Genomic DNA, 144,179 nt, shown 5'->3' on the forward strand with positions numbered 1-144,179 from the left:
CATGAATTCCCCTTATATGACCGAGTTTCTCTCGTTATGTTGACTAAAGTCTGGACTCCATTTTGTATTTTCATGTCTCCACGTGCTCAGCACGAGAAGAGTCCTATCTTCGTGTTAGTTGCTCTTGCAATCTGCCTAGTAACAGTCTATAAATAGCTCCTTTGTCCGTCTGGCGCATGCCCAGACTTGACCACATCTGTTATCAGTTAGTCCTTACTTGACCATGTTTTCGCGGGCTCAAGGAGTGTGTCAACTCCGCCCACATATTGATTCTGTATTGAAAATGTCCATAAAAGGCAATATTCCTTGCTTCATGTTGTATCCACCCACTTATGAGCCCCTCTGTTGTGTATAAAAGGGGACCGTGTACGCAAGTTCTTTGTGCTACTCTATGCAATACTGAAGGGTGTTGTATGGATTGTAGGACCACCCTTAAGGGTTAATAAACTTTGTCTTTGTACTTTGCAGTTTCCGTGCCAACTTCCTTGTAGATTCCTTTTGCAGGAGAGCGAACCCTTGTGTCCTGCTGGCCTAGCTGGGGCCTATATTCATCAATTGGCGCCCGTCACGTGGGGCTCATCGGCGACTCGGATGCTCGAAGGACTGGTCGTGACGAAGGTGAGGAATTTTGCCGGGGATGTGATCACTGCCAGAGGCACTTTAGTCCTGGCATCCCGAGGTTTTCTTCCTTCCCTTCCGAGCTGACCATCTGGGTGGCGCCGGTCCTCGACTGAGACCTCTTCTGTCGGTCCTGCCGTGACAGCCGTTTGGGCGAATTGTGGAGCTTGGTAGTTGGAATCTGGACACTCTTGATTGGTAAGAACCGCTATACGGTACTTGCTCCGAGTTTTTGAAGCCGGGTTTGGCTATTTGAGTTTGATTTGTGATGACCGGTCATATCTTGTATTGATTATTGTGAGAATATATGCGTTTCAACACATATAGGCAGGTAATGTGGAGATATTTCTCCGGAGCTGTGTAACTTTGAACGGCACAACGTTTAAGTGCCATTTTTTGATAATACTGCATTTTTTGCATTATTTTTGAGCATGCCTGCTTTTAGCGCACTCCGTAAGTGGTGCTGCTGCTTTGGAAACCGGTTAAACCTCGAGGAATCTGCTCCAGCTCCCCCAGAGGGGACTCCTAATAGGGATATGTATGTGAAGCATGGTCTTTCTTCCATAATGTACAGCACAGTATGGAGGAAATATACCAGAAAGGATCCTGAGTTACGATGGCCTTTGTATGGGTCGTTTGATATGCGTAAGATTGAGTATGTGGAACAGTGTATGTGTAAACGGCGTGCTCGTCAAGACATGTTTGAATGTGTGCGATTATGGGTGAAGGAAGTGCGTGAGCGAGAGAAACGTGAGAAAGCGCTGTTTGATAAAGAGCAACGGAAGAATGATCATGTGCGAGCACAGGAAGCGAAGCGTCGGGAGGAAAGAGAACAGACGGAGAGACAAGAGAAAGAGCGTAGGCTGCAAGTCTCGGGTCAATATGCTGTCCGTCAGTCACTTTATCCTGTCCTTACTAATCTTGACGATGATTTTTATTTACTAGATCGCTCTCCGCCCCCTTATGTTGGCGCGTCTGCCCCGAGGCCACAGGATTCTGGATCGGCGTCGGGTAAGGTAGACACGCGGTCCATGTTATCGGTTGACCGAATGGGTGAGCTTCGGCAAGTTTCCTATCGTGCACTTAAGGGCAAGTTATCCCTCGCTGAATTGTTGGACTCTTGGGAAACGTGGCAGGATAGAGAGAAGTTGTATTTTTTGGGCCACTTTTCTGATGAAGTGATTACTGTCTTTCGGAAATATTCGGCAGTTTTTGAGCCTGATGATGTAATATTAGATGCTAAAGCATTGCGTAACGGTGTTTTTTCTCCCTCTAAGGCGCCTGATGCGGCTCGACGGCTGTTTGCATTGCGGGACGCAGCGAGTGACCTAAAAGAGAGAGCGCGCCTAAAAGCAGAGGAGGAAAAGCAGTCGGCTTCACGTGTCGGGGATGACCAATCATCTATCTCCCACTCAGATAAGAGCGACCTAGTGCATGCTAAACCAATGCGAGAGGCGGCACCTTTGTATGTTCCTCCTAAAGGAGCGGGAACTAGTGCGGATATTACCTCCGCTGATGCTAAAGGATATTTTGTGTACAATTGGGTTTATACTCCCTGGCATAGGGCTGACGTTATGGCATTAAAGAATGCGTTGACTGATCCCCGCAAGAATCCAGCGGCCTTTTACGAAGAAGTCGAGGGGGCCTTGAATTCTTGTACTATGACCTTAGCAGATATAGATCTGTTCTTTGGGCTTATTTTACCACCGGATATGTGGCGATCCGTACGGAAGGTGGACGATGTTGCCGCTTTTAAGGCTCGGTGGTCTGAACTTGAGGATGAGGATAGGGAGAGGAAGCCCGCGCAGAAACCACCTCAGATTATCCTAGATCTCCCCGCTGCTATTTTGACCAAGTTAAAAACAATCATTCCCCCTAAAAAGATTGACTGGAACATGTTAGCCTCGTGTAAGCAGAAAGTCGATGAATCCGTTGCAGATTTCTTTACGCGCTTTGAGGAGACGTTTCATGATTTTAGTGGTCAGTCCCTTACGGATGATACGGGTCGACACCTTTTTGCTGATAAATATGTGGCGAATTTATTACCGGCAATAGCAGCCCGCCTAAAAGCGAGTGAAAGTTCTTGGTCCACTGCGTCCCCGACAGCCCTCCTGACTATAGCTCAGTATTATGAGCGTCAGGAGCAAGAAGCGAAGGGGCAGGAGGAGAAGAAGTCGAAAGATTTAAAAACGAAGGTGATGTTAGCGCAAGTGTATGGTCCGCCTCGTCGGGGTATCAATAGAGGTAGGGGAGGATCTTATGGTCCTCCTTTGGGCCGATCTGATTTGAATAGGAATCAATGTGCGTATTGTAAACAATCGGGACATTGGGCCAGAGATTGCCCGGCGTTGTATGCATCGCGTCAGGGGCATAATGAGGGTGGACCGAGAGGTAGAGGGTGTTTTTCGAATTTTAGAGGGAATTCTAATGATCACGCTCGCTTTGAACCTGCTGGGCAGCAACGAAATAGACCTAATGTCTTTGATCGACAGAACCAGTACCAAGTGTCAGGGACCGACCGCTCTGGGTACCATGATTCACAGCATGCATAGGAATGCGTTGGATGGGGGGTTAGAATCAGTTGAGGTGCCGGTTGATCAGAAGGGTCCTTATTTATCAGCGGAGGTTTTGGGTTCTACTGATCAGTTCCTAGTAGATACAGGAGCGACTCGTAGTGCGCTGTCTAAACAATTGGTTCCGAGGGCTCCCCCATCTGGCTTAATGGTTACATCGGTAGGGTTTGACGGTACGCTCTCCCGAAGCCCTCTTTCTCGACCCCTCACATTTCAGGTTGATTCTTTTTCTGCACCCTGTCCGTTTTTGCTTGCCCCGAACACGCCGGACAACATTATGGGTCTTGATATGCTCAAGCACTTCAGAGCTACGATCCGCTGCTCCCCCGCTGGTGTGCGTGTGATATTAAATGATAATCACCCTCTGTCTGAACGGATGTGTGTGGTTGCAGAGGATACCGTGTTAGCAACTCTCCCCCGTACTTTGTGGGCCATTTTGGATACCGATGTAGGACAGATGGTGATTCCGCCTGTCCATATTAGTGTCAAGGAGGGGGCGGTGTTACCACGCCTCCCGCAGTATCGTATTTCCCAGGAGGGGGAGGAGGCCCTTATACAGATTGTGCAGGATTTGATTAAGGTGGGAGTAGTGGAGGAAGTTCCCTACAACGTTTGTAATAGTCCGATTCTACCCATTTTGAAAAAGGATACGGATGCCAAAGTTTATCGGTTTATAATTGATTTGAGGGAAGTAAACAAGATCGTGATACCTCAGTATCCAGTGGTTTCTGATATCACGACGTTGCTTACTTTGGTCCCGCCTACGGCGACGACGTTTTCAGTCATTGATTTGAAAAATGCTTTCTTTTCGATTCCTATTCATCCCGATAGTCGATACCTTTTTGGTTTCACTCTGAATAATAGGTCTTATCGATTTTGTAGAGTTCCTCAGGGCTACACAGAAAGCCCTAGCATTTACAGTCAAGCTTTGAAAAGACAATTGGACTCCTTTGTTCTGCCCGAGGGTGTCGCCCTCATTCAATATGTCGATGACATCTTGTTGGCGGCTGACACTCCGGAGTTGTGTGAGAAGAGTACGTTATCCTTGCTTTCCTTTTTGGCATCCCACAATCACAAAGTATCTCGGAAGAAATTGCAGTTCTGTAGACCAAAGGTGACTTATCTGGGTCACCTTTTGTCTAAGGAGGGGCGTGCACTCACACCAGATCGTATTCAAGTAATTTTGGACACGCCAGTGCCTTCCACGCAGAAGGACGTGCGTGCATTTTTGGGTCTTGTTTCTTTTTGTAGGCAATGGATACTAGGTCTTTCACATATAGCCAAGCCATTGTTAGCCCTTTTGACAAAAGACACACCTATTCCGCTTCCTTGGTCACATGAGTGTGACACTGCCTTCCAGAAATTGCGACAGGCCCTTTGTTCAGCACCAGTGTTAGGGACCCCTGATTATACAAAACCTTTTTCGCTGTATGTGCATGAGAAAGATGGATGTGCATTATCAGTTTTAGTGCAGATGCACGGCGACAAGCAGCGCCCTTGTGCATATTTTTCGGCTGTACTTGATCCTGTTGCCCGAGCATTGCCTGGTTGTTTTCGCTCGGTTGCGGCGACAGCTGTGTCAATACGCCAAAGCGAGGGAATTGTGTTATCTCATAAGCTGTTGGTATTAGTCCCCCATGCTGTTGATGCCTTGCTTAATCAGACAAAGACGCAGCATTTGACCAGTGCCCGTTTAACGGGATATGAGCTGACGCTTTTGGCTCCTCATATTACGTTAAAGAGGTGTGTAACGTTAAACCCGGCTACATTGTTGCCGTTCCCGGAAGCTCAGTCTGAGGCGCGGAAAGCACATGATTGTATTCTTGTGACTGAGGAACAAACAAAGGGTCGTATTGATCTCCAGGATACGCCCTTTCCAGATGTAGATGGAGAACTGTGGGTGGACGGATCATGCCTGAAGCTACCAGATGGTACGACTTCAGCGGCGTATGCAATTACCACATTGCAAACAATAGTGGAGACAGCACGCATACCACAGAAATCAGCTCAAGCAGCGGAACTGATAGCATTAACACGAGCATGTGAGCTCAGTACAGGATTGTGTGTGAATGTTTATACAGATAGCCGCTATGCTTTCGGAGTAGCGCACGATTTCGGCCTACTCTGGAAGGAGAGAGGGTTTCTGACGTCGCATGGAGTACAAATAATGCATGGAGAGTTAGTTCACAACCTTTTAACTGCATTGACATATCCGAGGAAAATTGCTATCATTAAATGTAGTGCCCATAAGAAGGTAGTTGATAAAGTTGGAGAAGGAAATGCTTTGGCAGACCGGGTGGCACGGGAGACTGCGATGCAGCCCGGTGCTACTGCCATGTATGTAGTAAAGTCGCAGGTAGAAAGATGGTACGATGCGAAAAGAGAGGTGCTGGAAATACAGAGGATCGCTTCTGACAAAGAACGGGAGCAATGGTCCAATGATGGAGAATTGGATGATGAGGGTTGTTGGAGAAATAAGCAGATGGATAGATGGAAGTTACCCACAGCTTTTGTACAACCTATGGTTCAGATGGCACATGGGCTAGCACATGTTGGAGCTTCCGCAATTGTAAAATTGCTTACCCAAGTCTGGGAGCATCCAGAGATTGCTAGCACGGCAAAGAGGGTGGTGCAGACCTGTATGATTTGCCTGAGGTACAACCCAGGAAAGGGTACTCGAACTCCAGCAGGAGGATTTGTGACACCTACTGCACCCTTTGAGGTTTTGCAGATGGATTACATCCAGCTTGAGCGCTGTAACAATTTGAAGTATGTTCTAGTAGTGGTATGTGCCTTTAGTAAATGGGTCGAGGCATACCCTACGAAAGATAATACTGCAATGACTACCGCCAAGATGCTATTGAAGGAGTTCTTCCCCCGATATGGTGTTTGTAGACTGCTGTGGAGTGATAACGGACCCCACTTTATAGCGGATGTTATAAAGTATGTTCTGAAGGGTCTGGGCATCACCCAGAAGTTTCACGCAGTGTTTCACCCTCAGTCTGCAGGACTAGTCGAGAAGTATAATGGTACACTGAAGCTCAAGATCGCTAAAATCCAAGCTTCGACGTCTTTGACTTGGCCAGATGCTTTACCGCTGGCATTATTGTCAATTAGATCGATACCGCACTCTCGAACTGGTCTTACACCGTACGAGATTGTTTTTGGACGCCCAATGAATATTTGGGGTCCACCACGACCTAAGGCTGTGTATGATGTACCTTGTGTAATGATGAATGATTATCTGGCACAGTTAACGGATAACTTGGTTTCTATTCATCAACAGGTCTGGGAGGTGCTCCCTGATCGGTCCACCGGCGAAGGTCACAGTCTCCGGCCTGGAGACTATGTCATGGTGAAAATTTTTGAAAGGACGAACAGCTTGGAGCCGAGATGGGTTGGTCCTGAGCAGGTCCTACTTGCAACAAGGACGGCTGTGCGGGTTTCCAACCGAAAGAATTGGATTCATTCCCTGCACTGTCGCAAAGTGCCGCCCGGATTGGTGGAGCCTGCCGTATTGACCGACCATCGAGAAATTCTGACTGCAGAGAAAGGCCGTGCTGTGGAACCGAATGACACTAAGGAGCTCTTTCCGGACCACGTGATTCCTGGAGGAAGGCGATATCATCTCAGACCAAGGAAGTGAATTCTTCAGTTTCAGGACACGTTGTCAGAACGGCCCTTGGGTTAGTGAAACGGAGAGCCAATGAGGCAAGGGGGGGGGATCAGCCCTGCATTAGTGTAGCGACACCCGTCTTGGCCCGTTGGTGAAGAAATCAACCGCTGCCTAAGGGGAAGAGTTCTGGCAACCTTTTAGTTTCAGGAAGATATTGATTTTTATTCTGACATGAAGAAAAAGAAAATCCTTTGTGCAACAGGTTTTATGTTTACAGTAGCTATTGTTGGGATAACCACATGGTTTGTGGAGGATGTGACTCCTGCTCGAAAGTTACTTGTCTTGACTACTCCAGTGCCTGAGGAGCACTATTTCTATACACTACCGTATCAAGAGTTGAAGCATCGTCAGTCTTATTTGAATAACACTTTCATCCAGATGTTGCATCACACCCATGTTGCCACCAATGCTACGAACTGTTGGATATGTGGTATGATGCCAGCTCATCAGAAGAAAGGAGGAACTCCGTTCATACCTCTTCCTTTCTCTCATAACGGCTCCTGTAGAGCATGGTACACCTTGCTTTTTGCCACCCGGAAACCTACAGTGGGACGATTACTCTTCAGACTTAATAGGGAATGTCATCAGGATAAAGATGGATATCCGCAAGCGAATGGGACAATTTGGGAATGGGAAGAGTATCGACCAGACAATGAATCGATTCCTTATATTTTCACGAACACCAGAGATACTGTGGGGAAAGACCGATTTTTGATTCAAGTGGCACAAGCTCAAGCGGACCTGTGTGTCCAGAGTGTGGGTTATATTCCTGTTGGTGTTAGTGATTGCATCACTATTCTAAATATCGACGGATTGAATAACAGTACCTTCTTAGCATCTCATAATACATACTTCGTATGTGGAAATAAAGGTTATTACCGTTTGCCAGCCGGTTGGTCTGGAGTATGTTATGTAGCATTCCTATTACCCCCTGTATTCTTGGCGCCTGCATCTTATCATAAAGATTTGAAGTTGTTGAATAATGTGACTGTAAATAGGTATAAACGTACTCTATCGATTGATGACGTGGACCAGACTGACACCAGTCTGCAGCAGTATATTGATTTTAATTTAGGATTGTTTTTCTTTGTTGGAGCTGCCCTAAATAGTAGGAAAGTTCGAAGGTTAACAAGAGTGGTAGAGGCTGTGACAAATCAAACCGCTGCTGCTCTTGGGAATCTTACGGAAGAATTACAAATTACTAGAATTGTTGCATTGCAGAATCGTATGGTGTTAGATGTTATGTTAGCTGACCGAGGTGGAGCTTGTAAAATTATCGGAAGTAGTTGTTGCGTGTTTATTCCTGACCACACGCCATCAGTTTATAATGCTATCAATAAACTGCATAAAATTGCAGCTGAAATCCATACAGAAAATGGTACTTGGACCTTTTCTGGATGGTTTTGGGCGCTGATCACCACATGGGGGTGGAAGGTCTTAACTGGTCTCTGTATCATTGTGGCAGTTTTGTTTTCTTGTTGCATTTGTATTCAATGTGGTCCTTTACTCTGTTCCCTATGTGTGTCACTCTGCATTCCTGATAAGAAAGCTATTGCCAATGTCACTTACCAGAAACATCTGACTAGAGAAATAGAAGAAATGATGAAGATTGATATATACGATGATTATCCTAACAAACCGGATGTCTTCAGTGAATGCTGAAAGGGTCGTCTGTTGAAAATTGAAATAACGATGTGAGTAAGCATTCACTAAAGACATGAATTCCCCTTATATGACCGAGTTTCTCTCGTTATGTTGACTAAAGTCTGGACTCCATTTTGTATTGTCATGTCTCCACGTGCTCAGCACGAGAAGAGTCCTATCTTCGTGTTAGTTGCTCTTGCAATCTGCCTAGTAACAGTCTATAAATAGCTCCTTTGTCCGTCTGGCGCATGCCCAGACTTGACCACATCTGTTATCAGTTAGTCCTTACTTGACCATGTTTTCGCGGGCTCAAGGAGTGTGTCAACTCCGCCCACATATTGATTCTGTATTGAAAATGTCCATAAAAGGCAATATTCCTTGCTTCATGTTGTATCCACCCACTTATGAGCCGCTCTGTTGTGTATAAAAGGGGACCGTGTACGCAAGTTCTTTGTGCTACTCTATGCAATACTGAAGGGTGTTGTATGGATTGTAGGACCACCCTTAAGGGTTAATAAACTTTGTCTTTGTACTTTGCAGTTTCCGTGCCAACTTCCTTGTAGATTCCTTTTGCAGGAGAGCGAACCCTTGTGTCCTGCTGGCCTAGCTGGGGCCTATATTCATCAACAGACTACACACTGTTGACATGATGTTGGGGGAATGTATTTTGCGGACATACCTGATGTTGGAGTATGCTGGATGTGTTGCGCATCACCCATCCTATGGCTGGGGGTGGCAGGGGTGATGGGCAACAGGTCCCCTATGGGTGGGGGTGGCAGGGGTGATGGGCAACAGGTCTCCTATGGGTGGGGGTGGCAATAGTGATGGGTAACAGGTCCCCTATGGGTGGGAATGGCAGGGGTGATGGGCAATGTTAGACTTGGGGGTCTCTAGTTGGCACAGGTATGCACTTGTGACAAATAGGGACCCTCTCCTCTAGTAATGGTAGGGGGGTACACTCCTAAAATAACCCCTGCTCACCCCCTTGGTAGCTTGGCACGAGCAGACAGGCTTATCTCAGAGGCAGTGTGTAAAGCATTTGTGAACACATACAGTAACCAAGTGACAACACTACAAATGGACACCACCCAGGTTGTATATCAAAAATAAGTATTCTTTATATAGATTTACCACAAGACCATTAAACGACAAAAACACACAATACTGTTACTTTGGATGGTAAGATTTTGCTTAGTTCTCTTAAGTTCTTAAATGCGACACTTTAAGTCAATGTACCTTTTAGATGCGACACAACAAAAGTGTTGCAACGATGTTGAGGCGATGAGGTTTTTGGTGCAAAGAAATAAAGACGTGAAGATCTTCCAGATGCGGCACGCTTCTCCGATGTTGTGAGAAGACTCGAGTCGATGCTTCAGCTGTAGCGGCAACACCCTTTACCCCATCCATGCGACGACAGCGGCCTTGGCAGCGGCACTCTTCTCCGACGTTGCAAGACGCTTCCGCTCGATGCGATGCTGCAGCGGCGACACCCCTTTACGCGATGCGACGACAACAGCTCCGACGGCGGCCCGCTTCTCCGTGGATGCGAAGCGCTTTTCTCGATGTGGTGCAATTAGACAACTACGATGGCTGCGATGGCGACACGCTTCTTCCTCGATGCAAGACTTTACTTTTGATGCGGTGCAATGCGTCAGCTACGATGGCTGCAATGGCGACGCGCTTCTTTGGCATTGCGAGACACTTCCTGGATGATGCGAGACGCTTCCGCTCGATGCGATGCTGCAGCGGCGACACACTTTACGAGATGCGATGACAACTGCTCTGACGGCGGCATGCTTCTCCTTCTTGAGTCGCGCTTCCAGCTCCTTGCGACACACAGTCCCTCCAAAGGCCCAACAATAGCAGCAGGCACTTCCAAAGAACTCTGGGGAGCTGGGGGGTGAAGTCTGTTGTTCCTGAGACTTCAGCAGGAGGCAAGCTCTTTTCCAAGCCCTTGGAGATCCTTCACAAGTTGAGCAAAAGTACACACAAAGTTCCTTTCTCCTCTCTTTGGTAGTAAGGCAACCACTGCAGGCCAATCCCCCAGGTTCAGGGATAGTTTCCTCCTCAGCTTCTTCTGTTTCCTCCCTCAGCAGAGGTTCTTCTTGTTTTCCCAAAGTGATCTAAACGATTGGGATCAGGGTCCCAATATTTATACCCAGAAATCCTTTCTTCTCTGAAGGTAGAGGGGCCTTTGCCCAGTCCAAACCAGTTCTGGAGCAATCTGTTTACATGACTCCTTCTTTCCTTTCACAGTGCAGGGCAGAAACATCAGACGCCCCACAGGAGGTGGAGCCAGCATTGTGGAGGGAAAGCACAGCCCTGGAGCACTTTGTTGACATGATTCCTTCTCTCCTTTCACAGTGCAGGGCAGAGACATCAGACGCACCACAGGGGGTGGAGCCAGCACTGTGGGGGGCAGGCACTGTCCTATTCAGGTCCCAGGTGAAACTCCTCCCTCCCATCTAGATGCAGATCTCTCTATTCACCACTGGGCAGACTCACCCTGTCTCCTGGAATTCCCCAGCCCTGTCACTCAAACTCCAGACAGGGAATACACAGCCTAGCAGAGGCAGGTTTGAATGGTTAGACAAGAAAATGCCTAATTTCTAAAAGTGGCATTTTCAAACACAGAATGTTAAAACCAACTTCACTAAAAGAAATATTTTATCATGCTGATTTCAGGCATACTATATTCGAATTTCTACTGTGTTCCCTGAGACAGTTAGGATTATAAGATGTAATAATCAAACTGCCCATTCTGGCCTATGGAGAACAGCTAGCCTTGCAATAGTGAAAAACGAAAATGGCTGTAATTCACTATTAGGACATGCCACACATACCAGGGCATGTCCTACCTTATACTTACAATGCACCCTGCCCTTGGGCCTACCATAGGGGTGTCTGATATGAAGAAAAGGGAAGGTTTAGGGACTGGCAAGTGGGTGCACTTGCCCAGTCAGCATGACAGTAGCAGACTGCACTCAGGCTCTGCAATGGCAGGCCTTAGACTCACTTTTACAGGCTGCTTCTGTGGGTGGCACAACCAGTGCTGCAAGCCCACCAGCAGCATTTGGATTTACAAGCCCTGGGCACTCCTGAATGAATGAATGAAAGGAGACTTATAAACGCGCTACTTAGCCCGAAGGCATCAAGGCGCCTAACCAAAACAATGCAATAGTGAGGCAGATCAAATCTAAGCGTAGGCCTTGGCGAAAAGCCATGTCTTAAGGGCCTTCCTAAAAGCCAGCGCCGAGGGAAGAGATCTTATCTCAAAGGGCAGGGAATTCCACTGCCTGGGAGCGAGAGTTGAAAAGGCTCTACCTCCCCACTTAGCTTTGCGTATCCTGGGCACTAGAAGCAAGAGCTTATTTGACGACCGGAGAATTCTAGGAGGTGTGTAGGGGACCAGCAAATCCTTCACACCACCCGACCGATTAGTTGCCAAAGCTCTATAGATCAAAGTCAGGGCCTTGAAGGATATCCTGGCCTCAATAGGGAGCCAGTGTAAAGACCTTCTTGCCGAATGAGCCGACGCCCGTTTGGGCAGGTCCAGGACCAGTCTGGCGGCAGCATTCTGCACCATTTGAAGACGGGTCACCAGGCCTTTATTGATGCCCAAATAAAGAGCATTACAATAATCGAGCCTGGACCCAATCAGTGCCAGGACAGTTTGTTTCCTGGCCTGAAGAGACAAATAGTGCCTAATCCTCCGTAGAATGTTTATCAGTCCCCAACAGGTGGAGATGGTCCTCTTTACCTGTTGATCCATCCTCAGAAGGGGATCGATCAAGACCCCTAGGTTTTTGGCCAGAGTCGACGGTATAGGGCACACCCCCATGGAGGACGGCCACCAATCGGCTGACCAGAGATCCTCCTTTCCCCCGAACACCAGAATCTCTGTCTTCTCCCCATTCAGTTTCAATGAATTACCTACCATCCATTGCGCGACTGCCTTCATACAGTTTTTAAAATTGGAGGCAGCCAGACTAGTAGGTTGGGTAAAAGACAGCAGAATCTGTGTGTCGTCGGCATAGGAGATTACCTCCATCCCAAAAGATCTAATAAGCCTGGCCAGTGGGGTAACATAGATGTTAAAAAGGGTCGGACTTAAAGCCGACCCCTGAGGGACCCCACAAAGCACAGGGAGGGATGGAGACAAGAACTCCCCCAGCTTTACTCTCTGTTCCCTCTGGTTAAGGAAGGATACCAGCAAGCTAAGTGCCGTACCCTTGACCCCAATCTCCCTCAGCCTAGATGTTAATACTGAGGGAGACAGGGTATCAAAGGCAGCCGAGAGATCCAAAAGGATGAGGAGAGTAGTCAGTCCCTTATCGACCCTGGTGCGAATGGTGTCAAGCACAATAGTAAGGGCGGATTCGGTACTGTGTTCTCTCCTAAAACCGTGCTGCGAATGATCCAACTTATCATGGGACTCCAGAAAGTCAACAAGATGCTTATTTAGGTGAATTTCCAGCATCTTGGCAGGAGCTGGGAGCAACGAGATGGGGCGAAAATTTTTAAGCACACCCGGGTCAAGAGTGTTTTTTTTTAAAAGAGGCTTGACCACCGCCTTCTTCCACTGAATGGGAAAGGTCCCTTCCTTTATTGCTCCATTCATCACACCCAATAAGGGTGGGAGAAGACAGTCTTTACACTGTTTAAGAAGTTTAAGGGGGCAAGGGTCTAAGGGGGAACCCGACCTAACCTTGACCAGAAGGCCTTCAAGATCCAGTAGGGAGAGGGAAGGAAAACTGAGCAGACATCCAGTGGACACCTCCTCAGATGGAGATAGCAGAGAACAGTCTGTGGAGATGGATAGGGTCACCCTTTGTAGCTCCAATGCTGAGTGGATATCAGCAATCTTGGTGTTAAAGAATTGTGCAATATCATTGCACAACTGTTGTGAGCTTACCACAGGGTCTGGCGTCTTTAGTGAGATGAGGGTGTCCACGATTTTAAAGAGATCTTTGGGTGAGGAAAGTGAGGCGGTGAGAGAGGTGAAATATTCTTGTTTGATTTTTATTACCTCCTTCTTATATATCCTCAAAAGAGTTTTATGTCTGTCCCTCTCACACGAGTACCCACTAGACCGCCAACGACGTTCCTGTCGCCGTAGTCCCTGCCTAAGTAGTCGGAGTGGTTCCGAGAACCAAGGGGCCGAGGGAGTTCTTCTGGCAGAATAGCACGAGATGACCGGTGCAAGTTCGTCCAGGGCTATTGTGACCCCGTTCTCCAACCTCTCCACTGCCGATGTTACATCCTCCCCCGGGGTAATCAATAGCCCTGCAAGTTTGGGAGCGAGTAAGTTGTTAGTTAACTTTTTCAGATTACGTCTTCGTTCAAACTTGCTAGGCTTATTACCCCTACTGCTGGAAAGGGAGGTCGTTAGGACCAAGGGAATTGCATAATGGTCTGACCATGAAAGGGGAAGAGGCAGTTCAGTGACCAACCGAGTGTCGTTGGAAAAAACCCCCATCGAGCGTGTGGCCAGCCGAATGGGTGGGTCCTCTGACTAATTGTGTCAGCCCACACACAGAGAATGTATCCAAAAGAGATTGGGTTTCGGACAGATCCACCTTCTCTAGATGAAAATTTACATCCCCCAGAATGGTGAGATGGTCACAGCCGAAGTATGGTTCTAAGATCTTAAGCATTTGAGTACAGAAATCTGTTTTGCTCGCTGGGGGTCTGTAAATGAGGAGGCCCTTAAACGGCGCTCCATAAGCCCCATTAATAGAAAATTGGAGGGCCTGAAAGGACTCCTGATAATCGTCTAGGGGAGTGATATGACAGGAGAGATGGTCCCTGTGGAGGATGCCAATCCCACCCCCCATCTGGCCTACTCTATCCATTCTCACTAGGGTATAGCCATCTGGGACTGCCTCCACGAGATCAGGACCTGAGGAATCCTTTGCCCAGGTTTCAGTTATAAAGACCCAGTCCGGGACTCTGGATAATACGAAATCCTTGAGCGCTAAGTTGTTTTTAATCAAGGACCTCGCATTTAACAGGAAACCAGTGTTACTCCTCACCCTAGAGTCGAATTTGGGCCTCTGGACCACAGCTGATGGAAACACTCCTAAAACAGGAGAGCCAAAACAGAGACATGTGGGAGAAATCAAAAATCCCTCAGGATCGTACCCATGATGACAGGGGAGTATGGACGGTTTTAAGACAGCAAAATCCTGCCTCGTATATACTAACCTCGGTTTCTCCAGTACGTAGTCATCTACCCTTGCGCCATCCAGCCCGTCCTTAGCGCGGACGGGCGCAGACGGGCTGGACTCTGGCGTGACTCCGGCGGGGTTACGGCGAACACGCTGCGCGATCACGCTGCGCGACGGCATGGCGGAAATATATAGGGCTCTGCTCGGGGACCAGCTGCGAGCTAGAGCGCTGCGACGCCCAGGTGACTAGCAGCCTTCCCTATCCAAAATGGCGCCTAAGAAAAGCACAATTCCGGGCGCCTAACGCGCTGGGGATAGCCCGCTAAGCAGCGGTGAAGGGGCCACTCCTGGTGCACTGTACTAGGGTCTGACAGGTAAACCAAACCAACCAATCATGGAATCACTAATTCGTACAATAATTTACAATAGGGAGAGCATATGCACTTTAGAACTGATCAGCAGTGGTAAAGTGCCCAGAGTCATAAAACAGCCAACAACAGGTCAGAAGAAATATAGGAGGAAGGCAAAATGTTCAGGGATGACCCTGCAAAAAGGGCCAAGTTCAACAGGCAACATAAGCCCTATGCCTGGGGGTGGCAGTAGTGATGGGCAACATATGCCCTCTGGGTGGGGGTGGCAGGGGTGATTGGCAACAGGTCCCCTATGGGTGGGGGTGGCAGTAGTGATGGGCAACAGGTCCCCTGTGGGTGGATGTGGCAGGGGTGATGGACAACATAAGCCCTATGGCTGGGGGTGGCAGTAGTGATGGGCAACATAAGACCTATGGCTGGGGGTGGCAGGGGCGATGGGCAACATAGTCCCTATGGGTGGGGGTGGCAGGGGTGATGGGCAACAGGTCCCCTGTGAGTGGGGGTGGCAGGGGTGCTGGGCAACAGGTCCCCTGTGAGTGGGGGTGGCAGTAGTGCTGAGCAACATAAGCCCTATGGCTGGGGGTGGCAGGGGTGATGGGCAAGAGGTCCTCTGTGAGTGGGGGTGGCAGGGGTGATGGGCAACAGGCCGCCTATGAGTGGGGGTGGCAGGGGTGATGGGCAACATAGGCCCTGTGGGTGGGGGTGGCAGGGGTGATGGGCAACAGGTCCCCTGTGAGTGGGAGTGGCAGGGGTGATGGGCAACAGGTCCCCTGTGAGTGGGGGTGGCAGGGGTGATGGGCAACAGGTCCTCTGTGAGTGGGGGTGGCAGTAGTCCTGGGCAACATAAGCCCTATGGCTGGGGGTGGCAGGGGTGATGGGCAACAGGTCCTCTGTGAGTGGGGGTGGCAGGGGTGATGGGCAACAGGCCCCCTATGAGTGGGGTGGCAGGGGTGATGGGCAACATAGGCCCTATGGGTGGGGGTGGCAGGGGTGATGGGCAACAGGTCCCCTGTGAGTGGGGGTGGCAGGGGTGATGGGCAACAGGTCCCCTATGAGTGGGGGTGGCAGTTGTGCTGGGCAATATAAGCCCTATGGCTGGGGGAGGCAGTAGTGATGGGCAACATAAGCCCTATGGCTGGGTGTGGCAGTAGTAATGGGCAACATAAGCCCTATGGCTGGGGGTGGAAGTAGTGATGGGCAACATAATCCCTATGGGTGTGGGTGGCAGGGGTGATAGGCAACAGGTCCCCTATGGGTGGGGGTGGCAGGGGTGATGGGCAACAGGTCCCCTGTGAGTGGGGGTGGCAGGGGTGAAGGGCAACAGGTCCCCTGTGAGTGGGGGTAGCAGAAGTGCTGGGCAACATAAGCCCTATGGCTGGGTGTTGGACAGGCCACACGAAGGGCTCGCTCCCTCCCCGCATGACAGGGCCCCAGCCCCCACCGGCTCCCCCGGCCGGGTCAAGCCGCCATCTTGGGCCCTGCACCACGAGGCCGCGTGGCCTCCACCCGACCCTAACCCTGGGCCTGGCCGGCCCCGACATCCCGGCACCACCATCCACCCAGGAGGTGAGCGGACCACTTGGCAGGTCAATGGGAGAACGAAGCGTCAAGGGCTCTTCCCCCGCCAGGTGCCGATCGCCTCCAGCTCCCCCAGGCGCTGGCTCCACCCCCTGCTGGGTGTCTGGACACCTTCATCCCGGGCCCTCCGACCTCCAAGTGCGAGGGTCCGGACATCAAAGGGCGCCTGCCCTATAACTGGGGCAGCTCCGGAGCAGGAAGGCAGTTGTATCCTGGAGTCGAGAGACACCGAGAGAACTCAGCCTTGACGGACTACTGGCGCTGCCGTAGCCCTATCTTGCGAACTATCGTCCTGCCTGCTGGCGCTGCCGCGGCCTTCTGCAACATCCATCCTCGTCGGGACCTGCTGGCGCTGCCGCGGCCCGTTGTAACGACCATCCTCACTGGGACCTGCTGGCGCTGCTGCGGCCCGTTGTAACGACCATCCTCACCGGGACCTGCTGGCGCTGCCGCGGACCGTGTACCGACCATCTCTACCGGGACCTGCTGGCGCTGCCACGGCCCGTACCAGCTAAACCACCAAGCTCGAGGATTGTGAGCTAATCATCATTTCATCCGAACTACCAGACTGGTAAACAGACTGTCCCGCTACCCTTTCCCTATCCTGAGAGACTTAAATCGAGGGGACCCCTGAGTCCAGACCTCCTTGTACTATTTCATCGTACCTGAAGAAGTGCATATAAAGAACGCTAAATCTTCTCCTTGTGTGGTGTCTGTCTGTGGGGGGGAAGTTATTTATCTGTACGATCACTGGAGACGGCTCTCCCCGGAGACCTCTCCCCTTGTCCTCGGCCGACCCTCCCGGTCCGTCTAACATTGGTGGCCAGCGGCGCGATCCGAATCAACGCGTAATCGTACAGAGAGTAGCTCACCCCACGACAAAACCACGATGTCAGCCAAAGATAGCGGTTCCACTGAAAGATTCCAAATGGATAAGTTGGAAGAATACAGCCACCGCGAACTAAAAGAATTCTGCATGGAACTAGGCATTGCTACCACCGGCCTGAGTACAAAAGATGATTTGAAGCGCGCCCTTGAGTCGTGGACAGAAACTGGGATCGCCGGGCCCTCCGACCGAAACAGTGTCACACCGGAGGGGAACGCCACGGCTCCCGAGGAGCGGGGAATGGGCCTCTCGCAGGAGGAGATCCAGGAAAGAGAAAGAACCAGATTACACGAGTTGGAAATGGCACGACTCAAGATGGACGGTGAACTCAAGTTAGCCAAGCAGAAACTAAATCTAGAGCATATGCGGCTCCGAGAATAACGAGAAGAAAAGCAGAGACAGAGAGAGCTTGAGGAAAAGAGAATAACACTCGAACACGAGCGCAAACTGGCGGAAATAGAACTTCGGAAACAGAATAAAGAACCGGGGGTGCCTGAGCGACCGCACACCCCGGGGCCAACCGAGAAAAAAGTCCACATCCCCAAGGATGTTGTCCGAGAGTATGTCCGAGAAGACGACATACAACAGTGGTTCAAAGCCTACGAGATCGCCATGACCTCCCACCGGATCGACCGGAGTGATTGGGGAGCCGGACTATGGGGGAGGTTCGTCAACGAAGGTCGCGATGCCCTGCTGCAGCTCCCAGATCACCAAATGTCGTCCTACGACCACATGAAGGCTGCCCTCCTCACCCGCTACGGCCTCACACCCGAGATGTACCGCCAGAGGTTCAGAGATTGCACCCGGATCCCGGGTACAACTTGGGTGGAGTACGTTAACTATTTCAGCCGAGCCTTCGAGGGTTGGATCAAGGGGAGCCATGTCACGACCTACGAACAACTCTTTAACCTTATGGTATGGGAGCACCTGTCGAACAACTGTTTCGTCGAGCTCAGGCAGCACCTCCTCGACAGTAAATTGACTGACCCCCGGCAGCTCGCCGCCGAAGCTGACCGATGGGAAAGCACCCGAGTGGGCCGGAGAGGGCCACACGAGCAGAACCGAAGCAACCAAGGCCAGCACCGTCCTCGAGGAGGAGGAGGCCAGGGCCGAGGGAGAGACACTATCCCGGCAACGCCCGTGGCCAGCACCCCGCCCCCGGCCGGCCGGGGCAACCCCCCGATGCGTCCTGGGTTCCGAGCCAACGTCACGTGCCACCGATGCCAGCGAGTCGGCCACTACGCCAATGACCCGAGCTGCCCGCAGAACCAAACACCAAGGCCCCGCCAGGTAGCTGCCGCCGCCCTGGGGGAAGAACAACTATCAGAGGAACAGGAAGAATATGAGCCGGCCCGGCCAGAGTGGGAACCGGCCGCCATGGTTCTAGCGTGCCTCGGGGGAAAAGACATGGTCCCGCGGGCTCCCCTACCCGCCAACACCCGGAAATACGGTCAGTGGGTGACCATTAATGGGCGTCGGGCCGAGGCCTTACGTGACACGGGCGCCAGTGTGACGGCCGTCCGCTGTCACCTGGTGAAGCCCGAGCAGATCCTGCCGAACATTCTCTGCCCCGTCCGCTCAGCCGACAATTCCGAAAGTCTGTGTCAAATGGCCTGCGTCCCATTCGAATGGGGAGGGGTCTCCGGCCTGTTGAAGGTGACGGTCCGGGATGATGCCCCCGTGGACTGCCTCCTGGGGAATGACCTCGAGAGTTCCCCGTGGGCCACCGTCGAGAGAAGAGAGCACCTGGGGATGCTGAGCCTCCCGGACTGGGCCTGCCTAACCACCCGGTCCATGGCCGCCCGTGCTGTCCCCCGATCAGAAGAACCGGAATGGCCAGCACCTCCACCCCCGGTCGCCCGAGTAGAGGACAACGACGAGGCCAACCCCCCAGAACCAACGGCCGAAGGAGTCGCGCAACCCCAGGACCTTCCCGGCCTGGCTCAGTGGCGTCAAGAAGGGGGGCCCACCCAAGAACAGTTCCGCCAGGAGCAAAAGACCTGCCCCTCCCTCGAGGGACTCCGACAGCAAGCCAGCGCCCAGAGCGCAGGGGACACCACCGGAACTCATTGGGTCTATTGGGATAACGACCTGCTATACAGCGAACAGAGAATCGCGGAGCTAGGGGCCGGTCGGGTGCTGGTGGTACCTCTCCGCTTCAGAGACTTCCTACTCAACCTGGCCCACGATGTCCCCCTGGCTGGACACCTGGGCCAGGACAAGACTTACAGTCGCCTAGTGACCCACTTTTTCTGGCCGAAAATGAGGAACGACGTCCTGAACCACTGCCGGTCCTGCCCCACGTGCCAAGCCAGCGGGAAGAGTGGCCGTAAGCTGAAAGCCCCTCTGCAACCCTTCCCTGTGGTCACCACCCCGTTCGAGAGGGTAGGAATAGACATTGTGGGGCCCCTGGACCCCCGCACGGCACAAGGACACAGGTTCATCCTGGTACTGGTGGACCACGCCACCCGCTACCCCGAGGCGGTGCCCCTACGAACCATGACAGCTCCGGTGGTTGGCCGGGCCCTAATGGGGATCTTCTCCCGGGTGGGCTTCCCCCGAGAAGTCGTCAGCGACCGAGGCACGAACTTCATCTCCAAATACATGAAGTCCCTCTGGCAACAATGCGGGGTCACCTACAGATTCACGACCCCCTATCACCCCCAAGGGAACGGACTAGTGGAGCGTTTCAACCGCACTCTCAAGGGGATGATTGGGGGATTGGAAGAGCCCCTCCGTCGCCAGTGGGATGTACTACTCCCGTGCCTCCTCTTCGCCTACCGAGAAGTTCCCCAGAAGTCCCTCGGCTTTAGCCCTTTCGAACTCCTGTACGGGCACCCTGTGCGAGGGCCCCTCAGCCTAGTCAGGGAAAGTTGGGAGTTGGCCCCCCTAAAGACCCCTCCAGACGTCTTCAAATACCTCCTGGCCCTACGCAATCAGACCCGGCGCTTCAGGGAGATGGCCAAGGCGAACCTCGAGGCCAGCCAGGAAGACATGAAGAGATGGTATGATCACAATGCCTCCTCCGTCGAGTTCGAGCCTGGTCAACAAGTGTGGGTGATGTCCCCCACCGAACCATGTGCCTTGCAAGATAAGTGGACGGGGCCCTTCAAGGTGGTCGAGCGCAAAAGCCCCGTCACTTACCTCATCGACATGGGGACCTCCCGGAACACCCTTCGGGTCCTCCACACCAACAGACTCAAACCACACTTTGTGCGCTCAGAACTCAGCCTCCTGATGGCTACGGACAGTGGGGCAGAGGAAGACTCCGAACCCCTCCCGGATCTCCTGAAGACTCAGGAGAATGACGGTTCCGTGGACGGGGTCCGGCTCTCCGATGCCCTCACCCCGGAGCAACGCCAGGGCTGCCGGAACCTCCTGCTGCGGTTCGCTACCCTGTTCTCCCTCACCCCCGGGGTCACCCCTTGGTGTTTGCACGACGTGGACACCGGGGACAGTCCCCCTATCCGACACCGGGCCTACCGCGTACCAGATCGGGTACGGGCCTGCATACAAGAGGAAGTGGCCAAAATGCTCACGATCGGGGTCATCGGGCCCTCGGACAGTCCCTGGGCCAGTCCGGTTGTATTAGTCCCCAAGGCCGCTGCCCCCGGCACCACACCTGAACTGAGATTCTGCGTCGACTACCGGGGCTTGAACGCTGTCACCCGGACCGACGCTCATCCTATCCCCCGAGCGGACGAATTGATCGACCGGCTGGGGGCCGCCCGCTACCTCAGTATCTTTGACCTAACAGCGGGCTACTGGCAGATCGGTCTCACACCCCGGGCTCAGGAACGGTCAGCCTTCTCTACCCCCGATGGCCACTACCAATTCAGGGTCATGCCCTTCGGCATGAAGAACGCCCCCGCCACGTTTCAACGCCTTGTGAACCAGGTCTTGGCGGACTCGAAGAGTTCAGCGCTGCCTACCTGGACGATATCGCTGTATACAGCCGCCACTGGTCCGACCACCTCCTCCACCTCCAAGAAGTCCTACAGGCCCTCCAGCGGGCCGGCCTCACAATTAAGGCCGGCAAATGCCAAATTGGCCAAGGGTCCGTGACCTACCTTGGGCACCAAGTGGGAAGCGGGCTGGTGGCCCCGCTGCAACTTAAGATTGCTGCCATCCAGTCCTGGCAGCCCCCCGTCACCCAGTCCGAGGTCCGAGCCTTCTTAGGGCTCACCGGCTACTACCGGCGGTTCGTGAAGGACTACGGCAGCATCGTGGGGCCCCTCACGGGTCTCACGTCCAAAAACCAACCAAAGCGGATTAACTGGACCCCCGATTGTCAAGCGGCCTTCGAGAAGCTGAAGGCCGCCCTGTGCACCGCCCCTGTGCTCCAGGCCCCCGATTACGGTCGGGAATTCGTGGTACAGACAGACGCCTCCGACCACGGCATCGGAGCGGTTCTTTCCCAATTGAACCCCGAAGGTCATGACCAGCCGGTGGCCTTCATCAGTCGACGTCTCCTGGCCCGAGAACAGCGCTGGAGCACCATCGAGAGGGAGGCCTTCGCAGTGGTGTAGGCCCTCAAAAAGCTCCGGCCCTATCTCTTCGGTACCCACTTCCGGGTACAAACCGACCATCGACCCCTGCAGTGGCTGATGCAGATGCGGGGGGAGAACCCAAAGCTATTGCGCTGGTCCATTTCCCTGCAGGGAATGGACTTCACCGTGGAGCACCGACCGGGCCAAGACCACGCCAACGCAGATGGCCTGTCACGCTTTTTCCGCCTCGACGAGGAGAGTCCCCAAGAAGATGGGTGACTCTCCCCGCCTTCAGCTGGGGGGGACGCATGTTGGACAGGCCACACGAAGGGCTCGCTCCCTCCCCGCATGACAGGGCCCCAGCCCCCACCGGCTCCCCCGGCCGGGTCAAGCCGCCATCTTGGGCCCTGCACCACGAGGCCGCGTGGCCTCCACCCGACCCTAACCCTGGGCCTGGCCGGCCCCGACATCCCGGCACCACCATCCACCCAGGAGGTGAGCGGACCACTTGGCAGGTCAATGGGAGAACGAAGCGTCAAGGGCTCTTCCCCCGCCAGGTGCCGATCGCCTCCAGCTCCCCCAGGCGCTGGCTCCACCCCCTGCTGGGTGTCTGGACACCTTCATCCCGGGCCCTCCGACCTCCAAGTGCGAGGGTCCGGACATCAAAGGGCGCCTGCCCTATAACTGGGGCAGCTCCGGAGCAGGAAGGCAGTTGTATCCTGGAGTCAAGAGACACCGAGAGAACTCAGCCTTGACGGACTACTGGCGCTGCCGTAGCCCTATCTTGCGAACTATCGTCCTGCCTGCTGGCGCTGCCGCGGCCTTCTGCAACATCCATCCTCGTCGGGACCTGCTGGCGCTGCCGCGGCCCGTTGTAACGACCATCCTCACTGGGACCTGCTGGCGCTGCCGCGGCCCGTTGTAACGACCATCCTCACCGGGACCTGCTGGCGCTGCCGCGGACCGTGTACCGACCATCTCTACCGGGACCTGCTGGCGCTGCCGCGGCCCGTACCAGCTAAACCACCAAGCTCGAGGATTGTGAGCTAATCATCATTTCATCCGAACTACCAGACTGGTAAACAGACTGTCCCGCTACCCTTTCCCTATCCTGAGAGACTTAAATCGAGGGGACCCCTGAGTCCAGACCTCCTTGTACTATTTCATCGTACCTGAAGAAGTGCATATAAAGAACGCTAAATCTTCTCCTTGTGTGGTGTCTGTCTGTGGGGGGGAAGTTATTTATCTGTACGATCACTGGAGACGGCTCTCCCCGGAGACCTCTCCCCTTGTCCTCGGCCGACCCTCCCGGTCCGTCTAACATTGGTGGCCAGCGGCGCGATCCGAATCAACGCGTAATCGTACAGAGAGTAGCTCACCCCACGACAAAACCACGATGTCAGCCAAAGATAGCGGTTCCACTGAAAGATTCCAAATGGATAAGTTGGAAGAATACAGCCACCGCGAACTAAAAGAATTCTGCATGGAACTAGGCATTGCTACCACCGGCCTGAGTACAAAAGATGATTTGAAGCGCGCCCTTGAGTCGTGGACAGAAACTGGGATCGCCGGGCCCTCCGACCGAAACAGTGTCACACCGGAGGGGAACGCCACGGCTCCCGAGGAGCGGGGAATGGGCCTCTCGCAGGAGGAGATCCAGGAAAGAGAAAGAACCAGATTACACGAGTTGGAAATGGCACGACTCAAGATGGACGGTGAACTCAAGTTAGCCGAGCAGAAACTAAATCTAGAGCATATGCGGCTCCGAGAAGAACGAGAAGAAAAGCAGAGACAGAGAGAGCTTGAGGAAAAGAGAATAACACTCGAACACGAGCGCAAACTGGCGGAAATAGAACTTCGGAAACAGAATAAAGAACCGGGGGTGCCTGAGCGACCGCACACCCCGGGGCCAACCGAGAAAAAAGTCCACATCCCCAAGGATGTTGTCCGAGAGTATGTCCGAGAAGACGACATACAACAGTGGTTCAAAGCCTACGAGATCGCCATGACCTCCCACCGGATCGACCGGAGTGATTGGGGAGCCGGACTATGGGGGAGGTTCGTCAACGAAGGTCGCGATGCCCTGCTGCAGCTCCCAGATCACCAAATGTCGTCCTACGACCACATGAAGGCTGCCCTCCTCACCCGCTACGGCCTCACACCCGAGATGTACCGCCAGAGGTTCAGAGATTGCACCCGGATCCCGGGTACAACTTGGGTGGAGTACGTTAACTATTTCAGCCGAGCCTTCGAGGGTTGGATCAAGGGGAGCCATGTCACGACCTACGAACAACTCTTTAACCTTATGGTATGGGAGCACCTGTCGAACAACTGTTTCGTCGAGCTCAGGCAGCACCTCCTCGACAGTAAATTGACTGATCCCCGGCAGCTCGCCGCCGAAGCTGACCGATGGGAAAGCACCCGAGTGGGCCGGAGAGGGCCACACGAGCAGAACCGAAGCAACCAAGGCCAGCACCGTCCTCGAGGAGGAGGAGGCCAGGGCCGAGGGAGAGACACTATCCCGGCAACGCCCGTGGCCAGCACCCCGCCCCCGGCCGGCCGGGGCAACCCCCCGATGCGTCCTGGGTTCCGAGCCAACGTCACGTGCCACCGATGCCAGCGAGTCGGCCACTACGCCAATGACCCGAGCTGCCCGCAGAACCAAACACCAAGGCCCCGCCAGGTAGCTGCCGCCGCCCTGGGGGAAGAACAACTATCAGAGGAACAGGAAGAATATGAGCCGGCCCGGCCAGAGTGGGAACCGGCCGCCATGGTTCTAGCGTGCCTCGGGGGAAAAGACATGGTCCCGCGGGCTCCCCTACCCGCCAACACCCGGAAATACGGTCAGTGGGTGACCATTAATAGGCGTCGGGCCGAGGCCTTACGTGACACGGGCGCCAGTGTGACGGCCGTCCGCTGTCACCTGGTGAAGCCCGAGCAGATCCTGCCGAACATTCTCTGCCCCGTCCGCTCAGCCGACAATTCCGAAAGTCTGTGTCAAATGGCCTGCGTCCCATTCGAATGGGGAGGGGTCTCCGGCCTGTTGAAGGTGACGGTCCGGGATGATGTCCCCGTGGACACCGGGCCTACCGCGTACCAGATCGGGTACGGGCCTGCATACAAGAGGAAGTGGCCAAAATGCTCACGATCGGGGTCATCGGGCCCTCGGACAGTCCCTGGGTCAGTCCGGTTGTATTAGTCCCCAAGGCCGCTGCCCCCGGCACCACACCTGAACTGAGATTCTGGCAGATCGGTCTCACACCCCGGGCTCAGGAACGGTCAGCCTTCTCTACCCCCGATGGCCACTACCAATTCAGGGTCATGCCCTTCGGCATGAAGAACGCCCCCGCCACGTTTCAACGCCTTGTGAACCAGGTCTTGGCGGACTCGAAGAGTTCAGCGCTGCCTACCTGGACGATATCGCTGTATACAGCCGCCACTGGTCCGACCACCTCCTCCACCTCCAAGAAGTCCTACAGGCCCTCCAGCGGGCCGGCCTCACAATTAAGGCCGGCAAATGCCAAATTGGCCAAGGGTCCGTGACCTACCTTGGGCACCAAGTGGGAAGCGGGCTGGTGGCCCCGCTGCAACTTAAGATTGCTGCCATCCAGTCCTGGCAGCCCCCCGTCACCCAGACCGAGGTCCGAGCCTTCTTAGGGCTCACCGGCTACTACCGGCGGTTCGTAAAGGACTACGGCAGCATCGTGGGGCCCCTCACGGGTCTCACGTCCAAAAACCAACCAAAGCGGATTAACTGGACCCCCGATTGTCAAGCGGCCTTCGAGAAGCTGAAGGCCGCCCTGTGCACCGCCCCTGTGCTCCAGGCCCCCGATTACGGTCGGGAATTCGTGGTACAGACAGACGCCTCCGACCACGGCATCGGAGCGGTTCTTTCCCAATTGAACCCCGAAGGTCATGACAAGCCGGTGGCCTTCATCAGTCGACGTCTCCTGGCCCGAGAACAGCGCTGGAGCACCATCGAGAGGGAGGCCTTCGCAGTGGTGTAGGCCCTCAAAAAGCTCCGGCCCTATCTCTTCGGTACCCACTTCCGGGTACAAACCGACCATCGACCCCTGCAGTGGCTGATGCAGATGCGGGGGGAGAACCCAAAGCTATTGCGCTGGTCCATTTCCCTGCAGGGAATGGACTTCACCGTGGAGCACCGACCGGGCCAAGACCACGCCAATGCAGATGGCCTGTCACGCTTTTTCCGCCTCGACGAGGAGAGTCCCCAAGAAGATGGGTGACTCTCCCCGCCTTCAGCTGGGGGGGACGCATGTTGGACAGGCCACACGAAGGGCTCGCTCCCTCCCCGCATGACAGGGCCCCAGCCCCCACCGGCTCCCCCGGCCGGGTCAAGCCGCCATCTTGGGCCCTGCACCACGAGGCCGCGTGGCCTCCACCCGACCCTAACCCTGGGCCTGGCCGGCCCCGACATCCCGGCACCACCATCCACCCAGGAGGTGAGCGGACCACTTGGCAGGTCAATGGGAGAACGAAGCGTCAAGGGCTCTTCCCCCGCCAGGTGCCGATCGCCTCCAGCTCCCCCAGGCGCTGGCTCCACCCCCTGCTGGGTGTCTGGACACCTTCATCCCGGGCCCTCCGACCTCCAAGTGCGAGGGTCCGGACATCAAAGGGCGCCTGCCCTATAACTGGGGCAGCTCCGGAGCAGGAAGGCAGTTGTATCCTGGAGTCGAGAGACACCGAGAGAACTCAGCCTTGACGGACTACTGGCGCTGCCGTAGCCCTATCTTGCGAACTATCGTCCTGCCTGCTGGCGCTGCCGCGGCCTTCTGCAACATCCATCCTCGTCGGGACCTGCTGGCGCTGCCGCGGCCCGTTGTAACGACCATCCTCACTGGGACCTGCTGGCGCTGCCGCGGCCCGTTGTAACGACCATCCTCACCGGGACCTGCTGGCGCTGCCGCGGACCGTGTACCGACCATCTCTACCGGGACCTGCTGGCGCTGCCGCGGCCCGTACCAGCTAAACCACCAAGCTCGAGGATTGTGAGCTAATCATCATTTCATCCGAACTACCAGACTGGTAAACAGACTGTCCCGCTACCCTTTCCCTATCCTGAGAGACTTAAATCGAGGGGACCCCTGAGTCCAGACCTCCTTGTACTATTTCATCGTACCTGAAGAAGTGCATATAAAGAACGCTAAATCTTCTCCTTGTGTGGTGTCTGTCTGTGGGGGGGAAGTTATTTATCTGTACGATCACTGGAGACGGCTCTCCCCGGAGACCTCTCCCCTTGTCCTCGGCCGACCCTCCCGGTCCGTCTAACACTGGGGGTGGCAGTAGTAATGGGCAACATACGCCCTATGGCTGGGGGTGGCAGTAGTGATGGGCAACATAAGCCCTATGGGTGGGGGTGGCAGGGGTGATGGGCAAAAGGTCCCCTATGGGTAGGGGTGGCAGTAGTGATGGGCAACAGGTCCCCTATAGGTGGGGGTGGCAGGGGTGATGGGCAACATAAGCCCTATGGCTGGGGGTGGCAGGCGTGATAGGCAACATAAGACCTATGGGTGGGGGGTGGCAGTAGTGATGGGCAACATAAGCCCTATAGCTGGGGGTGGCAGTAGTGATGGGCAACATAAGCCCTATGGGTGGGGGTAGCAGGGGTGATGGGCAACAAGTCCCCTATGGGTGGGGGTGGCAGTAGTGATGGGCAACTGGTCCCCTATGGATGGGGGTGGCAGGGGTGATGGGCAACAGGTCCCCTGTGAGTGGGAGTGGCAGGGGTGATGGGCAACAGGTCCGCTGTGAGTGGGGGTGGCAGTTGTGCTGGGCAACATAAGCCCTATGGCTGGGGGAGGCAGTAGTGATGGGCAACATAAGCCCTATGGGTGGGGGTGGCAGGGGTGATGGGCAACAGGTCCCCTATGGGTGAGGGTGGCAGTAGTGATGGGCAACAGGTTCCCTATGGGTGGGGGTGGCAGGGGTGATGGGCAACATAAGCCCTATGGCTGGGGGTGGCAGTAGTGATGGGCAACATAAGACCTATGGTTGTGGGTGGCAGGGGTGATGGGCAACATAGTCCCTATGGGTGGGGGTGGTAGGGGTGATGGGCAACAGGTCCCCTGTGAGTGGGGGTGGCAGGGGTGATGGGCAACAGGTCCCCTGTGAGTGGGGGTGGCAGTAGTGCTGGGCACCATAAGCCCTATGGCTGGGGGTGGCAGTAGTGATGGGCAACATAAGCCCTATGGGTGGGGGTGGCAGGGGTGATGGGCAACAGGTCCCCTATGGGTGAGGGTGGCAGTAGTGATGGGCAACAGGTTCCCTATGGGTGGGGGTGGCAGGGGTGATGGGCAACATAAGTCCTATGGCTGGGGGTGGCAGTAGTGATGGGCAACATAAGACCTATGGTTGGGGTGGCAGGGGTGATGGGCAACATAGTCCCTATGGGTTGGCGTGGCAGGGGTGATGGGCAACAGGTCCCCTGTGAGTGGGGGAGGCAGGGGTGATGGGCAACAGGTCCTCTGTGAGTGGGGTGGCAGTAGTCCTGGGCAACATAAGCCCTATGGCTGGGGGTGGCAGGGGTGATGGGCAACAGGTCCTCTGTGAGGGGGGCAGGGGTGATGGGCAACAGGCCCGCTATGAGTGGGGTGGCAGGGGTGATGGGCAACATAGGCCCTATGGGTGGGGGTGGCAGGGGTGATGGGCAACAGGTCCCCTGTGAGTGGGGGTGGCAGGGGTGATGGGCAACAGGTCCCCTATGAGTGGGGGTGGCAGTTGTGCTGGGCAATATAAGCCCTATGGCTGGGGAGGCAGTAGTGATGGGCAACATATGCCCTATGGCTGGGTGTGGCAGTAGTAATGGGCAACATAAGCCCTATGGCTGGGGGTGGCAGTAGTGTTGGGCAACATAGGCCCTATGGGTGGGGGTGGCGGGGGTGATGGGCAACAGGTCCCCTGTGAGTGGGGGTGGCAGGGGTGATGGGCAACAGGTACCCTGTGAGTGGGGGTGGCAGGGGTGATGGGCAACAGGCACCTATGAGTGGGGGTGGCAGGGGTGATGGGCAACATAGGCCCTATGGCTGGGGGTGGCAGGGGTGATGGGCAACATGTCCTCTGTGAGTGGGGGTGGCAGGGGTGATGGGCAACAGGCACCTATGAGTGGGGGTGGCAGGGGTGATGGGCAACATAGGCCCTATGGGTGGGGGTGGCAGGGGTGATGGGCAACAGGTCCCCTGTGAGTGGGAGTCAGTAAGGTGATGGGCAACAGGTCCCCTGTGAGTGGGCGTGGTAGTTGGGCTGGGCAACATAAGCCCTATGGCTGGGGGAGGCAGTAGTGATGGGCAACATAAACCCTATGGATGGGCATGGTAGGGGTGATGGGCAACAGGTCCCCTATGGGTGGGGGTGGCAATAGTGATGGGCAACAGGTTCCCTATGGGTGGGGGTGGCAGGGGTGATGGGCAACATAAGCCCTATGGCTGGGGGTGGCAGTAGTGATGGGCAACATAAGACCTATGGCTGGGGGTGGCAGGGGTGATGGGCAACATAGTCCCTATGGGTGGGAGTGGCAGGGGTGATGGGCAACAGGTCCCCTATGAGTGGGGGTGGCAGGTGTGCTGGGCAATATAAGCCCTATGGCTGGAGGAGGCAGTAGTGATGGGCAACATAAGCCCTATGGCTGGGTGTGGCAGTAGTAATGGGCAACATAAGCCCTATGGCTGGGGGTGGCAGTAGTGATGGGCAACATAAGCCCTATGGGTGGGGGTGGCAGGGGTTATGGGCAACAGGTCCCCTGTGAGTGGGGGTGGCAGGGGTGATGGGCAACAGGTCCCCTGTGAGTGGGGGTGGCAGTAATGCTGGGCAACATAGGCCCTATGGCTGGGGGTGGCAGTAATGATGGGCAACATAAGCCCTATGGGTGGGGGTGGCAGTAGTAATGGGCAACATAAGCCCTATGGCTGGGGGTGGCAGTAGTGATGGGCAACATAAGCCCCATGGCTGGGGGTGGCAGTAGTGATGGGCAACATAAGCCCTATGGGTGGGGGTAGCAGGGGTGATGGGCAACAGGTCCCCTATGGGTGTGGGTGGCAGTAGTGATGGGCAACTGGTCCCCTACGGGTGGGGGTGGCAGTAGTGATGGGCAACATAAGCCCTATGGATGGGGGTGGCAGGGGTGATGGGCAACAGGTCCCCTGTGAGTGGGAGTGGCAGGGGTGATGGGCAACAGGTCCCCTGTGAGTGGGGGTGGCAGTTGTGTTGGGCAACATAAGCCCTATGGCTGGGGGAGGCAGTAGTGGTGCGCAACATAAGCCCTATGGGTGGGGGTGGCAGGGTTGATGGGCAACAGGTCCCCCGTGGGTGGGGTGGCAGTAGTGATGAGCAACAGGTTCCCTATGGGTGGGGGTGGCAGGGGTGATGGGCAACATAAGCCCTATGGCTGGGGGTGGCAGTAGTGATGGGCAACATAAGACCTATGGCTGGGGGTGGCAGGGGTGATGGGCAACATAGTCCCTATGGGTGGGGGTGGCAGGGGTGATGGGCAACAGGTCCCCTGTGAGTGGGGGTGGCAGTAGTGCTGGGCAACATAAGCCCTATGGCTGGGGGTGGCAGGGGTGATGGGCAACAGGTCCTCTGTGAGTGGGGGTGGCAGGGGTGATGGGCAACAGGCCCCCTATGAGTGGGGGTGGCAGGGGTGATGGGCAGCATAGGCCCTATGGGTGGGGGTGGCAGAGGTGATGGCCAACAGGTCCCCTGTGAGTGGGAGTCGCAGGGGTGATGGGCAACAGGTCCCCTGTGAGTGGGGGTGGCAGTTGGGCTGGGCAACATAAGCCCTATGGCTGGGGGAGGCAGTAGTGATGGGCAACATAAACCCTATGGATGGGGGTGGCAGGGGTGATGGGCAACAGGTCCCCTATGGGTGGGGGTGGCAATAGTGATGAGCAACAGGTTCCCTATGGGTGGGGTGGCAGGGATGATGGGCAACATAAGCCCTATGGCTGGGGGTAGCAGTAGTGATGGGCAACATAAGACCTATGGCTGGGGGTGGCAGGGGTGATGGGCAACATAGTCCCTATGGGTGGGGGTGGCAGGGGTGATGGGCAACAGGTCCCCTGTGAGTGGGGGTGGCAGGGGTGCTGGGCAACATAAGCCCTATGGCTGGGGGTGGCAGGGGTTATGGGCAACATCGGCCCTATGGGTGGGGGGCAGGGGTGATGGGCAACAGGTCCCCTGTGAGTGGGGGTGGCAGGGGTGATGGGCAACAGGTCCCCTATGGGTGGGGGTGGCAGGGGTGATGGGCAACAGGTCCCCTGTGAGTGGGGGTGGCAGCGGTGATGGGCAACAGGTCCCCTGTGAGTGGGTGTGGCAGTAGTGCTGGGCAACATAAGCCCTATGGCTGGGGGGCTGGGGGTGGCAGTAGTGATGGGCAACATAAGACCTATGGGTGGGGGTGGCAGTAGTAATGGGCAACATAAGCCCTATGGCTGGGGGTGGCAGTAGTGATGGGCAACATAAGCCCTATGGGTGGGGTTGGCAGGGGTGATGGGCAACAGGTCCCCTGTGAGTGGGAGTCGGTAAGGTGATGGGCAACAGGTCCCCTGTGAGTGGGGGTGTCAGTTGGGCTGGGCAACATAAGCCCTATGGCTGGGGGAGGCAGTAGTGATGGGCAACATAAACCCTATGGATGGGCGTGGTAGGGGTGATGGGCAACAGGTCCCCTATGGGTGGGGGTGGCAATAGTGATGGGCAACAGGTTCCCTATGGGTGGGGGTGGCAGGGGTGATGGGCAACATAAGCCCTGTGGCTGGGGGTGGCAGTAGTGATGGGCAACATAAGACCTATGGCTGGGGGTGGCAGGGGTGATGGGCAACATAGTCCCTATGGGTGGGGGTGGCAGGGGTGATGGGCAACAGGTCCCCTATGAGTGGGGGTGGCAGTTGTGCTGGGCAATATAAGCCCTATGGCTGGAGGAGGCAGTAGTGATGGGCAACATAAGCCCTATGGCTGGGTGTGGCAGTAGTAATGGGCAACATAAGCCCTATGGCTGGGGGTGGCAGTAGTGATGGGCAACATAAGCCCTATGGGTGGGGGTGGCAGAGGTGATGGGCAACAGGTCCCCTGTGAGTGGGGGTGGCAGGGGTGATGGGCAACAGGTCCCCTGTGAGTGGGGGTGGCAGTAATGCTGGGCAACATAGGCCCTATGGCTGGGGGTGGCTGTAATGATGGGCAACATAAGCCCTATGGGTGGGGGTGGCAGTAGTAATGGGCAACATAAGCCCTATGGCTGGGGGTGGCAGTAGTGATGGGCAACATAAGCCCTATGGGTGGGGTGGCAGGGGTGATGGGCAAAAGGTCCCCTATGGGTTGGGGTGGCAGTAGTGATGGGCAACAGGTCCCCTATGGGTGGGGGTGGCAGGGGTGATGGGCAACATAAGCCCTATGGCTGGGGGTGGCAGGGGTGATGGGCAGCATAAGCCCTATAGGTGGGGGGTGGCAGTAGTGATGGGTAACATAAGCCCCATGGCTGGGGGTGGCAGTAGTGTTGGGCAACATAAGCCCTATGGGTGGGGGTAGCAGGGGTGATGGGCAACAGATCCCCTATGGGTGTGGGTGGCAGTAGTGATGGGCAACTGGTCCCCTATGGGTGGGGGTGGCAGTAGTGATGGGCAACATAAGCCCTATGGATGGGGGTGGCAGGGGTGATGGGCAACAGGTCCCCTGTGAGTGGGAGTGGCAGGGGTGATGGGCAACAGGTCCCCTGTGAGTGGGGGTGGCAGTTGTGTTGGGCAACATAAGCCCTATGGCTGGGGGAGGCAGTAGTGATGCGCAACATAAGCCCTATGGGTGGGGGTGGCAGGGTTGATGGGCAACAGGTCCCCTGTGGGTGGGGTGGCAGTAGTGATGGGCAACAGGTTCCCTATGGGTGGGGGTGGCAGGGGTAATGGGCAACATAAGCCCTATGGCTGGGGGTGGCAGTAGTGATGGGCAACATATAACCTATGGCTGGGGGTGGCAGGGGTGATGGGCAACATAGTCCCTATGGGTGGGGGTGGCAGGGGTGATGGGCAACAGGTCCCCTGTGAGTGGGGGTGGCAGGGGTGATGGGCAACAGGTCCCCTGTGTGTGGGGGTGGCAGTAGTGCTGGGCAACATAAGCCCTATGGCTGGGGGTGGCAGGGGGGATGGGCAACAGGTCCTCTGTGAGTGGGGGTGGCAGGGGTGATGGGCAACAGGCCCCCTATGAGTGGGGGTGGCAGGGGTGATGGGCAGCATAGGCCCTATGGGTGGGGGTGGCAGAAGTGATGGCCAACAGGTCCCCTGTGAGTGGGAGTCGCAGGGGTGATGGGCAACAGGTCCCCTGTGAGTGGGGGTGGCAGTTGGGCTGGGCAACATAAGCCCTATGGCTGGGGGAGGCAGTAGTGATGGGCAACATAAACCCTATGGATGGGGGTGGCAGGGGTGATGGGCAACAGGTCCCCTATGGGTGGGGGTGGCAATAGTGATGGGCAACAGGTTCCCTATGGGTGGGGGTGGCAGGGATGATGGGCAACATAAGCCCTATGGCTGGGGGTAGCAGTAGTGATGGGCAACATAAGACCTATGGCTGGGGGTGGCAGGGGTGATGGGCAACATAGTCCCTATGGGTGGGGGTGGCAGGGGTGATGGGCAACAGGTCCCTTGTGAGTTGGGGTGGCAGGGGTGCTGGGCAACATAAGCCCTATGGCTGGGGGTGGCAGGGGTGATGGGCAACAGGTCCACTGTGAGTGGGGGTGGCAGGGGTGATGGGCAACAAGCCCCCTATGAGTGGGGGTGGCAGGGGTGATGGGCAACATAGGCCCTATGGGTGGGGGGCAGGGGTGATGGGCAACAGGTCCCCTGTAAGTGGGGGTGGCAGGGGTGATGGCCAACAGGTCCCCTATGAGTGAGGGTGGCAGTTGTGCTGGGCAACATAAGCCATATGGCTGGGGGAGACAATAGTGATGGGCAACATAAGCCCTATGGCTGGGTGTGGCAGTAGTAATGGGCAACATAAGCCCTATGGCTGGGGGTAGCAGTAGTGATGGGCAACATAAGCCCTATGGGTGGGGGTGGCAGGGGTGATGGGCAACAGGTCCCCTATGGGTGGGGGTGGCAGGGGTGATGGGCAACAGGTCCCCTGTGAGTGGGGGTGGCAGCGGTGATGGGCAACAGGTCCCCTGTGAGTGGGGGTGGCAGTAGTGCTGGGCAACATAAGCCCTATGGCTGGGGGGCTGGGGGTGGCAGTAGTGATGGGCAACATAAGACTTATGGGTGGGGGTGGCAGTAGTAATGGGCAACATAAGCCCTATGGCTGGGGGTGGCAGTAGTGATGGGCAACAGGTCCCCTATGGGTAGGGGTGGCAGTAGTGATGGGCAACAGGTCCCCTATGGGTGGGGGTGGCAGGGGTGATGGGCAACATAAGCCCTATGGCTGGGGGGCTGGGGGTGGCAGTAGTGATGGGCAACATAAGACTTATGGGTGGGGGTGGCAGTAGTAATGGGCAACATAAGCCCTATGGGTGGGGGTGGCAGGGGTGATGGGCAACAGGTCCCCTATGGGTAGGGGTGGCAGTAGTGATGGGCAACAGGTCCCCTATGGGTGGGGGTGGCAGGGGTGATGGGCAACATAGGCCCATGGCTGGGGGTGGCAGGGGTGATAGGCAACATAAGCCCTATGGGTGGGGGTGGCAGTAGTGATGGGCAACATAAGCCCTATGGTTGGGGGTGGCAGTAGTGATGGGCAACATTAGCCCTAGGGGTGGGGGTAGCAGGGGTGATGGGCAACAGGTCCCCTATGGGTGGGGGTGGCAGTAGTGATGGGCAACTGGTCCCCTATGGGTGGGTGTGGCAGTAGTGATGGGCAACATAAGTCCTATGGATGGGGGTGGCAGGGGTGATGGGCATCATAGTCCCTATGGGTGGGGGTGGCAGGGGTGATGGGCAACAGGTCCCCTATGTGTGGGGGTGGCAGGGGTGATGGGCAACATAAGCCCTATGGCTGGGGGTGGCAGGGGTGATGGGCAACATAAGCTCTATGGCTGGGGGTGGCAGTAGTGATGGGCAACATAAGCCCTATGGCTTGGGGTGGCAGTAGTGATGGGCAACATGAGCCCTATGGTTGTGGGTGGCAGTAGTGATGGGCAACAGTTCCCCTCTGGGTGTGGGTGGCAGGGGTGATGGGCAACATAAGCCCTATGGCTGGGGGTGGCAGTAGTGACGGGCAACATAAGCCCTATGGGTGGGGGTGGCAGGGGTGATGGGCAACAGGTCCCCTATGGGTGGGGGTGGCAGTAGTGATGGGCAACAGGTCCCCTATGGGTGGGGGAGACAGTAGTGATGGGCAACTGGTCCCCTATGGGTGGAGGTGGCAGTAGTGATGGGCAACATAAGCCCTATGGGTGGGGTGTTAGTGGTGCTGGACATGCAACCCCTATGGTGGGCTGTTGTTAGTGGCCAGGATGTGGATCCCCTGTGTGTGTGTGCCATTTTGCGGGTACGTGTCGTTTGTTTATGTGGTAGGTGTCTGACTTACCGCCTGCGCCATCGGCGTCGGTTCCAGAGCCGGTCATAAATGTAGAGTACTGGTATGACCTGCGTGATGGGATTAATGATGTGTTCATGTCGCACATTCTGCTTGTTGCTCCGTCTCGTACCCGCTGCAAGCTGGACCGTCTCGTAGCCGTGCATTGATTTGTGGCGCAAATCGTAGCTGATATGCTTGTTTTCCGGATGCTGTAACGTCCCGTACGTGGCGACCCATCCGGCGCGTAGGAAGTACGCATCGTACTTTTCATGCCGGAAACTGCTATGGATACTGCTCCTGGGCGACTCGGTTCAGCGTTTGGAGTTACGGTTCGGACGGAGAATGTAGCTTGAATCACAGCCTACGTGTCGGTCAGGTTTTTGGCAGTTATGCGCATCGTACTTACTCTACAGGACGGACCGGCTCCGGGTACGTGTCGGTCGCACGGTACGGCTACGGACAGCTGTCTGACTGGCTATCGGAATCGGCCGCTTACTTGTAAAATCTCAAATCCAAAATTCCTTAAATCCAATCCAATGATATGATGCAGCAGACAGACACAAAAAGTGATCCTTCCAGCTCCAAATCCAAATGAAAGTGAACAGCACATGGACAAAGCACTGGGAGGAGCCTGCTGGACAGGAACAGGAAGTTGGAGACTCAGGGGCACTTCCTTTCTCTTGAAAAAAAAAGTAAAAAAAAAAAAAAGACTCCACTCCTTGCACAAAATCTACAGCCAAATCACAATCTGAGGAGTTTATTGGAGCAAAATTATCATTTTCGAGAAGGTTTTATGATGCTCGAGAGATAGGCTTCGCCAGATTGTAGTTTCTGCGTGTTCGGGATCGTGATCTTACCAACACTGCCACCGGAAGTCAGATCGCGCGTCCGAATGATGTGTTCGCGTTCTCACACTCTCGCGGGATCGTGCGGCCGGATTCCAAATCTCGTGGCGCCCGCGAATGGATAGAAAATCGAGTCGGCGAACGCAGAATTACGGTAAGTCTTTACCGCGTGCGCGAGAACGCATATTGAGCGCGAGAAGAAGAAAAAACAGCTACGCTACGTTGCAGATTGCGTAGTATTCGGTAACTACGCATTCTACGCGAACCGCGAAGTTACCGAAACTCTGCAAACTCCGCGAGCGGAGTGTAGTTCACCGCCCAGGGTTAGCTATAACATGCTTCAACTCTTGTTTAAGCCATACAGGCCTAACAATGCTTTTTAAAAAGTGTCTTTATTTCCATTGTATTTAGCAATAATATACCTTGGGCAATCATCAGGCCCACCTCCCACGACCCTGTAACCTTTGAATTTCAGCAATTGTAGCCCATTTCCTGAGGTTACATCATAGCGTGGATCTTCACAGTGTCAAATATTGGGTCATTTTATCATACTTCTCAGATGCTAATGCCAGAGTTCTGATAGGGTTGGGGAAAAATGCAAGAGCAAACCGTTAATAATTAAACTATAGTAACCATTGACCCGTTACCCTATTTTGTTGGAATTGTGTGCCCTTGCGGGACTCTGGTGGGTCAGAATCCCCCTCTGTGTTTCCTTTATGCCCACTGTCAGTCAAAATAGTCCATGTTTTTGTGTTGTCTGGCCTTCCTCCAGGTCTTTGATTGATGTCAAGCCCCACCCCCCATCAAGCACTCTCCTGTCAAACAGCTCCTAGTGGAACCTAGTGGGTTACTCACATGTTGTTCTTAACTTCATATTAGTAGCATTCAGAGCGACATGCTATCTAAGCAAACCTCCAAATTAATAACGTATGCATCCCATATTGTATACCCTGCGTTGCCCCTGATCGGCAACACACTGAATGTATAGTTTTCTGGGCAGCTCAGATATGGCCTGTTTCTGTAGGTCTGTGTGCCAAAATGTTGTCTATGGGGGTTTCCGGGACCTTCACAACATTGGAATACAGCATTTGTAGAGGGTCAGCTCGAGCTCAATCATATGGCACTCTAGTTATTCTTTTTCTTTCTAGACATCTACCCTAGTAGACAGAAACCTGGGTTGGGGGTTAGTTTCCTGCCCACTAAGTTTGACATCTGGGACAGCACATCGGTCCACGTGCTATCAATATCTAGGCACTCTCACATCATATGATAGAAGTCTGCTGCATTACAATGGGGGCGCACTTCTTGTGTGCCCAGACTATGTGGCTCATTTGCCTTGGGGAGAGATAGGCTTTGTGCAGACATTTGAACTGCAGGAACTTGAATTTTGAGTTCTGTGAAATTTGTTTGGTGTATCTTTTAGCATCTATCCATTGCCTATCTGTTATATTGGTGTGCAGGTGCTGGAGCAGGGTTTTCTATTGAAAATTTATTGAGATTTAAACTCCAGTTTTTGTTTATATGTCATAATTAAAATTACTGATAATTAATCATTAAATATTAATTTTGTTGAAGTTTCTGATTAACCAACATTACTAATGAAAGAATTATACGCGGGAATGCATTTATGTTGCTTATTAATACGTGAACTAAGTTGGTGAGCAAATTAATTAAATATGTGTGGCTAAAGTGCAATTTGTTATGTGTTTGCGCTTTAAAATAACGTGCTTTAATGCTTCTTTGTGTTGCAGATGGCTAGATAATTACATACACATAAGGGTATTAGTGGGAATTAACACTGTATAATCATTACGATGTGGTAATGCTGTTTTGTGTTTCTTTTAATTAAGATGGTCCGTTTTGGCCTAATCCAAGATGGCCGATATTTACAGCCTGCATTTGAGTAGATGAAAAACAACGAGAGGCCTCGCTGAATATGGTTGGAAACCACCTGACCTCGGCCTCTGACTGTATTAAAAGTTTCCGTGAGGACAGCAGCTCCAGGCTTGCTGCCAATTGCCCTTGGAGAAGAATAAAGCCACAATGAACTCTGATAAACTTGCGGTGGCTTCACTATGATTCCGAGGAAGAGCATTCATGGATGTAACATTTTTTTGGGTTTGAGCTTCCTTCTTCCGTGTTTTTATTTTTGAGATTTTCGAGAGCGGAGTGTTTCTAAATGTTGCGAATCAACATCCTTTCCTGCGAGCTCTGCTCATGGCTCAACGGACGTTTAGAGTTTGTTTGTTACTTTCAATTTGTAAGTTTCGCTATAAATATTGTTAGACTAGAGAGGGTCTAAGGCCACTTCTTCTTGAACCTATGCTCGAGAGGATCGACGCTGATTGAGAGGACGGCGACTCGGGAGACTTTACTGAGAGACCTGTCCTGACCCATTTAGCTAGAATAGGTAACTATGAGAATTATGAGAATAATGATTCTGCTATTGATTGACTTTCATTTGAACTAATTTAGATAAATAACCCTTTTGTTTGAATAACAGTGTTGGGTGGTTATTTCTTTGTCATTTATTGAGTTTCAAATGTATTTCCAATGTTTTAAAATCATGACTCAAGACAGATCTTTTAGGTCGCATTGACCTCGCTTTAGACGCAGATTGTTTAGGATTTCTCTCATATATTCAGTGTGGATAGAGTAATAGAATGAATGTTAGTGTGATGGGCCCTAGCGTATGATGAGTGTATGTGCGTATAACTGTGGAATTACTCTGTCCGTGGAAGTAGGGAGAATTTATATGCTCCGATCTGCAGCAGTTTCCTGGTAGCAGTATGATGGTTTTAGATTATTGTCTTGATCTGATAGATTGCCTGTACATAGGCGTTTGATTCATTGATTTATTGATTGATGTTGGTATATGTACTAATACTATATGTTGAAGTCGTCGTATTGAGTTATATGTAGTGTGTACGGCTTCTGGAACGTGGGGAGCTGGTGACGGTTCCGTAGTAGGGCAGAGGGAAGTGAGTGATGCTCTCGGGAAAGACGGGATTGTTGGCCCTGTACGTATGCGGGGAAAAACGTGTGACAATTGAAGTTGCGCGTCACATTGTCTGGGTTCGGAATCAGTGACATCGTCGTGTGTTACTATTAGAGACATATTTTCAGTATACAAGGAGTGCGTATGGTAGCGAAGGTTATCTGTGAAACTCTGGTCTTAAGTCCCAGGGATCCGTAAGGTTTGCCGTTAAAGCTTACTGCTGGAGAAGTAATAGGTATTCACTGAGCTTGCTTGAAGGACTGAGCAGAGGAAAGCGCTGCTTAGTTAACGTGTGTTATAATTCTGTAGTGGGACAGACTGTTCGCTGTTCTCGGGAAAGGCAGGATTCTGTGTGGATGTGCTACATTTTCTGGTGTGAAAGTGCGTGAATGTATGAGCATTTAGTTGATTGTGAGACTCTTTGGAGCATTCCTGGAGGAAACAGTTAATGGATGCATGTTAGAAGGGCAGAGTAGAGGGATGTGCTACTGTGTCAACGAAAGTAATAATTCCGTAGTGGAGCAGAGGTAAGCGCTGTTCTAGAGAAAAGCGGGATTCTTGTGAGAAAGACCTTTCTTTACTATTCTGTGGTTAGCGAAGCAGACAATGGAGATGCTTATATGTTGTAACTGATAGATTTTGTAGAATTTGAAACGAAGTCTACTGAGAAGGCTTTGTAAAGGAGGGGTAGACGAGTGACAGGAGACAGGAGCAGAAGCGACTGCAGCGACTACTGACGTCAGAGACAGACCGCGCTGTGATTGGACAGTGGATTAGAATAGTGCTTGCGCTGGGATTGGTGCGTTGGTGTGAGCCGCGCAGGGATTGGAAGGAGTACAGGGTGACGTAGACGCTCCAGGATTGGTGCGTTGGTGTGAGTCGCGCTGTTATTGGACAAAAGATCGTACAGTTGCGGAAGGGACTAGAGAATAGTGGTAAACGCTAAAATGTATTACCAAACGGAGGAAAAGAAGAAGAAATCCTTGTTCGGTAAAATTAAAAGATGGTTCAACAAGGATAAAGACATAATAACTAGAGAAGGTGAATTGCTACCTCCGACAAGAACCCCTGCATCCTTCATGGTTGCGAAATATGGGTATCATACCTGTATATGGTTAGACAACTGGGCTAAGTACACTAAGGACGATGGTGTTTTAGCGTTCCCGGAACATGGTTCATTTAATCTGGCCGTGTTGAGAAATCTACAGGAAAAGATGATGTGTCTAGAGCCTAGACGAAGGCCGACACAGTTTGAGGCGTTGGTGGAATGGGAAGATGAGGTGCATGAGCGAGAAAAGCAGAGGAGTGGAGGCAATTATAGGTATATGTTTGGGAGGAAATATGATCGTGAGACGCATCATGATCGAATGAGGAGATGGCGAGATGCTAGTATGTCAGAGGGATTATATCCTATGAGGACAGTTGACGAGAAGGAAGGGAGGAAGGGTATGGAAAAGGTGCCTGATGCAGAAGTGAGAAGGTATGCGGCTAATGATTATGAGGATGAGGTCTTGGATGACATGATTTACAAGAGACCACCTCCATATAGACCAGAACCAGAAGAGAGAAACCCAGTTGCTACTCCCATAAGAGATACTTTACGAATTGTTAAAACTGAGGTTGTGACACCTGATTTATAAAGTGGTAGCTCTTTCACGGAAAGGGAAAGAGAGAGAGAGCGAGAGAGAGAGAATCGAATTGGTGACGAGAAAACAAGAGAATTAGCCAGAACCACATCTGAGCTGACTGAGAAAATTAGAGAGCTGACGAAAAATCTAGAAGCTGTTACAGTGCCTGTAACAATAGGTCCGGTTGTACCTATTTTTGACAAGCAAAGAATGGGTGAAAATGGTTTGACAGTTCCCTATGTAGGAAATGGTTTGGTTGGTTCTTGTTCTTTGGAGGAATCAGGAATGAGGACGGGAGAAAGTAATTTGAGACAGTTGAGACATGACACATGTAGTGGAGGATCAGATGTACAGCCTAATTCAGGATTGAATACTGGTTGTTTGGGAGGATCAATTTTGGAACCACAGAGGATGGCAGAACAAGTGGGTACAGTGAAAAAGTCTACAGAAATAACAGCCGAGGATTTGAATGATTGGTTGAAAGTTCTTCAAAAGAAGGATAAAGATTCACAGGCAATTGATGTAGCCAGGTTGCGCATAGAATTGGAGGAGCTTATTGCAGGAACAATTCCTACAGAAATGTTGAAAAATCATCATGATGGAGAGTTGTTATTAATGTGCAAGAGTATCACCTGGAGGGCTAAGAGTACACATGACAGGTTAAAAGCAATAGCGAGTGAACTAGGAGTTGACATGGATAAGGTGAAAGCTTTGCAGAAGCCTTACAGGGTGGATTTCTCTGATAAGGATATTGAGAATCTAAATGATGTTGGCAGAACAGGGCAGATTAAGGAAATGATTTCCTTATTGCGAAAATGGGGTGATGTGGAAAAGTGGAAGGATAGATGGTACAAGAAAAGGGAAGATTCAGTGGACAGGACTTACTCAGCTTTCCCTATGAGAGAAAAAGAAAAAACAGTGGATGCTTATCCTATGAGAGAGATTCCTGGAGGAGGATATGTACATGTTCCATGGACTAGACAGGATATTTTGTCCTTTACGAATGATTTCCCTCGACTGAGAGAAAAGCCCGTCGAGTGGTATAGGCAGGTAGACAGGTTTGTGAAATTGTCAAAAGTGCTGTGGATTGACCTGAATAGTCTGTTTGATATAATTGTTCCAGCAGACTTGTGGGCAGAGTGTAAAATAGTTGTAGATTGGCCTGCTAAGGAGTATCCAAGAGACCCGAAAACAGGAGCTCCAGACCCGGAGGTCATGAGGAAATATGAACAGGTTATAGTGTTCTTGAAAAATAAGGTACCCCCGAAAGAGACAGACTGGGTTAAGATAGATCGAACACATCAGGAAGCAAAAGAATCAGTTCATGCTTTTTATGAAAGGCTGATACTGGCTTTTAAACAGTTCAGTGGAGATGAACACCTGGGTGATAAGGATTTGAGTCATTTTGTATACAGGTTTGTATATGGCTTGAGACCTGAAATCAGTGAAAGGATTCGTGAGCAAACAGTTGATTGGCAGAGTAAAAAGATTGATGAAATCTTGAGACATGCGAAGTACTTCAGTGATGAGATTGAGTCAAAACAGAGAAAGCTGAAAGAAAAAGCAATGTGGGCACAGGTGAAAGTTGCAGAAAGACAAGAAGCACAGCTGGTGGAACAGGCAAATAATCCAGGAAATAGGCCTATATACGGTACAGGAAAAGGAAAGGGAAATCTAGAAGAAGCCAAAAAGAAGTTCCCATGTCACAACTGTGGACAATTGGGGCATTGGAGATCCGAGTGTACCAATCCACCATTAGTGAGTAATGAGAATAAATCATTGAATCAACAGGTGCAGAACGAGGGGTGTAATCATCAGCAGCAACAGCAGAAGGTTGTCAGACAGCAGAGTCAAGAGCCAAAACCGCCCTTGCCGCAGAATAGAGGGTCCCAGAAGTATAACCAGGACTCAGGATTCTACAATGATGAGCAGGTAAACAAACCGAGACGTTCAAACCCGGTACAGCAGTACTGGCTAAAGAATGAGGGGAGTGAGTCTGAAGGGGACTATTGACTGTGCCGAAGAGAGGAGGAAGCGTGCATACTTGGTGCAACTCTAGAAATAGACCAGGCAGGACCATTTGTAGATGGGAAAATAAATGGGGAGAGTGTTACTTTTTTGGTAGACACAGGAGCGACAAGATCAACTGTCAGGTCAGCAGATATAAAAAATCTTCCTCTCTCGGACGAAGCAATCCAAGTGGTTGGTGTAGCCAATACACAGATTAAGACTCGTCTTACCGAACCAGTAAGGGTAAGAATAGGGAAATTTTCAGACATGCACAGATTTGTAGTCTGTGACACTAGTCCAGTGAACTTGTTAGGTAGGGACTTATTGTGTAAGATGAATTGCACAATTTTCTGTACTCCGGATGGAATAGCTTTTGAGACACCAGATGAGGATGTTCTGTACAGGATGACTCTAGACAATAGAGAAAGTGAGATTGTTGGTACATATGCTGTGTTTAATCCAGATGATTTGCCTCAAGAGTTGAGACACACAGTAAAAACAGCGGTTTGGGATTTTACTGGAGAAGATGTGGGATTGATGAATAATGTAGATCCAGTGAAGATTTCAGTGAAAGAGGGAATCGTTTATCCTAATATCCCACAGTACAGATTGACACCAGAGATAATTGAGGGAATAACCCCTATAATTGACAAGATGATTCAACAGGGTGTTTTGAGAGAGTTACTGAGTAGCCCGTGTAATTCACCGATTATGGGGCTAAAGAAACCCAATGGAAAGTTCAGGATTGTACAAGATTTGAGAAAAGTTAACAAAATTGTGGTGGCATGTTGTCCCATTGTGCCAAATCCGTCAGTGATTTTGTATCAGATTCCTCATGATGCTGAATGGTATACGGTAATTGATTTGTGTCATGCTTTCTTTTCAATTCCATTGCATCATGAAAGCCAGCCGATTTTTGCATTTCGGTTTGGACAGCGTATTTTGGCATGGTGTCGTATCCCACAGGGGTATACAGAGAGTCCTTCGATATTCAATCAGTTGTTGAAGAAATCTTTGGAGAGTTTGATCATGCCTGAAAGCTCTGTACTAGTGCAGTATATCGATGACCTACTTGTGGCATCGAAGACACGTGAAGCTTGTGAAGTAGATACCATAGCCTTACTGAATCATCTGGCAGATGGAGGGTTAAAGGTATCTCCGGCCAAATTGCAATTTTGCAAGAAAGAGGTGCATTATCTTGGACACAATATTGAAAAAGGTCTGAGAAAGGTGACCGATGACAGGATCAAAATTATCAGAGGAATGAGAGCCCCAATGACCCAGAGAGAAGTGAGGATGTTTCTGGGGATGGTGGGTTATTGTCGTCAGTGGATAAGTAATTTCTCCCTGATAGCAAAGCCACTGATTAAGTTGACTAAAAGTGAGGTGACAGACCCATTGGAACTGAATGCAGAACAAATGGCAGCGTTTGAAGAATTGAAGAGCAGAATGTGTGAAGCCCCTGCTTTGGGAATGCCAGACTATGAAAAGGAGTTTGAGTTGTACTGTAGTGAGAGAAATGGATGTGCACTTTCAGTGTTAATCCAGAAGCATGGACGACTGAGGAGGCCAATTGCGTACTTCTCATCAACACTTGACCCCGTAGCTGTGGGTTTGCCAAGTTGCCTGAAAGCAGTAGCTGCTACATGCAGAAGCTTGGAACAGAGTGAGGGTATAATAATGGGATATCCTGTAAGGGTATTCGTACCTCATGATGTGGCAATTCTTTTGACAAGAAGCAGAACTCAATATATGTCACATAGTCGACTGACTAAATATGAAAAAAATCATTCTGGGAGCATCAAATGTGACCCTTGAGAGATGTGTGAATGTGAATCCAGCAACTTTGTTGCCAGATGCTGAAAATGTGAATGTGGGAGATGATGTTGATCATGATTGTTTGGATGTGCTTGACTATTGCACAAAACCCAGACCAGACAAAGAGATTTGCCATTACCTGAAAGTGATCATGTGCTGTTTGTGGATGGATCATGTCTGAGAACTGATGATGGTGTGCTGAGTGCAGCATATGCAGTGTGCAAGGTGTCAGAAGTTATGGAAGCTTTGCCTTTGAAGGGAGTTAGATCTGCTCAAGTGGCTGAATTGGTGGCATTGACGAAAGCTTGCAAGATTGGGAAGAATCTGAGAGTGACTGTGATGACTGATAGTCAGTATGGATTTGGAGTGGTTCATGATTTTGGCCAACTTTGGCTACAGAGAGGTTTCTTGACGTCGAGTGGAACTCCAATAAAGAATGCTGAAGTGATTGGGAAGTTGCTTGAGGCGATACAGCTGCCTAAAGAACTAGCAGTTGTAAAATGTGCTGCTCATGGACAAGGAGATGATTTTGTTACTCTTGGTAATCGTTTTGCTAATGATATAGCACAGTATTGTGCAAAGAACAATCATTCGATTAACCGGGGACGAGAAAGGGAGATGTCTTTTTGTTCTGTGATGTTTACTAATGTCCTGGAAACGTGGGATGAAGTGAAACAGTTGCAGGATGAAGCAGGAGATGAGGAAATAAGAGATTGGATTAAGGCAGGTTGTGCCCCAAGAGAGACAGATCATGTTTGGATCTATAGAGATGGAAGACCAGTCATGCCTAACTCAATGCTATCAACAATGGCAAGAATGTATCATGGCCAGGGACATCTGGGGAGGGACGCTATGATTAGGTCCTTTAAGCAAACCTGGTACAATGCAAAGTTCATGCTGATTGCAGAGAGCATCTGTCAAAGATGTTTGATTTGTCAGCAGTTCAATACAGGAAAGAAGACAGTGGTGAGCCTAGGAACAATAGGCAGAGAAGGAGGTCCTTTTACCAGGATGCAAATAGATTTCATTGAAATGCCCCAAGTGAATAGATTGAGGTATGTTCTAGTGGTAAGATGTTTGTTTTCAAGGTGGGTGAAGGCCTATCCGACTAGGAGAAATGATGGAATAACAGTGGCAAAGTTACTGTTAAGAGAGTTGATTCCTAGGTACGGGTTCCCAGTGACAATTGAGTCAGACAGAGGTGGACACTTCTACAATGAGCTCATGGGTTTAATTTGTGAAGCATTGAGCATACAGCAGAAGCTACATTGTGCATACAGACCAGAGGCTTCTGGTGTTGTTGAGCAGATGAAAGGCACAATCAAAAACAGAATTGGTAAGATGTGTTTAGCCACTGGAATGAAATGGCCTGATGTCTTGCCTCTAGTGCTAATGACTATTAGGTCTACTCCAGATAGAACCACAGGGTTGAGTCCACATGAAATATTGATGGGACGTGCGATGAGACATGCATTCGTGCCTGTCAACAAGTTGATGACAATAACTGATGACATGATTTTGGATTACTGTAAAGGCCTGGCTGACGCAGTTCATTCTGTGTTTCACCAGGTTGGAGAAGACGCCACCACACTTGAAAAGAAGCAAGCCCATGATCTGAGTCCAGGGGACTGGGTGAGGATAAAAGTACACAGAAGAAGGAATTGCTTGGTTCCAAGGTGGGGAAGGCCAAGACAAGTTATTCTGACTACAACAACTGCAGTAAAGTGAGCTGGTGTGAAGAACTGGGTTCATGCAAGTCATACTCTGAGAGTTCCGAATCCAAAGGATGGGACTGGTAAAGAGTATTTTGAAGAATCAGATTCCAGTGATGATGCAGAAACTGAACAAGTGAGAAGAAAAAAGAATCCTGAAAGGGGGGAAGGAGAAAGAGAGTCAGAGTCAGGTGATTCTTTTTTCTTTCCGAGAGAGACTTCAAGAGAAACATTGAGAGCCTCAGAGGAGAGATTGGATTCTGTAAGAGTGCCTGAAGTTCCAACAAGCAGTGGAGAAGAAAGAGGAGAAAAGAGCAATTCCACAGAGACTACACCTGAGTCAGATGAAAAGATTGAAAATCCACTTGAGATTACTCCTGAAGAAGCAGGGTCAGAAGAAGATAGAGAGGGACAGATTGCGGAAGACCTCCGAGGAGGTGTAGGGAACATTCCTGATAAGCTAGGTGAAGGGACAAGTAGACAGCAAGAAGATTGCGTGTTGGAGACCCGAGGAGGGACAGAGATAGGGAAATCTCAATTGGTGGAGAAAAAGTCTGTGGAGCAAAAGAAAATTGTTCATGGACCAGAGGCAAATGAAACAGAATTAGATGAGAGTGAGAATGAGAAATGAGAGGGTCGAGTTCTGAGAAAGAGAACTTGGATCGGAGAAAGAAATAATAAAGAAGTGAGACCAAAAAGGAGTGTAAGAGGAGATCTTTGGCCTAACAGGATAAAGACGCTAAGGTACAGACTGACACGAGCAAATTCATCAAAAGCTGAACAGGTGAACGAGGTGTCCAGTCAGAATCAAGCAAAGGGTGATAAACAAAAGGTCTCAAAGGAACCAGAGGAGAACAAGAGAATCAGAAAGCCTAACCAGAAGTATAGGTCACCGGAATGGACGTACGTGGCGCTGTCTGAAGGAGAAGAGGCAGAAAGTCAAGGAAATCCAGAGGGGACCGTACCAGAAGTGGTTGAGGAGGAGAAAACTGTTGGAATCCTGAAAGTTATCTTGACTGACATTGGAGAAGAGTCGGATGTTCAGGATATTGAAGATTTGATACAATTTGATGTTGCTGAAGAAGAAGTGAAAAGTGATGAAAATCCAAATTGAGTGAACTGAAGGAGTCACTTGGAGAGGAGTGAAAAAAAAATAATCTAAAATTAGCTGTTTGAAATAATCTGGAGTTCTAGAAAGTCAGTAGTGGAGTAGTAGAGGCTAAGTCAAAAGACACTGCCAGAGTAATAACATGGCTAACACAGAAAATACTATACACACTGAATCAACCTGGGTCTGATGCTGTGTCAACAAAAAGAAGAAAGCACACCTAACTATTCCGACATCTCTTGTTAATAGAGAACCCTTCTAGGAACAGAACCCATCAATCACAAAGGAGTAGTGTATTTGTCATCATTTGGGTCTGTATATCTCGATACAACGCCCCTGGTCCTGATTGAACGACCTGGTGACGAGTAAAGAGAAATAGCATACAAGGGTTGCTGTCAGATCTCCAACAATAACAGAAATAGATAAGCCCTCGCATTTGTGAAAGGGGTCCTAAAAGTGCAGCACTAAATCATAAAAGTGACGATAAAAATGGCTAGTGGAACTCAAAAGTGCTTTAATTGGTAGAGTGCCTCTGCCATCGTTAAAAAGTAAAATGGCAATTTAGCATAAATAATTTGTCATTATGCTCAATGTCCATAGTAATCTGGTCGACATGTTTCTGCCCATTGAGATCTATGTAGTATCAGGGGCATTCCTCAGGACCTTAAATGCTGCTACTATGTGAAAAAGTGTATTAAAGTATAATAAAAATTCACAGACAATCCTACCACACCGGTCAACTCTACAGATGTCGAAACCGGATACCTAGGAAAACAAAGAAAGACGGATAAGGAATGCAAACATCCGGGATTTTGTATGAAACAGCAAAAAGACAGTTTTATCAAATAACGTCAACAGAAGCACATACTAATGCTTCATGCATCTAATAATGTATCAGATTGCACTTACCCCAATACTATGGGTGATACCCTCACCTCAACCTGGTCTCTGCTCAGGGAAAGGGGCCCCGCTCTAGTGAAGGGGAGAAGAAATGAAAGGCTGCTGACTAACATGCCAAAAACTGTAACTCCCCATAAACAAGGCTAAAAGAATATAGGCAACGTCCAAGTACTACAAAAAATGTGGTTGCTAGCAGCATGGTTAAAAACACAGTATTAACTCTTCCTGGGACTGTATGTCAAGATAAGGAGCTCGAAAATTTGATAAAAAACAAGTCTCATTCACGAGTCAAACACGTGTGACAAACATACTCAAGGGAAAAACTTTGTACTTTTGCCTAGAGGTCACTCGCGTGTATTCGAACAGTAACATACATCTGAATATTTAAACAGATGTAAACTAATGAGGTGGGTAATCGCTCACGGGATCAAAGTTCAAAAAGCAGGCATAGAGGAAGAGGTTACACTTACCTATCCGTCGGTACCCCGGGGCGGTCTTTGAGTAAAGACCGGAGGTGCCGGTAGGACAGGTTCAGTGTGCTTTATAGTAAGGAAACCTCGATTGCTTGCAGCTGCGTCTATTCATCAAGGTGGCCAGATAGATGCCTGTTGTATTTAGGACCGGCACAAAGACCCCAGCCGAGGCCAGACCTCAAGCAGAATGCGCATGTGTGATTTATCCGCTACTCTGCTAAAGCCTAATGCGCATGTGTCAAACAATCTACACTAATCCAATACAGCTCACTGGTCATAATGGGGCTTGGAACAGACTCATTTGTCAGCCGAATACTCAAAATTCAGAATATTAGATGCTGCATTTTCACTCAGAATCAACTACCTAATAGAAATGTATCATAGGTCATAGCAGCAACCAGGGGATATCATCATTAAGCCCCATGACATCAGAGTGTAATCGGTAAACCCATTTCTGTTCTCTGCAAAGGAGAAACCGTTGGATGTCTACAATATGTGGGGGAATGTAGGGTTGTTCAAGTATAACCCAATGTAAATCAGTATCTTTATGGCCTGCTGTGATGAAATGACTGGTGAGTTTAGTAGCACTTTTCTTGCACCGTATAGTGCTCTTATGTTCTGAGATTCTAAGCTTAATCTTGCGAGATGTCATCCCCACGTAGTTCTTCCCGCAGGGACACTTTATCAAGTAGATAACCCTGTCACTGTTGCAATTGGTGTGTTTATTGAGACGCCACGGTCTGCTCATACCGATGTCAATTTCCGTTGTGTGCGAGGTCTGAGGGCACACTGAGCAGTTCCCACAGGGGAAGTGGCCTTTAACTGGGGGTAAACCCCATAGGGGGACATCCATGGAATTTCTCAAAGCTCGAGGCCGTGTATGTATCAGCTGATCTTTGATGTTACAACTCCTCTTGTATGCAAATAAAGGAGGGGGTAATTCCTTGCCTTCAATCTTGAGCACTCTCCAGTTTTTAAGAATGCTCTTCTTTAATGCATTGGAGTAGCTGGAAAAAGTGTTGACACACGTAATCCTCTTATCCTCAGAGGTAGGATTGCAAATTTTCTTCTCCAGGAGAGCCTCCCTGTGATTATTTACAGCTCTCTTCATTGATGTTCTGATAGTTCTCTTAGGATATTGCCTATCCAACAGTTGAGAAGAAAGTTGGGTGGCATGTTCACGGTACTTGGAGACCGTGGAACAGTTCCGCCGGATACGAAGAAATTGCCCAAATGGCAAATTCTCCCGCAGAGCTCTAGGATGAAAGCTCTGAAAATGTAACAGAGAATTCCGAGCCATCGGTTTTCTATACAGTTCCGTGGTAAGTATTCCATCCTGAGAGCCGATCAACAGATCCAAAAAGGGTAGGTTCTCTTTAGAAACCTCACATGTAAATTTCAAGAAACCATTTCTGTTATTCAGCCAAGAGTGAAAACTCTCAATCGTGTCCATAGAGCCTCTCCAAATGACTAAAATGTCATCTATATACCGTTTCCAGGTCAGAATATGACCTAGAAACGGATTTGCTATGGACAGTCTCTCAGTCTGTTCAAATTGATGAACATAAAGATTGGCTAGAGAAGGGGCAAAAATGCTCCCCATAGATGTTCCGGAGATCTGTAGGAATAACTCATCCTCAAATTGGAAAAAATTCTCCTTCATAGCCAATGTTGCACAGAACATGATGAACTCGACTGGCGTAGGACTCTGCAGGTCTCTTGCTTCCAGAAGTGTTTTAATTACAGACAGAGTCTCATCCTGGGGGATGCAGGTGTATAGTGACTCCACATCAAAGCTCACTAGGAAATCTTGTGTGGTGTCAAAAGGCATTCCATCTATGATGCGCAGTAGATCTTTCGTATCCTCAACATATGTGGGCATCGTTTTCACAATTGGTTTAAGAAAAAAATCTACAAAGGTAGACAGGGGTTCAAGGAGCGACCCTATCCCCGAGATTATGGGTCTACCTGGAGGGGGAAACACCCCTTTATGTATTTTGGGTAATACATAAAAGTATGGAATCACTGGAAATGTAGTTTTCAGAAACAGTGCCTCATGATTAGTAATCCAGCCTTGTTCCAGTGCATCGTCTACTCGATCTTTGATGGTGGCCATGAGTCTCTTAGTAGGATCCAGTTTGAGGGGCTGGTAGAAAGTGCCGTTGTTAAGTTGTCTCTTGCACTCTCTTCTATATGCTTCTGAGTCCATGATTACCGTAGCACCCCCTTTATCCGCAGGTTTGATAGTGACTGACCTGTCCATTGATAATGTCCGGAGAGCAGAGCATTCTTTCTTGGACAAGTTAGAAAATTGTCGGTTCTCAATTTGGAAGAGCGTTTCCGCATCTCTTAGAACAGCCCTCTCAAAAGTGAGTACTTCTGGTGGAACTAGATGTGTAGGTGGATTAAATGTGGATCTCGGACGTAAACCAGTGTTGGTGGTGTTCTCCTCGTCAATCTCTTGTGGTTTCTCTTTAAAGAAAGCACGTAATCTCACTTTCCTGAAAAAAGCTGCTAGTTCTTGTCGGGTTTGGAATGAATCTCCTTTGTATGTTGGAACATACCCAAGCCCCTTCTCTAGAACATTGGTCTCATCAATAGTGAGTGAGCGTTCACTTAAATTGACAATCAGGCTGTCACATTGCTTGGTCCTGGTACCGCAGGATCTCTCAGGTTGCTCCGTGTGCGAGACGATGGAGGGGGGCTCCAATGGACGCTTTGTTGAGCTGATCTTCTCTTGCCCCTGGAACGGCGTTGGCCCTGTCCTAAAAAAGGCTGTTGTTGAAAGTTATCTGGGTGCATCGGACCTGGATACATCGGATGTTGGAAATAGGGCTGTTGAAAGTTATAGGGTCCGGGCGGCCACCATTGTGGCGGCGGGGGGGGGGACCTCCAAAGAAGGTGCCTCTCCTCGGTCCCCTTTTCCTCCAGTTTTGACCTCTTGATGACTGGTACGCACCTGGATCTGAGTCAGATGAGTTACCATCACTACCAGACGTAGAGTAATTCGAACCAGGTCTTCCGCCTTGTTGGTTATATGTAGGAGGAACGTAAGAATCACTGGTGTAGGGATATACTTTAGTCATAGAAAACTTAGCCAGATCTTTTTTGAATTTCACAATTTTGTTCGCAAGAATGGTATCTCTAAACTCTTTGCTGGTTTTATCAGTCTCTTTGGACTGTTTATTGAAGGTAGCCGTGACCAACACTGACTTAATCTGGGACTCTAAAAGCTGTATCTCGACCAGGATGTTGTCAGCTATTCTCTTGGCTGTTGTGATTATTAAAATTAACCAATCCCGTGTGCAGCGCCAAGCCACCAGGGACCAGTCCTTGAGGAATGTCTTGTCCTCCAGGAACAGCCTAGGTGCATTATTTACTATAAGGCCAGTAGGAGCGCAGTCGGACCGCAGATATTCGGTCATTATAGCGCCGTGTACCTGTGTCCGTGCATGTGAGCGTTTCAGAAAAAGGACTTTACTCCAATCATCGTTATTGATAGTAGTAGTGTTCGTAGGTAAATCAATAATACAAGGTGTTTGGAGGATGTCTAATGCTACTGCGTCATCGAATGAAAGACCCTGCCTCTCTGACATTGTGAGAATGGGTCTGGAGATAACTTTACTAAGAAAAAGCCAGCTGTGCCATCCACTAAAAAGTAGTACCGGACGAAAACTATACAAAAAAGCCACAGAGCGTTTTAAATTCCTTATCTGGAAAGGAATATTGCAATAAAAGGACCTACGGCCAAAGGCCGCTCAACGACAGTAACAACAAAACAAAGTAGGAGGAGGTCCAAGGGAAAAGACTTTTATAGACCAGCAGGTTGTGTATCCCTCAATTTTAAACACTATAAACACTGAATCAACCTGGGTCTGATGCTCAAAGACCGCCCCAAAAGTACAAAGTTTTTCCCTTGAGTATGTTTGTCACACGTGTTTGACTCGTGAATGAGACTTGTTTTTTATCAAATTTTCGAGCTCCTTATCTTGACATACAGTCCCAGGAAGAGTTAATACTGTGTTTTTAACCATGCTGCCAGCAACCACATTTTTTGTAGTACTTGGACGTTGCCTATATTCTTTTAGCCTTGTTTATGGGGAGTTACAGTTTTTGGCATGTTAGTCAGCAGCCTTTCATTTCTTCTCCCCTTCACTAGAGCGGGGCCCCTTTCCCTGAGCAGAGACCAGGTTGAGGTGAGGGTATCACCCATAGTATTGGGGTAAGTGCAATCTGATACATTATTAGATGCATGAAGCATTAGTATGTGCTTCTGTTGACGTTATTTGATAAAACTGTCTTTTTGCTGTTTCATACAAAATCCCGGATGTTTGCATTCCTTATCCGTCTTTCTTTGTTTTCCTAGGTATCCGGTTTCGACATCTGTAGAGTTGACCGGTGTGGTAGGATTGTCTGTGAATTTTTATTATACTTTAATACACTTTTTCACATAGTAGCAGCATTTAAGGTCCTGAGGAATGCCCCTGATACTACATAGATCTCAATGGGCAGAAACATGTCGACCAGATTACTATGGACATTGAGCATAATGACAAATTATTTATGCTAAATTGCCATTTTGCTTTTTAACGATGGCAGAGGCACTCTACCAATTAAAGCACTTTTGAGTTCCACTAGCCATTTTTATCGTCACTTTTATGATTTAGTGCTGCACTTTTAGGACCCCTTTCACAAATGCGAGGGCTTATCTATTTCTGTTATTGTTGGAGATCTGACAGCAACCCTTGTATGCTATTTCTCTTTACTCGTCACCAGGTCGTTCAATCAGGACCAGGGGCGTTGTATCGAGATATACAGACCCAAATGATGACAAATACACTACTCCTTTGTGATTGATGGGTTCTGTTCCTAGAAGGGTTCTCTATTAACAAGAGATGTCGGAATAGTTAGGTGTGCTTTCTTCTTTTTGTTGACACAGCATCAGACCCAGGTTGATTCAGTGTTTATAGTGTTTAAAATTGAGGGATACACAACCTGCTGGTCTATAAAAGTCTTTTCCCTTGGACCTCCTCCTACTTTGTTTTGTTGTTACTAACACAGAAAATAATCAAAGTAGATGTACCTTCTTGAAAAGATGGTGGAGAATGTGCTGCTGTTGTACAGGATTATTAATGCTACTATGGGGTGTACTTGCTTTACTAGTTACTTTTAGAGTTACAATAGACACTTTTGGAATACATACTGAAAATGTGACTAACATAGAGAAGAGTTCACAGAAAGTAGTTCCAACTAGAATTAGTAACATTTACATACATAAAGATAGGTCAATTCATGATTTTTCTAGTAATGTTTTTTCAAAGTTGTTGTACGAATACGTAAAGACAATGGAAGTAAGGGATTGCTACATTTGTATGCAATTGCCTGCATCCGTTTCAGAGAGTGTTACTTATCACCATCTTCCAGCTACGTATGGGATTTCATGTAGTGTGTTAAGTAGTGTTTTTTATTTGTTAGGGAAAATAGATTATGAGATGTCTAACAAAGATAACATTTTTGGGCAATTGCCTATGAATAGAAAGCTGAATCCAGCTAAAAAAGCTAACATTTTTGTTGAGATTTTTGTTGAGACAGAAGAATTAACATTAGATTACATTTTTAAAAACAATTTAACTTGAAGTTTGAAAGAAGAAGAAAAGGCTTTCCTAGACATGGTAGAGAAAAGGAGAGTGAGCATGCATGAAAAGGCAGGGAAATATAAAATGAGTGAGACAATATGGGATATTGAGATGGGAAAGGAGTTGAGGAATGGGGCCAGTCCAACTTTGGCTTTAGATGCACCACAGAAGGGTAAACTATGCATTACCAGAAGGAAATCCCAATATGATGGGTATTTTGTTGGGACTAGTGAGTGTCATGATACATACTTTATTGCAACAGGATGGGGATTCAAGGGAGGAGAAGATCCAGTTTTCCCGGGAGTTTATTATATTTGTGGGAATAAGGCTTATTACAGGTTGCCTGACCATTGGTATGGCACGTGTTATGTTGGCCTGGTCTTTCCAAAATTTTTTCACATAGATAAGATAGAAGATGCAGAACAAATTAATCTACTAACACGTTTCATGAGAGAAACTTGGTCAGAAATTGTAGGTGATATTTTTGGAGCTTTAATTCCAGCAGTGGGAATTTCTTTAAATGCATATGGGATTCGGAAACTGTCAACAGTGGTGGATCGCTTATCGACAAGTACCGCTGGAGGGTTTCTTTTGGTAAATACGGAGATGATTGCCGTACGCGCCATGTCAATGCAAAATCGACTTGCCCTTGATATTCTATTGGCCAAAGAGGGTGGAGTCTCTGGAATGCTGAAAGTTCAACATTGTTGCACTTACATTCCTGATGAAAGTAAAGATCTAAAGGTCTATATCAAAAATATTACTGATTTGCATGAAGAATTAGTACCACTGGAAGCCGAAAGTAACTGGACTAAAACGGCTACTAAGCTACTTGCTGTTAAAAGTTTTATTGCTAAGATAGGTAGTACCATTATTGGTAAGATATTATTTCCTTTGACATGTGTAATTGTTGCTTTATTGATACTAAGATTAGGGTGTTTGTGTTGTAAAAACAGGGGCGGGAAAAAGAGAACATGAGAAAATATTGAAAAGAAACAAAAGAGGTCAAAGAGAGACCCACAAGAAATTGAATTAGAGAAATTTAGGGAGAGTGTGTACCTAGAATCGAGAGTAGAGGATGAAAGAGAGACTGGTGTGTAACATGTTCATGTTGTTCGAAAACGAAAAGACATTTGAATTTCTCTTAAGAAATGGGGACTAAATTTTTTTTTTGGGTTGGTTTTTGTGGTGATAATATATCACCAAAGGGGGGATTGCTGGAGCAGGGTTTTCTATTGAAAATTTATTGAGATTTAAACTCCAGTTTTTGTTTATATGTCATAATTAAAATTACTGATAATTAATCTTTAAATATTAATTTTGTTGAAGTTTCTGATTAACCAACATGAAAGAATTATACGCGGGAATGCATTCATGTTGCTTATTAATACGTGAACTAAGTTGGTGAGCAAATTAATTAAATATGTGTGGCTAAAGTGCAATTTGTTATGTGTTTGCACTTTAAAATAACGTGCTTTAATGCTTCTTTGTGTTGCAGATGGCTAGATAATTACATACACATAAGGGTATTAGTGGGAATTAACACTGTATAATCATTACGATGTGGTAATGCTGTTTTGTGTTTCTTTTAATTAAGATGGTCCGTTTTGGCCTAATCCAAGATGGCCGATATTTACAGCCTGCATTTGAGTAGATGAAATACAACGAGAGGCCTCGCTGAATATGGTTGGAAACCACCTGACCTCGGCCTCTGACTGTATTAAAAGTTTCCGTGAGGAAAGCAGCTCCAGGCTTGCTGCCAATTGCCCTTGGAGAAGAATAAAGCCACAATGAACTCTGATAAACTTGCGGTGGCTTCACTATGATTCCGAGGAAGAGCATTCATGGATGTAACATTTTTTTTGGTTTGAGCTTCCTTCTTCCGTGTTTTTATTTTTGAGATTTTCGAGAGCGGAGGTTTTCTAAATGTTGCGAATCAACATCCTTTCCTGCTAGCTCTGCTCATGGCTCAACGGACGTTTAGAGTTTGTTTGTTACTTTCAATTTGTAAGTTTCGCTATAAATATTGTTAGACTAGAGAGGGTCTAAGGCCACTTCTTCTTGAACCTATGCTCGAGAGGATCGACGCTGATTGAGAGGACGGCGACTCGGGAGACTTTACTGAGAGACCTGTCCTGACCCATTTAGCTAGAATAGGTAACTATGAGAATTATGAGAATAATGATTCTGCTATTGATTGACTTTCATTTGAACTAATTTAGATAAATAACCCTTTTGTTTGAATAACAGTGTCGGGTGGTTATTTCTTTGTCATTTATTGAGTTTCAAATGTATTTCCAATGTTTTAAAATCATGACTCAAGACAGATCTTTTAGGTCGCATTGACCTCGCTTTAGACGCAGATTGTTTAGGATTTCTCTCATATATTCAGTGTGGATAGAGTAATAGAATGAATGTGATGGGCCCTAGCGTATGATGAGTGTATGTGCGTATGACTGTGGAATTACTCTGTCCGTGGAAGTAGGGAGAATTTATATGCTCCGATCTGCAGCACAGGCACATGGCCCACCTGATCTGTACATCACTACTCAGTATCACAAGCTGTTCCTGCAGTACATTGTATACGACTGTCACAGCCCTGCGCCCTCCCCTGTGTGTCAATAGGCAGTGTAATATTGCATTAGGTGGAGGCTTCCCTTGTCCTCATGTGGCGATCGGCACGTGAGCCAATGCGCCATGCACCTGGTCCGAGCCCATCATTGTCCATCATTTGCGCAAATGTATACATTTTGCTATGTACATATAGGTCCCCTACTTGCTTGATGCCACCTTTGGGCCATGGGCAAATTCCATGTACTGCTGATGTACCTTGTGCACGGGAGCTCCTACAGTGGCAACAATACACAATATGGGACGGACAAGTCCCAACATTCAAAAACGTGGCCCAGCAAGCTCGCACTGCCATGCAGATTCTTGTTAGCTGTGTTTCAGGAAGCCTTCTAGAGAAGAGCCATTCCACTATTCTGTTGTGTGCAATCGCTCATTCTAGTGTGATCAGTTCTAGGTTGACGGGGTATGGAGCAAGAACAGCGGCCACTGCAGTTGAGCCGCTGCTTAGTACCATTCATAGTGTGCCCCCAGGTCTCCCTCCATTAATGGAGCTGTGTCTCATGTAGTGCTACTCTCTTACGCTTCCCGTCCCATATCAGGTCTGACAGTATCATGTGCAGTTCTTTGAAGAAGGAGTGTGGCAGTAGGATTGGGGTCACTGAGTACATGTACAGTAACCACAGTAGGATGAGCATTTTGGCACTAGCTATGCGGCCTGCCGGTGAGAGAGGCAGTGGGCACCAGAAAGGCAATGATTTTTTTGATATTGACAGGATTTAATACAGGTTATATTCTACCAGATCATCATTATCATGATACTCTGTGTCCAGTGCCCATGGGAGCCTAGTATTGAGAGTCATGCTTCCATTGTGCGATTACTGCTTTCTAAGAGGGACGAGACAGAACTTAGCCCAATTCACTTTGAGTCCTGATTGTTTCCCAGAGTTGTCCAATGCCACCATGAAGCCCGGCAATGAATTCCTAGACCTATGTAGGAACACCAGAACATCATCCAAACACAGTGATATCATGTGGGATGCACCTCCTTGGAGATACCCCATTCTGGACCCTTTGATGCGGAATGCATGTCAGAAGCTCCATGCCCAGGAAGAAATGGATTGAAGACAAGGGAGATCCCTGTAAAGTGCCATGCACTACAGTAAATTCTAGCGATATAACCTGCCTAACGTGCACTCTGGCCAGTGGTCTTGTGTATAGCAGTTTCTCCGACAGTAGAAACACTGGGCTGCAGCCCATGCATTCCAACACCTGTTCTGGGTAGAACTAACTGAGCGTATCAAAGTTTTCTTGATGTCTGATGACACTCTGACTTCATTCCTATCTGTTGACCCTGGCGTATTTATCATAGTAAATAATCTGTGCACAATTAAAAAGTCAGTGTCGGGATGAACCTGTTTTGATCTGTATGGACAAGCACTGTTAGTAAGGGCAACTGCAGCAAAAAGAACAATTGATGGACAGAATGCAGAACAATGTCATACATTCACTCCAGTACAGAGATCTGGGCCTAAATCCATCGTTTTTTTGCTCACTATGCCATTCCAGTTTGGTCCCAGCCATAAGCAAATCAGTCATGACCCGGCGCCCAATGGGAACAGTCCAGCCCGAACTGCCAGGCCAGGTCCTCCCTCAACTGTAAACAAGCATCCTAGGACCGGTTTCGGGCTTTCAGCCTTTATCAGCCAGGATCGCTTGACTCCAGTGGCATGGAGAGCACGGGACCCACGTCTGGGCATACCCGTCCCACTCGGGTGACAAATGCAAAAAAAAACAATTGATGGACAGAATGCAGAACAATGTCATACATTTACCCTAGTACAGAGAACTGGGCCTAAGTCCATCGTTTTTTGCTCACCATGCCATTCCAGTTGGACCCAGCCATTTGCAAATCAGTCTTGACCCCACGCCCAATGGGAACAGTCCAGCCCGAACTGCCAGGCCAGGTCCTCCCTGGACTGGAAACAGGCATCCTAGAACCGGTTTTGGGCTTTCAGCCTTCATCAGCAAAGATAGCTTGACTCCAGTGGCATGGAGAGCACGGGACCCACATCTGGGCATACCCGTCTCCCAGACGTGGGTCCCTTGCTCACTTTACCAGTAGATTCAAGCTAGCCTGGCTGATGACGGCTGATTAGCCAGAACCCGGTCCCAGAATGCTTGTTTCTGCTCCAGGGAAGACATGGCTTGGCAGTTCGGGCTGGACTGTTTTCATGAGGCACAGGGTCAGACTGATTTGCATATAGCCATATCTGAACTGGGGTGGCGGAGTGAGCTAAAGAATGATGATGGATTAAACCCAGATCAGTTGAGTGGGGGTGAGTGCTTGCAATGTTCAACACTCCGTCCATCATCCCTTTTGGTTTTGCTTTGTTCGCCCTAAGTTGGCAGGGTATGCCCACACGTGGGTCCCTTGCTCACTTTGCCGCTGGATTCAAGCTAGCCTGGCTGATGAGGGATGTTAGCCCAAAACCGGTCCCAGGATACTTGTTTCCGGTCCAGGGAAGACATGGCTTGGCAGTTCGGGCTGTACTGTTCCCATGAGGCACAGGGTCAAGACTGATTTGCATACAGCTGTGTTTGAACTGGGGTGACGAAGTGAGCTAAAGAACGATCATGGATTCAACCCAGATCTGTGACTGGGGGTGAGTGTCTGTAAAGTTTCAGCGCTTCATCCATCATCTCCTTGTGTTTGCTTTGTTCGCCCTCAGTTGTCAGGGTATGTCCAGACGTGGGTCCCTTGCTCACTCTGCCACTGGATTCAATCTAGCCTGGCTGATGAGAGCTGTTATCCCAAAACCAGTCCCAGGATACTTGTTTCTGGTCCAGGAAAGACATGACTTGGCAGTTCAGGCTGGACTGTTCAAATGAAGCACAGTGCTAAGACTGATTTGCATATAGCTGTGTCTGAACTGGGGTGGTGAAGTGAGCTAAAGAACGATCATGGATTCAACCCAGATCTCTGACTGGGGGTGAGTGTCTGTAAAATTTCAGTGCTCCATCCATCATCTCCTTTTGTTTGCCTAGTTATAAGGGCAACAGCCAATTTGATCGGACTTGGCTTGGTATTTTATAGTCTTGGTTGAGTAGTGATAAGGGGTGGTACGAGCAAATATCCAGTGGATCTCTCCCATTCTTTGAGAGGATTATGATCAGAGCTCCTCTCATTGCCCTAGGGAGCTCACCCTTGTCGGAGACTGATCTGAACACTGACAGTAACTTGTTAGCTTATGGGGTCCTATAGGTGGTGCCTTACTATGTGCAATCTGACATAGAGCCTTACGCACCTCATCTATGAGCAGTGGTTCATACAACTCTTGTCGCTGGTGGGGATCAAGAGGCCTCTCAATGTTTATGTAGCCAAACGAGAGTGGATGCAATTGTCAAAGTTATATATATGGACGTAGAAAAGGGGGGCTAGTGGAGTGCTCGATCTAAATACAACTGCCTTTTGAGATTATGAAAGACAAACTCAGTATAGAGAATAGTACCATGAGCCAAGCGACCACGTTGTGGCCCCTGTTGCAGGAAAATTTGCAATAGGTGGAACAAACATTTACCATTGTCAATGAAGAAGCAGCTGCTTTGGTCAACAGCTTAATCTTTTGCTTGAACACAAATCAAAGGCTACAAAAAAGAGATGGTGTCCTCTCAAGTGTATATCTGTGCCATGATACTTGATCCATCGTACAAAACATGGAGGCCACTTTAATTCCTTACTCGACATTGGATGTCTCAATTTACTAAAATTTGATCAACAATGTGAGGGATCTAGAAGATGAACAATTGCAAATTCAAGGTTGTTCCAAAACTGAAGTGCAGCGTTCAACCTTCAGAGAGGGCAATGATGTTGGATTTGAGCCCTCCAGAAGCCTTTTGCAACTGAAGCAGCAGCCTCTAATACCATTGTCAGCTACTTCTAAACAGATAGCAAAAACAGCTACGCTTCTAAGATCTGTAAAGGATTAGTTTCATACTGTAAAACCTAAATCAAGTACACAGACTCAGGCACCACAGACACAGCAAGTGACAACAACAATGGCAATTGAGAAGTGGTACAAGACTATCTGGATAACCCAACAGAGGTGTACCAGGATCAAGACTCTTTGGCCTATTGGCATGGAAAGAACAGTGGCCAGAACTCAGCAGGCTACCACTAATGTATCTAGGATGCCCCATAGTCAGTATATCTTTGGAATGTGTGTTAAGTACAGCTGGGACAGTTGTCAAGATCAGAAAGACCCGTTTCCCTTCTTGTAACATGGGGAGACTGACAATGATTAAAATAAATAAGCATTCACCTACAAGGAAATACAGTTGAAACATTTGACACCCAAGTTGCACACAATATACAGTAACTGCAACTACCAGAATTTGTGAACACAGTGATATCCTTCAAAAAAAGTGAACAGGGAAGTTTGTTATCCTGAATATGTCTTAAATAACTATCTTCAATGTGCCATCTTAGAAGGGTTACTGCTTAAAGATGCCAGGGCTGTGGTTGCTAATAGGCCTGGGCAGAGTCGCGGAGTTCTGCTAAGCAGAACTTAGCAAGGGGACAAAAAAAACTCTGCTGTGCTACCGGAGTTCACAAGTGGCGGAGTGCCTTAAGTCACACCATTTACACTGATTTTTAGCGCTGGGTGTTTGTCTCGCGCTGTAAAATCAGCGCGAACGGCACCACGCACAGTGCAAGAGGGTGCTCCTTCTTTCTGCTACTCAAGTAGAAGTTCTACTCGAGTGTCAGCTTCATCAACGCTAATGGAAGGTTTCTCAACATGAAGGTAGTGACCATCCACGACCACCAGCATTGAGAAATCTTGCTGGGAGGTAGCCTAGATTTGTATTTTCCTCGTTCGCCAAATTGAAGTTGGCGAGCAAGGAAAAAACATTGCTCCGCTATGCGGAGCATAGTTTTTCAGAACTCTGTGTGTCCCGCAGAGTGCAGACAACTCTGCAAACTCAACAAACGGAGAAGAGTTTACCGCCCAGGCCTAGTTGCTAACTGATTGCAAATGCTCAGAAACATGTGAAATCACACAACCAAAATATGCCAGGGAAGTGATGCTATCTATATATGCATGGGCCGCTCTGTGCACCTCTGGGGCAGATCAAATAAGCAATGACTGCTCAAACAGGCTTCCTGTGAAAGAAGTTTCTCTGGGTTCTAGGTCGAGTTAAGGATAGAGAATATGCCAGAGATACAGATTCTTCTGGCTAAATGAGTGACGCCTCAGGTGATGGATATTGCTAAGATGCACGTTTTCACACTGCCCTAAAAAAACACACAGTTCCCTGGGAACTTTGGCATCAACACAACTTATCAAATATTGTTATTCCAGTTTTATCGTTGCCTCTGTAAAGTAATAATACCTCTTCCAGCAATATTATCAATGGTGACCACAGGCACATACTGGCTAGTTTCCACAATGCTCCAAGTCACACTCTTAATCAAACATAAAAAAGACATATGGGAAGGAGAAATACTGAGAGGAACTTTCCTGCCGTTTTTACCCCAGGTATTCCCCCGCCGCTGAGCCCCTGCGGCCCCGCCCCCTTCACTCCCATTGGCCGCCCCGCTTCCACCTCCCAGCTGCTCCTCCCTCCCTCTGCCCTCATATGGAGGCCACGAAGCGGCCGCGCAGTGGACGAGCGCAGCGGGTGCGCCTAAGGCAAGCCCGTCTTCGCCCGTCCGCGCCTGGACCGCACCCAGCACCAGAACCCCTGGTCCCCGCACCCCCCGCAACGCCAGACTGCACCACGACGCAAGCACCCTCCACGCACTCAACTCCAGACGAGACCACCCCTGCTACCGGGCCACCCCAAAATGCACCCAGGGGCCTTTCACCTGCCGGAACTGCAGATTCACCAGCATCCAATCCTCCACACCACCAGCCAGAGAACCCAACCACCTCCGCAGCATCCTCCTCAATACCCGCTCCGCTCGCAAGCATGCCATCGAACTCTGGGACCTCCTAGACTCCACTGCCCCCGACGTCGCCTTCCTGACGGAGACCTGGCTGAACGCCACCTCAGCACCAGACATCGCCATAGCCATCCCACAGGGCTACAAGATCTCCCGCAGAGACCGCACCAACGGAGTGGGAGGAGGAATCGTCATCATCCACAAAGACTCCATCAAAATCTCAACGAACAACGATGACACCCTCACCACCGCCGAGCACATTCACTTCCAGATCCACACCGACCCCAACACCACCCTCAGAGGAACTCTCATCTACAGACCTCCCGGACCCCGCCCACAGTTCAGTGACACCGTCGCCGACCTCATCAGCATCCACGCCCTCGCTTGCACAACATCCTCCTCGGGGACTTTGACTTCCACCTCGAGAACAACAACGACGCCAACTCCACCGCCCTGATCGACAACCTCGCCAACTTGGGACTCAAACAGCTCATAACGACACCTACCCACGCCACTGGACACACGCTCGACCCCATCTTCTCCGCAAGCCCCCACGTCTCCTTCAACCATACCACCGAACCACACTGGACTGACCACAGATGCGTCCACTTCACCTTCAGGAAACCCACCACACACCACCGCACCCAACAGCTACCACGCCGCTGCTGGGGCAAGGTCACCGAGGACCAACTGACTACCGCCCTCGCCCTGAGACCACCCACCGACCCCACCGACCCAGACACTGCCACGACCAACCTCACACAGTGGATCAACGACTGCACCAACACCCTCGCCCCTCTCAAGACCTCTACAACCAACCACACCAACAAGAAAGCCGCCTGGTTCACCGAGGACCTCCGGACCTCCAAGCACACCTGTCGGAAGCTGGAGAAGAAATGGCTCTATGACCAAACACCAGACAACCACACAGCCCTCAAGAGCGCCACCCGCAGACACCACCAACTCATCAGGACCGCCAAGAAGACCGCCTTCAAGGACCGCCTAGACAACAACGCACACAACACCAAAGAGCTTTTCAGCATCGTGAAAGAACTCTACAACCCCAGCTCCAACACCAACGACATCCCGCCATCTCAAGACCTGTGCGACTCCCTGGCCACCTTCTTCCACAGCAAGATCACCGACATCCACGACAGCTTCAACTCCGACCCCCCCGCACCCACCACCGAGTGCACCACCCCTGAGACTACCACTCGCACCAGTCGCCTGACCGTCTGGTCCAGCGTCAGCGACGAAGACACCATCAAAACCATGAACTCCATCCCCTCCGGATCCCCATCGGACCCCTGCCCTCACCACGTCTTCAACAAAGCCAGCGCAACCATCGCGCCCCACCTCCAGAAAACAATCAACTGTTCCTTCGAGACAGCAACCTTCCCAGAAAGCTGGAAGCACACTGAGATCTGAAGAAGCCCAAGGCGGACCCCAAGGACCTCAAGAACTTCCGGCCCATCTCCCTGCTCCCTTTCCCGTCAAAAGTGACCGAGAAGATTGTCAACAAACAGCTGACCCGCTACCTCAAAGTTAACAGCATCCTGGACCCTTCCCAATCCGGTTTTCGCAGCAACCACAGCACCGAGACCGCCCTCATCGCCGCCACTGACGACATGCGGACCCTGATGGACATAGGAGAAACAGCCGCCCTCATCCTCCTGGACCTATCAGCAGCCTTTGACACGGTCTGCCACCGCACCCTATCAGCACGCCTCCATGATGCCGGTATCCAAGAGAAGGCCCTGGTCTGGACCACATCCTTCCTCTCCGGCAGAACCCAGAGCGTCCGCCTCCCACCCTTCCGCTCCAAAACCACCGAGATCATCTGCGGCGTCCCACAGGGATCCTCCCTCAGCCCCACGCTGTTCAATATCTACATGGCCCCCCTCGCCCACGTCACACGACAACACAACCTCAACATCATCTCCTACACCGACGACACCCAGCTGATCATATCCCTCACCGAAGATCCCCACACCGCCAAAGCTAACCTCCACAGAGGAATGAAGGCCATAGCCGACTGGATGAAGGACAGCAGACTGAAGCTGAACTCAGACAAGACGGAGGTCCTCATTCTCGGACCCACCCCATCAGCCTGGGACGACTCTTGGTGGCCCACGTCACTAGGCACAGCCCCGGAACCCACGGACCACGCACGCAACCTGGGGGTCATCCTCGACTCCACTGTCTCCATGACCAGGCAAGTCAACGCAGTCTCCGCGTCCTGCTTCAACACCCTCCGTATGCTCTGCAGGATCTTCAAATGGATCCCCCTCGACACGAGAAAAACCGTTACCCAGGCCCTCATCACCAACAGACTCGACTACAGGAACGCCCTCTACTCAGGAACTACAAACAAGCTCCTGTGATGACTCCAACGCATCCAGAACGCCTCGGCCCGACTCATCCTCGATGCTCCCCGCCGCAGCCACATCACACTCCACCTGAGAGGCCTGCACTGGCTCCCCGTCAACAAAAGGATCACCTTCAAGCTCCTGATCCACGCCCACAAAGCACTGCACAACACCGGACCCACCTACCTCAACAACCGACTCAGCTTCCACACCCCCACCCGAAGCCTCCACTCAGCCAACCTCGCCCTCGCCACAGTCCCCCGCATCCGAAAAACCACGGCCGGCGGCAGATCCTTCGTCTACCTCGCCGCCAAGACCTGGAACACTCTCCCCACCATCCTACGACAGACCCAGGTCCTGCTGGCCTTCAGAAGACTCCTCAAGACCTGGCTCTTCGACCAGTAGCACCCCCCTTCCCCAGCGCCTTGAGACCCTCTCGGGTATGTAGCGCGCTTTACAAATGCAGTGATTGATTGATTGATTGATTGATTGGTGTTTGGGTCCTATTAGATTGTGATCAAGAGCAGAGTTTATGAAGTCTGGTGGAATGTAACCGAAAATTATGTTGCTGTATTCTGGTGGATTGCAGAGATATCCACCAATGATGGGTGAACTGTTGGGTGCCACAGCTGAGAGATGGGGTAGTGGAAGCCAGGGGGTGTATAGGGGATGGAATCAAGGGAGATGATTGGGATACAAGGGATGGGATGGAACTTCAGGAAGAGAGAGCACAACACAATATACTGTATTAGTTGTGCCCTGTTTCCACTGTAGTTTTTTTTTCTCTCAGGATAATACTGCATACTTGAAAATAACCCATCAGTCAGGCAAGGAGATGTATAAAAAAAAAAGAGTGCCTGAAATTTCAACAAAGGGTAAATTATCAAATGCAAAGCATCCTGTCCTTAAACAACTGACGTGTCTTTAAGGAAACAATAATCAACCATGTGTGTATCTGGTCCACTTTTCCCCTTGCTCTGGTGATTCCCTTCTATTTATTGGAATAGTTTGAGTTGGTCCTAATCCCAGGGAATCTGCAAAACTGCAGATCTAGTGGTCTGTGCACTAACATTGGAGAGACTCTCAACTGGTCATCCCACCATACTCTTTTTGGGAAATAGCCTGATATATTTTCCACGGTCCTGGCGTGTGGTTGTAATGTCGTTTTTGGGGTGCAGAAGCTACATCCACTGTTCATGCTCATGCTAGGTCAAAGAATCCAAAAATACTGAAACATAATCCCAGGAATTCAGCCATACCCATCACAAGAGAATAGAGCAGTACCTCCCTAGAAGCAATTTAATGCATCTGCTCATAGGCCAAGAAGTGAATCTACCTAGTGAGGACCCTTAATAATAGAAGAAAAACCAACATTTGCTTTGTGCTTTTAGTTCAAGTTTATGGAATACTCTGGATTGCCCTTCTCCTGTGGTGAGTATCGTACACATGGCATGTTGTGATCATGGCTCATTGCCAGCCTAGGTTGCAAGAGTACCCTTAGAAAATGTTTATAAATCAAACTTTTGGGTTCCCTGACCCTATCTTGCATTGCAGAGGTAAAGCACCTATTTTGCTTTCACACTTGCTGTTCCCAGATTAGTGGTGTGTAAAGTTAGAAAGCTTCACAGCTCACAACTTAATGATTTCAAACTAAGTGTATTGCTATTTGTACTCTTAAAACAATATGAGTGAGATCATATGTTTAGCGTGAAAGGGGCATGCAGTGGGTGTTGTGGTGGGCGTTCCACCACAGCACCCATTGATATTTACGCTGCCCCCTATTCACAAGGGCAGCGTAAATAGGAGCTAACGCCAAACTTAAGACCAGAAAAACCCTGGTCTTAAGTTGGCGATACGAGGAGAAATGCTTTATTTCGCCTCGTTTTTGCATTTTCCATGTGTGCTGCCTTGTGCAGCACACATGGAAAATGCAAAATGCCATGGTTTGTTTATGTACAGGAAGGTGTCCCTTCCTGTACATAAACAAACCTTTTTTTAAAAAAGGCAGTTGTGTAACTTACATGTGTGCTGCATGAAGCAGCACACATGTAAGTTACAAACTGGCATTTTAGGTTTGTTTATGTGCAGGAAGGGGCACATTTCTGTACATAAACAAACCTCCCTGCTTGCAGACACCCTTGCACTCTGGTGCAAGGGTGCCTGCGTTGGCGTTAAGTTGTGAAACTTAGCGCCATTGAAACCTAGTGCCATCGCAGGGGGAAACGCAAGGCTGCACCATAACCTTGTGAATATGGTGCAGCCTTGCTTTTCCGAAGTGGCGGAGAGGCGTTAAGCCAAGAAGGCTAACGCCTCTCTCTGTCACTTCCTTGTGAATATCCCCCACAGTGTTTAATTTGTGAAAAAGGAGCAAGATTCCAAAAGACTGTCTTAGGAGACTGCCGCGGTACTGCAGAATATCGGAGGTGCAGAATCCCAAAGATGTCTGGCCTTTGTTCCACCTCATGTCTCTTTCTTCCACTACTCCATGGGGCATATTCTCAAGGACCAATCGCCGATTTATCGGCAATTTAGCAGCGCAAAAGTGGCAATAGATTTATCGCCCTAGTCTCAAGCTGGTGCAAACTGCCAATATCGCCAGTTTTCCAGCGATAGCTGCCGCAAAAAACATCGCCACGGATGAGAGCGAAAACTAACGCTAATGATATGCAGAGTAGGCGTTCCTGTGCAAAAACATCACTTCGCGACATTCTCAACGACCAGCCAGAGTTGCGGTGCGATACAAAAACAGGTGATAAAGTGCATTAGCAGCAGGGATTTAACACCTGCCTTTTACTGGTGTTAAGCAGGACGACAACCTGCAGAATGAAAAGGAGCCCAGCCCAGAGCCACATCTGAAGACCAACATATGTCATGGAGCTACTGATCATGCAGCTCGAAGACCCAAGTGGGCCACAACACCCACCGCCACCACGCCCAGGTCTCCCCCCGGACCCACCCGGATTACCACCGAGGCTGCGCAGAACAAGACAGCTGACCTTCCGAAAATGGTATGGCCCCCAGCTACACAATTGCAAAATGTGGGGAGAGGTGGGAACCAAGTATGTGTGAAGGAGGCAAGTCACCCATGAATAAGAATGTACACAATGCCAAGTGTGGTGGTGATGTGCTTGACAAACGTCAGTATGCAAAGCACAGACATGTCCATGTGGACATATACTGCTGGTGTTTGTAGTGTTGTGGACAGTGGACACAACCATGTTACCTCAGGCATTACTGAAGACCTCGGTCATGTAGCTTTGTCGTCGTCCCTTGTAAGCGTAAGCGGAGTGGGCTGGTCCGGCGTACGCCAGTCCAGCGTAGGAGTGTGAATAAATAGGCCGGGGCTCTAGGCGTGGTTCACTTCCGGGATGGCTAACGCATCTGCCAGGGCGGCACCCCTCACCCTGCCATGAGTCCGCCGCCATAACCGCCAGCCTTCTCAGCCAATCGAGGGCATCCGTGACACAGGCCCCCAGCACTCCCAGCGGCACAGCACCGCAGAGTCATGTGTGTGCTGACTACTGCTTTCAGCCTACACTGCGGTCAGAAGGTCCCCCAGTTCAAATCGAGTCTTGATTCATTGATGGCGCAGTCCAGTAGGCAACTGACATTGCATCCAGTGCGGCCCACCCGGACGGCGCATCATCGCTGGCTTGCCACACGCTGAGCTCATCTGGTGACACTAACTCTGTGCAGCTCAAGTCAATGCCACTTGGCTGTGGGCCCTTGCTGACCGCTGCCTCCGGCCTACATTGCTGTCAGCAGGGCTCACACATATCAAATCCAATCCTGACCTGCAAGGACACGACATCATTGCTGGCTGCGCACACGCTGAGCTCATCAGGTGCCACTAACTCTGTGCAGCTCAAGTCAACGCCCCGTGGCTGTGGGCCCTTGCTGACCGCTGCCTCCGGCCTGCACTGCAGTCAGCAGGGCTCACACATATCAAATCTAAACCTGACCTGCAAGTACATGCCATCATCGCTGGCTGCGCACACACTGAGCTCATCAGGTGCCACTAATTCAGTGCACCACAACTCATGGACCCTTTATGATTGAGTTTCAAGCTGTGGACAGCTGACGTAACAATGTCACCTCGGGCAGTGGGGAAGACCTGGGACGACAGTGATGATGAAGATGAGGCAGGTGTACCACACCCCACTGCAGCAGGAATATCCTGAAGGGACACAATCATCAACAATTTCTTCACATGAGCACGCTCATCTCTGGTGCCCCTACCTCAGTGCAGCTCAAGTCATGGACCCTTTGTGATTGAATCTTTTGTGTGTGATTTCAGATTTGGTGCCCCTACCTCAGTGCACCACAAGTCATGGACCCTTTATGATTGAATCTGTGTGTGTGATCCAATGATCACTGTTTTAGTTGTTGCCAGCACCAACCACTTCCTGAGGGCTGGATTACACTCACCCCACTCCCATCCAGCACGGGCGTCACTGGACATGTGACCTAAGTAATAAAAAGGGGCCAGGCGCACGTGCCCGTTGCTAGTTCTGTAGAAATCAAAACCTTCTCAGGGGCTTCACTGATACACCTGGTCCTTTTAAACCAACAAAGAAGAGATTGGCACAGAAGCTGTAATATAAAAGACATCTTTTTATTTAACCTCTGAAGAGGGAAAAAATGCGTCATACAGTATTCTCAAATCACTGTATGAGACATTTTCTAAGGAGTACAGAGAACAGGGGCATTATATACCCACACAGGGGCTGAAAAAAGGCGGTACAAGTACACATGAGAAGAGTTATGCACATAGATGGTCATACAGAAACTGCACAGTCAACAAGTAGGAGGAGTAATAAGTTGCTGACATCAGTTAGAACAACCTGACAGTTCTATATTAGGAACAGGTACATTCTACTAGCTAGGCCCATCTGAGCATGTGCAAAACTCTGGGAGAGGGAAACAGCAAATGTCCAGCACATAGCTAACTAAAATGGCTGCCAAGTACAAAATGGCTTTCAGCTCATGCTAAGAGATTAATGCAATCTTCAACAGTTCCACTATCTATCTAAGTGTGTCCGTGTGGTCATTATGTATGCATGATAGGCCCCGGGACCTACCACATTACATTGTGCTGTGGACAGCGGACGCAACCATGTCACCTCAGGCAGTGGCTAAGACCTTGGACAAGTAGCTTTTTCCTCTCCCCCTGTAAGCGTAAGCGGAGTGGGCTGGGCCGGAGTACGCCGGTCCAGCGTAGGGGTGTGAAGAATTTGCCCAGGGCTCTGGGTGTGGTTCAGTTCTGGCCTGGACAAGGAAGTAACTAATGCATGTGTCTCTGTTGTAGTGTTGGCGCCACCCGGCCCGCAATCGACAATTTTGCAATGTAGCATGCACCCGGAGGGCGGGCTTGCATGAATGGAGAAATGAAGGAGCGCAAGACCCATCGGGCTCTTGGCTCCTACATGCCAAGTGTTGTGTGTATCTGTATTGCCAGAGCATGAGCCAAATGCCTAGCTCTACTCGCAGTGTGAGTTCTGCCAGGCATGAACTCTACATCTCTGTCCGCCCTATCCTTACCATAGGCCTACACTCACATGGCCCCCCACCTTCAATGGCCAACATCACTGTGCCATTGTCAGGCTTGTGGACATGCGCAGAAAGGCATGACAATGGTGTGCTGTAGGAGTGCAAGTGATGCAACCGCGCAGCGCACACAAGTAAATAGGCTCGGGGGAGGGAGGAGCAGCTGTGAGGCAATGTAACACACAGTGAGGCCTCACATTTGCCACATGCACGACATGTCAAACATGAATCTCAAAGTCGCACACATCCCACCCCACCCCCAACAAGCCACATCACATTTCCTGAATGCAAGCGGTTGACAAACTAACATTAGGGATGAAAGGTCCTTTGTCTGAGCTATCAGACGGGAGCACATCTGCACCTCCGACCTCGGAATTGCATGTGCCCGGCACCCCCTGACAGATACTATAGCAGCTGATGACCACTCCCACACTACGCACAGCCCGAGAAAGACCAACGTATACACACCCCACAGACAGAAGTCCTTGCTCGAAGTTATCTTGCATGGAATGGCCTTCACACTTACTCCCACACCATCCCGGGCGTACAACCGTTGCACACTAAAACAGCTCATTTATCCGAGCTGTGGCATTTCATCCATAGAACTGGCGCAGGTCAGAACAGTGCCGTTTCAACCAGAGCCACTGACGCAATGGCAGAACATCCCAGACACATGCACAACCCATGTCACGTGGAACTGTACCGTGCATGTATGCTGCATTTACTGGGGGCACTGCCGCAGATCAGTTACCGGCTAAGCTTTCGCCTTGCCAATGTCAGCCTGTGTTGCATTGTCGATCGTGCATATTGAAGTGGTGCATGGATGTCTGCCTATCCAACAGAAAGGTAGTTGAACTGGATTTTGACATGTGTGTGCGTCCCCTGTTGGCACATGACCAGGAGTGTCACAGTGATACCTGTTTATGGGATGCCCTGATACTTGGCATACATGTTGGCAGCTAGACCTGGGAGATTGCACAAATCCTCATGTGCAGTGACCACATTGAACCGCTCCCCTATTGGGCTGTAGTGCTAATTGGCGAAAGGGGGTGGACGCAGCACATCTATCCGGACATGCTAATGGATCGACTAGCCGTCATGTTTGATGAAGTCGACAACATCCTCATGTTGGAAATGATGGCCTACGAAGCTGCAGTCGCTTTCATGGACGAGTAACTACGTACCTGCAGCCACAACTGATTGAAACCCATTGCACATGTCCCAACACCTTGCTACATCTTGGAGATCTGGACACATATCCCACGACAACAGTGGACATGGCTGCATTCGCATGGACTCCGAATACATGAGTGGACAACAATGCTGGTTAACACACACTTGTGAAAGGTGAGGCAGTCCCCCGGAGTGGACAGCGGCATTTGGCAACATTCCTCATTCTGACATACTGATGCATTGGTAAATGTTGTGGCACTTATCTTGCCCATAGTAACATGCATATGCTAATAAAGTCTGCGCACCTTCACTTGTATTCAACTGTGATGAGTGTTGATTTGAATGACAATGTGTGTCTCACTGCCTATCTGGGTCCGGCCATACATGCGCATTGATAGCAGTACCCAGGGAGTACCTTTTTGTTGAATCACTGTCCCTACATTCATCCATACTTACATACTTGATTGATCATAGCCATGACACATTTGTGTGAATTAGAATGTTTTATTCACATTCAGTGGAGTGTTGAAGTTGAACCTGAACAGGGCCATGCAAACCCCATTTTACATTGTTGCCCCGTGGAGGGCCAGCCAGAGTCCTTTAGGGATTGACAAGTTCATCGGAAGTGGAAGACTTCAGTCCGCAGTGTGATTACTGTGTCATTGGTAACTAGACAAAATATGGCAGTCAATGTTGAGGTCCAAGGTGAGTGTTGCTGAGTGTATCGGGGGACAGTGGAAGGTGTTATTCCAGGGCATGATGCAGAGGGCAGAACAAAGCTGAAACCGGCCATATGGTGGAGATGAATGCTACCACTTCATTCTTATCAGATTCATCATAATCTTCGTCCTCTGATGTGTCAGGTGCCTCACATGTGGGTGGTGGTGTTTTGTCTGCATCACTGTGTGGCAGTGACATATCAGGGGCCGGAGGTGGAATGCCTGCCGCACTGTGTGACACTGCCACTTCAGGGAGCGGAGATGTGGATGGAGTGGTAGCAGCAGCATTCAACCATGCCAGGCCTTGTGGTGGCAATGCCATCAAGAGGATCGGCAGGGCATGGAAGATCACAGCTACATCTCCCTGGTGTGCAGCTGTGGCAAACATTCTTTCCGCCTGCATCCACTCCAGCTCTTCATCATTCTCCTTATGTGTCCCAACACCCGGCTGACATCGCTGGAGCCACTCTGAATAGAGTCATTACTCCAGCGTGTGGCATCTAGTTTGGCTGCCATGAGGTCGAACCCCACCCGCAGCTGATCAGCTATCTTCTCCTGGCACCCTAACACACGGAGTTGGAATGCCATGTGTTGGTCGTGGGGGTCCTGGGAGACAGCCGTGGTGGTGGGTGCTTCCTGCTGTGTGGTCTGTGCAGGGGTTGGGGTCTTCTCGATGCAGCTGGGCTGCCCTGCTCCTGGAGGTGGGGTGCCGGGGCTGTCCATGAGCTGTTGGGGGGCATCAGTGTCGATGTTGGGGAGGTCCCCTTCATCATCAGTGCTGTTTTGTTGCGTCTGCTCTGCAGGAGGTGTTGATTCTCCCTCTGCAATGTGAAGAGGAGATGCAGATTGAAATTGTGTTCACATGTATGTTCACGCATTGTACAAGTTTACTAACAGACTGCATGACAATGTACATTGTGAATCTTTGTGAGGAGATGCCTATTTGATGCGGGACAGTTAACATTTCTACATCATCACGGATGTGAGGTTGTACTTGTACATTGTCATCTCACAGTTTCCTGCTATGCCAAATGCGAATGGCCATTTTCTGCATACAAGCGGCAGCAGTTGTGTCCTCTGTTCTGTTGCGAAAGTGTTGCAGTTTGTACCACATTGTTGTTAATGTTGAGGTGCTCAGATTCTTTTGTGTGTGTGCTGCATTGTGGGTGAGTTGCCCCTTCACCTCAGAATTGGCTGGCCCTTATCCCTTTCAGGCGGTGTGCCTTTCACTTCTGTGCCTATACAGTGCTGAGATGTTGCAGACTTGGGTAAATTGGGCTCTTGGTCTGAGTTGTGACTCTTGGGCATGGTTTGTTCACAGATGTGCTATACTTAATTGTGCATGTGTGCCATTGTGCCCATCTCCCCCCGTCCCCCAGTCCCTGGTTGTTACTCACCCTGTTGCTGTTGGCTCAAGTCATGTTGTGCAGTGTCTGGTCCCCCAACTCCTGCCACCGTCTCCCCAATGATGGTCCCAGGCTGGTCCTCTGTGAGGCTTGTGGGGTGCTGGTTGTCCTTTGTACTTGCTCGAGCTACCTCCATGGTGCTTCGCAGTTGTTTGTGTTTTGTTTGTGTTTTTTGTTGCCACTTTTATAGTGTTTTTGCCCACCTGATTTGTGGGACTTGCAGGCGTGGTGCTGCTTATCGCTGAATTTTTTATCGCATTTGGGCCCATTGCAACTTTTTTCACGTTCGGTTTAGATTTTTATCGCTGTACTGGTGATTTTATCGCGGAAATTTGGTGTGTTATCGGGAAACTATTAAATGTTACCGCTGTGTTGTGAATACGACGTTAACACAGAGTTATTATTTTCCCGTGATAGACGGCGATATGAAAATTTGAGTTAACTTATTTTGGGGATGATTATCGTGCGTTCTTGAGAATATCTTCCAATATTTCTTGGCTCTTTGGCACAATCTGGCAGGTTACTCTTCATCTCTGCCTTCTCCATTTTTAATGTTTTTTTTTTTATCGTTCTCTTCTTGCTTCTTTGCCTCTTGTGTTCTGGGTCGAAGTCTGTTTATAAACACATGCATTTTTTAACCCTGCCCATGAGTGAGAAAATGCATCCCAGTCAAAGACGGCGAGTATGTTTATACTGTGCACACGTTGCAAGGATTGCACATGCAAAGGTTTTCATGATGCCATCAGGAAGGCATCGGCGATGGGGAGTAGGGCGGGGGCCACCCTAAATGATACATTTCTGTGGTTTGTTCTCCTTGCTAAGCAAGCTCGCCCCAAATCTTTTTACGGCCAAGTTGTAAGTATGCACAGAAGCACTTGTAGGTACGTGTATGTACTTGTACACATAAAGGAAGGAACGAAGCTTCTTTTCAGTCAGGTTGTGTTAATGCAGATTCCAGCAGAGCTTCTGAAAAAGCTGACAGGTCAGCGCTGCAGGGACAACGCTGCCGGTACCCCCCTAGGCTCCGGCTCAGAATGATGACTGAGGTGAGATGGGCCCGTCTCTCCAGATGCAGCCAGCGGCGTTGAAACACAAGAGCAAGCATGTCACTGCTCCGCAGGGACCAGGCCGTGCTGCCCTAACAGGCACATCTGTGATCCTAACAAGAGCCCTGGGTGGGGGCTGCAGGCAGAGCACGGCCCGCGCGCTTACACGGAGGCTGAAGGCTGCATCTCTTAGCGGCAAGGCAGCGTCCCCCGTGGAGCCCCAGTCCCGTGGATGTGCAAAGGGGCCTCATACAAATAGACTGGCTCGCGGTCTGCTGATGTAGCTAAGACCCCAAGAGATACTGGCTGTAGCAGAGCGTAGGTGTAGTGGAAGTGGAACGAACTGCTGCTGAAACTACGGACAGCTAGCAGGTCACAATTCAAACCTGCTTTATATAGAGACTGCCTTCATTCTTGCGACTTCGAGGTGATGAGATGAACACTCTTTACGATACTTCACGTAGTTTACCCAAGTAAGGGCGCGGATAATGCACGTTCTTAGGTGCTATGAGGTGGCATAAATGAGGCAATTCGTTATAATGTGCAGCGGAAGATGTCACTGTTAGTGACATGAAGCCACTGTCCGCCTCTTGACTCCAATTTAAGCACTTTGAAGGCACGCCTGTAAGATGGCGCGAAGGGTTTATGTGTTGAAATCAAGATTTGCTTTGAAGTCCAGGAGAGTCTTCTCAACCTTTCATCCTTCCGAGGTAGATAATACGAATACCCTCCAGTTGGTTAATAATAAAGCCTGATATTACCGTGCTTTGGCACTGAGGTGATATAGTCCTGAATACGAAACTAGATATTAAAGTGTAGTAGCCAGAAAGAATTGCTGAGGAGAGTCGCTTAAGAAGTGTGTGTGGCAAGCTTCACTTGCTATTACTAGACATTTACTACTCACATATATAAAAGAGCCCTGCACTAAGGCTGGCCACTCTGTACACATGTCCTGTGGACGAGGGAAGCTGGCTCATTCTGTTACTCTTTTTGCATGTGTATGAAGCTTGCCCTGCTGTTGTCATTCTTTGTGTGTGAGAAGGGAAGGCATTGATGCTTTCCACAAAGTACCTGTTCTGTGTGAGGGACTCTTGCACTGATGTCTGGATTGTACAGTTCAATGTGTTCAAGGAAACTTGGACTGCTGCTGCTCACCCTGTGCTGTGCCGTTCATGCAAAGAGAATGGTTGTTTTTCAAGCTGTCCAACAATATAACTTAAGTTTGAATCCCAAGTTCACGTTTTGTCAATGTTTTGTGATCTTAGGCGAATTTCGATTTTTAGTCTGATTAATAGTCAGTCAGTCAGAAAGTCTTTATTCGGTTTAAGTGCAAACCATAAAAGCATACTACAATAAATAGACTTAAAAATACAAAATTCATTATAAATGATTACTACACCTAAAAAACACATTGACACAAATTGATTTAACAGGGCAACGTGTCCAATTTAAAACATTAAAAAGGGTACAGTTCATTTCCTCAAGGAGCGAATTACCACAGTTAAAAAATTCGCAATGTTAAAAGTTTCCCAGACATCATTTAACATCTGAAGATATAAAAAAGCAGGTCTCACCTGAACAAAGCCTTTGTTTCTTAATATAGGAAATAAAAAGCGTTTCCTAATATCAATAAAGTGCTCACAAAAGAAGAAAAAGTGTGTCATATCCTGAAGGGAGAAATTATCACAGGAACAAGGGCCAAGGTCCACGGCCCTTTTCCAACCTTTCTTATCTCCAAACAGGAGATGTAATTGATTTAATCTAAATCTAGTCAGAAGAAAACGGTGATTTGCATTTGTGACAAATCCTAAATATGGTTCCATGGATGGTGTTGTTTTACAGAGCTGGTGGGCCCTAACGGTGCCCTTAACCAGCTCATTCCCTTCCCTATCCATGGTAGAAATGTACATAAATGTTTCTTTACACCATTTAATGTCACCTTTTACCAGGGTCTCTGGAGACTGAAATAATTCAGGTCTACCTAGCTTAATAGCCAGGTTCTGAATATATTTCAGCCAAGGTATACGCGACCCATAATCTAGCAATGTACAGTCTCTCAAAATTGTATGATTCAGCTGTAGATCCGGGTTAAGCCAAATGCTAATCCATTTCAATAACGGGGCCAGGGCAATACTATCTTCTAGAAAACCGATTCCAAGTTCCTGATGAACATTATAGTTAGCAGTTGAGATCGGGACTGAAAGGAGGTTTTTTAAGAACCTATCCTCGACAATCTGAATGCTTTTGGCATTTTTAATGCCCCATATCTCAGCTCCGTATAAAGCCATAGAGAGACACTTGGCTTTATAAACCTGAATAAGGGCCCTCATTGGTCTGGCACCTAGCTTTCTGGCAAAACCCAGGACACCCACAGTTGCTCTTGAAAAAACAATCTTTTTTGCTATTATTTGGGTTACCCAAGAACCTTGGTCGTCAAAAAGAACGCCCAAATAAGGAAATGAAGATACCCTGGATAATTGGTGACCCCCGCATTTAAAGGTTTTAGATTTAGCGGATTTAGGGCCGATAACCATGACATGCGATTTAGCAAAATTGACAGATAAATCCAAAGCCTTCATAAAACCAGCAAATGAATCAAGCAGTAGCTGAAGGCCCACTCCCGTTTTTGCGACTAGGGCGGCGTCATCAGCATATAAAAGTGCGGGGATTAAACATTTCCCTGCACAGGGGATATCGTTACATGAGGCGATTAGGGTATTGTCTAGTTCATTTATGTACAGTGTAAAAAGAAGAGGTGCCAAGATGCACCCTTGTCTAACCCCATTTAATATGGGTATATCTTTTGTGCAATTACCCCTTTGGTCATAGCGAACTGTTGCCGATAACTCTCTATGTAGATCCGCTAGGAAGTAAACGATGTCTTTGTCTACACCATGGGATAGGAGCAGGGACCATAGTTTTGACCTATTTACACGGTCAAAGGCCGATGACAAATCCATGAAGGCAACCAATAAGGTTCCCTTCTTGGCCACCGTGTACTTGCCAATTAATAGTTGTAAATTTAGACATTGGTCTATGGTACCCATCCCTTTTCTGAATCCGTACTGGACCTTAGAGAGTGTTCCTGTTTCCTCTAGCCAACCGTTCAGTTGGGCAAGGACCACCCTCCCCAGTACTTTCACGGAAGAATCTATGAGGGAGATTGGACGGTAGCAGCTCGGGTCACCTCTATCACCCTTTTTAAAAATGGGAATGATGACAGATTTCACCCACGTCGACGGTAGGCCCAGTTGACATGCGTTTGTGAAGACATTAAATAAAATTTTGGACCAGATTTTTATATCTGATTTAAAAAGATCTCCCGGGACTCCGTCAGGTCCCGGCGCCTTGTTGCTTGTCATTTGCATGATGGCATTTGTGACCTCTAATTCTGTGAAAGACAGGGTATAACTCTCCAGGTTAAGTGAGGACGCCCCCCTCGGGCCATCTCCATCATACACCTGTTTAAAATGGGTAAACCACTTATCTTCTTGGATACCGCAGTCAAGCTCATTATTACTTTTGCCATTAAAAAAAGGCTTGTTTATGATAGACCAAAATTTAGCACTATTTTTGATAACATCAATGGACAGGAGTTCATTCCATGCCTCTTCCCTAATTTCATTTTTACGCTTATTCTGAGCCATTTTATAGGCCTTCCTACATATAGCGATTTCTGCTCTATCTGGTGGTACCGCTTTCAAAGCTCTCATTAACTTCCGTTGTGCTGATGAGCAGCTGTGATCAAACCATTTCTCCCCATTCGTGGGTTTAGCCTTACATGCTTTTTTAAGATCACTATTTACCTGAGAGCAAATTTTATCATAAGCTGTCAGGACTGCTTCACCAAGGATCCCATCTTGCAAACACAAATGTATTTCATCCCCAACCGTTCCCACAAGTTCTCATTAAAATCCTTTGGAACCACCTGACACCATTTCAGGCGACGTGTTTGGTCAGTTGGCCTTATGTCCAGAGTTCTGACAGTGGGATTATCAGATTCTCTTTTCTTATGATCATCAGTCAGGATTAACTGGACAGGATTGTGATCACTGTAAATAGACCAATTTACCTTGTATTGACTTACATTATCTACTAAGTTAGAGCTAACAAAAATGTAGTCAATGGTGGAGCCTAAGCCGTTGCCTTTGTAGGTTGGGATGTCATTGATATGATTAACGGGATGAACCAAGGCATTCCCAGCAAGAAGCTCATCTAAAAACATGCCCTGTGGTGTGTGATCGAAATGTGTATTTCCTTGATTTGGTGGACCTAAGCTGTCCCGTACAAAACAATTGTTAAAACAACAATGAACATTAAAATCACCAAGCACTATAACCGAATAAGGGTTTTTGCTAGTTTCATTATACATTTGCAAAAAATCATATAGACTGACTAAATGTTCATTTGGCGTGCTCTTAGTAAACGAATTATAAACATTTACAATAAGCCAATTCCCATTAGAGTTGGATTGGATTTCTACTGCTAGACAATAAGGCGAGCCTGACTCCACTTTACTGTAATTACCCTCAAGTGTCAATGAAATGAGAGTAAGATGTCCGCCTTTTGCCCTCCCCCTGCAAGAGACCACCGCTGGTGACCAGAAAGCGGAAAACCCATCCAACAAAAAGGTACTTTCAGTGTCCCAAGTTTCTTGTAGTCCAATGATTTCGTGGCCTAATAAACAGTCCCTCCATGTGGGATCATGTACTTTGCTGTTAAGGCCGGCTATATTCCAACTAAGGACACTTGTACCTAAAGGCTGCCGAGGAGCAGCGGCTATGTTATCCACTCTTTCAACAATGACATTCCTCACTACAGTCATAGCATTTGGGGTGCCCTCTACGCTCGTGCCTAACTCCATTCCACTTGAACCCTGGTCCTCCTCCAATGTAGAAATTAGGCCTTCCCTGGTAGATCTGGAAGTAACCCAATCATAGTGCAGTCAGTCATTAGAATCTAAGTCACTCAAAGCTTGAAAACGGTTGGAGGTGACAAGACCTTGAGAAAACTGTCCTTCAGGGTAACGTACTCTGCCCTCCAACGGAACACTAATGGGTAGATTTGTCTGTTGTTTGTAGAAATAACCCAGTGAACGGAGGGTAATACCCTGATCGGTATGAGGGAGCGAGGTAGCTTTTAATAAGATGTTATTAACTATGAAAGGATTTCTAAAATTTGTTATAACACAGTCCCCCTTTATGGTCTTACGGGAACGCCCTACCCAGGAGACTCTTCTAGTTGTTATTATCTGATGGGCTAAATGCACTGGAAATCCACAGTGCTTATTTAACCACGAGACTGTTTTATTTTTAAGTGATTCATGGGATTCTGAGTTAATTTTTTGGGCACCATCCTTCAAGGGGGGTACATTTGTTAACACTACAACAAATGGGGCGCAATCAGGGGGTAAATCTGGTTTCGCTCCTCCTGTATTCATACTTCCCATTACATTGTTACTCCCTGAACAGCTTTCTAGAGGTAAGGTATTGTTCACATTAATCGTGGGTACAACAACCAGGGGTTCTACACAGTTTGGAATTACCTTTGAGGACTTATGGGGATCGGCAGTTCCACATAAACGCTCAGCTACACTACACGGTTTCCCAGAGGAATTGTTGCTAAGTGCCAAGAAATTTTGTAGGCCTTCAATCTCTGCGGATAGTTTGTCAATCTTAGTTACTAGGGGTTCAACTATTTTCAAAATGTTTGCCTCCAAAAGACCTACCAAAGAATCTAATTGGTGAGAATCTATCTTGGCTGTGGGGTTATTAGGAGTGGCTAACTCCGTGGTAACCCGGTTTAAAGATGCCGAACCCGTCTTTTTGTGAATGCTTCGTGCACCTCCCTGTTTCAGTTGAGTGCGTTTACGAGATCTCAGCACTCTCTGAGTAGACAGGTCCGGGGAATCTTCTGAGGCCTCATTTACATCAATTACTAAATCCCTGTTTGCTTCTGGCAATTCTTGTTCAACAAGAACTTGATCGCCCAGGGTTACCAAATCATAGTTCTCATTAGAGCTGTTCGTGCCATGAGATGGAGGGGAAGATATAGTAGCTATGTCATCTAAAAGAGGGCTGGTAGTCGTTAAATTGGACCCCTGGCCTAAGGATTTACGCCTATCGCTATTGATTTTAGTGACTACTTTAACTAAGTAGTTATCTAATGTTGAAGCAGTCGAGGATTTACTGCTCAATGAAGCTTTAGCCATGATAAGCACACCTCTGGGAGTTCCTAAAATTTAAATTAAACAGTAGTACAATATAATAGCACCAACACATATGATGATACCAATTAGCCTGAATGAACAAGTTAAAACCAGTACAACACAATCTATAGACCAGAGGATAGGCAGGTCACCCACACCGGGTGCTCACTTATAGTAATCTTACAGGTTGGTGACGTGGCCCGTCCCGGCCTCAGTCGGTCCTCTGAGGGCCACAGAGGGCCCGCCCTTTGCCCGGGCTTAGCCCGGCGCCGCCCGCGCGCGTCCCGCGACGCGGAGGGAGCCTCTCAGTTTTAAGCGCATCCGGGCGTGCAGGAAAACGGAAGCAGGAGGTGCCGCTAGGGACTCTGGGGGCTGTAGTCCCCCTTCGAAGCGGCCAGCAAGTGCGATTGTTGCGAGGGAGACCGCAGCGTCTCTGACCCCCTGGAGATGCAGAATTGCGCAGCGGAGCGTCCGGGCGTCAGGTAGGTGCCTCCGTTACCCACACAATGCCCCCGCTCCACCGAGGAAGCCTCTCAGTTTAAAGCGCCTCCGGGCGCGCAGGAAAGCGGAAGCAGGAGCTGCCGCTAGGGACTCTGGGGGCTGTAGTCCCCCTTCGAAGCGGCCAGCAAGTGCGATTGTTGCGAGGGAGACCGCAGCGTCTCTGACCCCCTGGAGATGCAGAAATGCGCAGCGGAGCGTCCGGGCATCAGGTAGGTGCCTCCGTTACCCACACAATGCCCCCGCTCCACCGAGGGAGCCTCTCAGTTTTAAGCGCCTCCGGGCGTGCAGGAAAGCGGAAGCAGGAGGTGCCGCTAGGGACTCTGGGGGCTGTAGTCCCCCTTCGAAGCGGCCAGCAAGTGCGATTGTTGCGAGGGAGACCGCAGCGTCTCTGACCCCCTGGAGATGCATAAATGCGCAGCGGAGCGTCCGGGCGTCAGGTAGGTGCCTCCGTTACCCACACAATGCCCCCGCTCCACCGAGGGAGCCTCTCAGTTTTAAGCGCCTCCAGGCGCGCAGGAAAGCGGAAGCAGGAGGTGCCGCTAGGCACTCTGGGGGCTGTAGTCCCCCTTCGAAGCGGCCAGCAAGTGCGATTGTTGCGAGGGAGACCGCAGCGTCTCTGACCCCCTGGAGATGCAGAAATGCGCAGCGGAGCGTCCGGGCATCAGGTAGGTGCCTCCGTTACCCACACAAAGCCCCCTGATTAATAGTTTGGTAACCGAGGAGAATCACCACCTTTCGCTTCGCCAAACCTTCATTGTCCATGCCTTACTTAGGGGAACCTTCTAGTGTCGGATAGTGCAAACTCAGCTGACTCTGTGTCAGAAATCCTTTAACCAGCAGTCCTTGCCCCACAGGGTCACCAGCTAAGGAACCTCAGGCCGTCTTTAATGAGGGCATTGCTTGCAGCATTCTTTTTTTTTATTTCTGGAAACACATGCATGGCGATCCCTCTCAGGAAAAAGCAGATATTTATCTGACATAAAGTAAGAAAACTTCCTGTGGGCTGCGACACTTCTGTTTTCTTTTCCATAACAAATTCTCATCTTTGTAGTGTTTTTTTTCCCCCTGAGAAACAAAGACATTTGCAAGTCGTCTCCAGGACTTAGTGGCACAACCGGGAAATATTATCCCTACAACAAGTCAGGACTATTTGCTTTGTAAATGGCTTTGTAAATGGCTGTTAGTTGCATAGGAAAATTATGCAGCAACTATGGCTTGTATATAATATTGGAAAAGTTTCCACTTAAAGCCCTGGTGATACAACGACAATGTTCGACAATGTTCAGTGGCGGCTGGTGACATTTGAGAGTGGTGAGTGTAACATTCTTGTTGTACTGCACTGTGGCAAGCGAGCGCAGCGAGCAAACTCGAACACCCCATGGGGAGTTTGGGGGGGCTCTCCCCCATGAAAATCTTGAAAAAAGAGTGGACAAACGGTGCATTTTCAAGCAAATATGAGGAAGCAGGAAGGTTAATAAAGGAATTAGTGCTGGGCCTAATAAACATAGATCGGTCACTGCACCACCCCTCCCCTTACTTCACACAGTTTTGCTCTTGTACCTTCACCCAGCTCCACAGAGACCCATACTCACTCACAGGTGTACAGTCAAATGTCCAAGCTTGTACCTCTGAATTCAGGCACTAAAATCCAAGCTTAAATATAAACATCAAATTCTTCATAACACTTTCCAAGTGTCATATTTTAAGAAATTAGAAGTCATGGCAATGACTGTAATGTTTCTTACAATAAACTGGGAGAATTGTAGGTTTTGCATGTCTAATTGCATTTTTAATCAACAATCTTGTTCACTTTCATCAGTTTTTCAGCATGTCATAGAAAAGGGGGTGTGAGGACAATGTGCTCAAGACATCAATTTCCGCATGGCAAAAAACATGAGACTAAAAAATGACATCAGCTGATTCTCCTGCGTCCCCAGGAAACATTTAGGTAAAATAGCCTGCAACAGCCGATTCCTGCATGCCAAGAGTTAAAGCTGGCTGGGTCACCGACTGAAATCTCAAGTTCTGTGATTTAGGAAGATGCTGGCAATGAGGATTCAGTTCTAATAGTCACATTCCAGGCTCCAAAGGTGCCAAATTTTATGAACTATAATGTACCTGGTCCAGTGGCTGATACAGTCCGATTTCTTGCTTGGATAATCAGCCTTTGTCTAAATATTCACCCAAATAAATGCAGGCCGGAATTCACCTCCAGGCATGTCATGTGAGCTTATTACCCTGCATCCCGCAGTAGCAGAGCTTACATACACAAGGGGAGGATTATTTTCCTACTTGCTGCTACCATTACACATAATCACTCTTTCTTCCCCCTCCATCCCCAGACCGCCACTCAACGCAATTCTTTTTCTTGCAATTGCGTTTGCTTTTTTCTGCCTCCGGCTGAGGAGCAGTCTGTGCCACACCTCATTATTTTTGCACAGCTACAAAACACTGAATGCCAAAGCGCAAAGACCATCTGAGCAGCAAATCCCTCTTCCTAAAACACAGCGCGCTCAGTCGGATTCCCGCTAAACACGTACTGTGGTAACCAGAGAGGGCTTCGAGGTCGTCCTGCTGCAGAGACGGCCCCACAGGAAGCGGTGGTGTTGTTTGCCATGGAGCTCTGCTGACTGCACAACACTCACATCGACTTTCCCGCCATAACAGATTCCTTTGTGTAAAGGGATAGCACAGCAGTTTGGCGTAAGATAATTAAAAGTAATCAGGTTTACAATACTTCGGTGAGCGGATACAATGGAATGGGAGGATGGAGATAGTTTTACTGCAATAAATCACTTCACATCTTTTTTTGCAACTATATTTGTTATACGGCACAGAGGTCAAATCAGGAATGTATTAGTTGTGTGTAGGGATAATATCTAAAGTTATTATGCTGTCTGCCCGCACTTCTGGGGGCAGAGAGGTGGATCCTCCTGGAACAGCTCTCTGAGAACAGTGGGTGCAGCTCTAATGCTTTTCTTGACATCTGATGATGGCGCACTGTGTAACCTGGCGTTACAGTGTGCCACCTGAAACAATAGCACTCGATAATTTGGATTCTAAAATCCTGATATCTGACAGTATTACATTTCAAAATTCGATTTGCATTTGGTGTCCCATCGGACGAGCTCGTTGACATCTGATGAGTTAATCGACTTCGGATCATATGATACTACCCAGGCCAGCAGATACACATCCAGTTCTGAGCATTCATGTTGACAATCTGCGCGTTGCTTAGGGATTTCAGGGGTGCTGACTGTGAAGATGGACGGAAAATATCACCAACTCTCTGCGTCTGCCTGCCACACTTACTTAGTGGCATAAGGTATGCACAGTGGTCGTGTGCCGCTTGCTGAAGAGAAATGTTTTTAATGTAACACTCAAATAGTGCCTCAAAGCGGCCTCCAAGCACTGTAATTTTACACGTATAAGTAGTTAAAAAACAAAATTCCCTTTGGAACTATCCAACATGATTTTGATTTTTTTTGTACTGGTTGGTACATAAAAATACCAGTGGTGCTGATAGAAATCCAATCAGCTGGCAACCCTGATCAGAAGACTGAAAGTTTGTTGCAGGATCAGCATATTAATTTTTTCCTCCACCCTCCATCCCTGATTGATGCCATAATTGCAATAGTTTAGCTTACATCTGAAACTCAACAACAACTCACTCCTTATTCTCACTGCTCACTATTCACTGCCACGCTCACCCTGCACTCACAACGAGCACACTGCTCACCATGCACTCATACATTCACCCTTCTCATACCCTGCACCAACACCGTTCATCCTCCTCTTACCCTGTGCTCACACGAACACACTGCTCACCCTGTACTCACAGAGACCACACTCCACTCAAGCCTCTTCCCATGAACTCATGCTGTTTACCCTCCACTTACTCTGCGGTCACATGAGCACATCCTGCTCCCACATTGATCACACTCCACTCACATCACTCCATGTACTCATGCTTTTCACCCTCCATTTACACAAGCACACAACTCCCCCTGCACTCATGTCACACTTCACTCACTTACAATGCATAAATTCTTCCCACTCTGTGCTTTCACCAGCACCCAAACTCATATGTCACATCACTCACCCTGCAGTCACTTCTCTCACTCTACTCTCACAGTGTCACATCGCTGACTATGCACTCACATAGGCACTACTGTCACTTATAAAGCTAACCCTTCACTCACATGGGTACAGCACTCACCATGCACTCACACCACGCAAACAAGCACAGCACTCACCCTGGAGACACACCACTCACCTTGCACTTCGTCCTCTCACCCTGCACTCACAAGGAAAAACCTCTCAGTCTGCATTCATACAAACAGTCTGTTTTTTCTGCCTGAACACAAAGACAACAGTCTGCCGGAACTCATAGGTACACACCACTCACTCCTCTCACCATGCACTCACCAGTCACTCTCACATATCTCCCTACACTCTCCCGGCTCATCCTGCACCCCACACAGGTACACCACTCACCCTGCATTTATATTGCTCACACCACCCTGTACTCACTCCTCTCACTCTGCACAAACTCCTCTCACTTGACACTCATATGGGCCCTCCTCTTACATTGCATTCATGCAGCTCACCCAATGCTCACATCGGCACATTTTTCACCCTACATTCACCGCACTCACGCTGCACTCACTCACACTATTCGCCAGCACTTGCAATTAGCACTTATCTTACTTTACACATATAAAAATTACACAACTCTCATTGAATATACACATATTTCTACAAAGGCACCCACAGAATACCTGCTCTTTCCGTAGAACTAGATGCCTTTTTAATTCTATCTGCAATACTCAGCCTGGTGCAAGAGGGGTGAGTGTACTGAGAATGTGGGATGGCACAAGGAGGGAGACTAGGGCTGAGGCTTTGGAGTACAGAGCTGGATTGAGAATCGTGTGACACCTTCAGCCGTTCCTGGCTTTCCATTCACCACAATGTTTCATTCTGAGACATGTTGTTGTTGTTTTTTTTTTTTATTGTACACTGTGGCTCAAAAATCCCCAAATGCACAGGGTTACTGGATACAATCCATGGTTGTTGAAGAAGTTAAGCATTTCATAAGATCAGTTGGATGCTGTGATATTACATGCTAGATCGTGGATTAGTTTATTTCCAATACTGTAACTGCTTGATCCACAAGTGCAACCAAATATAAGCCCCGTGCAACTATTATAAGGAAGTGCCCTTTTTATTTGAATCATACTTGTAACAAACGTTGCCAAGGCAATATATTATTATTTTTGAATAGCGTATAGAGAAAAGTTTTTATTAATCTTCACTGAAAGGAAAGGCAGGTATAGTAGAAGCAGCAGGGCAAGCTTTTCTAACACAATAAAAGCAGATTGACTAATGGAAGTGTGAGCGGCAGTGTGCCTGTGTGTGATTGTGAAAAAGTAAAAATGTACGAAAGAGTGCAAGAGACATAGGGGCCTCATGTAGGTAAATAAAAATGACCGATTCTTAAATACCGAACCGTACCGAATCGGTATTTAAGAATCGGTAAGTTATATGTAGGTAAAAATTCGGTCATAATTACCGAATCGGTAACATTCGGTAATCAAGAATCGGAATTTAAAGAATCGGTAAATACCGAGGTGGTATTTACCGAATCGGTAAATACCGAATCGGTATTTACCGAATCGGGAAAAAAAATCACATGACTGGATGAAACAGCCAATCCTGTGCAACCACACCCCACCCAACCAGGAAGTGGCCACACCCAGGCAGGTGCACACAATTAACAGACTCTGGAGAGGCTTGGAGTGCAGAGGAGAGGCAGGGAGCCAGTGCCTGTTTGTGCAGCAAAAAACCATCATGTCGACGCAGAGGACAGTGAGAGATGGAGAGGAAAGGAGGAGGAAGATGATATTCAGCCCCAAGGAACTCCAGGTGCTGGTGGAGGAGGTGGTGAAGCAGCACCAGAAGCTGTTTGGGAGGCAGTCCCTGCAAGTGCCTGAGGCTGAAAAGCGCAATATTTGGCTGGCCATCCAGGCGCAGGTCAATGCTGTGGGAGTGACCCACAGGGACATAGAGGTCCTCAAAAAACGCTGGTATGACCTGAGGATTGTAACCAAGAGGAAGATGGGGGAAATCCAGAAGGAGGCCAGCCAGACTGGAGGTGGAACCAACAGGGCACCTGCCCTCACCGAACTTGAGGAGCTGGTGGGGGCCACAATCGAGAATGAGAGCGTCGTAGGCCTTGGGGATGCTGACAGCTCTGCCAGAGCCGCCACCCAACAAGGTAAGACGAATGCACAGCAATGTAGCCCCCCCTACCCCTATCCCACATCCCCCATTGTGAAATGAGTATCCCACTCCAGTCCATGTGTTAGTGCAGACAGGCAATGCATTTTGGGAGATGTAGTCAGGGAAACCCCAACCATGAAGTAAATGGCACAGGACAACAAGGCATGTTACACACATTAGCCAAAAGCAGGCAGAGGACAAATTTAGAGTGTAACATGATTTAATTGTGATGCTTGCAATGCAGCCCTTCAGGTACACTGAGCCGATGTTGCATTTCTGTCCACAGATGTGACATCGCGCAGGACAGGACATGCTGCAGGAGAGAGGGCACACCGGCCACACAGATCAGCTCTGGCCAGCACAAGTTCAGCCCAGGGAGCAGTGCCACAGGCAGCCGCACCACTAACACAGGCAGCCTCGCCTCAACCAGAGCCAGCCTCACCTCAACCAGAGCCAGCCTCACCTCAACCAGAGCCAGCCTCACCTCAACCAGAGCCAGCATCACCTCACCCAGAGCCAGCATCGCCACTCATGTTTGAGTCACCGGCCACATCACCGCCTGCATGTGTGAGAATGAGGAGGCGTGCTGCCGCCAGGCTGCGAGCCTTAGACACCTCGTCTGACGACAGCAGGGGCCCTGATCAAATTACTATGCCCCAGGATGGGAGCCATGCCACTGTGCCCTACACCTCACAGGCAGAACAGACGGGTGCAAGAGGGCGCCGCAGGTCGCGTGTCCAGAGTCCACCAGCAAACATTGACAGCCATGGTGTCTTCTCGGGGCTCGAGGGCCAAATATTAAAACAACAGCGCCTGCAAACAAAGGCAGTCATGTCAGTCCAGAGGCATATGCGGTGCATGAAATCTACATTAGTCAACATGGACAATAACATCAGCACAATGGCAGCGGGCATTCGGGACATGTCCCAGTCAATCCAGCAGTTGTGCAGCAAATTAGATGCTGACATAGATGCACGGCGCCGGGAACGGCAGAGGAGGGACACTAACACCAGGGCACTCAACCGTCTGGCAACTGCCACTTCTCTACTCTGCCGGCGCTCTGTGTCGATGCAGGAGGGCCTGACACACTGCTGCAGCGACGTGTCTCGGGGGATGGTGCAGGTGACAAGTGCACTAGTAGTGCTATTAACAAGTCAGGCGGCGACAACTGCTGCAGGGGATGCTGCGGAGAGCATCGACTCCAGCAGCAGGGGCAGCATCACACCCCCGTCCCAGAAGCACGCAGGAGCAGCAGGCGGCTTGGGGTTGGCTGTAGTGAGGATGCTCAATCCGTGCCATCCCACACTGCAGCGCGTATGCGCAAACATTGATGCAGCCCTGCGTAGCCAATTCCCAATGAGTGACGTAACCCTGGACTTACTCCTTGTAAATATGCTATGTTGCCAGATTGGCTTGATCTTGTTTTCATGGCGTAGTGCCGCATTAAAACTACGTCATGACATACCACAACTGGCTGTGTCCCCTTACTTACTCAGAAATAGTTGCATGTGATCTCTGCCCGTCTCTCTCTCCCATCTATTGCAGTTGGCACTCCAGCTGCGTTGCCCTCTGGCTGGCCTGACTCTTCCTCGTGCTCAAAATCTGTTAGTTCCACCTCTGTTCCTCTCTTCGTGGCAAGGTTGTGCAGCATTGCACAAGTGGCAATGATCTTGCAGCAGTTGATCGGTGTGTACTGGCGTGCGCCTCCGCTCTTGTGGAGGCAGCGGAACCTGCTTTTCAGTAGTCCAAACGTGCGCTCCACCACATTGCGTGTAGATTTATGTGCCACGTTATATCGTCTCTCACTCTGGGTTGATGGGTGTAGGTAGGGAGTGAGGATGAATGACCGGCAGGCATATGCACTGTCGCCTAGGTGAGTAAAAGGGAACCATCAGTCACATGCCTCTATACACTATGATTTGCAGGTTTCATGGGGCGTCACTGTTACTTACCTAGCAGGTATCCCTCTCCAAATTCTCCGGCAATCAGTCGTGTGTAGATCCCACTGTTCTGGAAGATGTAAGAGTCGTGGGTGCTCCCAGGAAACTTCGCTACAATGTCAGTGATGATGTTCCCTGCATCACAGATCACCTGCACATTGATGGAGTGGGTGGACTTTCTGTTCCTGTAGATGTGCTCTGTGTCAGCTGGTGGGCAGATTGGGATGTGTGTGCCATCAATACAGCCAATGACATGGGGGAACTGTGCCATGTGATAAAAGTCAGTTTTCGTTTTCTGCAGTTCAGCCTGTGTGTTTGGGAAGCTGATGTAGTGGTGCATTCTCTGCATCATGGCATCCAGGAACTTCCTGAAGAAACGGGACAGGCAACTCTGGGATACACCGCCCACCGCAGCTATCACCCCCTGGTAACTGCCAGATGCCAGTAGATGTAGGCTGCAGAGCACCTGCACATGTGGTGGTATGGCATGCGCCCTTCTTGTTGGCTGGTCCAGGAGTGGGTGCAGGTCCCTTATCAGGTCCATGATGGTTTGGGGGTGTAGCCTGTACCTTTCATGTATCTCTGCATCAGTCAGTTGGAAGAGTGTGATGCGCTGTCTGTAGACGCGTTCCTCCCGTCTCCATATCCTCAGACCTGCTGCCTGTAGACGTAGGCGCCTTGCAATGACATACAGAGCGGCCATGTTGTCCACGCTGTTGCATTTTGGGATTGCTTAAATGGTCTGTTGATGGTTACCACCTGCTTTCACTCAGTGTTAATTACCGACTCTTAATTACCGAATTTCATGGATTTCTTAATTACCGATTTTTCCTACATGTCATTTTCAGTTTTACCACTTCATATTTACCACTTCATATTTACCGATTCATATTTACCACTTCATATTTACCGAATCGGTAACTATGTATTCTGTAAAAATGAATCGGTATTTTAGAATTCGGTAATTATGAATCGGTATTTACCGCTTCATATTTACCGAAAACTTGTTTTTGGCCACCTACATCTCACTTGTCTAAATACCGGTCGGTAACGGCATATTTACCGAAAATCGGCCGTTACCGACCGGTATTTGGCTACCTACATGAGGCCCATAGTGAGAATGTGTGTTTGAGAGAATGTGTGTGTGAGAATATGGGTGTTATGTGTGCAAGTGTGCTGCTCGTCTGGAATACTGGAGGTTATTTTGCCTTATGGACAAGGGCAATAGTAGCATATGGATGGGGGTGTTACCTATGGCAAACTGCAGGCCCTGACATGTTTCTATTAAGACATCATCAATGGCTGTGGGGACTTGAACTGTCTAACTGAGAAAGCCTCTTACCCAGTCAAACCCAGCCGCAGGGACACAGAACACGCGCCACCCATTTGGCAGAAGGACCTGACAAGATGCACGTAATTCTTAGGACATGGCAAAATGATGGAACTGATATTTAAGGTAACCCTTGTCATAAGAATTCCTGTGCGCATTTTATCAGGTGTCAATAGCAAAATGCTGTCCCTTATATACCAGAGGCAATTTTTAGAGGTACCCATGACTGCAGCTGAGGTATCCATTATAAATTTCTGCTGCTGTCATATTGAATGTACTCCTTGGCATAAGGGTCTCACCCATGAATTAATGATGACCTTGGTATAGTCGGAGTCATTTCTGATTTAAGACATTTGAAAAAACAAGATCTTCTCTTAGGAAAAAACAGGGTATTCTGTTTCACCATGAAAGTACTGGAATAGTTCATGAATGCCCTATAGGGATCTACAGCTTTAGTAAATTTGATCCCAAAAGTTTCCAAAAATTTCAGGTGAGAAGTATACTCTCCCTTAAATCATCTACAATAAATCTGTTAACATGTTTTGCTTGCTGGATTGCGGGGCCAGTATCACACCCCACCACTTACACAGATATTTTTCCTCCTATAATGGCTATAAGATTTTATCTGACCCCATCTGTGGAAATGCTTGTCTTGCCTCATTGCTGGCAGCAGGACTGGCTTTAGGGCAGTGCAACCAGTGCAGCCACACCTGGCATTGGCTTTGGAAGGGGGGATGCTGTGCTTAAAAATATTTTTTGTTTTAAAAGCATATGAACTTCCTTGTGAGTCAGGCAGTTTTCAGGCAACAATAAAAATGTCAAGATAACTCTGGTGATTAATCTTCCTACTGGTGAGGTTTCAGAATTTCAGTGGCAATTTTGGCTCATAATAAAGTACCGCAGAGGATTAAAAGAACGTGTACCATGCAGATCACAGACTTGAGTGTGAGTGACCTATGGGTAGCACTGAAAAAGAAATTGTGTAAGTCAGAGACAGGCTATGGAGAGATGAAGTGCATTGTTGGAGAGTGGTAGTAAGGGAAATCATGGAGAATGAGGTTATGGTGTCAAAAAAGACTATTGTAACGGCCACCACCAGTGCTCGAGCTGTCTTAGCCACACACCAGAGTTCGGGTCTAGATGCGCCCATGAAATATAATGTATATTTGTTTTCAATGAAAACACACTAATGGTTAGGAATAGGATTAGCTAAAACACCTTCATTTAAGTTTAAGATCTTCTGACACTAACTTAAGAAACCACAATCATCAGATATTTGTGGTTGGGCATTAAAGCAGAGAATACATCGACATTTACTAGTTGTGGTTATACCCACAAGCCATAAATTGCACAAAGTCCATACAAATCAAAACGCACATGCAATGTTGATACCCTCTCCCTTGGTATGACAGATGCAATTACAAAATATATAACTAATGGTATGTAACGTAAATGAATGTTATTTTTGTATTATATATAGCGTTTCTGAACTTCCTACTAAAGGCCATATCTGTTATGACTTCAAGCCAATCCACATTGTTGTGATGCGTTTTAATTAAATTCACAAAACTGTGTTAATGTTTGATTTGTTGATGTTTTGTGCTTGATATTCTCGGAGCATACGTAGCATGTTCGATTTTTAGAAACCCAACATTACTTGTGGCTTATATTTGTATGTAGGAGGTGTCACAGCTGGGACTGCCAGGGCGAGGGCTTTACCTCACCGACTTAGTTGATGTATTTTGATGACATCTGCAGAAGATTGGAGGGTGTTCGATTTTTTAATCCATTATACATTGGGGATTAAATATATTTAGAAAATTGGAATGTTGGGAGCTCCATTGAAGACAATGTAGAAGCTCTGGGTTTATAATGACATGCATAAGCCCGGAGCTCCAACATTCCAATGTTTGTTTCTATGTTTCTCCCTTTTAAAATTTAGAACGTTCTACCTTTAGTGGATGGAATGTTCTAATAGCATTATATATAGCCCTTCTGCCTCCAGCTATATCCATTGTTAAAGGCCCTTTCCCTCGTTATGGGCCCTCAACTGCATCTCGGGCCTATATCCCGCCATCTCCTCTGCATACTTCAACACGCTCCACATACCTCGAAAAACGTTCAGATGTATCCCATCCGAATATAGAAAAACGATCACACGCCCTCATCAGTAGCAGACTGGACTTCGGCAATGCTCTCTACACCGGAATCAACAAGAAACTACTACGCAAACTCCAGACAGACCAGAACGCCGCAGTCAAACTGACCTTAGACATCCCCATCACAACCACATCACCCAACAACTCCGCGATCTCCACTGGCTCCCCATCGAAGGAAGAATAACCTTCAAGCTCCTTACTCACGCATACAAGGCCCTCCTCAACATTGGACAGGCATACCTAAACAACCGCCTCTCCTTCCACGCACCCAAGAGACACCTCTGATCAGCTGATCTCTCCCTAGCCAACATCCCATGCATCTTCAAGACCAGAATGGGAGGAATCCTACCTCGCAGCCAAGGCCTGGAACGACCTCCCTCTCCACCTCCAGCAAGTGCTCACACTGCACTATTTCAGGAAGGACCTCAAGACCTGGCTCTTCGGAGGACCCTGGCACTCAACGGAGCAGCCCTACCCCCCCAGCACCTTGAGACTCTCGTGGGTGAGTAGCTGCGATTTACCAACCCTAATTGATAGCTCGGATTCAGGGTCTTTAACAACCGGTATATCCCTCGGCAGCAGGCCATATGGCTATAGTGTTCCAGTCAGTGCATTAAATGAGCAGGTGCTGTCCTGTATGAAGTACCTGTTCTTTAATTTGAAAGAGAAATTACCTGCACTTCTCAGTACTGCTGCAATAAATGTATTGGGGAGAGTACTGGCACTTCTCAGGAGCATGCAGATACTCTGTAATAGTGAGTACCTGCACTTTTACATTTTCATTTAAAGCACTGGTTCCATTACAGGGGAGGGGGCCGGCCTTTGCAGGTGGTACCTCCTGCTGAGGAAGGGCAATCACACAAAAACACATGTCAAAGAATGCTTAGAAATGACAGTAGTGATAGCACCAACTGGTGATAAACTCTTTTTTTTACTAGTGAGGCACTGAAATTACGATGAACTACATTTACCAGAATGCAATTGAGAACTTTTCCTTAGATACTGGTATTGTGTACTCTCCAACTTGCATATGTCCAGTGGCCCCATCAAGCGTGGGTTACTCCCATACTATGTTGATGAGTTTTGTTAGAAGTTCTTGAACATTGGAGATTTATTTCATTTTTAAACTGAACATAAGATGTTACCTGTAGGCGGTAGGTGTGACAATCTGACTGCGGCAAACATGATGCCAGATCTAAATTCAACTCTTCAGGGGCTACCTGCGCTCACTTTTTTAGGGTGAAGGAGGTGTGGCACTGCACACCGCTGGCCCACTGATTTGTTTTCAACTTTTAAAAAACACTCTTTTGTATATATATTAAGTCTGCTGGTGGTGTTCACGAGCAACAGGAGAGTTTAATCATGATTCCGCAGCTCAGTAACTGTTTAATAAACCATGTAATTTCTCACAGGGTTTGTGAACACCAGAAGAGATTAAAAGAATATATGCTTTCCTAAAAGGCGGTGCTGTGTGGTCTTGGTAAGCAAACCTCACGTTTGGAGGTAGGAGATGGCTTTGCTTGCCTCTCAGCCTTGTCCAAGGGTGGAGAATCGTGTTTTTGCTTCCCTCCATATTCTGAATGGCGGGGACATTTCTTCCTTCTCTGCAGTGGCCAATGACAGGGGATGTATACTCTTCTTCCCATCTTGACCATTGGTATGGGCTGGATGTTTCCTCCCGGAAATAAGAAATAAACCTCCTCTTGGGCAAGGGTTTTGGTTGTGTTTAGAAAGATGATTGACCAATGCAGTCCTACCTGGCTGCTCTGCAAGTACAGGGAACAATTTTTTCACACTTTAGCAGTCAAGGATGGCGATATTTGAAATCAGCCTCTTCCTAGCCAAGTCGAGGGGGTGGGGAAGGGGAAGGGGTGATTTTATAGGCTCTTAGGTTTGTTGAATTTACACCCAGCCAGTGTGACTGCAGGTGAGAAGACTGCATAAGTGGGTGGGTCTGGCATATTGCAGCATGGGCTGCCCCACCATGATGCCCCACTTTATTGTTCCCTCCCAGTGTTCATGAACATTGTCGGGCCAGTGAAGGTGACGTGTTAGTGTGTCAGATGCATGTGCTATTTTCTGAACTTCAGAACTATTATCTTTTCTTCAGGAACATACATAGACATATACAGCACTGCCTCCTGTGCTCTGGACACTAGTTTTTTACTTAATCATTGAAAAAACGCCTGGGCCAAAATCGAAAGACCAGTAATGGACAAACATAGATGTTGTTATTTGTCGTTCCACAGCCTACTCAGATGCACTCCAGCTAGAAAAGATGAGTAAACAGACCCGTTGCCCTCCCTGTTTGAGTGTTTTATCACATAAAGTGATTATAAGGTGAGACATAGGGAACAATTTCTATAGTCATAATTACTTTATGCAAAGTCATCTAACTGAGAAATGATTTAGGTGTATACATATCCCTATTCAAATTCAAATTCAAATTTCTTTATTTCGGTTCAGCTAAAACCATAAAAGAAACATTGTAAAATATTCACCCACAAATTATTTAAATACAAATGATACAGCTTGGCCTTCAATTAGAAACACTTCATCAAGGTAAGGGGCAATAGTAAGAATAGACAATAGGATGACCTAGCCGCAATATGACAATTAAAATATGTATTATAATAAATACATTAAAACTAGGCATTGGTTGTTTTCTAAAATAAATTGCATGGAGCGCTTGAATCAATATCCATTACTCAATAATAACCTCGTCATCCATTATTTATACCTTTCAATGCAATTCCTTACGCGATCTTCTAAAAATACGGATACTTTTTAGTGCAAATAATAAAGTCACAAAATTACCTTGTAACACCTTTGAATCATAAAGTGCGTATGCATAGTTTACTTAAAACCATGGCTTAAATACACATATTCGTAAATCGTTAAAACTTCAGCCCAACTTTAACTCTTATGAAATTCACATTAAATAAATATATGCTAACACTAAAAACTTTTTTTAGGGATATATCTGTTTTCAGTATTCTTTCCGCCTCTAGGCAGAACCTAGTATTCATGTTTCTACAAATGGGTTTAATCCATTTGTTCCTAGGTTTGCCATATGCGGGACAAAAGAATAATATGTAAATCATTTTCCTTAGTCTCATTTTGACATAATACACAGTACTCATTGTTATTTCTATCATAATTACTAGCCCATTTTGATGTGTTCACATTAAGTTGTAGCACACCATAGCTAAACTTCATATATAAAGATTTGGCTAGTTGTGGACGTACTTCATCCAAGAAAGACTCAAAGCTTGCTACTTCTTTAAAAAGAAGGAACTTAGGGGCATATCAGCAACACCCGGCGATAATTATCGCTCAGCGCTCTTAGCGTGAGGATAATTATCGCCGGGTAACGTGGATATTTATCGCTGAGATAGCGTGCTGTTAGCAACGCTTATCTCCTCAGCGATAAAAATCCTCACGCTAACTGTTTAACGTGAGATTATCGCTGGAAACCCAGCGATAATCTCACGCAATGTGGCATTAGCTTGCTGATAGAGACTCACAAACTTAGCCATGATATCCATCCTCCATAGGATATCATGGCTAAGTCAGTCCTGAAGCAGGCGTAAGGTAAGTAGCGATAACAGGGGTTATCGCTACTTTTCCTGTCGCTATGCTTCATAGCGTGGGGCTTGATGATAGGAGAAATGTCGCTTAGCGACATTTCTTCTGTCATCTTAGGTCAGGAACGCCCACTTTGCATCTCATTAGAGATGCAAAGCTGGGCATTAGGAATCCCCACGCTAAAGCAAGGTTTCACGAGTTAGCATGGCCTTGCTAATTAGGCGATAAAATTATTGCCGCTTTTCGGCCGAAAATGGCGATAATTTTTTATCGCCAGCTTGTAAATATGCCCCTTAGTTGTTAGTGTACCAGTGTCCGAGCTATGTAGTACACTATTTTGAATATAAGCCCAGAAAATGGATTTTAACAGTTTTCTGGAAAGTAATGTCCCGTTGCCCTCCCTGTTTGAGTGTTTTATCACATAAAGTGATTATAAGGTGAGACATAGGGAACAGTTACTATAGTCATAATTACTGTATGCAAAGTCATCTAAATGAGAAATGATTTAGGTGTGTACATATCCCTATTCTATCTTTCTATTCCTCTGGATTAACTGAGACATGTTCCGGTTTTTATCTACATAGGGATTTGGCAGTTTTTCGTAATTTTAACCAGCTTGAAGTGAGATTGAAAGCCGTTAAATAGCAATTCATGAATATTAATAGTGGTTTTCTATCAATTATTGACTTAAGGACTCTTTAACTAATTTATCTGTTATCAATGAAGGGAGGTTTTATGGTCAGAATACCAACCACCCAAGAAACAGGTGTTTGTTTCCAAAAGAAATTAAAACGCAAATAAAGGTATTGGCTTCATATTTCAATATGCCGTAAAGACTCCAATTGAATAAAAAATAATAAGGGGGTCTAATACCAGATGTTTAAAATATATTTCAGTGAAAAACAAACACAAAATTGGTATACATCTCCACATATACATGGGAGCCACACCAACCGGAGTATAGTTGCACTGATGAGTGTTGGTAAAACTTTTCTAAACAGGGTGAATGTGTGATTGTTCTGTATGAATGGATGTCCAATACTTGTAGTTTTTTGCGAACAGAACTCTCTCAATGGATGTGTGAGTATTTATACATTTCTGAACCAACAATGTATACAATAGTGGGTAATAGGAGTTTATCTCTTGAGGATAAAAGGAACTGTTCAACTAAATTTTATTATAGTTTGTAAATATACATGGAATTACAGTAGGGTTGCTTAATTTGTCAAATTGATACACAATGAGAAGAATATGATGTTTTTAATATAAATGTTTATTTACATAACTTTTTGTCATTTTTAATGTTAGGTTTAATAATTGAATTGTGGATGTGGAAAGAAAGTTATAGTCCTGAAGAAGGTGGCCTTATCCATCTATGACCACCAAAGCGTGTCGACACAGTGATCTTTGTTAGATTTGATATGTGACAGTAACCATAAAGACAGGAAAAGTTTTCCCCTGCTAGGTTCTGTCAAAATACGGATCAAATTAACGTCCTAAAATTTCCATTTCCAGGGGGTTAAATTTATTGAGATATCTTTACTCACTGAGTTAGTCAGGAGATTTTAAAATTTTTATTGGGCTTCTTTGGTATGATGTCAAACAATGTGTATTGTATTTTATTATGAATTTTCATGATTTGATGTCATTTTTATAATTGATGTATTAAAATTTGTGCATAAGTACTTTCATATCTTGAGTAGAGTGGTTCTATTTGTTTATGATGATGGTTGGACTGGTATGAAATTGGATGCTTGATACAAAGGAAAAAAAGCTATCATTTTTGTAATGATCATGTTAGAGAATTTTGTTTTTTAACTACTTAGTTATTTTGGTGCTCTGTCCCTTTGGACTCGAAGATCCCCTCTCCTTGGTTTCAAGATTTTACAAGTCTGCCACCTAAGGAATGGTCATTATTTGCCCCAGGTGGAAGGATAAACAGCAGAGCCACGTTGAGATTCGATCACGTGCAGTTCACACACACCTATCTCGGCTGCTTACGCTGCAATTCTGCAACTGTTTTAAAAGCCAATGACGCAGAACTGTAGGGAAACAATATCCTTATTTATAAGGTATTTATAAGGCGGGCTGGGAGGAACTATAGCCGCGGTGCATATTGATACATAAGCAGAGTTGAGGATGCACGTGCCCGTGATTTCATACCATAAGGCTTCTTGTTATTTAAAAGCACCTTGTGAGAGTGCGGCTAAAAACGTCATTTTCACCCAAAAGCAGGTCCCGCTGCTCTTTGCACCTTTCTTCGCTCTAAAGACGATGAGAATTACACCTTGGCCTTGCGCGAGGGGGGGAATAAAAAATAAAAAGTTACCTAGCTTACAGCCGGTACCGTCCCGTGTGTTCTGAATCCTGTAGGAACAGGAAGCAGCCAGCAGGCAGCCTCCCTCCCCCACCCTAGGCTAAGCCAATCACAACTCTGCAATGGCAGCATTGTGATTGGTGCGGCGCAGCAGAGAGCGCCCCAGCCAGGCCATTTTCTCTATGTAGGCTGCATCATGCAGCCTACATAGATAAAATAGGAGAGTGCGCATGACTGGGTTGTTCGGCCCTGGGGCTGACCAAATAGTCAATACCCACAACAGTGGGCAAAGCCACTCCCCTCCTGCCCTCGAGCAGGACTGCCCACCCGTCTGCCCACAACCAGGCACTCCAGGCACTTCTGGTTTCTCTCAGTGCGAGAAAAAGAAACATAAAATGTTAGTTTAACCATTTTATGTTTCTGCCTTCTCGCAATGCGAGAAAGCATTGGGGCGACGCCCCCACGCCTCTATGGAGGAGCCGCCACTGACAATGTTGCTGCTCCTGAGTTTCAAAAAGAGAATGGAAATCCAGAGAGAAAATTACTCTTTTTAATGGATTTCCCTTGCCCTACAATGCTCACCTTGCATGACGTAACGTCTCCACTAGTGAGAAGTGAGCAGTGTGAGCACACGCACATCGTTGTGCCTGCTGTCACTGCATTCTGGAAAAAAACGGACCACCTGTGCCAGGGCACAAAACAGAGCCTGATAGAGACCCGTTTCCCGGCCCCCATTAAAAAACTTCTGGTGCTCAGCACCGGTGAGACCCAGCCCACTTAAAGCCCTGCCGCTACTGGACAGGAGAACATGGCTGACACACCACCAAAAGGTCCACGCAAATGAGGGAATTGACAGGTTGATGGACAGGTCAGCTGCTAATTTGTGGAACATGCATTGTTACAGCAAGTCCATAAAAATTCACTTCTTTAAGTCCTCTGAAGCACACTCACTTCCCAGTGTTAAGCACTCAATACCTGCCACATTTACATCCACAAAATTAAATCCTACTTTAATTGAATTTCATTCATAGGAAGGTTCGGTTTTAGCAAATGACCCTACAATACAACATGTATTTAAAAGTTAACTAAAACCAAACAAGGGTATATTACAGATAAACTTGTTTGCTAAAATTTTACGTGGTATCTGAAAATCTTCTACAATTCACTGTCCACTCATCTTTTTGTATTATTAAGTTAAAAGTTAAAATTAAACTTCAAGATGCATAAAGAGACCACTGATCAAAAAGGATAATTGGATGCTTTACAATGCAGTCTTTTGTCATCACAAATTACAGTCAGACTTCTGTGCTTGAGAGGGACACCATACTAGTGTTTGCCTCCATGTGGTGCTGGTCTTTCGATTTTTGCCCAGGCGTTTGTTCAATGATTAAGTAAAAAACTAGTGTCCAGAGCACAAGAGGCAGTGCTGTATATGTCTATATATGTTCCTGAAGAAAGGATAATAGTTCTGAAGCTCAGAAAATAGCACGTGCATCTGACACACGAACACGTCACGTTCACGCCCGACAATGTTTATGAACACTGGGAGGGAACAATAAAGTGGGGCATCATGGTGGGGCAGCCCGTGATGGAATATGCCAGGCCCACCCACTTATGCAGTCTTCTCACCTGCAGTCACTCAGGTGGGTGTAAATCCAACAAACCAAAGAGCCTTTAAAATCACCCCTTCCCCACCCCCTCAACTTGGCCAGGACCAGGAAGAGGCTGGTTTCAAATATCGCCATCCTTGACTGCTAAAGTGTGAAAAAAAAAAATCTTGAACTTGCAGAGCAGCCAGGTAGGACTGCATTGGCCAATCATCTTTCTAAACACAACCAAAGCCCTTGACTAAGGGGAGATTTATTTTTTATTTCCGGGAGGAAACAGCCAGCCCATACCAATGGTCAAGGTGGGAAGAAGAGAATACACCCCCTGTCATTGGCCACTGCAGGGAAGAAAGAAATTTCCCCGCCGTTCAGAGTATGGAGGGAGGCAAAAACAAAATTCTCCACCCTTGGACAAGGCTGAGAGGCAAGCAAAGCCATCTCCTACCTCCAAACGCGAGGTTTGCTAACCAAGACCACACAGCACCGCCTTTTTGGAAAGCATATATTTTTTTAATCTCTTCTGGTGTTAACAAACACTGAGAAATTACATGGTTGATTAAACAGTTACCTAGCTGCGGAGTCATGATTTAACTCTCCTGTTGCTCGTGAACACCACTAACAGCCTAATTATATACAAAAGAGTTTTTTTTTAAAGTTGCAAACAAATCAGTGGGCCAGCTGTGTGCGGTGCCATACCTCCTTCACCCTAAAAAAGTGAGCGCAGGTAGCCCCTGAAGAGTTGAGTTTAGCTCTGGAATCCTGTTTGCCACAGCCCGATTGTCACACCTACCGCATACAGGTAACATCTTATGTTCGGTTTAAAAATAAAAAAATCTCCAATGTTCAAGAACTTCTAACAAAACTCATCAACATAGTGTGGGAGGAACCCACGCTTGGTGGGGCCACTGGACATATGCAAGTGGGAGAGGGCACAATACCGGTATCTAAGGAAAAGGTCTCAATTGCATTCTGGTAAATGTAGTTCATCGTAATTTCAGTGCCTCACTAGTAAAAAAAAAGTGTTCATCACCAGTTGGTGCTATCACTACTGTCATTTCTGAGCATTCTTTAACACGTGTTTTTGTGTGATTGCCCTTCCTCAGCAGGAGGTAGCACCTGCAAAGGCCGGCCCCCTCCCCTGTAATGGAACCAGTGCTTTAAATGAAAATGTAAAAGAGCAGGTACTCACTATTACAGAGTATCTGCGTGCTCCTGTGAAGTGCCAGTACTCTCCCCAATGCATTTATTGCAGCAGTACTGAGAAGTGCAGGTACTCTCTCTTTCAAATTAAAGAACAGGTACTTCATAAGGGACAGCACCTGCTCATTTAAAGTACTGACTGGAACATTATAGCCTTATGGCCTGCAACTGAGGGCTATACCGGTTGTTAAAGACCCTGAATCCGAGATATCAATCAGGGTTGGTAAAGCGCAGCTACTCACCCACGAGGGTCTCAAGGTGCTGGGGGGTTGGGGCAACTCCGTTGAGTGCTAGGGTCTTCTGAAGAGCCAGGTCCTGAGGTTCTTCCTAAACTAGTGCAGTGTGGGCACTTGCCGGAGGTGAAGAGGGAGGTCGTTCCAGGCCTTGGCTGCGAGGTTGGAGAAGGACTTTCCTCCCATCCTGTTCTTGAAGATGCGTGGGATGGTGTCTAGGGAGAGATCAGCTGATCAGGGGTGTCTTTTGGGTGCGTGGAAAAGAGGCGGTTGTTTAGGTATACCTGTCCAATGTTGTGGAGGGCCTTGTATCCGTGAGTGAGGAGCTTGAAGGTTATTCTTCCTTTGATGGGGAGCCAGTGGAGATTGCGGAGGTGTTGGGTGATGGGGTTGTGATGGGGATGTCTAAGGTAAGTTTGGGTGCGGCGTTCTGGTCTGTCTGGAGTTTGCATAGTAGTGTTTTGTTGATTCCAGTGTAGAGAGCATTGCTGTAGCCCAGTCTACTTCTGATGAGGGCGTGTGACCGTTTTTCTATATTCGGATGGGATCCATCTGAACGTTTTTCAGAGTATGCGGAGGGTGTTGAAGTAGGCCGAGGAGACGGCGAGATATAGGCCCGAGATGCAGTTGAGGGCCCATAACGAGCGAAAGGGCCTTTAACAACAGATATAGCTGGAGGCAGAAGGGCTATATATAATGTTATTAGAACATTCAACCCACTAAGGGTAGAATGTTCTAAATTTTAAAAGGGAGAAACATAGAAACAAACATTGGAATGTTTGAGCTCCGGGCTTATACATGTCATTATAAACCCAGAGCTTCTGCATTGTCTTCAATGGAGCTCCAAACATTCCAATGTTCTAAATATATATTAATCCCCAATGTATAATGGATTAAAAAATTCAACATCCTCCAATCTTCTGCAAATACCATCACAATACATCAACTAATTCGGTGAGGTAAAGCCCTCGGCCTGGCAGTCCCAGCTGTGACACCTCCTACATAAACATATAAGCCACAAGTAATGTTTGGTTTAAAAAAATCAAACACGCCACGTATGCTCTGAGAATATCAAGCACAAAACATCAACAAATCAAACATTAACACAGTTTAGGGAATTTAATTAAAACGCATCACAACAATGTGGGTTGGATTGAAGTCATAATGGATGTGGCCCTTTGTAGGAAGTTCAGAAACGCTATATATAATACAAAAATAACATTCATTTACGTTACATATCATTAGTTATGTAATTTGTAATTGCATCCGTCATACCAAGGGGGAGGGTATCAACATTGCATGTGCATTTTGATTTGCATGGATTTTGTGATACTTGTGGCTTGTGGGTATAACCACAACTAGTAAATGTCAAAGTATTCTCTGCTTTAATGCCTAACCACAAATATCTTTTGATTGTGGTTTCTTAAGTTAGTTTCAGAAGATTTTAAACATTAATTAAGGTGTTTTAGCTAATCCTATTCCTAACCATAAGTGTGTTTTCATTGAAAACAAATATACATTATATATCATGAGCACAACTAAACCCGAACTCTGGTGTGGGGTCTAACATAGCTTGAGCACAGGTGGTGGCCGTTACAATAGTCTTTTTTGGCGCCATAACCTCATTCTCCATGAATTCCCTCACTACCACTCTCCAACAGTGCACCTCATCTCTCCATAGCCTATCTCTGACGTACACAATATTTTTTTTTCAGTGCTACCCATAGTTCCCTCGCACTCAGGTCTGTGATCTGCATGGTACATGTTATTTTGCAGCAGGCACATTAACCCTCTTCGGTACTTTATGATGAGCCAAAATTGCCACTAAAATTCTGAAGCCTCACCAATAGGAAGATTAATCACCCGAATTATCTTGACATTTTTATTGTTGCCTGAAAACTGCCTGACTCACAAGGAAGTTCATATGCTTTTAAATCAAAAAATAATTTTAAGCACAACATCCCCCCTATCAAAGCCAATGGCAGGTGCGGCTGCACTGGTTGCACTGCCCTTAAGGAAGAGGTGTGGCGCCGCGGCCAGTGCGACTGAGTCTGGAATCTGGGGATCACGGTTCGATCCCCGGCGGCAGCGGCAAATAAGCCCAGCACCATGTGACTATGGGCAATAGCTTGCTTAATCTTCCCTATGGCTCCCAGCGCCTAAAGACCCTTACGGGTGATTGTTTGCGCTTTACAAATGTGGATCTTATTATTATTATTATTATTATTATTATTATTATTATTATTATTAAGCCAGTCCTGCTGCCAGCAATGATGCAGGACAAGCATTTCCTGAGATGGGGTCAGAGAAAATCTTATAGCCATTATAGTAGGAAAAAGATCTAAGTGGTGGTGTGTGATACTGCCCCTAAAATCCAGCAAGCAAAACATGTTAACAGATTTATTGTAGATGATTTAAGGGAGAGTACACTTCTCGCCTGAAGTTTTTGGAAACTTTTGGGATCACATTTTCTAAAGCTGAGGATCCTTATAGGGCATTCATGAACTATTCCAGTACTTTCATGGTGAACCAGGATACCCTGGTTTTTCTAGGATAAGATCTTGTTTTTTCAAATGTCTTAAATCAGAATTTACTCCCACTATACCAAGGTCATCATTATTTCATGGGTGAGACCCTTATGTCAATGAGTACATTCAATATGACAGCAGCAGAAATCGACCATGGATACCTCAGCCGCAGTCATGGTTACCTCTAAAAATTGCCTCTGGTATATAAGGGTCACCATTTTGCTATTGACACCCCGATAAAATGCGCACAGGAAATCTTATGACAAGGGTTACCTCAAATATCAGTTCCATCATTTTGCTATGTATCCCATCCCATAAGCTAAGAATTACGTGCATCTTGTCAGGGCCTTCAGCCAAATGGGTGGCGCATGTTCTGTGTCCCTATGACTGGGTTTGACTGGGCTAGAGGCTTTCGCAGTTAGACAGTTCGAGTCCCCACAGCCAATGATGATGTCTTAATAGATGCACGTCAGGGCCTGCAGTTTGCCATAGGTAACACCCCCATCCATATGCTACTATTGCCCTTGTCCATAAGGCAAGAATAACCTCCAGTATGCCAGATAAGCAGCACACTTGCACACATAACACACATATTCTCACACACACATTCTCTCAAACACACATTCTCACTATGACTCTTGCACTCTTTCGCAGAAACAACAGTTGATGGACAGAATGCAGAACAATGTCATACATTCACCCCAGTACAGAGAGCTGGGCCTAAATCCATTGTTTCTATGCTCACCATGCCGTTCCAGTTTAAACCCAGCCATATGTAAATCAGTCTTGACCCTGCGCTTCATGGGAACAGTCCAGCCCGAACTGCCAAGCCAGGACCTCCCTGGACTGGAAACAAACATCCTAGGACCGGTTTCGGGGTTTCACCCCTCTTCAGCCAGGATAGTTTGACTCCAGTGGCATGGTGAGCACGAGACCCTCGTCTGGGCACACCCTTCCCACTCGGGGTGACAAATGCAAAAACAACAGTTGATTGACAGAATGCAGAACAATGTCATACATTCACCCCAGTACAGAGATCTGGGCCTAAATCCATCGTTTTTTTGCTGACAATTAGGATGCCTTCAAGGTTTCCATTAGAGCCTTTGTCATTACCTATTCAGCAATGAACAAAGAGAGCTTAAATAGCCAATATACAGCTTGGTTACACAAAATTAAAGCTCTTGAAGATATTTATTTTATCTTGCACTCTTTCGTACATTTTTAACTTTTTCACACTCACACACAGGCACACTACCGCTCACACTTCCATTAGTCAATCTGCTTTTATTGTGTTAGAAAAGTTTGCCCTGCTGCTTCTACTATACTTACCTTGCCTTTCAGTGAGGTTAATAAAAACTTTTTCTCTATATGCTATTAAAAAATAATAATATATTGCCTTGGCAACGTTTGTTACGAGTATGATGCGAATAAAAAGTGCACTTGCTTAAAATAGTTGCACGGGGCTTATATTTGGTTTCACGTGTGGATCAAGCAGTTACAGTATTGCAAATAACCTAATCCACGATCTAACATGTAATCCAACTGATCTTATGAAATGCTTAACTTCTTCAGCAACCATGGATTTTATCCAGTAACCCTTTGCATTTTGGGATTTTTGAGCCCCAGTGTACAATAAAAAACAAAACAACAACATCATGTCTCAGAATGAAACATTGTGGTGAATGGAAAGCCAGGAACGGCTGAAGGTGTCACACGATCCTAAATCCAGCACCATACTGGATGTATGACGTTACAACGCACACTTTTACAACGCATGCACTTACAACGCATTTTTTACAACGCATAATCCATTACAACGCATGACATTACAACGCATGACACTACAACGCATTTTTAAAAAATACCTTTACAACGCATTTCCATTACAACGCATACTACCTTTACAACGCATACCATTACAACGCATAATATGAAATTACATTTAAGGTAAGTATTAGATAGTATAGGGGTAAAAGTTACTTTTCTAACTCCAGGGGGTGCAACAGTAGGGTAAGTGTTGGATGGTATAGGGGTAAAAATTACTATTCTAACTCCAGGGGGTGCAACAGTGGGGTACGTGTTGGATAGTATAGGGGTAAAAATTACTATTCTAACTCCAGGGGGTGCAACAGTAGGGTAAGTGTTGGATAGTATAGGGGAAAAAATTACTATTCTAACTCCAGGGGGTGCAACAGTAGGGTAAGTGTTGGATAGTATAGGGGTAAAAATTACTATTCTATCTCCAGGGGGTGCAACAGTAGGGTAAGTGTTGGATAGTATAGGGGTAAAAATTACTATTCTAACTCCAGGGGGTGCAACAGTAGGGTAAGTGTTGGATAGTATAGGGGTAAAAATTACTATTCTAACTCCAGGGGGTGCAACAGTAGGGTAAGTGTTGGATAGTATAGGGGTAAAAATTACTATTCTAACTCCAGGGGGTGCAACAGTAGGGTAAGTGTTGGATAGTATAGGGGTAAACATTACTATTCTAACTCCAGGGGGTGCATCAGTAGGGTAAGTGTTGGATAGTATAGGGGTAAAAATTACTATTCTAACTCCAGGGGGTGCATCAGTAGGGTAAGTGTTGGATAGTATAGGGGTAAAAATTACTATTCTAACTCCAGGGGGTGCAACAGTAGGGTAAGTGTTGGATAGTGTAGTGTAATATTATGCGTTGTAATGGTATGCGTTGTAATGGTAGTATGCGTTGTAATGGAATGCGTTGTAAAGGTAGTTTTTAAAAATGCGTTGTAGTGTCATGCGTTGTAATGTCATGCGTTGTAATGGATTATGCGTTGTAAAAAATGCGTTGTAAAGGTAGTGCGTTGTAAAAGTTGCGTTGTAAAGGTTGTTCCCCCACCATACTCCAAAGCCTCAGCCCTAGTCTCCCTCCTTGTGCCATCCCACATTCTCAGAACATTCACCCCTCTTACACCAGGCCCATTATTGCAGATAGAATTAAAAAGGCATCTAGTTCTTCGGAAAGAGCAGGTATTCTGTGGGTGCCTTTGTAGAAATATGTGTATATTCATGAGAGTTGTGTAATTTTTTATATATTTGCAAAGTAAGATAAGTGCTAATTGCAAGTGCTGGCAAATAGTGTGAGTGAGTGCAGCGTGGGTGCTGCGAGTGTATGTTATAAAATGTGCCGATGTGAGTGTTGGGTGAACTGCATGAATGCAATGTTAGAGGAGGGCCCATATAAGTGTCAAGTGAGAGGAGTGCGTGCAGAGTGAGAGGAGTGAGTGCAATGTGGTGTGAGCAGTATAAATGCAGGGTGAGTGGTGTGCCTGTGTGGGGTGCACGGTGAGCGGCGAGAGTGAAGGGTTATATGTGGGAGTGACTGATGAGTGCATGGTGAGAGGAGTGAGTGGTGTGTCCCTATGAGTTCCAGCAGACTATTGTCTTTGTGTGCAGGCAGGACAAACAGACTGTTTGTATGAATGCAGACTGAGAGGTTTGTCCTTGTGAGTGCAGGGTGAGAGGAGGAAGTGCAGGGTGAGTGGTGTGTCTCCAGGGTGAGTGCTGTGCTTGTTTGCCTGGTGTGAGTGCAGGGTGAGTGCTGTACCCATGTGAGTGAAGGGTGAGCTTTGTAAGTGACAGTTGTGCCTATGTGAGTGCATAGTTAGCAATGTGACACTGTGAGAGTAGAGTGACAGAAGTGACGGTAGGGTGAGTGATGTGGCATACAAGTTTGGGTGCTGGTGAAAGCGCAGAGTGGGAGGAATGTATGCATGGTATGTGAGTGAAGTGTGACATGAGTGCAGGGTGAGTAGTGTGCTTGTGTAAATGGAGGGTGAAAGCGTGAGTACAAGGAGTGATGTGAGTGGAGTGTGATCACTGTGGGAGCAGGTTGTGCTCATGTGACCGCAGGGTAAGTGAAGGGAAAACAGCATGAGTTCATGGGAAGGGGCTTGAGTGGAGCGTTGTCTCTGTGAGTACCGGGTGAGCAGTGTGCTTGTGTGAGCGCAGGGTAAGAGGATAATGAACGGTGTTGGTGCAGGGTAGGAGAAGGGTGAATGGTATGAGTGCATGGTGAGCAGTGTGATCGTTATGAGTGCAGGGTGAGTGTGACAGTGAATAGTGAGAATAAGGAGTGAGTTGTCGTGAATTTTCAGATGTAAGCTAAACTATTGCAATTATGGCATCAATCAGGGATGGAGGGTGGAGGAATAAATTAATGTGCAGATCCTGCAACAAACTTTCAGTCTTCTGATTAGGGTTGCTAGCTGATTGGATTTCTATCAGCACCACTGGTATTTTTATGTTCCAAGCAGTACAAAAGTAAGCGATATCACATCAAGGTGCTTTTTAGTTAGCACTTATGGGTGCCTACTTCAAACAAAACATATAAATAGAAAGCACTTTTAAATGTGTTCTAGGGCTGCATTAATTATCCATGACTAATAATTAAAGGAAACAAAGACAGAAAAGTAATGTTACAAAGGAATACATGCCATTTTCTTTCCGACCCTATTTAGTATCAAGGTTAGGTTTTTGCAGACTCTTTAAAGCAGTTTTTTTATTTTGGAATGGCAACATCCCAACGCATGAGATGCCTTTTCACTAAATGCATTCTCCCACTGTGGAAGTAAAAATAAAATACAAATGTAAGGGAAAGGTAGAGTGGAGACCCAGAGGTTACTGGAATGAGTGAAAAAACAAACAAAGCCTCCTTAACCAGTTCATTAAAGGCATGTAAATCATCTTTTAAAGACTTGTGAAAAACTCAGGTGTGGCTGAAATAAGAGTCAAGACACTGCCCAGCTGATGCCACAACGACAGCCCGGTTCGGAGAAACACGAGGGGGGGGGGGCTAAAGCCGTTTTAGCCCTATAGATGTTGAGTGCCTGTTATATATCAATATAAATAAATATATTGTATAAGATTACGGTCTCTTTAACATCCAACCCACTCTATTGGGTGTAACAAATGCCTTGAGCCATTTAGTGGCATTGTAGGATCAAAGCTTGTAATTAAGGATGATACAGTGAAAGAACATAGGCATGTAACAAGCAGTGATAGTGTGAAGATTAGTCTTGATTGGCCTTGAAACTAGTGAAGCATCCCTAAAACATTTCGACCTATAAACCATCAACTCACAAGCATGCTCCTAGTAGCAACTCGATAATGATCTATTCCTGGAACAACAGAGGAGCCTGAAATTAGACATACACTGTGCTGTGAAATGCATTAGTACCTATGACCCTATTTTCTTGCAAGAGTTATGGGCCACACAACCGACTCAGCTGGCTGAAAAAAAAAAAGCAAGCACGGGCTAAGCCAAAAGGTTTCACCTATGCGAGAGATATTGACTTTGCCAATGTCTTTTCAGCCATGTTGTACAGCAGAGTGGCTACTGTTTAGAATGAATAAAAGTAAGTGGTGTGGTGTGGTTTAGAAGAGAGTGGGGTGGAGTAGAGTAGCGTATCGTGGAGAGGAGCAGTGTAGAGTCGAGTAGGGTGGCGTAGAGTGGAGGAGGCAGAGTAGAGAGGCATAGAGTACAGTGTTTTAGAGTGGCATAGAGTAGAGCAAAGTGGTGTAGAATGGTATTGGGTATAGGGCACGGCACAAAGTGGAGTGGCATAGAGTGGCATGGAGTGGCATGGCCTTGAGCAGAGGGGCGTGGCATAGAGTGGAGTGGTATAGAGTAGAGTAGCATTGTGTGGTGTCACGTAGAGTGATGTCAGGTGGAGTGGAGTAGAGTGGCATAGAGAGGAGTAGAGTGGCATAGAGTAGAGTGGCTTAGAGTGGCGTGGAGTAAAGTGGCAAAGAGTGGCGGAGTGCAGAGTGGAGTGGCATAGAAGACGGTAGAGTGGCATAATGTAGAGTAGAGTGACATGAAGTAGAGTGAAGTGGTGTAGAGTGGCATAGAGTAGAATTCATAGTGTGGGGTAGAGTAGAGCGATGTAGAGTGGCATAAAGTGGTGTAGCATAGAGTGGCATCAAGTGGCATAGAGTAAAGTGACATTGAGTATAGTAGAGTGGTAAAAGTAAAGCAGAGAAAAGTGGCTTAGAGTATCGTGGTGTATAGACACTTAGAGTAGAGTGGTGTAGAGCAGAGGGGTGTGGCATAGCATGGCATAGTGTGCCATGGCATAGAGTGGCATGGAGTAGAGTGGCGTAGAGTGGTGTAGAATGGTGAAGATTGGCGTAGTGTCACATAAAGTGCTGTTGAGTGGAGTGAAATAGAGCAGAGTGGCATAGATTTGAATAGAGAAGCTTAAAGTAGAGTAGCATAGAGCAGTGTGGCATAGAGTTGTGTAGAGTGATGTGTTCAGTGGAGTGGCATAGAGTAGAGTGGCATGTCATAGAGTGGAGTGTGGAGTGGAGAGGTGTAGAGTAGAGTGTCATAGAGTAGAGTGTCATACAGCTGAATAGATTGGACTGGAGCGGCGTAGAGTGGAGCAGCGTAGAGCGGCATGGAGTAGGTTGACATGGAGTGACATAGAGTGGTGTATAGTGGAGTAGAGTGGCATGGAGTGGCATGGAGGTAAGTAGCATAGAGTGGAGTGGCGTTGAGAGTAGTGGCATAGAGTGGAGTGGTGTAGAGTGAAGTATAGTGGAGTGTAATGGCATACAGAAGAGTAGCATAGAGTGGAGTGTCATATAGTTGTACAGTTGTGGGTGTAAATAACATAAACAATGAGCCCAAATTAAAATCAGTTTCAAGGTATGAGCCATAAAGGGAACAAATGGTTGAAAGGCAATGAAAAATAGCCTTGCAGTGCCAAGCATCATGAAGTTGTAAATTTTTTGGTAGTGTGGCATTTATACATTAGAGCGGCATAATCCAACCCATGTAAAATGGAATTTTATTTTTGTTGTTTGAGTAAGTCATTCATTCATTTCATAAGGCTTTATTCGGAGCATAGAAAAAAAATGTCCATATAAGCACATACATAACATAACAAATAACATAGCAAATTTCACAATAATCAACAAATAGTTAAAAAACGAGAGAACATTACAAACAGGGGAGAATAAAATATTTAAAAACACATACTTTTCCTGATATTAATTGCTTTGAGTAAAAAAGTTGCAGTAAAAAAGCAAATATCGGGGTGATGCAGGTTAAAAAGCAATTTAAAAGAGTCATGTACTGTTCTAACACCAAATTTAATAAAAATAGGTTTTAAAAAAGCTACACGGAGATTCCCATACAGTGGGCACACCAAGAGAAAGTGCATCGTGCTTTGTGCAGACAAGTTGTCACAGGGACAAAAACCCATGGGCTGCTTATTTACAGTTGGAAAAGCGACCAATTTATGCACAATCCCCATTCTAAGTCTAGTTAAAACAAACTTATGGGAGACTCTGTTCACCATAGTAAGATATGGCTGAAATCCTTCCAATTCATTCAAAGAGTTATATTGCACACAGGTAGAGAGAGATTTACTTTTGTCATTCCGACCCTCGGATTTACACAGCAGAAAGATATACTTCATTTCAGCTTTAGAAATTGCAGCTGCCCCATATCTATCGGATTTAATGTTAATCCCGTAGAATTCTTGAAAACTGTTTACAATATACTTAATCCATGGTATCTTAAAATGATTATCAGCGGAGAGACAGTCATCAATGATGGCTCTGTTTAGTGACGTCTCTTCTTTAAGCCAAATTGCCCGCCATAACAATAATGGCCTTAACAGAAGCAAATCATTTAGAAAGGGGATACCAAGTTCGCTGTGGACTAAGTCATTAGAGGCAGAATTAGGTAAGTTCAACAGTTTTTTAAGGAAGGCGTTCTCCTCCACCTGTAAACCCCCTGCCTGGGTAAAGCCCCAGATCCCAGCTCCGTAAAGCGCAGTTGAAAGGCATCGTGACTGGAAAATCTTAAGCATATCACTTATACGCTTATCCCCTAGTTTGGTGGCAAAGGTGAACACCCCATTAGAGCTTCTGACCATCTTGGCTCTAACGCTTGTAAGTTCACTAGCCCATGTACAGTTCTTTGAGAAGTTAATTCCAAGATAACAAAAGTTATCCACCACTTTGACCCTATGTTGATCAATGTAATAAGCGTGAGGCTTATTCTTTCCGGTGCCACATTCCATGGTATAGGTTTTAGTTTTGTTGATCACAAGCTTTCTCGATGTAATAAATTGTGAAAACCTATCCATCAGACGTTGGAGGCCTATCGGTGTCCTAGACAATAATACGGCGTCGTCCGCATAGAGTAGGACCGGGACAGTCATATTATTGACTCTAGGGGCATCGGCTACGACTGACTGCAGCACAGTGTCCACTTCGTTAATAAAAAGGGTAAAAAGTAGGGGGGCTAAAACACACCCCTGCCTAATTCCCCGACCAATCCTGAATTTAGTGGTGCACTCCCCATTAGAACCATATCTAACGCTAGTTCGGAGTTTTTCATACAATCTAGCTAAGAAGAAAATAATGCCCTCAGGAGCCCCCATATCGATCAGCTTGGCCCAAAGGATAGCGTGATCCACCAGATCGAAGGCACTACTTAAATCTGCGAAGCAGAGATAAATAGAACCCTTTCTGGCCTGGGTATATTTCCCTATCAAGAGTTCAAGATTCAGGCATTGCTCAATCGTCCCACGGCCTTTTCTGAACCCATACTGGCAATTAGCCAAAATGCCATTGGTCTCTGCCCATTCTTCCAGCCTAACCAGGAGAGTCCTACTCATGATTTTAACTGAGGAGTCCAACAGGGAAATGGGACGATAGTTCTTCACGTCCCCCTTGTCTCCTTTCTTATGAATAGGTACAATAATAGATTCTTCCCATGTTGGGGGTATCCCGTAACTGACTGCTGCGTTAAATACTTTAACCAGAACAGGACCCCAAATCTCCGGGGCTACCTTGTAAACATCAATGGGTACTCCGTCAGGGCCCTGGGCCTTACCACCTTTACTTGTGGCAATGCTACCCAAGACCTCAGAGAAACTAATGTTAAGGGGCACTATAGGCCAGCTGTCTCTTAAATTTAGCAAAGAGTTAGCTGAATCAAAAATAGTAGAAAAATGGGAAATCCAAGTATCCATGCCAACCATAGAGGTGAGCTCCGGAACCTTCTCATCTTTCAAGAAAGGGCAGTTAACCGTGGCCCAGAAAAGCGAACAATCTTTCAGTTCGGCGGCCTGCGTCAATTTGTCCCATGCCTCGTGTTGTAATTCTGTCTTCCTGCGCTTAACTATGTTCTTATAGTTAGATCTAAGCTGACACACCTGCTTCTTGTCTCTAGGTTTGGTAGCCAGAGCATCTTTAAGCTCTTTTAGTGCGCAAGTGCAGGCACTGTCAAACCATCCTCTTTGCCGTATTAGCTTGCCATCACTTAATTTGGTAAATTTTTGGTCAATAAGGGTATTGATTCTAACAAAATGTTGGACAAGATCGGCATTGACGTCATCCGTTTCAAGGATCTCAGTAATTTCTGGAAGACAACTATTAATAATACTATCAGACGTCATTACTGATTTGTCACCTTTCCATCTCAGCCTAGTACCATTGGGTCTATGTGGTTCAATACTGTTAATAACCCCAGATGATACTACAGATGTTTTATTCCAAAAAACCACCTCTAAAACTATGCAATTATGATCGCTGAGCACGATGTCCACAACCTTGGGAGCCAAACTCCATGGAACAAGGCTTGAAGACAAACATATAAAATCAATGATAGTGTTAGCCCCCCTCCCTGTAAATGTCGGGATACTTTCTGCAGAGTCATTATTATTGGTATCCAGAATTTCCATGTCAAAAGCCGCTAAAAGATGGTTTAAAGAGTCCCCATATTTATCATGAGGAAAATGGAGATCCACGTCCCCAAATCGGTTAGTAATTCCGCTCGGACAATGACTAGAGAGGGGGCAAACAGAAATGTTAAAATCCCCTGCGAAAATAATTTCAAAAACAATTTTAGAACCATTAATAATGTCTTCTAGAGCAGTGAATAAGGAATCTACCACCGCATACCTGGTACTATCGAAAATATTATTATAGAAATTAATTAAAAGAATATTTCTTCCATCCGTCTCGTACAGCCACAAGATTTGTGCATGGGTCCCCACTAAGACATGCTTCTTAACAATAATGGGAATTTTGATAGAAATCAGGACCAAAAGCCCTCCCTTGGCTCTACCAGAAATGGATGCAGTTGCAGGTAACTGATAAGAGATATATCCATTGTACCCCGAAAATTTTTTACACCAAGTTTCTTGAAAACAGCAGATATCAAAAAGATTAATAAACTCTCGCCAACCCAAGCTCGCTTCCTTTGAAGTTAAGCCAGCAATATTCCAACTAACAAAATGACTTCTAGTTGATAATTCTGAGCCTTTGTCCCGGGGGGAAACACTTGCACGCTTGCTATGGTTATTGGTTATATAAGGTACTCCTATAGCCCCCTCAAAACCAGTACCAGAATCAATTGGCGGACAGTGATCATGGGGGGGACTAACGTTTCTTATCAGCCCCGAAGTAACACTTACTGATGCTGTGTCGCAGTGAACATCCTGGTCTTCACGGTATACTACATCAGAAATCAGTCAGTCGTTACAATCCAAACTGCTCAAGCACTGGAACCGATTGGAATTAACCAACTCAAACCTATTAGGCACATTTGAGGCACTGCCCCCACCCCTGCTAGAAACATTAAGGGGTCTACTAATAACGTGTTGATAAAAAAACCCAAGTGGTCTAAGAGAAATGCCCTGTTCATTTGTAGGTCGTGAGGTGGCTCTAAGCAAAGTTGTAGTGGCTAATTGAGGGTCGCTAAAATTAATGATCACACAATCGCCACTAATGCTTTTAGGCGAGTTCCCAATCCAATTGGCTCTGGTAGTAGTTAAAATTTCGTGAGACAGGGCCACAGGGTAGCCACACTCACGGTTTAACCAGGCCACTGTTTTATTCTTAAGCGACTCGTGGCTTTCAAGATTGCCCCGAGACCCCTTGTCCGGAAGTGGGGGAACGTTAGTTAAAACTGCCACGTAGGGGGCACATTCTGGGGGTAAATTGGGCCCCTTGGGATGATTTTTGGAGTTATTGACGATCTTCCAAGGGTTATCCACTACCACAGATAAAGGTGGAATATTAGAACCAACCGCCAAATTCGGTTCAGCTGTGGAATTAGGACAATGGCTCTCATTAAGGATGTTAAGAGTTTCCGGTTCTGAAACCATAGCTGTTAATGGATCTAATGGATCTGCTCTATTAGCCTTAGTCCCTAAGTGGGAATCTAGAAGCCCCCCCAGTCTCTTAATTTCTAATGATAGGGTGTCAAGTTTGTCCATTAAAGGCAGGATGACTTTATCAAACTTAGTATCTATCAGACTAACTAGGAACTCTAATTGCTTGGGGTCTAATGTTACTTGGGTATTTTCGACAACAGTAGGTGAGTTACTCACTGCACACTTAGACGGGGGATCCAATCTTTTTTTATTATGATTCCCTCCACGTTTTTGAAATGTTGGCCTAACAACACCCTTCCCCGATCTTAGCACTCTCTGCACTCTCGAAACCGGAGAGCATAAGGCTAATGATGAGTCTGACGGTTCTGGCATGTTCAAGATAGGGTCAGGATCAGGTACGGGGATCACTGCGGGACGTTGCGAGCATTCAATATTGACACCACCGTCTACTGTGGATATTGGTGAAACAATAGCTAAATCTGGAATATTAGGTAGGGAGTCTGAAGGGCACCCCCGGCCCAGAGAAAGTCGTCGTTCTTTGTTAATTTTATCAACGACTTTCACAAGATAACTATCGAGGGTGGCACAATTAGAACGGACAGACTCCTTATTAAGTGTAGACATCTTAACTAATTAAACAAGGAAATGAAACCACAAATGTAAAACTGAACTAAACACTCCAAAACGCCTTAATCAGAAATAATTAAATTGTTATAATAGAAAATCACTTAAGATATTACCAGACAAACTGGATATATCAGCAACACAAATAATAACTATTAAAAGTCAGGTGCAAAAGTGCATTATTGCCCGGGCACATACAGATGCAACCCTTTAAATGATCGATTGCACAGCGTCCGGCCCAGCCCGGCCTCTTCTGGCCTCTGACGGCCACAGACGGTCCCGCCCTTGTCCCGGGCTTCTCCCGGCGCCGACCCGCGCGCGATCCCGCGACGCGGAGGGAGCCTCGGAAGATATAGCGCCTCCGGGCGCGTCGTCCAGCGTCAGTGGGCGGGTCTGAGGGGAATGCTGGGGCTTGAGGTCCTATCCTGCGGCAGCCTCAGGTGGCGCGAGGCGACAGCGGCAGGGGAACCGGGCGTCCGTTTCAAGCCGAGGGAAAGATCAAAGCAGCCCCCAGAAGCCTGTCAGGTACTGTTTGGTGATCCTGGTTAGCAGCGTTTGAGTAAGTCAAAAGATGCAGGTGTAGATAAACAATGTCCAAAAATGTGTTTGAAAACCAAATGAATGGAGAAAGCAGCATGAGAACTGCAAACAGAGGAAGTATCCTGAAACACATGTGTATGGTAACAAGCAATATAAAAATATTAAAAAACATGTTTTTTTAATGTATAGCAGTGATTGAAATGGTCCCTGAATCACAGCACAAGCAGCAAAAATACACTAAGATTAATCAATCTGTGCTTGGTCCAGGCTCCACACAAACAAAAGGAAGTGATGCCAGGCCCCAGATGGCCAATTAGGAGGCAGCAAAGAATAGTGACAATGATGCCAATGAATGGTAAGCAATATGAGGGCTCCAAGCCTTTTATAGTAAACAAATACCCTATCGGTGGACAGCGCATATGCTGTTGGCAGGCAAGAGCTAAAAACTGGGTGATGCTTCTGGGGAACATTCTATTTACTTTTCTGGGGGGCTAATAAAGGGGAAGTGTTAAAGACAACATTTCCCATTTTATTTCCAATGTGATTCTTTGCTTGTCAGACCAGAAAAATGACTGAGCAGAATTAAACAAAGATTAGCCTGATTATAGAACCTTACTCAAGAAATTTTCTTTGCTTGGTTTGATGTAACCTTTCAGTTGTTTTCAAGTAATTAGCCTTTAAATATTATTTAGATCTTGGCTTGAAGCAGTTAAGTTAGAGGTGTATCTTGATAGTTAGAAAAGTGTATTTTTGATTTGCCCCAAACTCAAGCATTGTTTGATTAATGTGCGCAGAATCTGGCAGATGCTTAGCATGTTTAGCTTATTCCTGGAATTTTGAAAATCATGCAGATTAATCAAAAGTGGTATAATTAATTGGGGGTCAAAAAGTTATGATTTTCTAATAACTGTGGCATTATTTGACAAATCCAAATGGAGTTTAGCGGACAATTAGTATTTGCAGTATTTTGTGGGTATGTTAAGTTTTGTGCATAACCATCAAAGGGGCAAAGTTAAAAGTGGGGGCAATTTGTTTTCTCACTTTTGTGTTCTTTGGTGAATGTGCCTGAAATTTGGCAGACTGCTAGCATGACAGGTCCAATGCAAGAATCTCAATAAGGATGTTCAAATAAAATGACTAGGTTTTTTGGATCTTCACAGCACTTGGCAGACACATACCATGCTTAGCTTCCTCTTGATATTTTGGGTTTCATACAAATTGGGCAACAATGTGAGCACTTTACAGTTTCAGAAACAAAGGCAGCAGTTCCCATTTTATCTCCCTTCGATATCTTTATTCTATGCTACAAAAAAAATTATGAACAGAAATATAGTAGTAAGTAGTAATAAATCTTTATTCAATTATGTAGCATAATCATAAAAGATCAAAAACATAAGGTCCACATAAGTAGAGAAAAAACATTAAAATATACATTCCAACACAATACGCTCAGATTGCACAATCTATAAACATTAAGTAAAATTTAGGGGAAAGGAAGCCAACCTATATGTCACATCATTGTAAGTTAGGTGCACATAATTTTATTCAAATATAGGGCTCCTTTTAAATAGGCCATAACCGCCAGTATCACCACATGATCACTTAATAACTGTAAATATAAAAAGGCGGATCGAAATTGGACAAAATCCCTGGATTTTAAAAGCGGTATTAAATACTTTTTACGTAAAAATACATAAAATTTACAAAATAATACCAAATGTGTCAAGGTTTGGGGGGAGCAGGCTTCACAAGGACAAGTTAACAGTGCATGAAGATCATATTAACCGGGGGGAAACAGATCATTGTACTGATATAGCCTAAACAAAATTTTGTAAGCAATGATCTGTGCCAAGGATGTCTAACAGCTGTGAAGTACGGTTCGGTATCTGTTACGGTTTCGAACAGACTATAGATCAAACTTGGCATGAAACTCGATCTTTATTCAGGGAAATGCCTTTGCTTGGTTCAGTGTAAATCCATTGAGTAGTCTTTAACAAATTGTTAGCATTCAGTTCCAGTCTGGTTCAAGGCTGAGGTTTACAGCCACTCACAGATTCGGAATACCACCAAGAAGGCATGAACGCTGCACAGTAGGACCCGGACCCCCCAGGTTGACTCCGGTCCCTCCCCCCACGAAACCCACAAATCAAGACTTGATTACCAGAGTTGTGGATAAAAAGAAGCCATGTTTAATCAAACAATCACCCATAAACATGACAATATTTATCTAATCAAATTCACATTTCCTAAGATGCATATTTATCAACTAGATCACTAAGGAAAAATTACATTTACATTTTTGATCCTAGCATCATAAACCATCAGCAAGAAATGACAGATTTTATTTATATTCAAAATTCTCTATTGCTACAGCACTAAGGGGCCCTCTGGCTCGCGTCCCCCAACTGAGAACCACGCAAGGTGCGACCCACCTGCGTCCTTGAGAGGTGAGCCTCTGCCATCTGGTCCTTGTCCGCAACCCTAGGGGCCCACCCCTCGACTGCCAAGCTGTCTAAGGGGAGGGCTCACACGGTATAACCAGGTGCTGCAGCCCGTGCCCTAGTTTGTAACCTGGCACCCTTGCCCCCAGCCGGTGTCCCCATTCTCTCTGGAGTGAGCTTACCATCTCTGCCCCTCAGTGCTGGCCTAGGAAGTATGCAGGAGGACTCCCATAAACAATGTAAGTCCATTTCTGTGGTTCCCTTACCGCCACAAGGGCGGCCAGAGCCAACCGGTCCTTCGCCCACTCCACCACAGAATACATTTCTCAGAAATGACCAAATGCCATCAATCCATAAGTCTGTTCTAAAACCCGACAAGTGTACTCTGTCGCGATGGAACATCTGGTCCCCTCTGAGCAATCGGTGAGGTATGTGACACACAGTTTGGCCAATTCTCCATTCAGGCATCTCACTGAAATGTTCAAAGCCCTTGGCCTCACTCCGGGCCCCCATGTACTCCGCGGGATCTTGAGCGACCATGCGATCCGCGCCCCAGGGAATGTTCACAACAACCATGCAAATTCTGTCTGTAAAGCCTCCCCGACAGCCTGTCGACCAAGGGCCACCATGTCATTGCCGCCCAAATGCAGGATGATTAAATCCGGGGACTGGAGTCCCTCGTGCGCCTTCGTCTCTTCCACCAACCGCCGCAGTTACCCGACTCGGAGGCCCCTAACGCCCCGCCAGTGGAATGACATCCCTTCCAAACACGCCAGTATCGACCTACGCTGCTGTTGCAATCGGTGAGTGGCCCTCCGCACGAAAGAGTGTCCCAACACCCATATTACTTTAGAAGGCATGCTACTGCAGGAATAGAGAAAAGACGTTAGAATGGCTATGCACGAGCATTATGAGCCCTATCACAATAGGTAAGGACGCACATAACGCTTGAAACATGATGAAGGCCATCGACCCACATGCTTCACCTCATTGACTGACAGACCTGAACCAGCGGCCAAGGTTGCCGCCCCAATCCTGAATGAGTGTGTAGAATAACTAGTGGGATTTATGCCCAATGCTCTCATGGTGCTCCTGAACACTGCCCTGAATTGGTATATTGATAAGCACCCTCCCTGCTCATGAATAAACAGGGCGAGCTTCTGCCCTTGTGGGCGAATCGCCAAGTAAGCTGCCATATGCGTAACTGGGCACACTGAGGCCCCCATGGCAGGCTTAAGCCAAAACATAGTCCCTTTGCCCAAAGGATCTGTCTTGGAGCTCTGTAATGTAATGGCAAGACCTTCCTGACTTAGTTTCACATTGTGTTGTCTGAAAGGGCTGGTTCATTGGCGTCTTGTTATTCACGCTCTCTAACCAAACATTCACCTCTGTCTGGTCCCAGCCAATCACCAGATCCTCTACCTTTGCGCATCTAAAATCCCTATCGTAATCTAACCATGCCATACCACCATACATTGAATGTGCCTTCACAATTTTGTTAGAATAAAATATCAATGGCGCTGCCAACTCAGGCCTCTTCTCCAGAATCACTATTGCAAACACATTGAAACCCAAACAGCCAATTCGTGATTGACTCCTCCACCCTTGGCTTTCTCTACTTGGAAGAGCTATCCTTCCCCGCCTTATTCTTAATCTCTACCTCTCTCCTTTTAGGCCTTATCAGTGAGAATATATCGATAAACTCCCCCTTCCAAATCTTTTCTTTAACGTCCGTCGGGACATGAGATGCTAATTTCCCAGGCTTCGGAACTAACGTGTCCTGTCCCCCCAGGGTCTTCCCTCACCACTAGTATTCTTCTCACCAGCCTCTGACCTGTTGGGACAACTGTGGGTGTACTGGTTTTTGCAGGGGCCTCCTGACCCACTGCCATGGGGACTGTGCTTGGAACCTCTTTCGCCTGCAACTTTGCCTAGAGGCCCATCTGTCTGTGCAACTCACTCATGGTGCCCCCCAAAGCCGTTGCCAGCGCCCATGGGGCCACTGAGGTGTTACTGCCCTGACTCCCAGATGCAGGCACCACCAACTGCCCTAATAACTCTGCCATTGAAGCCAGTATGCCTGCTGTGGACCCCTGCTGTAAGTTGTTTGACCCCCTAGGAATCTCTGGTATGGGTGCAGGTGCTACTCCAGATGCTGAGCCCTGAGCTGGCTGCCCCCCACTAACCCCGATGAATATTGCCGGTGTCTGCACTACATACGGCAGTACCCCAGGGAGTATGCCCTGGGCTGGACCCCCAACACGGCATTCGTCCCAGGTACCTGCACCCCTACCACTGTATTCAGGGTTGTGGGGGCCAATGCCCTCAGCGCCCACGTATTTCCGCCAATACTGCCCCTACATGAGTGGCACTGGGCACCTCCTTCTGTATTACTGCCGGTATTACCGGTGGCGTAGCTATATTGGGTGTCTGTTGGGGACCTTCCCGGGGATGAGGTTGACCATCCCCCTCGTTCACATTGCGCTCTCCAGCTGGCTCTACTCTCTTAGTTCTACTTTTTTCTTTACTGGGGCATGTCTTGGCCCTTTTTTCCAATGGAGGGAATACTACTCTAGGTGGCACATTAACCCTGCAAGGGCGACCACCACCCCCTGGCACTGGTTCCTGTTCAGGAACCCGTCCTATTGGTTCGTCCTCCACTTCATCAGAGTTGCCCAATTTATTTGAAAGCAGTCTAAGCAACTGGGAGCGCTCAGGATCGTTTTCCTTCCTCTTCCCGGTGCGTCCCTCTTTAGCAGGCATTGTTCCTTTAATTTAAAAACCACAGGCCCAAATTTACAACATGTCTTCAAAACCCTGCTGCTTTCAGAGGCCTAATATCTACAAAAGTACTCCCTGCTGCACAATTCCCCTCAGGTAATTCAGCACGTGACTTTCCTTAGACAGGACAAAACAGTCAAGCCCTCTGCCACTACCAGGGAAGCTAACACAATCAGGCGACTGATAAACGGAGGAGGTAGTTCAATGCACACGCTTTGCCTCCCACGCGCCCTGCCGATGCGTGTTTCGATCTGCTCATGAGCACGCTAGACGGGACAAAAACAGTCAATCCACCCCTAGTCTGACCCCTGGATCAAGGATCATGAATTGAGCGGTTGCTAACTCAAAGGGGGGGAGGAGGTACTGCATGCCCTACCAACACGTGTCTTCAACTTAGTGCCCCGGGCAGCCGCACGGAAAAAAGGCGTGAAGGGCACACAATCCTGTCCCCTCCGTAACCGTACACAAATGGCAAAAGCCTCTCCCACGACTGCCCACTGCACCCGCTGAAGGCCTCCCTCCCCTTACCTGTGTGTGCCGGAAAGCACACCAACCGCTAACTCCTGTCCGTCTCAATCTCCCTCGGTGATCGTGCTGCTGACCTGGTGCTTTTCTCAATCAACCGGAGGTCCCAAGCTGTCCGGCCACTAATTCAATCAATCCAATCCACCGAAGGTCCCAAGCTGCACGGCCACCAATTCCGTAGATCAATGACGCGAACACCGACCACCACCTGCAAAGGAGATAAAGCAGAAAAGATTGCGGCGAAATCCACCGTGACCAGGGATCAGCGCTGAAGGAAGAGAGGATGAGGGCCCGGGATGGTTGGCCGAAATAGGCCCCCACCTACTCTTTCCCCCATTGCCAGTTCCGGGAGGAAGTGACCTCACGTCCTGCCCCGGAAGCAATTCCTTCCTCACCACTGCCAATCAGATGTCCCCGGTGTCAGGAGGGTGTGGCCAGGATCCCGGGGCACCAGATCCTAATGGCACGCTTTTCTTACAGACCGCGCTTTTCCATTATCGCAGCAGCAAGAAACTGGAGGTGCTGGATACTGGGCAGGGTGTAGGTGGGAAAACACAGTTCATGCGAGAGGTACAGTGGGATATTTAGTGGCTATTTAGGTAAAGTTTTCTGAATATTAAAACAAATGCACTCTAACAAAGGCACAGATGATATTAGAAGGACAATTATGACACTGTTTTCTTTAAAAAATAAAGCTGTGCCTACTTCTTTTACAGAATGTGTGTGAGGCACATTTGGCACAATGTAGAAACAGAGTGGTTATAAAAAGTGTTGCAAATTGCGCTCCAACTTTTTTTGCAGCCAGGCTTCAATTTTGCAATGTGACAAATGCACCATAGATTGCATCACAAAATCTTCTTTCATGACTTGAATTAAAAGTCTTAATTAGGAGGCTCTCTATTTGTGACTCCCTGTGATTTGTTACAAAACATGATGGTGGCCTGCAAGGAGCAGCATATCATCATCTCTGCGTTTGCATCTCATATTTTTCGGAAACCTTTGTTTTTAGATCAGTCTGTGTTCTTTATGAAACCATTTTGGCTTAAAAAAATCACGTTTTGGAAAACATTGGGGGAAGCAGAATGTGGTCCAATGGACTACTGCCTGCTGATCTCCTTGGCTATTCAACTCAGTTCCCAAAGGTGAGGAGTTGGTAACCTTTTTAATGATGTGTGACTGAAATTGGGGTTACAAATCATTGCTACATTTGTATTACATATTAACAATACAAAATGAGTTGTTGCACTATTTTGCAATTCAAGAAGAGTTTAACCGAAATGCAAAATGGGTTAAAATATGGCAAAACACAATGTTCTGGCCAAAGACAATCTTATTTTGTGATTGTTTGAAACTGATAATGGTTTCATACATCTAGCCCACTACTTCTTAATAAATGACGTGTGATGGGAACAAAGAATTTTAGAAGAGTCAGAACAAACTAACATATATAAGTTCACTGATATTGTTTTAGTCTTTCATATGTATTTCCTTTTTAAGTGTAAATGCGCACAATGACATGGCAACAAATTAGAGCCTGATTCACAAAGGTAAACGTATACTTTTGCGTAAGTTTACTATTTTGTTTGTGCTCACAAACTACAAGTTCATTTTACCAATAGTGGTTTTACAACATTGGAGACTCCGCACTTGTGACGGAGACTCTGCACATAAAACGATAGGCCTGTCCTATCTTTTTATGTGCGGAGTTCTCCGCCATGACTGCAGAGTCTCCAAGGTGTAGTTTGTGAATGCCCCCAAAAAGTACAAACTTACACAAAAGAGTGGGTTTACCTTTTTTAATCAGGACTACGGTGTAGTTTGTAGCATCACATTTTGGGCCACTACAACAGGTTAAATGTGTTAAAGCTATATATTTGTTATATTTTATGTATTATATCACATTTGGACAAATACACAAAAAGGGCTGCATTCCCAAAGGCAGGGCAGCTGACTTAGTGAATGTAAAGTATTGTATCGAAATTCTCAGAGGTACACTGCAATTTATAATTTGCATTGCTAACCTTGGAAGTCCTTAGGAGGTGCAAGGGCAAGAGGGTGGCAAAGGGGTGCTGCTTCCTCTTTATACCACTCAACGTTATACCTAATTCTTCCCAGACACTTGTGAGGCATGGAACGACAACAGACTGCTAATGACAGTAACATTTTCACAGTGTCTGTCATTTGTTTTGAATTAACACACTTCTTAAAATGATTAATATATAAAAAAGCTAAATAAACTTGAATGTACATGTGTATATATCCACTAACTCAATAAGTAATAAACATGTTTAAAGAGTTATATTCTAAAATAAAAAAATGACATGTTTAATCCACAGTGATAGTCATCACACAATTAATATATAACAGTTGTAGCAAGAAGAAAATCCTCTTTTCTAAAACAAAAATGATAGAAGGAAAAAACGAAGACTAAATTTAAGAACTCAGCAAAACCAGCACTGATCCTACGATCCAATTTTCATGTTAGTTAGCTGAACTTGAGTAAAATTGAAGCTCCTTGTGTAGTACTAGTTGAGTGTGAGGTTGAATGTCTCTGGGATCATACTTTATCCAAGGTGGAAATTAATTAAATATACCACAAGTCCATTCCCATTGTAACTCAATAAAACACTTTGCCCCACATTCCTCAGGAGAAATGATAAACTTGAAATATTTAATAATGTACTTCAATTGCTGAAGTAATTAGTATATACCTTAGTTTTTGTATACTTAGTGGTATATTTAACAGAAGTTAAATCCTAAAGATCACATTAACTAGTGTATTATATTGGATCTTGCATGCCCTAGGTGACCGTACATTTAATATAGATCAGAAAAAGGAACTGCCCCTGTATTTTGAATAATTGAGAACCCACGTTAACAGCTGGAACTAATTTTCTTAAAGAACAATGCCTAATCATTAATTAGGATGTTATTATTATGCAACAAAGTGGTAGACAAAATTTTATCTGATTATGACAGTGAAACAACAAAGAATAGTTTTACTGACTGATTTGATAATTTAGCCATAAGAGATAATAAGTGATTTGTGGGTTATGTGAAAAAAATATATATCATGACAAAAAGAAGCCAGGTTAGCTTTAGCAATGTGTTGTCATAATCTTTTGAGACCTTCTGCTTAATCTGATACAATAGACCACACCTATTAGAAACCAAACGCTGCTTGGATTTATTTGCTTTTTCAAAGAAATACCAGTTTTCCTTTTATGCCATAAACATCTTGTGAGTACAACTTCTAGTCTAATGAAAAAACTGGTAGCATTGTGAGAAAACATGATGAAAGATGTAAAGGAGACAAATTCTCAGAAAGGTTTGAAATTTTATATTTTACCTCATCCCTGTTAAACTTCAAGGTGTTCTTAATAGAATATAAGCTCCAGATACTTAAGTATATAAGCTCCAGATACTTAAGTATTTTATTTTTGTATTATTTCAAGCCAATACTGGTTGTTAGAAAGGTTGTTTAAAACAATATTTGTTAAGTGGTAATATTTCAGACTTTTTGACAATTACTTTGTACACAGAAAAATTTCCAGGAAAGAAAGATTCCAGATTAAAAATATGTAACAAATTGTCTGCGTAGGCCATACGTTTTCAACGTTTGTTTATTAAAAAGATATACAAAAATAAACTTGCTTATTTCTCTGCATAAAATCAACAAAGGGTTCCTTTTTAAAAAAAATTTTTTTTTTTTATTAACATCTCCAGAAAATACAAATATATTAAACTTCAGTTATTATCATTTAAACATCTATTAGTAAGTACAGTACGGTAGTGTGATTACACAAAAGTAACAGCAGTTAATACATACTAAAGAGCGTGAATAAGACCCATGCAATTCATTAGACAATTGAAAAAAAAATATCAAACTATCTATTACATCCTACCCTTGTTATCACTACATACCGTCATGATTAACTTGATTCTAAACCATCCTTGCGTCTCTACTCCAGTCGGCCACATATGCCCAGACTTTCCTCCCCCGGATTCTAGCCTGCATACCCCTACAGGCGTAGATAGCCCTCTCTTGATTATAGATTCCCAGGAGCCTGGCTAACCACATATGAAACGTTGGTGGTTCAACATCTTTCCACCTTGCTGCCAGCAAGATCCTATATACTGCTGACCCCATGAACAGACTATATTCTTGTTCAGTACTGAGGCCTAAGGTGCTATTGTATCCAAGGATCAGCAGGGTTGGGGACAGTTCTAATCTTCGGCCAAATACTTCCTCCCAGTACCTTTGTAGCCCTGTTTTTAACAGATATAGTTTATCACAATCGTACAACATATGAATCAGAGTGGTGGGGCCGAGCTCACATCTGGGACACTTATCATCTATTCTCTTGCCCCATAGATGTTATTTTGCTGGAGTAAAATAAAGGTAAAAAATAGTTTTATACAATTGGGCTTTGAGATTTGAAGATAGAAGTATTTTGGCCGTAAGAGAGAGGCTCATATAGATATCCACATCGGCATTCCCCAGGTTTCTTGCCCAGTATGTCTCAGTTTTTTCCAGGTCATCTGGGATCTTATCGAGAAGTAGGGTATAAATATTCCTGATTCTACTAGACCTAGAGGATATAGTATCCACAATCGGTATTTTATCAAGCTTAATCTCAGGGTTAAAAACGGAGAGGATGCTCCTCATCTGTACAAATTTAAAATATTGATTATCCGGTACACTAAAAACCAGCTGCAGCCAGGAAAATTAAAAATCTTGCTCTCCCCCACAGAAATCTGCTATTGTTCCCACCCCGCACCTTTCCCATTTCTTCCCTATGACATCATTGATCTGGGGTGGAAACAGCGATGAGTGCCAAAGGGGAGTATATCTAGTCACTTTTGGGACAGCCATAAGTTTGGAGACCTGTTTCCAGACCTTCCATGCGCTATAAATCACTTTGAACCGTACCTTTTTATAATAGCTCGGTTCTAGCTGTCTAAGTAGCAGCACAGGAGCTTCCTTCCCTAAGGACAGTTCATAAATAGTGGGTATTCTTTGGCCTTGGTCAATGCCCATATCGTTATCCAAGACAAACAGGGAGGCCATTTATTGGAGAAGGGCCGCCCAGTAATAAAAGGTGATATTAGGGATTGCAAGGCCACCCCTGTCTTGTGGTAAAGCAAGAAATTTCATCGCTCTTCTTAACTTTCCATATTGCCACATAAAGCTGGAAAAAATTGACTCCAACGCCCTCAGTGTCTTATCTTCCACGGCCAACGGTATTGCACGGAACAAGTAAAGAATTTTTGGTAGCATGGTCATTTAAAAAAAAATTCCCCTCCCTATGATAGATAGCTGCAGCCCGTTAACCCTTCTTAGATCATTCCCTATAGTTTTAATCATAGGCTTAAAGTTACATTTTACAATTTCATCGACCTTAGCACTTATACGAATTCCAAGATAAACCGCTGTATCTGCTTTCCTTGGATCGGTAAAATCTATATTATCCATGCACAATATAATAGTTTTCCTTTTATTCAGTGCATATCCAGAAAGGCGCCCATAGCTCTCATCAATTTTATTTATTTCAGTAATTGCCTCGGCTGGGTTCAGAGTTAAAACTGCAACATCATCGGCATCAGCCAGGACTTTAGTCTCATAGTCGCCCGTACTAATTGGCTTAATATTCTGATTCAATAGCAGTTTGACCACTAACGGATTAATGTAGAGAGCGAATAAAATCGGGGAGCAGGGGCATCCTTGCCTGGTCCCTCTTGATATATTAATTTTGTTAGATTCCTTCCCCATGAGTTGCAATCTTGCCCTTGGTTGGGAATACATTGCCTTAATAGCTTTAATGAAATGCGGCCCAAAGCCATTAAGCTCTAATATCCCCCATAAAAATTCCCAAGACACTCTATCAAAAGCCTTCTCGGCATCGAGAAGGATCATAGACATCCGGCTGCCTGTCTCGTTTATAGTGTCAAATAAAGAGATGACCCTACGGGTATGATCAGTTGTTCCTTTGCACGGAATGAAACTATGCTGCCAAGGGCTGACCTGACGTTCTATGACCCTTCGCAGCCGAGTAGCTAGTATTTTAGAATATAGTTTACTATCTGAGTTGATCAGTGAGATCGGCCGGTATGAAGATGGATTTTCTACTGGCTTGCCTTTTTTGGGGAATATTACAATAACTGTCTCTTTCCAAGACTCAGGGGGGGTTCCATTATACTGCCCTCCCTTAAATAGGTCCAACAGAAAGGGTGTTATAACAGTGCCTAAAATCTTATAAACTTCAAGCGATATTTTATCAGGGCCTGCGGCCTTCCCAGGTGCCATTTCTGACAGAGCTAAATGAACTTTTCCCAAAGTAATTTCTTCTTCTAACTCTTCGCTTGATACCATATCCAGGCCCCCTTTAAATTCAATATCATCGAATAAACCCGCTAGGCCCTGGGCAACTTCTAGTCGATCTTTATTGATGTCATCCTGATATAAGTTTTGGTAATAATGTTGAAACCCTTTGACTATCTCTTCAGGATCAGTATGCACTTGTCCATCTATTTGTAGGGAAGATATTACGTTAAGGGATATACTTTGCCTAGTATAAAGAGCCAGCCTTTTGCCTACTTGCTCCCCATTTTCATAGATACTGTTTCTATGGGATTGATATGCCTCTGCTGATCTCTGCATCAGCCAACTGTTTAGTTCTGTTTTTAGGGCAATTATCCGATTTTGAATTTGGCTTCCCACCTGTCCCTGTGTTTTAGTTGTGACATACTCCTCGTCAGCCCTAGCTAGCTCCTCTGATAGTTGTTGATTCCTGGTCTCCCGCTGCTTCCTCGTCCTGGCAACAAAGCTTATAGTTTCCCCTCTGAGACTAGCCTTAAAAGAATCCCAGACCACCCCCCTGCTTGCACTGTAACGGTTAATATCAAAATATTCCTGTGCCCAGTTTTTAATAAATTCGATATATTCATTGTTAACTAATAATTTCCTGTCGAACGTCCACTTACTTCGTAGTCTCCTAAAACTGGGTATATCTATTTCTAGGATCAAAGGGTTATGATCCGAGATTATTTTGGGTAGTTTCCTAATTCCAGCTCATTCTAATAGATCCCTTGTGCTGTAGAAATAGTCAATCGTGACAAACGTTTTATGGGGGTAGGAGAAATATGTATAGCCTGGGTTTAGTCGAATTTTTAAGGTTCCAAATCTCGACCAGACCGTGACTATTCTTTAGGGAATTTAGAGCCCTATATACTTTAGGTTTACGCCCAGAGTAGCCCCTTTGTCTCTGATTCTCATTTCCTACATCTAGCGAGATATTTAGACCACAACAAAAAATTAAGGGGTTTGGCCACGTAGCCAGTTCTGTTTCTAAGACTTCGAATATCTGACTGTCATCCTGATTCGATCCATAGACTGAACATATTGTGTCTCCAATTGCAAGTTCGACTATGACCCATTTTCCTAGGGCATCCGCTGCCTTTCGCTTAGCTAAACCTACAGAAGCTTTGGCCAAAATTGCCACCCCACAGATATTAGAAGTATGTGTTGTGCAAGTCAAAATATTGTACCCTGCAACCCTCAGTAGTTCTCTTTTTCCCCAAAGAATATGTGTCTCCTGTAGACAAACTACATCCGCGGAGTTTAGCCGCATGAGTTCTGCATATCTAAACCTCATTGCCCTATCATTTAAACCAGCTACGTTCCACGAGCATATGGTTATCTTCCCCATCTTGAGTTCAATTTGCTTTCAAGAGATGGCCACTTTAGTCTTCTCTCATGTTCTTGCTGATACAATTCGCACCTCCCATTCTGCCTTTCATTAAAGTTTTTTTTTAATCTGCTTCTTAGTTTCGATTTTATTTCTGGAAATGTTTTTTTATCTTGCCTTTTACCCACCACCCAACCCTCCCCCTCGCTTCTGTGCCCTCCCACCCGCCCAGCATCCCCACCTCCCCGCTCAAGGCATTCAGACTCAATCCTGAGTCTGTTCGTGATGAGTATGCTACACAGAGCGCAAGCCCTGATGCTTAAACCTTTCACGGATACTTAAACTTTTTTAATACATGCTGCTCCTTAAGCCCCGATCTCCATAGGCATTATTTCATAACCATATTTTTGATTCGAGTTATCATTCCAGTCCATATGTGCCCTAAAAACAAAAAAAACCCTCACAAATCACAAATCACGATAACATTTCAATATCATCCCTATTTAAGCATAATTTCTTTTACTCCCTCAACCCCTAGGGATTAAGTCATTCTAGTGAGTGTTTCTGCCTTAAACATGATAGTCTGAGCTTAGCCAGAAAGCCCATCCAAATACTCCTTAGCCTTTATTTCCGATAAAAAGAATTTTGTTTGCCCCCCCCCAGATCACTTTGAGCCGAGCTGGATTATTTAAGAAAGCTTGCACTTTTTTGTCTTGAAAAGGCTTAATAAGCTGACGTAGCCTCCACCGTCTTTCGACGGTGGAGTGACAGAAGTCCGAGAGGACAAAATAAGAGATTTCGTGCCTAGATCTTTTAGCTTCAGGCTGTGCTTTCTCGTAAACAGCTTGGCGTAGCAGAAAGTTGCCAAAATACACCAGGATGGCACGGGGGGAAAGTGCCTGCTCTTGCTGGTTGCTTCTGAATGAAAGGAACACGATGGGCACGTTGCACCTCTAGTGCCCAATTCCAGTCTCTAAGTTCAGGCAAGGAGTCTCGCAGCAGGTCTACCATATATGATCGAATATCTGTCCCCTCTGCCCCTTCCGGAACCCCCAGGACCCGAAGATTATTCCTCCGCTGGCGGTTCTCAAACTCCTGCAGCTTCCACTTGACGTCCATCAGCTGTGCCTCGTGAGAGTCAACTAAGTTTTGATTCGAAGCCAGGTCAGCTTCAGTGGAAACGACCCTTGACTCAAGGTTAGTCAACCGCTCCCCAAAGGCACTGCATGTCTTGGTTAGTTTTCGTACAACCCCCTGCATCTTGCGCATGGCGACCTGAGCCTTGCGACCGTCTTGGCGTGTCTCCTCCCGATGTAGTGAGATAGCTTGAAAGATAGCTTCTAATGTTGGAGGAGTTGAATGGGTTGGAGGGGTCGGCCCAGGCGGATCAGTGTTGGGTTGATCATTAGACTCAGGCAAAGGCATAGGCATAGCGTTTGTAAGTAGATTTGTGGGAGTGTAATCCCAGGTCAAATCCTTCCCCCCCTGTTTCTTTTTCTTTTTCCTCATAATAGTTTTTGATTTGGCCCCCTCAGGAGGTTACTGGTCACTATCGCTATTATCTGTGGTATATGATGACTCCTCTGACCACTCACCCCCATCGGATAATGAAAAGAAAAAGTCACTAGGTTCTTGTTCTTTGTCCAGATAATTTTGCCCCGTATTACAGGGTTTAGGGATGGCTTGCTGCAGCTGCTGCTGCTGCTGGCTTGCATAGTAATCGACTTGCCCCATACTAATATTGCTTATATTAGGGGTGGATTGCGAATGGCTTGGGGTTGCAATGGCGGGGTTTACAACGGGATTTATACTCAGCCCTTGAGCAATTGTGGTTGCAGTAGTAGTGCCCCCTCCCCCAACCACTTCCACAGAATCAGCCTGGGTATGGGGTCTGTCAGCTTTTAATAAAGCTGACTCGTCAATCTGGGCAGCAGGAGCAGTCGAAGAGCCCTCCAACCCCCCAACAACAACAACAGTCATAGCCCGATGTAAGGGGGGCTCCCCACTAACATACCTTCTATGTTGGCGGTATGGGGAATATTTGTAAGACCTTCATTCAGGCCCCCAGCCTCCACGTTAACTTTCTCTGCCTCTCGCCTTTCTGGTGACAGATCCTGCTCCACAACAACGCGTGCAGCACTCACAATTGTCTCTGGGCAGAGCTTGTTCTGAATCCGCCCCTCGTGACCCGGAGCTGTTCTCCCGGCCGGCCCTCTCAGCAGTTCAACCACAGTGGTGCCGGCCAGCCGGCCCTTCTGAGTTGCCCCGCCACTTCCTCTCTTTTCCAGCTCAGGATCGGCTCCAGCTCCACGTCGAGCGCGTCTCGGTGTCTGTGCGGGCGTCCCGGCCGACATCTGCAGCGCCGCCGCATCCAATGCCACCTCGCCAGGCTCCAACAGCTCCGACACCTCCTGCAGTGCCTGCCTAGCTGTTCGCGTCTTAGGGGACGCCGCCGCCGCCGCCTTAGGACCCATCGCAGTAGATCTTGGAGGCTCGACTGAGTCCTCTGCGTCCCCAATTCTCACTGTCCAGCACTCTCCTCCACAGTGGACAGGACCGGTACATGTCCAAGATGCCTCAGCACAACCAGTCCTATCAATGTTCCCAGCACGTGAAGATAGCTCACGCCGGACTTTGGGGAGCCAGGTAAGTCCGCTTTATTGATTTCCAGAGTCATTCTGTGTATTGAGAGCAGCATCGTTTCTTTCGGGCTCACTGCGCTCTGTGTGCACCTACGGTCTCAGACGACCGCCATCTTGCCTCCCAAATCAACAAAGGGTTCCAATGAGAAAAAAATAAGAGATACTGGATAAACCTTGCCTAATACCACTTTTAAGAGAAAATATAGAGATTGATTGTCATTAACAATTATTAATTCTATGGGAGGAATATAACACAGAGACATACTTCTAAATAAGTTGCAGCCCAAACCATGCCATCTAAAGATTTCACCATAAAGACCCAATTGACACAATCAAATAAATTTCCCACATCTGAATGCTATTGCTGCCATAACATCTCTTAATTTTAAAACACCATGGATTATATTAAAAATGTTCCTAAATCATCTAAAAATAACCCTTAACAAACCTACAATATTCTGAACTAATTTATTTGGGCAATATACCATTGATATACAAAGCTAATATTTTGGCAAATAATTTACAATCTATATAAAAATTAAGGAAAAAAGGTCTGTCATTATTACACAGAGGAATTATCTATATAAATGATTGTACAAGACAAACAATTTAGGAAACAACATTTTGAAAGCTGGTAGAAAAAAAATCTATTGTGGAACTATCAGGTCCATATTTTGTTAATTTCCAGATCATATTTAATGTCTTCAATGCATTAATTAGAGGTTTATCAACTAGATCTAAGTCTAGTTAATTGTAGATTTGATGGTTAAATGTCCTAATTGTAAAGGTCTTTATAATAATCTGCAAAACATTGAGATATATCATTATCACTTAGTAACTTAACTACTTTGTCATTGATTAAACTAGACATTTTTCCTTCTTGACTTTTAATAATTAGTTAGAAGTGTTCTTGACCTATTTTGACTACCGTAAAATACAGTGTAAACTGTCAGCAAAAAAAACACATGCACTATCAGTGGAATTGAGTTAAATTCTATCATAGGAGCCACCAGTGTATCCAGACAGACCTTATTGTTCTTTGTGGTTTAAAAGCCATATTCTAATTCTTGATGTTTTTCAAAATTAGCTGATCATTAGTTGGGTTGGTGCATTAATATTCAACATATATAAATTTCTGCACTTTACTTCACCATCACTCGATAATGTATTCCTTCTGATGCCAAATCAACTTACTGTGGAGATCTATCACTGACCTTCAGGTAAGTGACACTCTATATACACTTAGTACAATATATATGATGGGGGGAGGAGAAAGAAAGAACGGCCATGAGCAGAACTCTCCTGAGCCAATATTATGAGAGGGCACATGCAGCTATCCTCTGTTCCAGACATTGATCATTGGTGTAATTTCCACTGACAGCTACTTAGAGATTAAATTCGCCTCAGAGGGGGAGGTGGTGGCATATTCCTTAATTAAATTCCAATGGGATTTCCTATGATCTAGCAAATTCCAATTTTCCTCTTCCGCTCTTGGCCTCAAGGAATAACAATATGCTTTCATAATTAGCACATTTAAGTAAGTCTGTTTTCCAAGTCACCTAACTGGGGCCCACTATTAATTTCCATTTCATCATTATTTGCCTTTAAGCCAAGATGAATGCCAGATCTACAAATTTAGATTTCAGTTTACATTTGGGGGAATGAGGGAACATCCCTAGTATACATTTACCATTTTGTGACTTTCTGTGGCCGCATTGAAACAAACAACATCAGCCCAGTATGAATTAATATTGGTACGAGCCCAAATCATATGATATAGGTCCACCCCAGCAAATATTATCTAGGGCAAGCCGCTTGAGCAATTGGTAAATCATACTCAGCACGAGAAAGGCCCTGTGATTGTGGTAGAAATGCATGAGCATCAATTGAGCATCTCTGGAAATGTCTTGAGCATTTTCAAGCACTTTAGTCCAGTCTGGATCTCCAAATGTTTTCTGAATGTCTACTTCCCATTGTTCCCTGAGCATATCCATAGGGTTATTTATGTGTTTGTTCCTTTCATTTTTTTAGAGCAGGCAGTGGTCTGTGGGACCACTGCCTGCTATAAAAAAAAATGCTTTTACAAAAATTCACAAAGGGGAAGGGGTCCCTCGGGGACCCTTTCCCAATTGCGAATGGGTTACCTACTTGAAGTAGGTGGTAAAATGCGAATGGTTTGTGAACACATTTAGGGCCACATGCATCAACGAGAAAACTGGTCGCAAACGGGCAGATTAGCAGAATCTGCCCCTTTGCGACCGGTATTTTTGCATTTGGGATGCATCATCCCAAATGCAAAAATCGCAATTTAAGGAATCACTAAATAACGATTCCTTAAATTGCGATTGCATTTAAGGAATCCAAAATTGAGATTCCTTAAATGCAATGCATTAAAGTTAAAAAATTAGCGATTTCGCTAATAGGGGGAGTAAATTACCATGAAGTTGAACTTCATGGTAATTTGCAAAAACTTTGAAAAATGCACTTTTGTGCATTTTTCAAAGTTTCATGGTGCACACACACATGCCCTTAGAGCATGTGTGTGTGCAACATATGTGCACAGATCAATTTCAGGGGTGCAATAGGGTGTCATTTTGACACCCTTGCACCCTTGAAATTGCATGAGCAATTTGCAAGTACCTACTGTTACTCGCAATTTGCTCATGCAATCTCCAATTCATTCCTATGGGCCTGGAGGCCCATAGGAATGATTGGGACGGCATTCCTTAATTGCGACTCGCAATTTGCGAGTCGCAATTAAGGAATTTGTAGGAATCGCTATTTTTTTTGCAATTCCTACATGCATAGGCTTTTGCAATTCCTTAATTGCGATTCCTTAAAAATCGCAATTTAGGAATCGCAAAAGTCTTTGTTGATGCGTGTGCCAGTTAGATCGCAAAACATTCATGCATACCAATGCGATCCAGTATTAGGAAGGGAAGCCCTAATACCAAATCGCAAACCCAAATTGCGATTCGGTAACATGTTACCAAATCACATTTTGGGTTTGATACATGTGAAAACCTTTTTTTGCGTTCACAAACGAATGGTTGGTACATGTGGCCCGCAGGTGTTTGTTTGAGAACACTACTATGGTTGAAAACGTCCATGATTTCACTGAGCCAGCACTGCTGGACAGCGCCCCCTGTCTTTACATTTTTTCAGCATCACCGTAGGTACTTCTACCCACTGGAAATTAAATCTCTGGTCTACATAGGTGCTAGGAAGAACAAAGTGCCAGTGAGCCTTGCATCTCAGTCACTGAACATATCCTAGACCTTGATAGTGAGGGCAACCACCCCTTAAAGCTCTGCTTAGAAGCCCGCGTCCAGCGCTGTTAAATGTAGACACACCATATGCCAAGGCTGCATAGTGAATCCACCTCATGCCTCTTTAATCCTTTTCCAGAAACTCCCCGTCCCTTTATCTCACTCTTGCAGGTCTCTTCTTTCTCCTTTTGTGGCAGTTTTTCTGTCATTCTCTTCCTGCTTTGTTGATTTTTCATTCTCTTGCTCAAGTTCCAGGCCCCCAAAAACAAGGGCTGGTGGGCACCACAGACAACTACAATCTCAAATTAAGCACGGACTTCCACTCTCCTAAGTGTACTCACGAAGTGATGGCCAGATGACCTCTAACTGTACTCGATTCCAAAGGCATCTGTTAGAATGGGGAAAATCCTACAGATTCCGGCTTAAGGAAAAGTACACTATTTTGTCTTCTTATAGGTTCTTCCGATTCAAGCCTACTGGCACAAAGAAAAGGCTCATTTTTGCAGCATTGGTGCATAGAAGACGATAACGTGAGATAATTTCTCAAAATATCATTAATTTATTTACTTCTGAGAGATAATGAAATAATTATGATACAGATAACATGAAAACATGTATTGGTTTATTTCAAAATGTGAAAAACAACATGAATATTTATAAAACTAAAATGATACTTTTGAAACACAAAAGAAGCAATTTATACTTCGGAAATGAAATGCTTTTGTTTTCAAAATACATGACAGCTATGAATATTGCATGCATCATGTGATCATCAAAGAGCCCGACATCGCACCGCACTTCCATTCAAGATAACAAATAACCCAATAAAAAATAAATCCCTCATTCAATGCCTACCTACACTTCTACAGATGTAAGTTGCTTAGCTGGGTGTTTGTATGTATGTATATGAGATTTCTATAATGCGAACAGCCGAAAGTCAGCCGAGTACTTTACATGGAGAAGGCAAGTTTAGAGCCAAGGAGTAATAGGAGAGGAAGATGAGTTATGGATGGTTAATTCATGGTGTTACAGGAGTCTGACTGGCACTAAAGATCTTGGGGAAGATCGGTGGACGTCACATTAAAAAATAAAAGCTCCATTTTGGCTTAGTTACACTTATATACCCCTACACTCTTAAAGTTCAGAATTTCATTCATCCCCCCCTTGTATATTGATTGGTTCTGTCAGCTTTTAAATATAGAATAATGTCATCTGCAAAAAAGTTTGATTTTTGACATCCCGTCTAGAGGTATGATTGACTCTGCTGCATATTCCAACTGCCAGGGTCTCAATGAAAAGGGTCAAAAGAATCGGGGACACTGGGCATTCCTGATAGGTACCCTTATTTATTCTGACGAAGCCAGCTCCTTTTGAATTAATAAACATTTCGGCCTCACCACTTTGATATGGATTCTTCAGCATATTTAAACATTGATCGGGAAACGCAAGTTTAGCCAAAGTAAAGAATAAAGATTCACAATTTACTAAATCAAAACCACAGCTTTTACTTGGTTATTAGAAAAATAATTTCCAATCAAAATGTTAGTATTGGCAGCTATGGACCTATGTGGAAGGAAACCATTTTTGATCCTTATGGATCATTGTTTAGGCAATAGGGGCTATTTGTGATGCCTATATTCTGTAGGAATTGATATTGATGGGAGAGTTGTACTTTTTGAGGAAACTATCCATAATAGACTCTTTAAAGAATTCGGGATATCCGCGCCCTGACTGATTTGATTGAAACTGTTACTTAAAAAAAGGGCAGCAGCTCCCTGGTGAACATCTTATATAGCTTCATTGCTTTAAGTATATTAGCCACCTTGGAAGCTGTTATTTTACCAAGGAGACACCTAGGCACTTGGGGTAATGGAGTGCGCTAAAGTATATTAGCCACCTTGGAAGCTGTTATTTTACCAAGAAGGAGACATCTAGGTACTTGGGGTAATGGAGTGCGCTAAATAATGCTCAAGTCTAGATGTAGGAACCGAGTCTGTCATCTTGTATACATTCTTATAATGTTGTACAATCCCCCCCCCCCCCCCCCCCGGCTATCTCATCTTTCTCAGCTACTGACACATGGGTGAGTGGATCCTCAATCTCATTAATACCATGCCTATTCTTCTTAATCCTGGTTCACCACACAAGATATTTTCCTATTAATTGACTTTCTTCATATATTTTTTGTAGATATGCTCTATTTTTGGTTATCTCTTCAAGTATAAAAAAATCTCTGCGATTCTGCTTTGACCTGTGGAGCTGCTCCTTTTTTAATTTTCTTACAGGGAGGGAAAGCCTACCATCTAGAGCCAAAAACTCCCTGTGTAGCATGATCAGCTGCAGCTTGTAATGCTTGCATTTTACTGATTCATGCATTGTTTAAATTGGACTTATAGGCTATGACCTGACCTCTAAAATTAGCTTTGAAGGCCTCAGATACTAGTCAGAGGCAATCTTGAAAATGTCCTTAATAAAGATTGACATTTCCTCTAACCACGTCTGGTCCAATAGTAAAGATTTTTCTTTTGGCAAGATCTTAACAGGTAGTTGAATATGGCCTATCGAGTGGTCAGAAACAGAGTTGGCCCGTATCTTGACTAAACCCTATTTAATCGTATGTGTTATTAAAAAAAGTCTAAAAGTGAAACAGTATTGAACTGATGACAAAAGGAGGTAAACTGGGAGGATTCTGGGTCATTTACCCACCAGAGATCCACTAAAGCAAAGTCCTGCTTGATAGTTGGCAACAGCTGTGCAGTTTTGGGCTTCAACTGTTTTAAGCTCTATTTGAGGTGTCAACGTGTAGGTCTTTAATAAAATTAAAGTCACCCCCCAGGAACAACCACCTTTCGGTGCTCATGGCAAGATTATGAAGGTGTTGTAAGGATTGGACCTCATCTATAATCGGACCATAGTAATTCAAGAGATTATAAACCACACCCAAGACTGTGACCTTCACCCAGATCCATCTTCCTTTCATATCTCTTATAACATTCCTCACCTGTCAGTTAACATTATTTGCCAAATAGATTGCCACATCTCTCTTTGAACCTCCTGCTGATGCGAAGTATGCATGGGAATATCTTCTCGTAATGTTAAATTTGGAGTTATTATTCTTCTAATATATTTCCTGTAAAAAATCATTCCAGGTTAAATGAAGACAGCCATTTCATCAAATCACCATATTTACATTTGTTTAGTAACCCATTAGCATTACATGTAATTAGCTTACTATTGCTGACCATTAAACTACCCCAAAGAAATCCTACTACTGAATATCAAACCCCAACCCAGTCATTAACTTTTTGATTTGATTTCTGCCTCTTTGCTGCAAAGACTTACTACCCTTCTCTTCTACCGTGCTACTTTCTTCTACTCGTGCTCCCTCACATACCCAATGCTGTGCTATTAACCCCACTACTCTGCACCTTGGAGTGCCCCCCGAACCCAGACACACATTTGACCCCTACCCCAAAATACCCATGGAAATAGGGGTTTTGATCACCTTCCCCCCTCAGGTCCCCAGACCACATGATTGGTGCCCTGTATTTTGCACCTGGCATCACTCCTGCTCTCCCAGCATGGGAGTTTCCCACCCTGCTCCAAAAAAGCAATCTCAAAACTTTAGGACTTCTCAAAAAGCTTTTAAACCACTTATTCATCTCTATCTAAATCTGAATTTTACAAAGCAAATCCTTGGCCTCTTCTACTGATTATAACGGATGAAATTGCCCCTTGAAAAGGACTTTCAATTTGGACTGCTGGGCCATTGAGGCTTGAACCCCTAATAATTTGAACTGCTCCGCCAGGCTTTGAAATGCCCTGCGGTGTTGTGAGGCCTTGACTGACATATCAAAAAAACACCAAAATGGGTCTTTTTCTGAAATTTGAAAAGTTTTTACAGGATAGCTATAAAAAGAATTTGCTCCTTGATATGAAAGTCTTCAAAATTAACAAGAATAGTATGTGGATATTTTGCATTCGCTGGTTGTTGCACTAGAACCCTATGGGCCCATATAACTGATAGGTCTGATTGTGCGTCTGGCAAAATGTGGGTTTTGATCAATGATTCTGTAAATTGAAGTGTATTCTTAAAATTTCCTTCAGTCTTGTTTTCCTCTGGAATACCCTCACATCGAAGATTATACCCCCTTGTATGATTCACCATCTCCTCACTCTTATTCTCAAAATAATGAACCTTCTTCCTGTGCACTTATCATATCTTTATTGAGAGAAAACGTTTATTCCTCAAAGTCCGATATCCTTTTCTCCGCTTCCTGTAATCTTACTGGTATCTGCATCACACACTCAATTTTGACTAATCTTTGGTGGAGAGCCACAATCTCCTGGGTTTGCAGCTGTTCCATGTCATGAATTTCCATCAATATTGTCTCCAATAGCAATGTTGAATGATTTCTGTTGTTCTGAGCCCAGAAGACGAACTGCTAGCTCCCTGGACTAGGACCATTGACAGAGGATGATCTTGTCGACCCCGATCCGGCATCACATCAAAAGAGTTGGGCTGTATCTCGACTAAACCCCACTTAATTGTATGTGTTATAAAAAAAAAGTCTAATTGTGAGTCAATATTGAATTGATGTGAAAAGTAGATAAACTAGGAGGATTCTGGGTGATCTACCCACTAGTGATCCACTAAAGCAAAGCCCTGCTTCATAGTTACCAACACCCAAGCAGTTTTGGCCTTCATCTGTTTTGAGGTGTCAACTTTTAGGTAGTGAATACAAGTTAAGTCCCCTCCCCTGGCTCCCCACCCCAGGATCAACTGCCCTTATGGAAAAATGATGAAGGTGTTGTAAGGATTGGACCTCATCTATTATAGGACCAAAAGTAATTCACAAGTTTAAAAACCACACCCAAGACTGGGACTTTCATCCAGATCCATCTTTCTGTCATGTCTCTTATAGCAAACCTCAGTTTCAGCTTGAGGAGCTTTCTGCCACAAAATGGAATTTGAGGGGGAAGAGGGGAAGGAGGGGTAGTTTGTTGAGACACTACACAAGGTGCATTCGCCATGATTACTTGCATGTTGCCCCCACCAACTGTTGGGGCTAGTTATGAGGTCGCCTTTTCAACCCGACTATTCAGTTGTTTGGGACACTAAAGATAATCTTTTATCCTAGCCTCTGAATTTTGGCCTTCATTCACTTGCCATGGATATGATGAGTCTTCAAACTGACCTCCTAGTCCAGCCTGATTCATATTTCATTGCTCGTGCAATACCAGTGTCGAACTTGTGGGTCGGAATACTCAAGCACGGCATTATTATTAGAACCTGCCACGTCTCTACCTGCTGGCTATGGGCAGGTGAAATCTACGTTTGACGAAGAGGTTCCAGTTATGCCAGACGACCCTGCGTGGCACATTTTTAAATTTCCTGGGAAGGAGTTGAACTATTGGCCCCATCTGCCATTTTCATGATGTTGTTGTAAGATATCAATAGGAATTCCAAATATAGAGTCAGTGGCTTGCAGCAATCAAAGGAAAACCAGAACAATGGGATTGGCTATGCGGAAAATCTTCCAATGGTTTCCCAGTCTGAAATTTGGCTGCCGTATAGCCCTCATAAGTTCCACTGGGTCCCCCGAGTGAGCCCACGACTCGTTGTGGCTGAAGTTCACTTACTGAACTGATCCTAGTGGCAGGATTCAATAAGCTTCCAAGAAATTTAATAAAACATTTATAGTCCGTTGTAGTTGATATGTTTTAATGGAACTTCTAGAATTCACGTTACTGCATAGTTATTTTAAATGGCAAAACACTTGGTACCAACAAAAGAGTGGAACTTCTATGGGCAATTGTGCTGCGCCATCGTACGTAAATATCTTTATGAATCACTTTGAAGAAAATAATATTTTGGAGGACCCCATATGGAAAACACATCTAGTGCTATTTTTAAGATTCATAGATGACACATTCATACTATGGAAAGGAGCAAGAAATGCACAGATAATCCACAACCACAAATAACCTTTAAAGGCAATACCCCCTGCTGGAACTGCAACAATTGCAATAATTTGATGAGAGGACCATATATCAACCACCCTATGAAAGGCCATAAAATCAAATTAAGAGTAAACGCCACATGTGATTCATCAAACGTAATTTACATGCTTAAATGTCCATGTGGAAAATCTTATATTGGACAAACAGAACGAAAATTGAAAATACGTTTGAATGAACATGAAAGCAACTTAAGAATGAAACAAACCAAGTCCACAGAGGTACAACACTTCATCGAAGCCAGCCATAATATTAGCCAACTAAAGTTTTGCGTCTTGGAGGTGGTAGCAAGGAAAGAAGGAAGAGACAATCATGATGCGCTATTATAAAGCGAAAATCATTGGATTAGCTATTTGGACTCGTTGAAACCTAACGGGATGAACGAGCGCATGGAATTCCAATGTGATTTGTGAGACTATAAAAAAACGAGCCTGAATTTTGCACCTTTATCACCTGTACCTTTTTTTATGTTTGACACTTGTAACACTGACACCATTTATGTTTAACCCAAGAATTACACTAGAGTATGAGACATTTCTTTTAAAGACACACTGTATCAACACACTAGGGAAATCCGTTTTGGACTACATGAATTGATTAATGTGACACTCGTATTGTGTTTGACATTGTTTTACTATACCCCAGTCATATTCGTATCCTGGAAAGGAATATATCATAAATGAAACACTGGGCAGTTTTACATAGTCATTTCAGCTACCACGTCCACATGCTAAATTCATTGTATGTGCATCTATTATGCATTTTATCATCACTGTTAGTTGCTGTTAATGCTTTTACTTAGTCCACTTTCTATGTACACTTCTTTCGCAAACACTAAGTACACTTCCGGGTCACCGACACGCGCTACTCGCAGCCCGTGAGAGGAATGAGATTTTGACTAACCCGCTAACATATACGATCACGGTAAGAGCCATCCACGATTGGGGATATTTATGTGCGTAAAACATGACACGATGATGCGCAGAGAATAACACTGAGACACGTGATTCTTTAAGTCTATGTACGCGCGTCTTAACTTTTTGTAACTAGCCTTGTCACCCTGCCGTTATCAAGCATGCGCGCTGTTCATATTTAAAAACACCAAATGTCATTTTAACAAACTACATCTGATTTCCTTTTCAATCACGCTTGGTGTGGATATTTGCAGCTATCACTGTCAA

Source organism: Triturus cristatus, chromosome 4_1 (genome assembly GCF_964204655.1).
Source record: "Triturus cristatus chromosome 4_1, aTriCri1.1, whole genome shotgun sequence".
NCBI classification, from domain to species: Eukaryota; Metazoa; Chordata; class Amphibia; order Caudata; family Salamandridae; genus Triturus; species Triturus cristatus.